The sequence below is a fragment of the Schistocerca gregaria genome, chromosome 1, assembly GCF_023897955.1.
Source record: "Schistocerca gregaria isolate iqSchGreg1 chromosome 1, iqSchGreg1.2, whole genome shotgun sequence".
NCBI lineage: Eukaryota > Metazoa > Arthropoda > Insecta > Orthoptera > Acrididae > Schistocerca > Schistocerca gregaria.
The window spans coordinates 649,788,627-649,932,805 of record NC_064920.1 but is presented as its reverse complement, the minus strand read 5'-3'; the positions used below and the strand labels follow the sequence as shown (position 1 = coordinate 649,932,805).

The 144,179-nt window shown below is 42.6% G+C and overlaps 1 protein-coding gene across 1 annotated transcript; it reads left to right on the top strand.

The window, feature by feature from the left end:
• Nucleotides 1-62,667: 62,667 nt before the first annotated feature.
• LOC126300076 (platelet glycoprotein Ib alpha chain-like) lies at nt 62,668-131,017 on the top strand. The gene is made up of 6 exons (XM_049991677.1): nt 62,668-62,727; nt 80,132-80,431; nt 85,193-85,336; nt 105,254-105,340; nt 109,062-109,305; nt 129,282-131,017. Exons 2-6 carry the CDS (start codon nt 80,192-80,194, stop codon nt 130,415-130,417), a joined length of 1,851 nt encoding a protein of 616 aa, XP_049847634.1. The 5' UTR covers nt 62,668-62,727; nt 80,132-80,191; the 3' UTR covers nt 130,418-131,017.
• Nucleotides 131,018-144,179: the final 13,162 nt, after the last annotated feature.

Sequence of the window (144,179 nt, the reverse complement as noted above, 5' to 3'; positions counted from 1 at the left end):
AAGTCCTACTCCACCCGCCGTATTCCCTAGACATTGCTCCCTCTGACTATCACCTGTTTAGATCAAAGGCGCATGGCCTGGCTGAACAACACTTCCAATCTCATGAAGAAGTCACAAATTGGATCGATTCGTGGATCGCTTCAAAAGATGAACAATTTTTTCGACTCGGGATTCGTACAGTGCCCGAAAGATGGGAGGAACTAGTGGCCAGTGATGGAAAATACTTTGAATGATACCTGTGTAACCAATTTGTTTCATTAAAGCCTCAAATGTTGGGGAAAACACGGCGAAAGCAAACTTGTACACCTTGTACGAAATCTCGTTCGACATTTGCAGAGGAGTAAAACAATCTATAATAAATGCATATGGAGAAGGGTGTGCACTGTTTACTCCTTTATTTTGTCAACTTTTCTGGAAGGTAGGAATTGTTCGTGGCTGCAAGAGTTGCTATGAATCTGAAGCACATGAACGACGTCGAATAAATAAAGTGCTACCGTTCTCCACAGACCGTACGTGTTCCCGGAAACACCTAATAGCGACAGTGGTCCAAAGCACACGTGGAGCAGGCCGTGAGAACGGGACAGTCTACTTGCGGAGGCTTCGCTGTCAGTAACGGAGGCCGTAAATTCACTTGTCTTTATTAGAAGGGAAGGGAAGGCCGGGGGAGCGGATGGTTAAGTGAAAAGCGATGGCTGGGGAGGCGCGTGATGGACGCGTCGCGGTCAGGGGTGGCCGCGGGCGGCCATCAGTCGACGTCGCGGCCGCCGGGCCGACGCTGGCCGCTCGTCACAGCGATAAGCTCGCCTGACGTACAGCCATCTGGTCGCCGGGACGCGGCCGCCGCAAGCCACAACACTGCCTACCGGAGGAGTAATCCCAGTGCCCGCCTTCCAGTGCTCCACCGTTGTGGAACACACGTACTACACTACCTGGCTAAAAGTATGTTATACATAGCAGCTGAACTGACCACAAGCTGCCACGTAACGCACCACCCTCCCCCCGCCCCACCCCTCATTATGGAAGGAGATGGGCAGTATTGTATTGTCAGTAGATGGTTGAAATGGCTCTAACAGGGGAACCTCCCCATCGCACCCCTCTCAGATTTAGTTACAAGTTAGCACAGTGGATAGTCCTGAAAAACTGAACACAGATCAATCGAGAAAACAGGATGAAGTTGTGTGGAAATATGAAAAAATAAGCAAAATATACAAACTGAGTAGTCCATGCGGAATATAAACAACATCAAGGATAATCTGAGCTCAGGAGCGCCGTGGTCCCGTGGTTACCGTGAGCAGTTCCGGAACGAGAGGTACTAGGTTGAAGTCTTCCCTCGAGTGAAAATTTTTCTATCTTTATTTTCGCAAAGTTATGATCTGTCCGTTCGTTCATTGACCTCTCTGTTCACTGTAATACGTTTAGTGTCTGTGTTTTGCGGCCACACCGCAAAACGGTGCGATTAGTAGACGAAAGGACGTGCCTCTCCAATGGGAACCGAAAACGTTTGACCGCAAGGTCATAGTCAATCGATTCCTCCACAGGAAAACACGTCTGATATATTCTATACGGCACTGGAGACGGCATGTGCGTCACATGGCAGGCATATGTTGTCGACGCACCTAACTTGTACGATTGGCGAATGGGTAAAAAGATTCTTCTACTTTGTTCGATTTAGGTTTCCTTGTGGATGTGATAATTACTCTCAAAAAAGTGATCGCATCGGACGGACGGACGGACAGACAATAATTGTCTGAAAATAAAAAAGTAAACTTTTCACACGAGCGAAGACTTGAACCAAGGACCTGTCGTTCCGTGGCTGTTCACGCTAAGCACGGGACCACGGCGCCCCTGAGCTCACATTATCCTTGATGTTGCCTATCTTGCGCTTGGACTAGTCAGTTTGTATATTTTGCTTATTTTTTCCATAGTCCCACCCAACTTCTTCCTGTTTTCTAGATTCATCTGTGTCCAGTTTTTCAAGGCATATCCACTGTTCCAACTTACAAATAACTCTGAGGGGGGTGCGATGGGGAGGTTCCCTTGTAAGCACTATCGGACATAACATATGGTAGCGCCCGGTAGCTGAGTGTTCAGCCTGACAGAATGTCAATACTAAGGGTCCAGGTTCGAATCCCAGCTGGGTCAGAGATTTTCTTCGCTCAGGGACTGGCTGTTGTGTTGTCCTAATCGTCATCATTTCATCCCCATCGACGCGCAAGTCGCCGAAGTGCCGTCAAATCGAAAGACCTGCACCAGGCGAACGGTCTACCCGACGGGAGGCCCTAGTCACACGACATTTATTTATCAGTCCCCTAGACTTAGAAATACTTAAACATAACTAACCTAAGGACATCACACACATCCATGCCCGAAGCAGGATTCGGAGCTGTGACCGTAGCAGCAGCGCGGTTCCGGACTGAAGCGCCTAGAACAGCTCGGTCACAGTGGCCGGCTATTGTCAGTACAAACGCAGGTACTTCCAACATTGGATGTCACCTCACTAACCAATCCATTTTAGTCCTTTTTAAGCTGTCCAAGTCGGCTGTTGTGACTGTGAAGTGAAAATGCAGAGATAAAACTAAGACCAGGCAGAGCTCATTTGTTGACGGACAGAGACCGTCAAGCATGGCAGAGATTGGTTCTAAAAAGTCGCATGAAATCAGTGGAAGGATAAATCGTGATTTCCAAAGTGCTACCAGCAGTCCAGCTAGCACGACGACTGTATGTGGGAGGTAAAAAGAATGCCGCACAATGGTCTAGTAACGACTCACAAACTACATATGTCAGTAGCCAGTGCTAAACGGCGCTTGAGATGCTATTTTTATTTATTTAATCGTATGACTAGGGTCCCCCTTCGGGCAGGCCGTTCGCCGGGTGCCGGTCTTTTAAGTTGACGCCACTTCGGCGACCTGCAGCAGATGAGGATGATAGGACAGGACAACGCCAAGTCCCTGGGTGGAGAAACTTTCCCGACCCAGCCGGGAATCGAACCCGGGCCCAGAGGATTGACAATCCGTCACGCTGACCATCCAGCTAACGGGAGCGGATATTGAGATGCTGTGATGAGCCATGTCACTGGGCAGTAAACGTCTGCAAAGGAGTGATTTGGAGTGATGGATCATGTTACACCCTGTGACCATCCAATGGAAGGGTTTGGGTTTCACAGTGCCTGAAGAAGATTACCTGTTCCAACAGTGAAATTTCAAGGATTTGATGTTTCGTTATGGTGGTTTTCTTGGTGACTAGAGTGTGGTACCCTTATTAAGCTTCAAAAAAGGCTTAATGCGGTAGGATATGATCACATTTCATAGAGCTGCATACCGCGTACAGTAGAGGAAGAGTCCAGAGACTCCGTAAGCCACCGTACGATGCATGGCGGGGGGCACCTTGTACGAGTACTAGTCATTTCTTTCCAGTTCCAATTGCATACAGAGCTACGAAGATCCACTGTCTATAACCCTCTATATAAGCTCAAATTTGTCTTGTCTTTGTGATCCTTACGCGAAATGCGCATTGGCGGCAGAAAAATCGCTATCTAGAGAGCTTCCAAGGGCGGCTCCCTAAAGTTTCTCAACATTGCATTGCGGGAAGAACGTCGTCTTCCCTCCACGTATTCCGTCTGGCGGGCCGCGGTGACCGAACGTTTCTGGGTGCTTCAGTACGGAACGACTCGACCGCTCCGGTCTCAGGTTCGAATCCTGCCTCGTGCATAGATGTGTGTGATGTCCTTAGGTTAGTTAGGTTGAGGTAGTTTTAAGTTCTTGGGAACTAATGACCTCCGATGTTAAGTGCCATAGTGCTCAGAGCCATTTGAACCATTTTTTTGATTCCATCTCAGTTCACGAAGCATCCTCGCAATATTTGCTAGCTGATCGTGTTAGCAGCGCACCTATGAACTGCTTCTATTTCTTCCTTTAAACCGATCTGTTGTAGGTCCCAAACATTCAAGCAGTACTCAAGAATGGGTCAGTTTGGTGTTCTATATGCCGTCTCCTTTATAGATGAGTTACAATTTCTCGAAATCCTCCCAACAAAAGGGAGTCGAGGATCCGGCTTCCCTACTACCAACTTCACACGATCGTTCCAGTTCATATGGCTCTGCAACGTGTCGACTAGGTGTCTAATCAGTGTGACCGTGTTAAGCAGCACACTACTCATGGTGTATTCGAATGTTGTAAGTTAGTTCCTCCTCCTCATCCGTACTTTTCTACATTTAGAGCAAGCTGCCATTCGTCACACTAACAAGAATTTCTGTATCCAGAATCAGATTTTCACTCTGCATCGAAGTCTGCACTGATATGAAACTACCTGGCAGATTAAAACTGTGTGCCGAACCGAGACTCGAACTGAGCTGAGCTACCCAAGCGCGACTCAGCCCCCGTCCTCACAGCTTTACTTCTTCCAGTACCTTTGTCTCCTACCTTCAAAACTTCACAGAAGCTCTCCTGATAGGTCAGGTTAGGTTAGATTAGATTAGGTTGGGCGTCAGTCGTACTTGGGTAGCTCAGATGGCAGAGCACTTGCCCGCGAAAAGCAAAGGTCCCGCGTTCGAGTCTCGGTCCGCCACACAGTTTTAATCTGCCAGGAAGTTTCTTAGAAATTCTGTGTCATCCTCTATCCTTCCACATTCTTTGCTTGTATCAGCAGACAATGTACCCTGTTACAAAGCTCTATTTGTGAGACAATAATGGTTCTGAAATAAATTGGCGTTCGCAGATCCTCGATCTCAACCAAGTTTAACAGCTTTGGGATGAGTTAGAACGTCGACGTCTCTTTAGACCTCAGCGTCCGACATCTCCGATTTCTCTGGTTCTGACTCTTGAGGACGGATGGACTGCCATTCCTCCACAGACAGTCGAACACCTCATTGAAAGAGTCCCCAACAGAATTCAAGTCGTCGTAAAGGCATAGGTTGGACATACCTCATACTGATGTCCACTAGCGGGTATCAGGACGCTTTCGACCAGATAGTCCATATTAACCGAAAATTATGCCTCGGCGGCTAAACCGATAAAAAGAGCGATGTGATATAAAAGTACTGCCAAACTAGGTCCCCAGTCCAATTAAAGCATTGTCGTCTTAACATCCGAGAATTAGAATACGGAAATGTAAGCTAACTTTTTGGTATTGTTACTGTTGCTCGTGGAAAAAGTGAGATCTAGACCAACTCATAATGAGAACTTAGGTCATGTTACCAGGTACAGTTGCAGTTCAGTTCTAAGCAGCGCGCGTTTTTCCCTCGCAGTGCAACCGCTGGATATTATCACTGGAAAAACGTTGGTAGGCAACCGCCGCAGTTCGCTGTTAACGTCAGCACTTTATTGATGTTAAGAAACCAACGGCAGCGCCGACGAAATAGGCGACGGAAAATCTCGAAGTTTAGTAAGTTATTGGTGTGCTCATTTGAGAAGGAGGGAGAGATCTACATCTACATACATGCACAGAAATCCACTGTGATATACGTGGCAGAGGGTACGGAACGTGGTACCAGATGTTTGGATTTCTTCCTGTTAAACTTCCCACTCAGGGCGGGAGGGATGATTATTTCAGCATCTCCATGAGTTCTTTAGTTATTTAGTCTAGTCTTTACGGTCTCTGTGCAAATGATACATGGGGTATCTCTAGATTTTGTGCTTCATGGTGGTTCTTGCGCTAGTGGAATGAAGCTTTTGCGGGGTAATTGCTGTCTTTCTTACAGGTTCTGGCAATTCAAGTTTTCAGCATTTCCATGACGCTTTCCCATGGCTCAAACCTGTGACAGTCGCACTGCCTTTTTTTATTCGATACCGTTTTCTTATATGAGAGTGTGGATAGGCGTGTTGTGAGTTTTTAAATATTTCAGCGATGACAAACGTTTATAATGTGCCTAGTTTTATCCACTTGACATCTTGTGCATGAGATTCAGAGTGAAATAAACATGTTTTACTGCAAAATATAGTTTAACCTTAAGATGATAGCTAAGACTGTTGCAGTCGGTTGTCTTGAATAAAAAATATGTTGTGCTTTCTTGGCTTTTGGATTGTTTTTACCTTCTTTATTCCCTATTCCTACCCAGGCACAGCTGAGCAATATTTTAAAATGCTGTACACAGGAAACCAAGCAACACTGATGTAATAATAATTGCATGTCACGTCGTCTTAAAAGGTATAAAAGTCTTTGATACGCAGAATCTTTAAGTTTGCCTTTAGATGTTGAGAGATCTTGAAGTAACTGTGCAGATACGTCGTGAAAATGGATTCAGGAATAGCGAGACTATTAGGATCTACAAGAAAATGAAACAAAGAAAGAGTACTCGACTGGGAAAGCGTGAGAACAGGTGAAGATATGCGACGTTAACATTTAGTGGTGCACATTCCGAACGTATTGCCTTTTGCTTCAAGAAAGCTAATGTTAGTAAAGACCAGCGCCAGCTTGGGAAATAGGTAACGCGGCAGTGTGGAAAAAAATGCAACAAATCCTGTGACTCGTGGTCGTATAAAATAAACTGTAAAACGACTGTAAAAAAGTTTGTATGGAACAAACCGGTAGGAATATCATGACAATATTTACAGAGGAGTTCTACAAAGGGAGCGCTAGCCTTCGATGACCCACCCAAAAACGCAAGTACGAAAGTGTTACACAGAGCACCAGGACATGCTTTAAGCATACTGGAGGACATGAAAAAAGTTTTCTTGTAAAAACAGAGATACACAAACAATTTTGAACGAACAGAGTTAATTTATCACTGACTGGTTTCTTTAAATTTTTCTAGTTTTACTTCCGTGAACTGTACTGACTGTGGCGTCTGCTGCTGCTGCTGCTGCTGTTAACGGGACCTCACCTAGCGTGTGCTGGGCCGGCGTTGCCCCCGCTGCCTGAGAAGCAACCGAACTGCCTCTGCGAGCAAGTTACTGGTTCCTCCGCAAGACGGAGCCGCCTCCCAAAATATATTAATTTGATGTAATTTTTTTTTGTAGTCCACGTCACGAATTTACACAATTTTCTGGCCATTTCGCAGAGTAAACCTATGCGAAATACTGTCGCTGAAGGTATTGTTTTCACCGATCCAATATCTTCTATACCAATGATCTCAATCAGTTTACCCATTCATTTTAAGCGACTTCAGTTCCTAATCAAGGCTTCCTTTGTAATAACAATAAACTAAGGAGGGGGAGGGGGGTAATGGAAATTCTCATCCAAAACGTTTTGTAACCTGCACCACGCAAGTAACAAGCAGCCCTTAGTGGCTCGCCATCACAGTTTTCTTTATCTTAAATATCTTTGTGACTAATGCCCTTTTGGCATATTTATTATTTTATAAATGGCATATAAGTACTGTCAGTCTTTTACGATGATTCCGTACTCATACCCTATCATACCTTTTTATTTATTATTCTATGGCCATGTTAGAGAATATAGACCCTTACTTGTTTTAAATTCTGAAGAAGACACTCCTAGCAGTGTTGGAACCAGGTTAATTTGTTAAAAATAGTGACCAAGGGCTGTTTTTCCTTCAATTGTAACTATTCACGGTCTCTGAACGAGCAGCCATGAAAAAAAAACAAACAACAACAACCTCCTTGTATAATTTCCTATCTAATGGTCGAACCTAAAGTTTCCTTAAGTCAGCCCAGAAATTGCAGGGACCTAAAGTAACAGGGTAGGAGTGGTGATTGATTAAACTGGTTTCTCTGGTCTAAATGATCCTGGCGATCATTGCCAAACATAAGTGTAGGTGCAGAATAATGGAGCACGGGTTAATTAATCGGAAGCTCACGGGGAGGGTGCCTCGGGCACAAATTGCACCACATGGGTGAAGACTGCCGATCTGCACTGAGGTGACTAAAGTCATGGAATACCTCTTAATATCACGTTGGACCAAATTTTTTCGGCGTAATGCGGCAACTCGATGTGGCATGGACTCTACAAGTCGTTCAAGTCGTTCGAAGTCTTCCACAGAAATGCTGAGCTGTCCATAATTACGAAAGTGTTCCAGTGCAGGATTTTGTGCGCAAACTGACCTCTGGACTTTGTCCCATGCTGAGCGATTTGGGTGGCCAAATCATTCACTCGAATTCTCCAGAATGTTCTTCAGACTAATGGCGAACAACTGTGGACGTGTGACATAGCGCACTGTTACCCATAAAAATCGTGTCATTGTTTGGGAACTCGAAGTCCATTAATGGCTGCAAATTGTCTCAAAGTAGGTCAGAGGATCCAGTCCATTCAATACAAACACAGACCTCACCATTTATGGAGCCACCACCACCTTGCACAGTGACTCGTTGACAACCGGAATCAAACACACTCGATCCCTAACATCAGATCTTACCAGCTGAAATCGGGACTTGTCTGACCGGGGTACAGTTTTCCAATCATCTACGGTCCAACCGGTATGGTCACGAGTCCAGAAGAAGAGCTGCAGTCGATGTTGTTCTGTTAGCAAAGGCACTAGCTTCCGTAGTTTGTCGTACTTCCTACATTGACTTATGCGGTTACTTCACGCAGTGATGTCTGTTAGCCCTTACATCTCTATGCAAACACCGTTGTCCTCGGTTGTAAAGTGAAGTCCATCGGTCATTGTGTTATCAGTTTGTGACAGATAATGCCTGAACGTTATTCTCGGCCCTCTCTTGACACTGTGGATCTCGAAATATTGAATTCCCTAACGATTTCACAAATAGAATGCGTCCAGCTTCAACTACCATTCCGCGTTCCAAGTCTATTAATTCATGGAGTACGACGATAATGACGTCGGACACCTCTTCACATGAATCGGCTGAGTAGAAATGACAGGCGCGCCAATGCTCTGCCTTTTTACACCCTGTGTACGTGATGCTGCCGTCATCTATGTACGTGGATAACTCTGTGTCTTGACTTTTCTCACTTCAGTCTGCTTGGCATATTTTGGAAGGGAGAGGAGACATTACAATGTGAATTTCCTTCCTTGCGGAGGATCAGTGAGACACGCGTCTCCTGAGTACTTCCTGCGGCAGACTTTAGTGAGATAACCTGTCAGCCAGTCGCGGCACGTAGCGGCTGACGTCGGTAACGGTGGCGTTGTGGATCCGCTCGTTTGCCCGTAAGGAATTTGGCGACGTAATGAGCTCGTTCTTATTCCGCGCGGACGTCGGCCACGTCTTGAGGGAGGCGCCACCATCGCGCCTGAGCCTCGGTAATGGCGGCGCAATTAGAGGCGAGCGACCACCTCCGTGAGTGCAGCTGGCGGGTTCAGGGGCGGGCTCTGTATCCACTGCAGCGCTGGTACTGGTGGGCAAAGGGCAAACTGAAAGTATCCGACGGTAGGATTACACGCATGTTGACAGAGGCCAGTATTCCATGGAAAAGAAGCTCACCGCCTGCACAAATAATACAATACACTCCAAGAAAAAAAAATTGGTCCAAATGGGACGGATGAAGATAGACGTGATATACACGTACAAACAAATAAATGTGTGCAGTTTCAGAGAAATTGGATGATTCATTCACAGGAAAAAACTGGATGATTCATTCACAGGAAAAAGCTTTATGAATTGAGAAATTAAAGTGGTGGTTCATCTCTGATCCTCATGCAAGCTGTTATTCGGCTTCGAAGTAATTGACAGAGTTTTTGGATGTTCTCCTGTGAGATATCGTGGAAATTATGTCCAACTGGTGCTATAGATCGCCAAAATTCCGAGCTCGTTGGAGGCACTTCCCAAACGTTCGCAATTGGGGAGAGATCTGGTCTCCTTGCTAGCCATGGTACGGTGTGACAAACATGAAGACAAACAGTATAAACTCTCGCCGTGTGCGAAAGGTCATTATGTTCCTGAAGTGTAAGCCCAGGATGGCTTTCCACGAAGGGCAACAAAACCTGGCAGAGAACTTCGTTGACGTATCGTTGTGCTGTAAGAGTGCCGCAGATGACTACAAAAGTGATCCAGGTACGATAAAGATGGCGCCACAGTGCATCACTCCTGGTTGTCGGGTCATATGACGGGCAACAGTCAGGTCGGTACCCCGTCACTGTCTGGGGCATCTACAGACACGTCTTCGGCTTGGAATTTCATTGACTGCAATGGTATTTCCTTCGTTGATGAGTGCCGCTTCGAACTGTACTGATGACCAGTGCAAACATCTCTGGAGGCACCCCGGACAGCAGTGGGATACCATCGTGACTGTCGTCCGCCATACTCCCAACAACCAGGAGTGATCGTCTGAGGGCCGTTTCTTTTCATAGCAGGGCCCCTTGTTGTCATCCAAGACACCCTTACAGCACAGCCGTACGTCAACGATATTCTACGCCCCGTTTTGTTGCCCTTCATGTGAGTCCATCCTGGACTTGCATTTCAGCAACATAATGCCGACCCGCATCCAGCGAGAGTTTCACCGCTTTGTCTTCGAGCTTGCCAAAACGAGCTTTGGAATGCAATGACCTTGGATCTCTACCCAAATGAGAAAATTTGAAGCATTATTGGACAGGGCCCACCAAATAGCTCGGGATTCTGACTGTCTAATGTGCCAATTGGATAAATTTGGCACGATACCCGCTTTGAGGATATTCAGCAACTCTGTCAATTAACGCCAAACCTAATAACTGCTTACATAATGTCTGATTCCTTTGTGGTGCTAGTCACTATTATAAATACATTCTTAAATATCAGGCCATTATCAGGATGTATTGTGTGGCATCTCTGCTTCTGTTATGGATTTTGGGCCTCAGACAGTAAGGTATTTATAAAATTCTGTGACAGCGGAGCTACACTTACGTGTTCCTACTTGTAAAACTATTGTCATACACATTTATGGTACGAAACATTGTCTGATTAAAGGACTTACGACACATTAGTGAAACACCTAGGCATTCACTACTGTCTTCCTCTTATTGGAATGTGCTGTCAAAGAGATATACCACTTCAATACTTGTGACAAAGCTTGTAACCTGGCGCTGGCTGTGTCAGAATCATAAAGGCTCTACAAGGATATTCCACAGTTAGTTCATTAAGTTTCTGCAGTCCGACTGGGCGTTTTTTTCTGAACACCTTACTACAGTCAGAATGGTGGGGAATAATAACATTGCTTAAAGTATCTTCCACCGCCAGGCTGGGTAATTGCTAGAAAGAGAGGAACACGTACTTCATATAAATGTCGAATGTTACAGCGAAGCGATAGCACCCTACAGCAGAGAGCCTCAGTAATATTTAACTATAGATCGTAGAAATTACACTATGTAACATCTTAAGCTGCTGTGCAGTTTCTCCGTTATTGTGCGACCTGTTAAACGTAGTTTGGAATCTGTCACGTCAGGTGCGAAATGTTATCGTAAAGTAGTACAGAGTGAGTCACAAGTTATTAAAATGTCGAGAAAGTACAAAATTCACCAATCAGTTCCAGCAAAAAATTTTCAGATATCCTTTACGCCTGATATTTTCCTATAGCGATGACGTGTGTACAACAGGCTTTTTATGGATACAGGTATGACAGCAAAGAAAAAGCTGAACAGCAGCTTAAGGTGCTACGTAACGCCATTTCTACAACTGAGGATGATTTTCACAAAATGCAACAACTACAATCTTTGAAAAAATGAGCTACTTGTGTAGTCGTGTGCTTCTAAATGAGATTTAATCCATTGCCTTACACGAATTTTATGAAAAGTTACTACTTGCTTGTTTAATCACCCACAACAAAAAACTCGATGTCTACAAAAACAAGTTTTGCCAAACCTATCTACTACTTGTAGTTAACATTTATTTAGAGTGATCGAAAAAGTAGTTCACTACTGTACTTTCTAATCAGAGTTTACAGTTACACGGGTATTTGATACCAGTGAAAGGAAATTGTGAAAACTTGAAACAATAAAAACAATAAACTTACGATCACAATACCGTGAGATTCTGAGCAACCATAGTACCTGTACGGTTCTCGGCAAGGTCTGGCATGCCTACGATATCAAGCTCTCTACAAACAGTTAATTGATAGAGAAGCAATCATTTAGCATGTCTGAAGTCAATGTTCTTATTTATTAAAAAAATACAAAAAAATACTAGGTAGTGCTCTCTGGAAAGTCGAAACAACATAATTTTCCTCTTCAATTATTATTGAAACGAAAAGAAAACAACACAGATAGTTTCAAGGACATTGATCAATCAGCTGTAATAAAATCTAGAAATCATGTGAGTGGCAAACAAAAAGCTGACGATGTAAAGAAGCTGAAGAGAATTTTTGATACAGCGCGAGAAGATGACCCAGGAGATCTATGAGAGGGCCCTAGAATCTTGCTAAAAACGTATCAATTAAAATAATGAAGTATAGCACCTCAATGAACCAGTTTATTATATTATTATTTGTTCAGTGTGTTGAAATAAACTAGAAAAATACTGCAAAAACATAATTAATCGTTAGATGGTCAGTGCAGGAAAAAATTCTTGATTTTTAAATATCGAAATGATTTTTCCAACTTTTTAATTATGTTGCTAGAGTTTGTTTGTGATATACTGCATAATTTTGTAAGACATCAGCCATGTGTACTGTTCAATTAATTCAGTGAAATGAGTTCCTTGCAATTTTTTTTGTAGATGTTGACTTTTTTGAAAACGCTCCTGAAATTATAAAACCTTTCGTACACAACCAATAAAAAAATTCTGAAATATTTAATTACATTATGGAATCTAGTAACAGTAGCTCTTATTGTGAGTCCATTCCAGCGTGCCACTTCTAACAGTACTGCGTTCCGCCTTGTAGAGGCGATGTAAGTGTTGGGCGTATAAAGAAAAAGTAAGGATTATATGTTACTAAGATTTGGGACATGCCCGCCAGCGAGCTTTTCACAGTTTCTGTCTCGTAAATAACAAGCCTTCTCTATATCGGAAGCCTTAAGGAGCCCAAACCGTGACTTCGACAATATATTATTTGTAATGAGATGCTTAAGAGGATTCTTGAACACAATCGTTCGAAATATTTTTGAAAAAGCTGGTACAACTGAAATTGGTTGATACTTTGACGATGTCTCTTTATCCCACTTCTCGTAAAGAGGCTTAACTTAAGAGTATTTTAGACAGTCTGTAAATGTTCTGTTGAGAAGAGGCTGATTACTCAAATAACTCAACTCACAAGATCCATCTTAGATTACTTCGTCGATATGTTGTCGTAGCTAATAGAATACTTTGATTTTTAAGGATTTTGTGATGGATGATATTCCTCGGGGAGGTGTGAATGTCATTTCCACACTGAAGTAATTTGTAAAGACTGTTTGCTTAAACCCGATAACCCCAAACTGTAACAGAAAAAAGTACTTGTTTAAGAGGTTTTCAACACTACATGTACTTGTTATCAATGTTTCACTTATTTTCATAGCTACCTGTTCCTCTTCCCTTTTTGACACCCTATATCCCACATAGTTTTTATTTTTTTGTCACGTGTAATTATCTTTATAATAAACCTGCTTGGATTTCAGAATTACTTGCTACAATATTTTGCAATATTATTTGTAATGCATTACAGTGGTAACATCAGAGCTGTTCCTAGACAATAGACATAGTCTTCTTTTTGTCTCACAGGATATCTTTGTTCCTTGTGTAATCCATGTTTTATTTCCACACTTCTGTCTGATTTGAGTTGCCATTAGGGGAAAACAATTTTCCAAAGAGGATGTAACTTTTTTTAATGAATGCCTCGCACTTTCCATTTTATTCAAAATTATTCTAAGCATCCATCCAATTCATGTCTTTGCTAAATCTCCCAAAATTCTCCATTTTTTACTGATTTATTATGCTTCTGCACTAAAATTTGATAGATTTTTGTCCTGACAAGTTTCAACATTTAACATAAGATGCTGTATATCATGATCAGACAGCCCATTTACTATTGGTTTCGTTGTATGACTTTTTTCCCTAGATTCGTCTACAAAGATATTATCAATAGCAGTCTCAGAGCACTTACGTAGCCTAGCTGAAAAGTTCACAGAACGAATTAAACTGAATGACAGCATTAATAATTGCAATAATTGTTCACTGACGGAGTTTTTCAATAAATCCAAGATAATATCACCAGAAACCATTATCTCCTAGTTTTCTTTTCTTTTACTGGGAGATGGGACAACAAAGCTTCCAGATTTTTTATGAAGAGGTTAAAGTTCCCTGATGGTGCTCTGTATGTACTTACTATTAGAAGTACTTATTATGAAATATTACTTCTGTTGCACAAGCTTCTAAGTGTTACTGCGAGCAAAATTTGTTAGAATCAATACTCTTGAAATTGAAACAGTTTCAGACAAGTGTGGCAACTCCTTATCACGACGCACAGACTACATTAATCCACGTCTCAACTCCTATCGCTACGAACAGGAACTATATGTTGTGCAACTGTTCTGAATTATGTAAGCCTATATCGGGTCGAAAAATATTTATTTATTGGAAAAGTGTCATGACGATCATTCCGTTGGCAAAAGATTGCGGTATAGTGCACCAACCAGATCTCCGGGAGGGAACTGCCAATGAGAAGGCGACCATGAGGAAAAGACTGAACATCTAACGACAGGATAACGCCCTACGACTCGGGGCGTGGAATGGCAGACGCTTGAACTTGCTAGGGAAGACAGAAAATCTGAAAAGGAAAATGCAGAGGCTGGATCTACACTACTAGCCATTAAAATTGCTACATCACGAAGATGACATGCTGCAGACGCGAAATTTAACCAACAGAAAGAAGATGCTGTTATATGCAAATGCTTTGCTTGTCAGAGCATTCACACAAGGTTGGCTCCGGTGGCGACACCTACAACGTGCTAACATGAGGAAAGTTTCCAACCGATTTCTCATACACAAACAGCAATTGACCGGCGTTGCCTTGTTAAACGCCGTTGTGATGCCTCGTGTAAGGAGGAGAAATGCGTACCATCATGTTTCCGACTTTGACAGAGGTCGGACTGTAGCCTATCGCGATTGACGTTTATCGTATTGCGACATTGCTGTTCGCGTTAGTCGAGATCCAATGACTGTTAGCAGAATATGGAATCGGTGGGTTCAGGAGGGTAATACGGAACGCCGTACTGGATCCCAACGGCGTCGTATCACTAGCAGTCGAGATGACAGGCATCTTATCCGCATGGCTGTAACGGATCGTGCAGCCACGTCTCGATCCCTGAGTCAACAGATGGGGACGTTTGCTAGACAACAACCATCTGCACGAACAGTTCGACGACGTTTGTAGCAGCATGGACTATCAGCTCGGAGACCATGGTTGCTGCTATCCTTGACGCTGCATCACAGACAGGAGCCCCTGCGATGGTGTAGTCAGCGACGAACCTGGGTGCACGAATGGCAAAACGTCATTATTTCGGACGAATCCAGGTTCTTTTTACAGTATCGTGATGGTCGCATCCGTGTTTGGCGACATCGCGGTGAACGCACATTGGAAACGTGTATTCGTCATCGACATACTGGCGTATAACCCGGGGTGATGGTATGGGATGCCATTGGGTACACGTCTCGGTCACCTCTTGTTTGCATTGACGGCACTTTCAACAGTGGACGTTACATTCCAACTGTGTTACGACCCTTCATTCGATCCCTGCGAAACCCTACATTTCAGCAGGATAATGCATGACCGCATGTAGCAGGTCCAGTACGGGCCTTTCTGGATACAGAAAATGTTCGACTGCTGCCCTGGTCAGCACATTCTCCAGATCTCTCACCAACTGAAAACGTCTGGTCAATGGTGGCCGAGCAACTGGCTAGTCACAACACGCCAGTCACTACTCTTGATGAACTGTGGTATCGTGTTGAAGCTGCATGGGCAGCTGTACCTGTACACGCCATCCAAGCTCTGTTTGACTCAGTGCCCAGGCGTATCAAGGCCGTTATTACTGGGTACTGATTTCTCAGATCTATGCAGCCAAATTGCGTATAATATATTTGTCCAAAGAATATCCTTTATCATCTGCATTTCTTTTTGGTGTAGCAATTTTAATGGCCAGTAGTGTATAGCAGGGATCGGTGAAGTGAAATGGAAAGAAGGCAATGATTTCTGGTCAGATAAGTATAAGTTAATATCAACATCAGCAGAATACGGTATAACGGGAGTACGATTCGTTATGAACAGGAAGGTAGGGCAGAGAGTGAGTTACTGTTAATAGTTCAGTAATAGGGTTGTTCTTATCAGAATTAACAGCAAGCAAGCACCGACAACGATATTGCCGGTGCGCATACCGACGTCACAAGGCGAAAACGAAGAGATAGAGAAAGTATATGAGGATATTGAAAGGGCGATACAGTACCTAAACGGAGATGAAAATCTAATAGATTGGAAATTTGTAGTAAGATCTTATAGAACCAAACTGCTGAGGTCATCCGTCCCTAAGGTTACACATTACTTAATCTACCTTAAACAAACACGCTGAGGACAACACACACATCCATGCCGAGGGAGAACTCGGACCTCCGACGGAGGGAGCCACGCGAACCGTGACAAACCTCGAGGCTACCCCATGAGGCCAAAGATAATAGTCGGGGGGGGGGGGGGGGGGGGACTGGAATGCAGCTTTAGGGGAAGGAGTATAAGAAATGGTTACAGGGTAATACGGGCTTGGGACAGAGAAAGAGAGAAGAGAATGACTAATTGCGTTCTGTAATAAATTTCAGCTAGTAATAGCGCATACTCTGTTCAAGAATCACAAGAGGATGAGGTACACTTGAAAAAGGCCGGGTGATACGGGAAAATTTCAGTTATGTTACATAATGGTCAGACAGAGAATCCGAAATAAGATACTGGATTGTAAGGCATACCAAAAAGCATGTACAGATTCAAGTCCCAATGTAGTAGTGATAAAGAGTAGGCTGAAATTTAAGAGGTCATACGCAAAGAAGTGCGATACAGAAGGAATAGCTCTGTAGCAGTAGAGTTGAAGAGGAATGGGCATCTCTAGAAGGGTAACCACTGATGTTGGAAACAAAAACATAGGTACAAAGAAAATAGCTTCCCCTTCGAAGAGGCCATGAGTAACAGAAGAAATGCTTCAGTTGATTGATAAAAGAAGGAAGTAGAAAAATATTCAGGAAAATTCAAGAATACAGAAATATAAGACACTGAGGAATCAAATATAGGAAGTCCTGGGAAGCTAAGACGAAATGGCTGCATGAAGAATGTGAATATATCGAAAAAGAAATGATTGTTGGAAGCTCTGACTCAGAATACAGGAAAGTAAAAGTAACCATCGTCGAAATGAAAAGTAAAGTTGGTAACATTTAGAGTGCAACGATAATTCCACTGTTAAATGAAGAGGAGAGAGCGGATAGGTGGAAAGAGTACATTAAAGGCCTCTACGAGGGGAAGATTTGTCTGATGTGATAGAAGAAGAAACAGGAGTCGATTTAGAACATATAGGGGATCTGGTATTAGAATCCAACTTTAAAAGAGCTTTGGAGGAGTTAAGATCAAGTAAGGCAGAAGGAATATGTAATATGCCACAAGAGTTTCTAAAATCGTTGGGAGAAGTGGCAACAAAACGACTATTCACGTTGGTGTGTAGAATGTATAAACATGATTTTCGGAAAATTATCATCCACACAATTCCGAAGACTGTAAGAGTTGAAAAGTGCTAGAATTATCGCACAACCTGATTAACAGCTCATGCATCCAAGTTTCTGACAAAAATAATACACAGAAGAATGGAAAAGAACATTGAGGATGTGTCAGATGACGATCCGTTTGGCTTTACGGAAGGTCTTAACCAGAGAGGCAATTCTGATGCTGCGGTTGTAAAATGGTGCAAGATGTTCGAAATAGTGAGAAAAATAGAGGTAAACTATTGGGAGAGACGTGTAGTATCCAATATGTACAAGAGCCAAGAGGGAATTAGAAGATTGAAAGAGAAAGAATGAAGTGCACGGATTAAAATGGGTGTAAGACAGGGATGTGGTCTTTCGCCCCTACTGTTCAATCTTTACATCGAATAAGCAATGACGGAAATAAAAGTAATGTTCAGTAGTGGGATTATATTTCAAGTTGACAGGATATCAATGATGCGATTCGCTGATGACATTGCTATCCTGAGTGAAAATGAAGAAGAATTAGATGACTAGCTAAATGGAATGAACAATCTAATGAGTACAGAATACGGATTTAGAGAATATGGATTTGGAGTAAGTCAGGCAGCAGCGGCCGGCCGAAACACACGTAGTTCCTAACCAGGAACGAATTTTATAATACCAGCTGTGTGCTTCAATAGTTTAGTTTCTTGAGTCTCTGCGTGTTAATTTAATATCTAATAGCCACAGTTTCCTTTTGCTACCGCAGCTCGATATAATACACCCCTTAGTGGCCAGCCTTTTATGGTTTTTATTTTAATATTTTGTAACTAAAGCGTTATCGCTTCATATTTATTTTATACGTGACATGCCAGTTTTAAATGTGTTGTTTATGATGAAAGCACTCTTAGAACTGGCCAAAACGTAGGTCAAAAAGACTTTATTTTCGCGACCGAGGGCTTTAATTGCTTTAATTTTTCATCTTTTAAGACTTGCGGAAATGACTTTCATGGTTCTAGAGAGAGGTGTAGAGGGGAAAAACTGTAGAATATGACAGAGATTGAAATACATTCAGCAAATAATTGAGGACGTAGGTTGCGACTGCTACTCCGAGAAGAAGAGGTTGGCACAGGAGAGGAATTCGTGGCGGGCCGCATCAAACCACTCAAAAGACTGATGTCTTAAAAAAAAAAAGAAATAGAGCAGTAGTGTAGTATGCCTGCAAGCGCCTAGGACTCTGGAAATGATTTTCTCTATGCAGATAAAATTTTATTCTGCTGAACAAATGATGGGTGGGTGGCATTGAGGCTGTTGTCGGTCTGGGTGATGTTAGAGGGACCCTTCCCCGTATTATTCTTGCATGTGTCAGTGTTGCACCCACCACGATTAGTCAACAGAAGGTAGTGGAGGACTGATCAGTCAACAGAAGGTAGTGGAGAGCTGAAAAAGCAAAAGCACCTTTTGCTGCTTCGGATCACATTAAAATTTAGTCGAATGGTTTTAAAGATATTTAGTATTTCCACCCTCTACATCAGAGCAAAAATTGCAGTCACACTGCACTCTCAAAGAGGTCCGATCACATTAAATAGAGATGCTGAGCCACGTTGTCCTTAGAGACGTGTTAAATCCTCCGATGGTATCGCAGTTTTGACGTCAACCATGGAAGCGTCAGAAGGGGTGAAAAATGTGGGTAATACAGGGTGTGTTGACCTAGCATGGTGTAACACATACTAGGTGGCATTCGAATTATGGTGATGTGACATTAGTAACTCAACTTACACCTCACGTGAACTTCGGAACTCCGGTCTTTATCTCGCATATGTCGACATCTTGTTTAAAGCACCGCCGAGCTCAAAGGCGATGTCGCAGGGCGCCACGATTTTGCATAGGGGAAGCTTGTGGCTACCTTTGAGCAAAATTTCAAATTGGTAAAGCAAGACAATCACATGGGTTCGAAAAAGTGATACTCTAATTGTGTTGCGCAGTGTATTTAATGCATTATTCTTTCCAGTTTCACAGCAACATAATCATTCAATTTGCATAGTCATAAAAATACTTGTGAGCATGTGACCGCACTGTCAATGTGCAAAACTTCCGAGCTTCGGCTACTGTTGCAAATGGCCACACTCAGCGTGGTTTAGCAAAAACATCCTGAGGAAGGCCATTTGCAATAGACGGAAGTTATACAAATTGACAATGCCGTCACATACCAAGAAGAATTTCATACACTGCGACAATGGCCGCAGAAGCCTTCACTTACATATTCGAATGTAGACTAATTATAATGCGGAAGCCTTTGACAACCATCACTGTGGTTTTTTTTAACGCTTCTACTTTCTTGTAAAGATATACTATATCAAAATCTTCTTGAAATTGAATGAAACAGGCATAGACGTCACACTTCATGTCTCTACCCACTTGGAAAGAAGATTCAGTGCAGAACAGTAATTTTTACACATTTCTCTTCGCTGGGCACCCACAACTGTTATTCATTGTCAGTGGTAAAACCCGCTACAGTTGTAAAACTTAGCAATAATGTTATGTAGGAACTCTTCCATTTGGTCCGTGTTTGCATAAAGAAAACAGTAACATCACAACTTTAGTCAGCCTTGATGCAAAACACCTTGTAAATCGCTTATTTCCTTACTATCCCATGCTAGTTTCGGCGACATACGAAATTCACCTTCGAGTATTTGTTTACTAACAGCCGCTCACATGGTTGCAGATGACATGATGTTCGCTAAGTAAAAAGACGGCAACAGGAAGAAAAAAAGAGCACGGTAACTATGTCACGAACGGCGCCAATAATTGCTTAAAACATGCTGTAGCATACTATATGTAAGGTAGTGTGAAAATGTAAATATAAAACTACATTTCAAAAGACGATTTGTAGAAATGTAATAATGTTTTACTGTGTTTGTACAACCATAGCACTTCCTGCATGTTTTAGATTAAAAAACCCCACTGATGATGGTGATATTTGTCGCCGAAACTAGTTTGGGGTAATAAAGAAATAAACGATGAACAAGGTGTTTTGCATCAAGGCGGTCTCAAGTTGTGATATTACTGTAAAACTTAGCTATTTCTTGAAAGCAAAGCCGTACTCGGTTTCAGGACATATGTTCCATCTTCAGGTCCATATTAAAATGTCAGTGCACAAATCATGCATAACTAAGGTTAAAATACGCTAAAAATATTAACGTATTTCAACCTTAGTTATCCACGCTTTGTGGATTGACATTTTAATATGCCCCTGAAGATTGGGCAAATGTCCTGAAACCAGGTTGTACTTTCCTTTTAAGTAATTTCTGCAGCGCCGCTTAGATGCTAATTTCTTGCGAAAGATCTCTCGTGTGGTGAGTGGTAGCATAACAGCTCTTTGTCAGGGGGCAGAACTAACGGTAACGCACCATCGGGGTAGCCCTGCCTGTGTCGGCGGCGTCGATAAGCCGAAATCAGGCGTAGGCAGCTGTGGGCTGCTAGGAGCAGCACGTAGGGGCACTTGTGGGGACGAAGACGGATGGAGCGGGCAGACGCGAGTGGGGGTCGACACGGGCAGTGGCGAGGCTCGGGGCCCAGGGCGGCGGCCGTATTCTGTTGCTCGTTAGCCGCGCCCTTGTAATTCATCCCCCTAGACAATCCTGGGGGGCTCACCAAACAAAGGCGGCCAGGGAGGCCCCAGGGAGGCAACGCACCGTCGGCATCCTCCCTTGAAATATTATATTCGTTCCCGGTCGACGGCGTGGAAATGGTGGCCCGCGGGCCTTCCGAAAAACTACCAAAGAGGAGCTGCTCGCGCCCCACCCACCCTCCAGGGATATAAATCGCGGCTATTGGGGGAGGGCCGCCCAGGGCGGCGGCTCGTTTAATTTAATGCGTGCCGGGCGGCTCGGCAACTTTGGCTGCCTCGCCTCGCCACGCCCCCTAAATCTCTGGTCGCTAATACTGGACGGCGGGAGCCCATCCGGGCACGTTAGCACCGCGCGGAACCCGCGTGTGCGCTCCGTGCGAGGAAAATGATTGCTCGCGGGGGAATATTCGTTCCGACTCGCAGTGGCCGGGCGGCAAGAAGAATGCGTGGCAGCCGATCCCGCGCGGCCGTACCTTACGCCATTTTTCGCGCGAGGTCTCTCACTCGGCTCGCAACAGGATGGGCAGTCGCGATGTGGACCACCGCCTTCGAAAAAGGCGAGTAACAGAACTAATACTGCGTCGCGCCGCGGAACGGAAATTGAGTTTATATGGGGAGTATCGCCGAAAATAGTAGCTGAGATTCAGCCCGAGAGTCACGCGTGTTGCTCGTAAATCAGGAGAAGAGGGTTCAGCGGAGTGAGCCCCCAGCTCAGTTGAAACGCAGGGAAGGCGGACGAGCTGTTTTAATGCATAAACCGAACTAAGTCTGTCTGTGACAGTTGTGTGGCAATTACAGATTGGCATCCAGGACACAGAGTGAAAGGTCTATCAACCCCCCCCCCCCCTCCCCACCTACTAATACTGTAAGACTTTTTTTTTCCTTTGAGTCATCAGTTTTCTGACTGGTTTTATAAGGCTCGCCATCTGTGTCAATTTTTTGATCTCAGAGCTCAGAGTAGCACTTACAACCTACGTCCTCAATTATTTGCTGGATATGTCTAGCTCTACAGTTTTTACCCTTTACTACTCCATCCAGCACCATGGGAGTTATTTCCCGATGTCTTAATATATTTCCTACAATCTTATACTGTCTTCTTGTCGGTGTTTTCCATATAAATGGAAATGTCATATGACAAGGGCCTCCAGTAGGGTAGACCGTTCGCCTGGTAGAAGTCTTTCTAGTTGACGTCACTTCGCTCACTTGTTTGTCGATTGGGATGAAATAATGATAAGGACATCACATCACTCAGTCCCCGAGCGGAGAAAATCTCCGACCCAGCCGGGAATCGTATCCGGGCTGTTAGGTAAGACAGTCCGTCGCGCTGACCACTGAGCTATCAGGGGCGGACAGTGTTTTCCATAGACTCCTGTTCTCGCCGATTCTGCAGAGAAACTACTCATTCCCTACTTTATCAGTCCACTTAGTTTTCGATAGTCTTCCGTTTCGGTTGTACCAAAGTCCGTGATTCACTTGCTCACATAACAGTTTTTCAAACGTATATTTCTCCTTCAAAATAAGATTGATGTATTAGACTTGTCTTGGACAGGAATTCCCTTTTTGCCACTGCTTTTTATGTCCTCCTTGCGCCATCTGTCATCGATTATTTTACTGCCTAGGTAGCAGAATCCCTTAACTCCATCTACTTCGTGATCATCGATTACCATGTTAGGTTTCTCGCTGTTCTCATTTTTGCTACTTCTCACTATTTTCGTCTTTCTTCGATTTGCTCTAAGTCCATATTCTGTACTCATTAGATGGTTCATTCTCTTCAACATATCCTCAATTCTTCTTCACATTCACTGAGGATAGCGATGTCATTAGCGAATTTTATCACTTACATCTCTTCACCTTGAATTCAATCCCACTCTTGAATCTTTCTTTTACTTCAGTCATTGGTCCTTCTATGTATAGACTCAACACTAGGTACGAAAAAGTACATACCTGTCTTAGACCCTTTATAAACCGAACACTTTGTCCTTTGTCTTCTACTCTTATTGTTACCTCTTTGTTGTTGAACATATTATATGTTACCGGTCTTTTCCTATAGATTATCACTATTTTTCTCAGGTTTTCGAACATCTTGTTCCATCTGACCTCGCTGAACGCTTTTTGCAGTTTGACAAATCTATGATTGGGTCTTAAATTATTCTTCAGTCTTGCTTCCACTATCAACACAACATCGGAACTGCCACTCTGCTGGCTTTGCCTTTCCTAAAAGCAAACTGATCGTTATCTAACACGTATTCAAATTTCTTTTCCATTCTTCTTTACATTATTCTTCTCAGCAACTTGGATACATGAGCTGTTAAGCTGAGTGCACGGACGTTTTCGCGCTTGTCAACCATTGCTGTCTTGGGGATAGCGTGGATGATTTTTTTCCGATATAGAAATGAATGTAAGCTATAAATGTATCGACTGTAGCATCTTGAGGCTATTAGAACGTGTAATTCATTAAACAAAATGAAATCATAAAGGTAGGGAATCCACTACAGGTTTCCGACTGCCAGTCTTTTGGATCACCTTGGTGTGAGCTCCACAAGGCAGGAAAAGAATGGAGAACCAGAAGCAGTTGCAGCCGAGCCTTGAAAGTATACCTATCATGGCGTGCTATGTCTGGCGATGTGAGCCTTCAGCAATAACATTTCGATGTGAACATGCTTAATATTTGGTATGGCTGGGGTTTATGGTTCCTGAAGTCGTCTCCAATTTATTTCGTGTCAGAAAGCAAGAATATGCAGCTGGTTTTATGTGATGGAATATGGAGCCGATGATACAGTAATTTAAAAAGGCTACTGGAAGTGCGTGACAGTTATAAATTAATTCCATGACCGGAGACGTGAAGAGCCTATCCCAATTTTCATACAGAAAGTAATAACTTTAACACCGATATGACTGCAATGAGCAAGATAAGATATTTTCGTATTAGATCTTTAGCAGTGTATCGGAATGTTACAGTCAACCCCAGGGTTTACCAAAGTTCTAATATAGCTTTGTTAAAAGTATTTGTTAGAATCATTACCCAAAAGTCACATACCGACGCAAAGCTCCATGGCGTTTTGTTAAATGTAAATTGTATGTCATAGTTAATTAATTTTGGTGTTAAGACAGTCTTGCGGTGTCATGTAAAGTAAATCTCAAGAATAATTCTTTACTTTCAATTTGAAGAGGCAAGAAGTGTGTTCGCTTTGATATGTCATTGTAAAGTTCAATTTAATGAGATTTCTTCTTGCTTTATCAGAATATTAACTTACATAATTATTAAAAGTAAAGAAGTCAGCCATCAAGGCATGTAAGAATATCTCAGTCGGCATGCATTTTGTTTTCAAATAAAATTGTTGTCACAAAAGTCATTAAAGTAAATCGGCTTCTTGTACATTTGAGGAAATATAAACTGAGATAAAGTACCGAAATTGCTCCTTCAGTACTGGCGGCCAAAACAATCTTCGTAGATATAATTTTCTTTCACTGGATCTGTCGTATGGCCTATTGTTACGTAGCTGCAAGCTGTTTGCTACAGGGGTGTGGATAAATCCAAATCCAAGTCGGCCATACAAATTGTTGTGTGTATAACAAACTGCAAGGGCGTACAAATCCTGAAACTCGAACTCCGTTGTCCTCACCGCACTTTGGAGAGAAGTTTAAAGCACACATAGGTGACTTGCTAATAATAGTATATTTTTAGGTAACGCGTGTCAAAATTTGTTTGAAAGACTGTTGTTAATGTTAGTAAAAACAGCGTAATGTTGCGCAGTTTTAATGAAAATGCGCTAGTGAGAGCATTAAAAGCTGTATTTTTCTGAGAAGCGACATGTAGACAGCACTGGAGGGACGAAGGTTCTTCTTTTTGCAAGGCACTCCCGGTAGGTAAGTGTCGTAAACGCGATCGCTAAACGGACTCACTTTCCGTAGCAAGGCCAATGCTACAGACTGATACAGACAGTATTCTGCTCATTATGACTTCCATTTTAAGCAAAATTAGCGCGTCATACAGCTGAATATTGTCACGGTGGCCGTTAAAAAAGCATTCCTTTCCATGCTATGTAACGTTGATAACAGTTTGATTACATGCGATTCGGATATTTCAATTACAAGGACGAATCAGTCTTACGTGGAATGGGCGGGTTCGGTTACAACCTCCAGTCAATGTTGTTTACATGTCCTCAGGGGTATTCTGGCATCTCATGTTGGAAGTTGTTCAATGATGCATCTGTTACACACATTACAAGCTCCAACATTTGTATTTATTCTGCCTGTTTCTGGGTTTGTACTGAACAGTATTCTCAGACAACCAATGTAGTGGAATGAGTATATTACTCCCTCGCAGCCTTGTGGCTCTCATATTAAGTAGATGAGGAACATTTTGGCCCTTCAAAGTTTGGTTTCTACTGCTACCTTCTCCACCAATAAAACTTTATGCAGGGATTATACAGTCTCTTTCCAAAAATTGCGCCCGTTCCCTTCCTCATCCCATTATAACTTGTTTGTTCTGTCCTCAGCGTATATTCAGTTTAAGTGGTGGTGAACATCACGTGAACATACAGATTCTGCGAGATGATTACCACAACTGAGTAGTCACCAAATCATTCTCTAGGATTCTGCATGTTCTTGTCTTCCCGTTTGGAAAAAGAATTCGAGAACGACAAACACCAACTGAAATTTTTACAATTGTAAAGAAAGAAAAACATCAAAATTGGGAAAGTCATATTTCAAGAACCTAGCAAGCTCCTGATAAATACTTATTTATTTGCGACAGGTTTCAACCGCACCAACTGTAGGTATCATAAATTTGTTTACAATAGCCCATCTAGCACCGTTACTACTGTGGGGCATAAAATAAAAACTACCCTGCATCTCTGCTTGAACAGAAATCAAATTAGAGAGTCAACAGTAAAATGTACTGATACAGTCTTGGTATATTGTCGTAATCAAATTCCACAATTTGTGTTCAAGCACTATGGATTATTGTTATAATATACAATGGCATTGTGTCTTTGTTCCAATCCATCAGCCCTATCAATATTGTTTGTTGCATATCAGAAACAGTGACAAAACGGACGAAGATATTCTTTGAGTATTTTATGGGATAAGTACGAATAGATAAACCAAACAGATATTCGGATATCTCTGTAAAAATAAATTAACGGCAGTCTGGAAGCATGGATAAGAAAAGGTTTTTCTTCAGAGAACTCAGTAGGTATAGTACTGAACAATCAGCAACATAAATGAGTTTATTAACAAATATGTTTATGTAGATTATAAGTAAAAAAACCGAGAAAATTTTCGTTCTGAAAACGGAAAAAACAGGAACACCCAGTATAGAAGTTAGAAAACGACAACGTAAATGAGAGATGTGAGAATATTGGAAGAATGGAATCCAAGAAGGAGAGGCGCAAAAGTAAATATGAAATTCGATTGTAGTTGCACAATACGAAACGGGTCATAGAGGACTATAGTGCTTCTTCTATTTACGCTTGACATCCAACTACTTTTCGAGATTTGTTATGCTCTTGTCAAATGACAGCAGGGAAGGGATGAACATTAGTATATTTAAGTTACATAGCCGTTTCTCTTGAGGAATATGGTGAAACCAATTCTGGCAAGGCGAGTTTTAGTCCAAAATACAGAAAGTCCATATTCTGAAAATATTTTCCAAAATAGTTATCTGAAACTATAATTTGGAATATAATATACGCTGCATTTCGCGAAAACATAAAAACTACATTAACGGTAATTATATGTGGAATACTTTATAATTTAGTTTACTTAAAAGCAATTAATTTAAATACATCACAGCGATGTACAATGTGATTAAACAAATTAAAGTCACAGTACTTGTCGCCGGCCAGTGTGGCCGAGCGGTTCTAGGCGCTTCAGTCTGGAACAGCGCGACCGTTAAGGTTGCAGGTTCGAGTCCTGCCTCAGGCATGGATGTGTGTGATGACCCTAGGTTAGTTAGGTTTAAGTAGTTCTAAGTTCTACGGGACTGATGACCTCAGATGTTAAGTCCCATAGTGCTCAGAGCCATTTGAACCATTTGAACAGTACGTGTTCAGAGGTAACATTGAACACAACTAATATATACAGTACAGCACCTATACCTTGCATTACGTATTATGAAACGGAAGTCTGCATCCCACTGGAAATCTGGGCTGTCTGGCAAAAACGTGAAGCACCTACATATGGAGAGGAAACGAAATGAAACATCGCAGGTTGATGGTATATGTGATGATATTCCGTTGAGTACAATTCAAATTTACAAAGAACTTGGTATTGTGTGTTCATTTATTCGTGTGACACTGCACTCCTTCTGACCTGGATGCATGCTCTGGTTCTGTTGGGAAGTATGTCATAAACCCGTTGGATCCTCTCCTGGGGCAAGCTGGACCACAACTCTCGTACTTGTCTTTGACAGCATGGGTACCGGCACTAGAACGGATTTGATGTCTGACATGGTCACACACATGTTATACCGGGGGCAGATCTGGGGCTCTTGCTGGCCACGGGTGTACTTCAAAAACACCGCCATACTAGCCAATGATGGTCATCTGTGGCAGTCCAGAACCATGATTCATCGGTAAACACAATTTGACACCTCTTGTCACCAGTACAAGCTTCACGGTGATGGCACGTCTCCAAACGCATCCTACACACGGAATGGTAATTTTTTTTACTTCTAACCACATCGTTAATAATGCTGTATGACACACAGTTTCTCAGGGAGTTCATTATTTGTTCTGGGATGGCACGTGCAGGGCTTTCGATGTGCTTGGTTCACAATACGCTGATCCTCGCCATTGGTGGTCAGACGTAGTCGATCGGAACACTGATGACGTGAGTTCTTGCCCTCATGTTCACGTGTAGTCCAGAATAGGTCCAGGGTCACATCCAAATGCACCACTAGTCTGGATATTGCACGATTCGACCAGCTAGTCAAGTGGAGACCCACATCTAGGATTCTTTCGTACTTGGATAACGCTGTCTCACACCAGTACACGGCATCTCTGTGTCATTCACTGAGATCACTCTACATCTGAATCCCATTATGTAATCAACCATGTGTGATGCCTTCGCTATAAAGAAACAACACTAACCCTTTCTGGAGACCAATATACCTGCCACAGTGAATTAGCACTGTTATCAGTTTGTGCCCGTTTACGAAGTTACTTGAGATCCGATCATACCTCACATTTTTTGCCAGGCAGAGTATATTTGCTGCTGTCGCCTGGATAATATGGCCCACCACAGCACGACTACCTGATGATGTGATGACATTATTTTCTCCCCGATATTTATTGGTAATGGCTCAAAGATGAAACTTATTTTTGGTTGAGACTCTTTTGTGCACTGTTCTTTTATCACTTGCTGTCGCATTTCTTTTGGCGTAATCTATTACTCCTAGCAATCTGCAGTAATTTCAGTACCCTTCATTACGTTTTGCAGCGTAATGTTTGGTCTATTATCTGCATTTTCTACATCTGCGTCTACTTCCATACTTTGTAATCCACTGTGAAATGCATTGCAAAGCGTATGTCCCATTGCACCAGTCCTTGGGGCTTTTACCCTCTCCGTTCACTATGGAGCGCGAGAAGAATGATTGGTTAAAGTCATCTGTGTGTGCTATAATTCGCCTGATCTTGTTCTCACGAACGCTGTAGGAGCGATATGTAGGTGCTTGTAGTATGTTCTAGAATCATCACTGAATGCTGGTTTCTGAAACTTTGTAAATAGGCTTTTTGTGATAGTGTGCGTCTATCTCCAAGGGTTTGCCAGTTCAGGTCTTTCATCACCTTCAGGAAACTCTCCCAAGGAGCGAACGAACATGTGACTATTTGCGCTACCCTTCTCTGTATACCTTCAATATCATTTGTCAGTTCTATTTGGTATAGATCCCACATTGTTGAGCAATATTCTAGGATGAGTTGCATGAGTGATTTGTATGCAATCTCTTTTGAAAACTGGTAGTCTGTTCCTAGTATTCTACCAGTAAACTGAAGCCTGCCGTTTGATTTACCCGTAACTGACCCTATATGATCGTTCCATTTTATGTCCCTGCCATACAGGTATATGTGTGAGTTTACCGATTGTAAGTGTAACTCACTGCTATTGTATTCACTAGATACTACGTTTTTCTCGTTTTTCGAAGTGCGTAGTTGTACATTCATGAAAATTTACAAAATTTGTTAGTCCTTACATCACTTTGAAATCTTATCTAGATCTGATTGAATATCTGCAGAGTTTTCTTTTTCAAACTGTGCTTCCCTAATGACAACTGCGTCATCTGCGAAATGTCTAAGGTTAGTACCAATACTGTTCACAAGATCATTAATATATAACACGAATAGAAAGGGGCCCAACGCACTCTCCTGGGATACGTTCCAAGTTACTCTGCGTCTGTAGATGACTCTCCCTTACTACATTCCCCCTACCAATAATTCCACAATCCAGTCACAAATTTCGCTTGACAACTCATACGCTCGTACTTTAAACAAGAAGTGTAGGTATGGCATCAAGTCGAATGCTTTTCAGAAATCAAGAAGTCCTGCATCTAACTATTTGCCTTGAGTCAAATCTTTAGTATGTCATCTGAGAAAAGTGTGAGCTGGGTTTCACATGATGGATATTTTCGGAATCCGTGGTGGTTGGCATGGAGGAACTATACGGTAGTTTTATGGATCACTTCTGCGACCCTCCAGAAGCAGGGCACTGGCAGCTCAGCGCAATTTTGATGTCACACTGATATGCAAATTAATGAAATTGATCGATTAACTATCCCCCAAACACGCACATCCCCCAACCCCAGGTTGATGCAAAGCGTTTTTCGTTAGTCTGCTTGTGGGCCCACCCACCTCCCCTCAAAACACCCCCTCCTACTAACATTTCCTATTGATTTCGAATTTTGGTGGGAATTTCTTTGTCCCAGGCCTGTACTGATGTCCCAGCGCACATCCCACCTGGGAATTAGCTGGGAGTTAAAAATGGCGGTGCCGTTTCTGGAATTTAAACCACGGTCCTCCTGGATAGAAAGACCAAGTGCACCCCCCTAATTCAGTTATATCATCAGAGGCGCTTGGAATTGGTGGGGAATTAAAATGGCAGTGCCCCTTCTGGGGCTTGAACCCTGGTGCTTCTGGACAGAAACCTCAAGTGCACCGTGCAACACATGGTAACTGCTCAGATTCAGGAGAGGAGGGTTAGGTTAGTGTACTTTATTTCTTTTGGTTGGGAAACTGGCGTAAGAATTGGTCCTAATCACATAATTATTCATAAAGACCGGGTTAATTACATAACTATATGCATAGCGCTACACAAGGGGTGCCTAAAATTGCAATACAGCTCTAAAATTGACGATGCCATACAACTGGTGTTATACTGCTGAGAAAAAATTTCACAATACCACTCGAAAATAGTAACACAGACACTAAAACTCTACCATTCACTTACAAGCTGGCAGGAATAAGGCTGGGCTGTAAGGAACTATCATTCTTCTTAGTGGAAAATATGTTCAACTGATGAAATGCTGATGTTGGACAGAGAGAAGGTTAAAAAAGTGCATTACCTGTAAGCATACAGTATCTATCGTTGTTTGACGTCGGAGTTCGCTACGGATGCCTGCTCGAAAACCATCCTGTAGTCCAGGTAATCGAAGCCAGCACACGCTATCACAACTGATGGAAAAAATGTTCACTGCTCTAATTACACTTTGAAATTGTCATGAAGAAACCAGCACTCGTAATTAATGGCTCATGATGCAACACATGTACTGGGGAAAATCGTTGTCCCAAAAGAGTGTATAGGGGGTGGTAGTTCAATGTGTGTTCTCCTCAATGGGTGCTAATGAACTAACCAACTTGGAGGGAGTCTTCCCCTCTTGCACCTCTCATCCCTTTCTCTATCCCTCTCCTAACAATAGGCAGTTATAGAGACCTGCTCTATCTTGCCGCTGGTGGTTTACAAAAACTTGCTTCTGGTATTGATATACTGTCATTCAACCTATTTAACGTACTTCTCAGGAGGCTGGACCCATGTGGAACAACAACAAAATACTGGAGAATTCTCCAGCTGACTTTTTCAAAAGTTGGCTGCTTTTAAACCAGGAAGACTCCCACCTAAAATGACAGCAGACCCCAGAGAAACCTCACACTGTAATGTCTTCAGTGCAATGTGTCCCTGCGATCACATGGCTGGGCAGTTAGTGCTACTGACGACGACAAATGCTGCACATACAACAGTGTGCAGTGCTGGCATCCCTCAGAACAAAAATGTGATAAATGAGGTCTGAACTCACCACTGGTTGTTTGTCTAAAAGGACAGTCATGACCTCCCATGGAACTCAGCTGCCACACCATTCTGAGCACTACTCTATAGCAATTTTATTTAACATCAACGTGTCTAATTCAATGAAGTATCTATTAAAAAAGAAAAACAAAATTGTGTTGATAATAAATGTTCTCTTTCCACAAAAATAGGAGCAGTCCATTTTCTTTTAGTTTCATGAGCAAAATCGGTACAGTTTTTAATTTCAGTTGCAGGATAAGATTAGCATCTCATTATTTTGCGACATCCAAAAATGTGCGCCGCCGCCAATTACAGATGATCAGCCCAGCTTAGTCCACCCTGAGTAAAATCGGGAAAAAAATTCTACTGTTTTGATGTGAAAGTTACCGATCACTGCAGAGTGGCTGGCAGGGGTGGCCGAGCGGCTCTAGGCGCTACAGTCTGGAACTGCTGCAGGTTCGAATCCTGCCTCGGGCATGGATGTGTATGATGTCCTTAGGTTAGTTAGGTTTAAGTAGTTCTAAGTTCTAGGGGACGTACTGATGACCTCCGAAGTTAAGTCCCATAGTGCTCAAAGCCATTTGAATCATTTGAAGTGCAGAGTGTCCTCATTATTTCCGAACCGTCATCAAAGCAAAGGAAAAGCGAGAATATAAACTACAAAGAAATATGACGTATGTTAAGAAATTTCTTTCATCTTGATTGACAAATTACAGGACCTGAGAGCGTCTCTCACGTTCAAATCTGCTACTGTAAATAAACTGTCAAGCATGTGAGTATTACATACATTTCAGACATGTGAAATGACATTAGAGAATACAATCTTTCACGCCATTGGCTCACATGTCGCACAACATACAACCACTTAATGTTTTACAACAAGAAGCTATAATTCAAGAGGACACAGCTGTTTTGTATAATACGCCATGTTCCGTTATACTAATGCTATGCTATGTTATACTGACATTTAAGAATCAAAAAGCACAACATTTCTAGGTTCCACAACGAGCTGTAATTTAAGTGCTGTCTATATTATAAATAGAGGTTATTATGTATCAAATAAGACAGGACTTGCCGTAACGACTATTGTTTTAAACACGCTATCATGATGACAGTCATAGAAACAATCATGATTTCACGAAAAAACATACAGCCGGTTCCTAATAGCTAATAGCTTTCTCCGTCTTGAGTGACCGGATACCAACCAAACCAGATCAATTCCATTAATTCCGTCTTTCTTTTTCTCTAATTATGTATATTCTCAGTCGATTTAATTAATTTTGAACGTTTTTTTCGCTGTTTTACATATTTTGTCGTATTTCCATTTAACTCTCTCCCTCCCCTTGTAAACTATGTGAGTTTTCGTAACACATACTTCAACAAAGGCGAAATAAGTATTACACAGAGGTGCCATATTAAAGCAGGTAAAATATGTGCATCCTGATCCGTAACTGTGTTCCCACACACGCTGTCGAATGTATAAATTTCCGAATTACGGCTGGTTCTCACAAACAATGTTATTCCTTATATTTTAAAGAGAGACACCGTTGCGTTTACCAGACCTAAGTCATTCCTTAGAGTGATATGCAAAAGAGTGAAGCGATGTCACATATATCACCTTTAATAGTGTTAGGCGGTGTATTCGAGATGGGTGGTGTTTAGGATGAAATTACTAAACTATCCAACCCATGACCAAAACTGCCTAACATGAGACCAGGACTTCTTGGTACAAGAGGAATGCTACCAGAGCTGTGGTGATGCTACTGTAAACAGCAATAAGACTGCTACATCCCCCCACGGCCGGGTTCCCGGGCTCGATTCCCGGCGGGGTCAGGGATTTTCTCTGCCTCGTGATGACTATGTGTTGTGTGATGTCCTTAGGTTAGTATGGTTTAAGTAATTCTAAGTTCTAGGGGACTGATGACCACAGATGTTAAGTCCCATAGTGCTCAGAGCCATTTGAACCATTTGTTACATCCCCTTTGTCTAATAATCACTGTGCTTACTCCGTCGCAAGAAGTTGCTGCTTCTTTCTGTGCACTTTCGCTGCAGTCTTGTAGATGTGGTACCTTAACGTATCAGTTATTGAAAACATTTAAGTCAGTTTTTCTTCGCTCTATTTCCTAGTGAGACATGGCCACATCCGTCAAAACCAATACTACTATTACATATGATCTGCTCGATTGACATGGGCAGTGTGATTGACGGTACGGTATGTACGTTTCTGACATAAAAAGAAGTATAATAGCGATTAATTCCCTGAGAGACAGACAAACAATCACCAGACTTCGTTCTAGTTTGTTTATAAGCAGCTCGAGGGGTCAATAAACACTGACAATGCCTTCCTAGCACACCAGAATAGTGTAGAAGGTAGTAGTTTTATCATTTTAAGGTTTATCATCGTAGTGTGTGGAGTAGGAAGCTTGCAGAGTGGCTGTGTGTCTAATGTTGGATAAAACGTATCTTGCATTAGAGTATTAAGAGCGTTGCATTCCGCACGATTACTACTTAGGAAACCATATGGCTTTAACATTATGGCACTTTAAACGCAGAACAGTGTAATCGTCGGACTGTGCGTTTATGCTCTATGATCATATCTCTCATGCTGGTACTTTCCTGGTATTGACACAGGACAGTAGAATAATTCTTCAGAATTGATTTACGTGAAATGTATCAAACACCATCCGTCTGGAACCCAGACGTTTCTTCTTAATCGTCTGTTTTACCACTGCAACACCCTCATGTCTACTATACACCTATAAGAGATGCTACCCTCCTCTACACGCAAGCATCTTGGGAGATCTTGTGCTTTTGGATGTGTGCCGTTGGTAAGATTTGTGTTGTAGGGAGGCCTGGTCAAGGACAATGTGAGAAGGATGTGACAGTCTTCGACTTTAACATACGAATGCGACAATACTCTGTGGCCCCCACCCAAGCATTGAAAGATGGCCAGTCTTATTCGTAAATTCTGCATTATTATCGATGCGCTGGAAATATGTAGATAACCTCTTTGTATCGGCATAGGACGCAGTCTGGTATACTTTGGTGTATGTGGTCAAATGGATGTATTGCACAGTCATAGGTTCCGTCCCCTCCACAGCCACAGTGGTCCACAACCCCACGACGACTACTGCAGTCCACTTCACCCCTCCGCCACCCCACACCGAACGACTCTTACAGAGTTATTGTGCGGTTCGGCCCTCGCTGGACCCGCCCCCCCCCCCCCCCCCTATACGGAACGTCTCAACCCAGACGAGTGTAACACCTATGTTTGCGTGGTAGAGTAATGGTGGTGTACGCGTACGTGGGGAACTTGTTTGCGCAGCAATCGCCGACATAGTTAGCTGGGTCGGAATAATGGGAACCAGCCCGCATTCGCGGAGGCAGGTAGAAAACCGCCTAAAAACCATCCACAGACTGGCTGGCTCACCGGACCTCGACACAAGTCTGCCAGGCGGATTCTTGCCGGGGACCAGTCGCTCCTTCCCAATCCGGATAGTATTTGGCACTTGCAAAGTAGAGGAGGAGGTGATTTAGCAATGAAGCAGAAATTGGGAAGCATTCTACCGAATCATTGACTGGTATTGAAATTATGGAACCACTGATAGAATTGCTAAAATTGATCTCGCCATCAACTGCGGTGTATATTACCGTACATAGCACTATTTCAACGGTGTCTTTGCCATCTCGTCCATCCACTGGGTACGTTGTTGATTACCACATAATGATTGGCTGATAATACTTGGATGAAATGGAGGGAATTTTCGTGGAACACTGGATATCTGCTACTTACCACTGTGAGCATGGGACTAAATGTAGAGATCATCATATTCAGACTTTTGTTTGGAAGTGTTCTCAATGCTGCAGAATCGTCCTATTTCCATACGCTGCGATTCCTTCCACATGTTTTTATTTTTGTTTTTTATTTTCTATTTTTTCATCAGTAAGGTAATATCACCTCTTTTTTTTGTACTACCTCGTGCATGTTGTGAACAGCACCTTCCGGGTATTGTCAACACCGGTAATGATGTACTTGATTGCATAATGAGGAAACAATGCACTTCGAAACTGACACCCGCCTCCGTGTCGCTGGGAAAGATGTACTGTACAGTTCGTCGCATTCGGATAACTGTTGGAAACGCTCTACAATATCGCAGACTCTTCCAGTTTCCACATGTTGCGACGACCTCCACATTTTTGTCAATCAGAAACATAGCCTCTGTATTTTATATGTACCAACCTGTGGGAGCTTCATAATTAAAAACTAAGCGATGTTAAGCGTTCTATGAGAACCAAACGATCGAAACGTGTTAATGCCGGTTTAGGAGCATCTGACACAGACCTCGAATTCATAGTGTACACTGATTGGATGTGTTACAACTGAATAAAAGCTATTAAACTGCTTATGAAGGGACATTACAGGAACCCTCTTCTGTGATTGATAGTTTGTTGCATTTCGTCTTCCTCCAGTACAGACGACAAAACCTTGTGCAGATCAGTGCAAACGACCGTGCACACTGCCCTTCAGCTTCATGTAGCGATACATACATGTTTCATAAGCTAGATGACAACATGCAGACTGTAAATGCTTTTCGACACATCGGAAGAGAGAGAGAGACGTGGTGAAATATTACCGGAGGTATTATTACAGGGAGTGCTATATCTGATTGGATGCAGATAGTTCTCTCAAAACTACAGATATTTTGCTCATAAAACTATTAGGAATCGGCTGTTTGTATTCTCGCGAAATCATAAATGTTTTCGTTATTAGCAGCACAATTGCGTGTTTTAAAAACGGGCGTTACCACAAGACCTGTGTCATTTCATGCTTAATAATCTGTAAATATAATATAGACAATATTTGAGTTATAGCTCGTTGTGGGACCTAGAAATGATAATAAATTTTTTCGAACATGTGAGTAGATGGCATGAAATAAGCTGTGATGATCAAATTGCTTACAAAAGTACAACCCGAGAATATGCTGCCGTATGATAGAATCTTTACAGACATGCCGGTAGAAGTGAGTTATGCATCAAAAATATCATATATAAGCATGATGACGGTAATTGGTTTCGACGCAATGAAAGAGAGACAGAGAGAGACACGTGGTATAACTTGTAGCAGATTCTGTTACAAGACCGATTCTCACGATTTGCTTCATAAACTTCAGTGTAATGTAGCATCGCATTGGTAAAACGAGACGTGCCACAGAACACAAATCAGCTATGTTCTCTTGATTTATAGCTTGTTGTTGTTGAACATAAAATGTTCGTGTTTCTTCCTACATGTGAGCCAATGTTCTGAAGAATTGTATTCTCTGTTGTTATTTCACTTGTCTGACACGTTTGTAATACACACCTGCATGACATATCATTTACAGACACTAAATGGAATGTGAGAGACGCTCTTAGGTAGTGTAATTCGTCCATCTAGCTGAAAGAAATTGTTTAATTTAGATTTTTTTTGTAGTTTATATTCTCGCTTTTTCTCTACATCTACATCTACATGACTACTCTGCAATTCACATTTAAGTGCTTGGCAGAGGGTTCATCGAACCACAATCATACTATCTCTCTACTATTCCACTTCCGAACAGCTGTTGATGGTTTCTAAATAATGAGGACACTCTGCAGTGATCAATAACTTTCTCACGATTTTACGCCGGGTAGACATGTCTCTGCTGATCACATGTAATCGGCGGCGGTGCACTTTGTTGGATGTTGAAAAATAATGAGTTTCGGACTGGATCCTGCTACTGAAAGTAAAAACTATACCGATTTTGGTCATAAAACGAAAAGAAAATCAACTGTTCCTATTTTCATGGAGAGATGACATTTATGATCAACATGGTTGTGTTTTCCTTTTTTAATAGATGCCTCATAGTAGGACACTTATTGATGTTAAATCGAAATGTAACAGTGCATAGGAGGTCGCTGCTGTCCATTTAGACAGACAATCCACGATGAGTACAGACCTCATTTATCACAGTTTTGCTCTGAGGGATGCCGGTGTTGCGCTCTGTTGTATGTGTAGCTTTTATCAGGGTTGATACGGCTGACTGCCAAGCCACATGTTTGTGGGGATGCATTGTAATCAACACACTGCAGTGTGAGGCTACACTGGGGACTGTGGTCACTATATGTGGAAGGCTTCCTGTTTGACAAGTAGCTAACTTTTGAAAGAGCCATCTGGAGCATTCTCCGGAATTACGTTATTGTTCCAGAGGCCTGTAGTCTTTCTGAGAAATACGTTTAACAGATTGCATGACAGTATATCAATGCTTCCAGAACGAAATCTTTGTAAACCGCCATTGCCAAGATAGAACAGCCTCTACCTGTAGCTACATTACGGAGAGGGAGGGAGGGGCAGAGGGATGAAGGGTGGAAGGGGGATAAGACTACCTCTGATTTGGTTAGTTCGTGAGTGCCCATCAAAGAGAACACAGGTTCAACTACTGTCCCGTCTGCAATCTTTTGGGACGACGATTTTCCACAGTACATGTTTTACATTATGTCCCATTCATTGTGAGTGCTGCTTTTTCACGACTAATTTCGAAGTTTAATTAGAACAGTGATGCATTTTTTCCAGCAGTTGAGGTAGCGTGTGTTGGTTTTGATTACCTGGGCTGCAGGGTGATTCTCAATCATGTGTGTGTTAACGTCAGCCAACGATAGATACTCTTCACCTCTGTATGTTCACAGTTAATAAGTTTATTGAACTCCTCTTTGTGCAAAACTAGCATCTCGTCTGTTGAACATATTTTCTACCAAAAAGAATAAAGATAGTATCTTACACACTGGTCTTATTCCCGCCAGCTTGTAGGTGAAGGGTAGAGTTTGACTGTGTCTGTCACTGCTTTCACGTGGTATTGTGTTTTTTTTTCCCAGCAGGATAATGCCAGTTGTATGCTGTCGTCAATTTTTGAGCTGTATTGCTATTTTAGGCATTTCTTGTGTAGTGCTATGCACATAGTTGTATAATTAGGACCGAGCTGTACGTCAGTTTTCCAACCAAAATAAATAAAGCACACTAACCTACCATTCCTCTCTTGCATCTGTGCAGTTTCCATATGTTGTGGGGTGCACACTAGCTTTCTATCGAGAGAGACCAAAGTTTGAGTCCCCTAAAGGGTACCACCATTCTTAATTTCAAGCTAATTCTAAGGTGGGAGCGAGGTGGGACGTCATCACAGCTCTGGGACAAACAAATTCCCACCAAAATTCGAATTTCCCATCACAATTCGAAATTTCCGCCAGTAGCATAGGTGGGGGATTGTGAGGAGTGGGGATGGGGTATGGTGCGGGGACTCTCATGCAGGCTGACGAAAAATGCATGACGTCATCTGTGGATGTGAGGCGTGGTTGGGAGTGATTAATTGATCAATGTAATTGATCTGCATAACACTTTGATATCAAAATTGCGCCGATACTGCCAGTACCCCATTACTACCTTCTTGTAGTGAGGCATAACCTGTGCTTTCTTGCAACTACTAGGAATTGTGACAGAAAGATTTTGAAAGCAAACTTGTTCATGTCCCTCATCTCTAACGATGTTAATTTCTTTTCGAAGTGACTCATTATTTGTAACCTCTGTTGTGAAATTTTCCACAAGCTATTTTTTGTTTGAGATGTGATACCGACTGTGGAATCTGAACATCCATCTTATACTTGGTCTTGAGATCTGTTTGACCTTACTTATCTGCAACTCTCTTTTGACCTAGTTTTCTGTTCTTATTTTCCGTCTAGTTCATCATGATTCAGCACGAGGGCCCGTTTTATTGTGTAATTCGACTAAGGAATTCAAACCTTTCTCGTATCATTTCGGGTATAAGCACCAGCTTGCACTGTGTCTTACAAAATTAACGGTTTTTTCTTATTGCTAACACCAATATAGGTTATTGTATTGTACTATCTAACAATTTAATACACTTTTAAGCTATCATATGATGGAATTTAACACGATTCGTCATGGGGATTTCAGCAAGGGATTTCAATTTTGTTGCGTTTTTGTTTCCATATGTTACTCATTATAGGCTAGGAGTGTAGAATGAGGATGGAAAGTAGCGTTTCACTTATCGAATTATTAAATAAGTGTAGTTCCCATTAGAGAGGTTTTATTGTATAAGGGAACCCAGACGAGGGCGTTACATTAGTTCTGATCACAACATATTCTTCAAAATGACGCCCAACAGTTGCATTGAAACCGTTTAGGGGGCATGAATAATTTCGTATTTCCCGGCGGAGAATGGAAAGGAAATGCATTGAAACCATTGTAGACGAAATTTGTTAGTGAGTATGCCGATGTGCCATAAAGATGGTGCATCTTCCAATTCGCTGGAGAAGCAACAGCTGTTTTTAAAATGTACTTTTGTCTCGCAATTTCTTATCACTAAAAAGCAGTTAAGCCACTCAGCTGACGTAGATGAAAACTGCTAATTTAGAACCACTCAGACTGACAAAGTTGATATTGTTGTTTCAGTATTGTTAATGACCAGAAACCTATTTATCAGTGCAGAGGACTTTGTAGACAGGGCAGCTGCAGCCTGGATATATCGTTTTGAAGATAAGACCGCTTCAAATGTACGTATTTTATTTATATGCACGACCGCTTCCGCAGCATTTTAGCTGCGTCATCAGGGGTAATAACGAAGTCGTGTTCTGATCGATCAGAACATGACTCGATTATTTCACCTGATGATGGAACTAAAATGCTGCGTAAGAGGTCGTGGTGATAAATAAACTTCTAGCCATTAAGGTTTTAAGAGCTCTTTGTGACACTTGGTGTAGGAGAAAGAAGAACCTTGAGTGCCTTGGAAGATACATCAGACGAAAAACGGATGTCATTCGTCTTGTGTGATAACTGAGATCGCTGGACTCCTCATGTAGAAATGTATCAAGTTTCTCCCCCCCCCCCCCCCCCCCCCCATCCTTGTCCTGGCAATTGGTAATTTCTGTTCCATCGAGCGGAAGCGGCTTTCAATTAAGACTGCCAACCTCTTTCTGAGAGTCAAATCAGAGAAAAATTTCAGATTAACGTGACAAAATTCGTTATTTACTAGATGAGGCTTGGCATGTACTCTGGGTGTCGGATGTGAGTATAACGCCTTCCTCTTCCTTTATCTTCTTGTTTTTTGTTTTTTTTTTCATTTCTGGCGCCGAGCGAAACAGGAGCTGGACGGCATACGTGAGCCGCCTAGCGGGCTGCTGTGATTAGGGGAAGCCCCGCTCACCGCAGGCCTGCCAACATGACTGGCCAGCAGACCACGGGGCGGGCCTTTGTGGCCGCCGGTCGATCTCCGGAGTGCCGCCGGTCGCCGCCTTCCTTTCTGCCGCCTAATGAACACGCGTGCGAGCGCGCGCGCCCTTGTGTGTGTGTGTGTGTGTGTGTGTGTGTGTGTGTGTGCCTGTGTGTGCATGGCTTTTAGTTTTTTCTGTTTCAGTGGAATGAAAGCAGCCGCCCGACCGCCGGACGCTCCATTAGTACCAACTCGCTGCCGAGGGTCGGGGGGGGGGGGGGGGGGATGGGGAGGGGTGCGGGCTTGACTGAAATACACTCAACCGTTTTGTCCTCTCATCGCCACCTTACTGCATGGCACGGCACCTCAACAGGCAGACGTCAGGGTTGGGCCTGCCGTTTTCCTGTAGGGCACCTCAGCCGATGTTGATCAGTGAAATTTCGAAAAGGTATTGTGACGACTTCCAGTACTGTCGCTCCTCATTGTCTGAGCAAATGCACATGATACCTTGTCCAAGTCGAACAGACAGAAACAATTTACATCTATATCCGCAAGATATCTTTTGGTGTGCCATGGAGGGTGCCTCATGTAAGAGTCACTTCACTTCTTTGCTGCTGCATCCGCGAGTGGTGCGCGGGGACGATTTTTGATAAGCCTCCACGTGAGCTCGAATCTTTCTAACTTTACTTTGTCTCTTCGCGGGGCATACACAGTTGAAATGACTATACTGATTGACTATTTTGGGTACGTACTCTCTGAGAATGTTGACAGAGAACCATTCTGCACTAGTAGCGCCCACCTCTACTTGAAGCTTTCGCACTCTCAAACTGAACCTCTGAAGACGAAATGAGCTGCGCTTCTTTTGATCTCCAACTGTTCTACGCGTCCGTGGCAATAATTACAAACTGGCGAACAGTTTTCAGTTATCGGTCGAGCTAAGATTTCGAAAACTATCTCTTGCGTCGGTAGGTTACACATCATGACGTTTCTTCCAGTGAATTTGTTTGGCATCTCCGTTCCCTACGACTAATTTTAAGTTGTCGCTCCACCGTAAGTCAATCGTACTGCAGTATTCATTTCAATTTTGTTTAAATTTATGGAGTTTTTGATGGCAAATTATTTTCTTACTAACCAACTACACTCCTGAAAATGGAAAAAAGAACACATTGACACCGGTGTGTCAGACCCACCATACTTGCTCCGGACACTGGGAGAGGGCTGTACAAGCAATGATCACACGCGCGGCACAGCAGACACACCAGTAACCGCGGTGTTGGCCGTCGAATGGCGCTAGCTGCGCAGCATTTGTGCACCGCCGCCGTCAGTGTCAGCCAGTTTGCCGTGGCATACGGAACTCCATCGCAGTCTTTAACACTGGTAGCATGCCGTGACAGCGTGGACGTGAACCGTATGTGCAGCTGACGGATTCTGAGCGAGGGCGTATAGTGGGCATGCGGGAGGCCGGGTGGACGTACCGCTGAATTGCTCAACAAGTGGGGCGTGAGGTCTCCACAGTACATCGATGTTGTCGCCAGTGGTCGGCGGAAGGTGCACGTGCCCGTCGACCTGGGACCGGACCGCAGCGACGCACGGATGCGCGCCAAGACCGTAGGATCCTACGCAGTGACGTAGGGGACCGCACCGCCACTTCCCAGCAAATTAGGGACACTGTTGCTCCTGGGGTATCGGCGAGGACCATTCGCAACCGTCTCCATGAAGCTGGGCTACGGTCCCGCACACCGTTAGGCCGTCTTCCGCTCACGCCCCAACATTGTGCAGCCCGCCTCCAGTGGTGTCGCGACAGGCGTGAATGGAGGGACGAATGGAGACGTGTCGTCTTCAGCGATGAGAGTCGCTTCTGCCTTGGTGCCAATGATGGTCGTATGCGTGTTTGGCGCCGTGCAGGTGAGCGCCACAATCAGGACTGCATACGACCGAGGCACACGGGCCAATACCCGGCATCATGGTGTGGGGAGCGATCTGCTACACTGGCCGTACACCTCTGGTGATCGTCGAGGGGACACTGAATAGTGCACGGTACATCCAAACCGTCATCGAACCCATCGTTCTACCATTCCTAGACCGGCAAGGGAACTTGCTGTTCCAACAGGACAATGCACGTCCGCATGTATCCCGTGCCACCCAACGTGCTCTAGAAGGTGAAAGTCAACTACCCTGGCCAGCAAGATCTCCGGATCTATCCCCCATTGAGCATGTTTGGGACTGGATGAAGCGTCGTCTCACGCGGTCTGCACGTCCTGCACGAACGCTGGTCCAACTGAGGCGCCAGGTGGAAATGGCATGGCAAGCCGTTCCACAGGACTACATCCAGCATCTCTACGATCGTCTCCATGGGAGAATAGCAGCCTGCATTGCTGCGAAAGGTGGATATACACTGTACTATTGCCGACATTGTGCATGCTCTGTTGCCTGTGTCTATGTGCCTGTGGTTCTGTCAGTGTGATCATGTGATGTATCTGACCCCAGGAATGTGTCAATAAAGTTTCCCCTTCCTGGGACAATGAATCCACGGTGTTCTTATTTCAATTTCCAGGAGTGTACTATAGATCTGTATACAATTTCCTACGATGTCTTGTAAGACGTTGCATCCCTGGTGCGATTCCATGTCACGGCGCTTATTTTTATTCTGACGTCTTTCTTCTTCGTGGGTATCACTTATAGTGCTCCTACAGTTGCTCTTATTGTAGGTAGAAACGACTGGATTGTCGACTTGGGTCTTGACCTTTGAATGTATTTATAGGCATGGAAAACACAACGCAAAGTCATTACAAATAAAAGTTTCTTTTAGGTTTCAAGATAATAACCTATGGTTGCATTCTGTTGCTGCGACAGAGGTATTGCAATTATCCTCGCCTGCCAGTAGAATTAAATAATAGCGACCTGGACCGAGCGAGGTGGCGCAGTGGCACTGGACGATGGTTCAATCCCTCGTCCGGCCATCCTGACTTAGGTTTTCCGTGATTTCCCTAAATCGCTCCAGGCAAATGCTGGGATGGTGCCTTTGAAAGGGCACGGCCGACTTCCTTCCCTAACCCGATGAGACCGATGACCTTGATGTTTGGTCTCTTCCCCAAAACAAACCCATACCGACCTGTTGAACCATATCAATTGAAGATGCGACAATATCGCTAACCGTCTGTCACTCACTAAGATTGAAAGAAAAATATATATTTTTTAGAATATTACCTTCAGTTAATATGATAATGATATATTATATACTACGGCGACAAAAGTCATGGGACAATATGCACATATGTGTACACAAGATTTAAAAGGGCAGTGCATTGGCGGACCTGTCATTGGTACTCTGGTGATTCATGTGAAAAGGTTTCGGATGTGATTAAAGCCGCACGACAGGAATTAACAGACTTCGAACGCAGAATGGTAGTTGGAGCTATATCAATGGGAAATTACATTTCGGAATTCAATATTCCGATATCCACAGTGTCAAGAGTGAGCCGAGAATATCAAATTTCAGTTATTTCTTCTCACTATGGAGAATGCATTAGACGATGGCCTTCAGTAAACGACGGAGAGGAGTGGCGTTTGCATAGAGCTGACAGTACTTGCAGACAAGCAACCACTGCGTGAAGTAGCCGCAGAAACCAATATGCGACGTACGTACCCGTTAGGAGACTGCGGAAAATTTTTCCGATAATTGGCTACGGCAGCAGAAGACTGACGCGAGTGGTCTTTAATAACAGCACCACATTACCTGCAGCGCCTCTCGCGACCATATCGGTTGAACTGCAAACGACTGGAAAACCGTGCCCTGTTCAGATGAGTCCCGATTTCAGTTCGTAACAGCTGCAGCTATAGAGCGTGGTGCAGACCCCGCGAAGCTACGGGCTCAAGCTGTCAACGAGACAAGTTTGTGGTGGCTCCGTAATGGTGTGGGCCCTGTTTATAGGGAATGGGTCCTCTGACCCACCTGAATCGACAACTGGCAGGAAATGGTTATGTTCGACTACTTCGAGACCATTTGCAGCCATTTATGGACTTTGAATTCCCAAACATCGATGAAAGGTTCGAATGTGGCACAGACTCGACGAAGCCATGGACCCAAATTGTCAACAAGGTTCTGTGCAACCTGGAGGCTCCAAAATGGTGTGGGCTGTATTTAAGTGAAATAGACTGAGACTTCTGATCAAAATTAAAATATCATTGACTGGAAATGGTTATGTTCGGTTACGTGGAGACCATTTTCAGCCATTCATGGACTTCATATTCAAAAACATCGATGGAATTTTTATGGACCACAGCTGTTCGTGATTAGTTTGAAGATCATTCTGGAGAATTCGAGTGAATGGTTTGGCCGCCCAGATCGCTCAGTATGGAACCTACCTGGGAGGTCACTTTGTGATCAAAGATCTTGCATCGGAACACTTTCACTGTTATGGACAGCTGTAGAGACAGCAGGCTCAATATGTCTGCAGGGGACTCAACGGCTCGTGGAGTCCATGCCATGTCGAGTTGCTCCACTACACAGGGAAAAAGGAGGTCCAACATGATATTAGGAGGTATGCCATGGCTTCTGTCACTTCAGAGTAGATCGGCTGTCTTCACCGACGTGGTGCAATTTATGTCCGAGACACCCTACCTGTGAGTCTCCGATTAATTAGTCCTAGTTCTATTTCTCTGCACCGGCCTTTATAAATATGTTTTGACAATGGTCGCCAGGTTCATTTTGACCAGAGAAACCAGTTTAATTAATCACCACTCCTACTCTATGCAATTTCGAGTGACTTAAGGACTCTTTAGATTCGACCATTCGATAGTAAATTATAGACGCCGTTTGTTTTAACTTGAGAGAACTAAATATCATGAAAACAACAGATTGTACTAAAAAGATGTTGTAGGAAATGATGTCTTCAGCTAAGTTGAAAAGCATTGGCAGCCATTTACGGACTTAATTTCTTGGATGGGCCTTGTTACTGCACCACTATGGTTCGCAGTTGGTTTGGGGAACATTCTGGACAGTTCGAGCCAGTGATTCTACCATCCAAATGGGCTGACATGAATTTCATCGAAAACATTGATAAGACATAGTGGAGAGCTCAGTTTGTTTAGAAAATTCTACACCGCCAACATTTTTGCAGCTATGGACGGCTATAGAGACGGCGTAGCTCTATATTTCTGCAGGGTACTCTAATGACTTGTTGAGTCCAAGACACTTCGAGCTGCTGCACTGCGCCGGGGCGTAGGAGGTTCAACATCAAATTCTGAGGTATCCCATGACTCTTGTCACCTCAGCGTATGCTTAACCAATTACAATAACATAATACTCACACGCCCAGATATTTAATTAATGGATTGCTTCCAGTGACTAATTGGCAACTGTGTGTTTGCAGATCTTAGTTTTATACAGGAATATTCCTAAATACCTTCCGGAGTTTCAGGCAATGGCTACGTGAAAACTAATGCACATACACAAAAATAACACATGTGAGCCATGGTGCGCCTTCCTGGCACACCAGCTCTTTGGCACGACTATCGATTACCCAAGTGTAAAACGATCATGCCCCTGTTGTGATCTGGCGGCGTGTATTTGCGGTCGGGCTCGCTACGAGGCACCAGGACGTGCTTGAAGGAACGAAGGAGCAAAACAGGCGGGCTCGGCAAGCACCGGCGCGGCTGGTCTACCTTGCTGGCTGGTCGGGAGTTTGTGGTGTACCTGCCTGATATCAACTCCGGGCGCTGCTCGTCGCAGTGCTTTGGTGCGTTTTCTCGGGCAGAACTAGTCCTCGAGGCCGTCTCGAACGACGCTCTCCATCGAAGGTGTAAGTGATTTTGGTGCCTTCGTTTCGTGGAAATTCAGTCGTTTCTATTGAAAGCTCCTATTTTTTAAAAACGTATATTGTTTATTGATCTCTTAACTTTTATTAATTGATATTTGCTTGGTGTTTGCCGCGTTTTCTGCGATCTGTTTGTGTTCCAGTTTTCTGCAAGTTGGGGTGTGAAGGAGCGGCGCCACGTTCCGCTTCGGTGCACAGAAGCTATGACGTGTCGTCTAATGGGAAAGGCTCCCAGTTGGGCCCTGGCGTTTATGTGTTGTTTTGGACGGCTGGTCTGCTGCTTCCGGAATTTTAAGTTAAGTCACCTTTTTCCCAGGGCAGGCTGGCGTCACTGACAATTTGATAAAAATTTAACATCTCCCATGTATATTTAAAAAGAAAAGAAAAAAAATATTTTTTTAAAATTTGCTTGCCAATGAATTATATTAAGCGTAACGTATTGTGCTGTTTTAGTTATCTCCCAAAAAAATATTTTACCTGGTCCACCTATTGAAATTGTTCATTAAGTAATTCAAATTTGCTGCTTGCTTGAGAAGGAAGCTATTTTTCATTTTGCATATAGTTTTTCAGTCGGCCACGTGTTAATTGTGTGTTAGCTGTTTTATAAATGGGGTTATTGAATAAATTGTTAATTTATTGAACTGCTAGTTGTTGTGTTTCAGGAGTGACATTATAGAGGCCTAACCTTCCATGCTAATCCCGACTTCCTAAGTCATAACATGTGAGCGGGTAGTTCATCTCAGCAAGTTCCGGTTCGTAATAAGAGCCGCGTTGCAGTTTCATTAGGGGCCAGGCATGTCTGAACATCCAGCCAAGTGATCCGTACCGAACTGTCGCAACGAATTAGTTCGCACCTCCAGATACGCAGTCCAATGAAGTGGTTTTCAAAGCTGGCGGCATTACATCTTCTCGCAGAAGTGACTTCAACGGTTTGTCTAAACTTATTGAGGATTGCCATGCCACACACGTGCCCATGCCGAGCAGCTGCGATGTGAGTTACGGGGCTGTAGTTTTGAAGCAGTGGTGTTTACATACCCTGGATGTTTATGTTAACGATCCTGTATATGTGCAATGCACTACATTTGTTTCTGTCGAGGGTCAGTTGTCATCTACCCCTACATCTCAAGTCATACTACGCAAGCCACCTAACAGTGTGTGGCGGAGAGTACTTCTGGTATCACTAACTGATTATCTCTTCCCTATTCCACCCGCTAATGGCGCGTGGTTCGAATTTCTCGAATTTCGCGAGTTGTACGTTGGAGAAAGAAATATATTGTCAGACTCTTCCCGGAAGCTGACCTACCGAAATTTCAATAGTAAATTTCAATAGTAAACCTCTCATTTGTGCACAACGCCTGTCTTCTAACGAACGCCACTGGAGTTCGTTGAACGTCTCTGTGACGCTCTCGCGCCGATTTAACGATCCCTTGACGAAACGCGCCGCCCTTTGTTGGACCTTCACTATCTCTTCTATCAGTCCTACCTGGTGAGGTCCCCAGAGAGATGAACAACGCTCAAGAACCAGTCGAACCAGCGCCTTCCATGTCACTTACTTCGTGGATGAGCTACATTTCTTTAAGTTAGTCTGGCATCTGCTATTTGCTCCCTGTTGTCGTTTCACTTAAGGTCACTCTGTTTAATTTTTCCTATATATTTTACGGTAGATACTGTTTCTAACAATTTACCATTAATTGTGTAGTTGTGCAGAAGTGCATTTCTTTCCCCATGTATGTGTGAAATGTTATATTTATTTACGTTCAGGGTCAACTGTCAGCGCCTGCACTATCGTGAGTCCTCTGCAGATCATTCGGCAAATCGTCCCTACTTTATTACAGTGGCCGAGCGGTTCTAGGGGCTACAGTCTGGAACCGCGCGACCACTGCGATCGCAGGTTCGAATCCTACCTCGGGCATAGATGTGTGTGATGTCCTTAGGTTAGTTAGGTTTCAGTAGTTCTAGGGGACTGATGACCTCAGGAGTTAAGTCCCATAGTGCTCAGAGCCATTTTTATTACAGACAACGACATCATCTGTAAACAGTCTTGAAGAGCTTCCGACGCTTTCTACTTGATCATTTACATAGACTGTAAACAGTAACGGTCCTATCACACTTACTTAGGGTGCTCCGGAAATACGATTGGCTTCTTTTCCGTTAAAAGGGAAGTGCTGAGCGTTGAGTTATATCTGCAAGAAAGTCTTGAATACATATCCGACACTTGATAAGCTTGTATTTTTTTCAATAAAAATATACACCCACACCCACCCACACACACACAAATTTATTCTTTTTGAGGTGCAGCCACTTGGACTTAGTGAATTTCACCATAAAACAGAATCCATTTTAAATGTAGCCTGTACGGGACTGCAACTACTTACGCTTGCAATTGAAGGCCCTTGTTCTTATGCTGTAGGTCATTAAGCAAATACGTGAAGGATTATAGGTATTTCAAACGAGCTCAAAAGCTGTTCGCTACACTTGAGTAGTGAAGTCCGTAGCAGTGACAGTCTTATAGCTATATATAGTACTCGCCCCATATGTAGGTGTAAGACAGAGTGAGGTAGAGTGGTGGTTAGCATACTGGGCATGCATTTCACTAGATCTCTTAAACCGAATGCCGCCATGAATCTTCAGATAAGGCGACGGCCTATATTGTTCTCCATTCTTGAAACAATCCGTTCTTGTACTCCGTCTCTAATGACCTCGTTTTCCACGGGGTGTTAAACCTTAATCTTCCTTCCGTGTAGATGCAAGGCCTGGGACAGAAGCTAGCGCGAGCGTGACACGTGCAACTCCTTTCGTTCACCCTGAAATTTATTTTCTTCCTATCGTAGAGTGGGAGGTTATGGATTGTCACGTTCATACGTTTCTCTGCTTTTTAATTTAGTTCATTCAGTTGTGGGCCTAAAATTTGCTAGTAGTGGCTGCTATGTGGGACATCTCAAATAACGTTTTCCATTTCGATCGTCCATAATGAGGAGCAGCAGAGCGCACTGCCTCTGGAAACAAGGTGGCCTATCCTTCCCAGAGGATGTTTTGGCGAAGAAATTAAGTAATATTTCTTTTCATCTCATGTCCCCTGTCTCACTTCTCATGCGAGCTTCGGTAAAATGCCCTGTGACCCTGAATTCACCATTCTGGCCCTTTTATTTTCTTGGTATGTCCTGCCATATTAGGTAATAGAAACTGGTCACTAAATAAACGCCTGAATGTCTCCACTTTCCCACTAAATAGTACCCTTCACCAAATTAAAATTGTAACATATCTCACACATCTGGGGAGACACCATCAGAACGAAACCACATTCAGTGCTGGGTGGAAAGGTTTGAGAGCTTCAGTGAAGTCAAGGGATATTGCAACGGAAGCGTACCAACCAGCATATTCATCCCACAGCGCCGGCCGCAGTGGCCGACCGGTTCTAGGCGCTTCAATCTGGAACCGCGCTGACGCTACGGTCGCAGGTTCGAATCCTGCCTCGGGCATGGGTGTGTGTGATGCCCTTAGGTTAGTTAAAGTAGTTCTAACTCTAGGGGACTGATGACCTCAGATGTTAAGTCCCAGAGGGCTCTAGTGGCATACTGAAGTCAGCTTCCCAGGAGGAGTACACCATTACGAGATAACCAGGTGCGTCAGAAGACCCAAGGTTGGCACCGAGAGTACTGCATTTGCGCGGCGAATCCGAGTGAGTAGCGCTTGTCTGCATCACTCGCTACGCGTGAACATACGGAACCACGCAGCTGACAGCTCACTCACGCGGTATCACGCTGCACCCACCCAACGAGTGACGGGCTACAGCGACGTGGCCTAGGTAGGTAAGGAAACATAGACTCTACCTGTAGAGCTTCGACAGAAAGTAGCGGCACTAATGGGTCCGACAGGCGTTGAAATGTAGTTAGGACTAGAATTACTTTTTAGCTGTCGATCTTCCATGTTTTCTATGGAGAATATGAGCGCTGTGCACTTGAACTTCACCAAGTGTTACAACAGTATAAGGAAAATGAAGATCAACGAATAATGAAATGTTACTGAAGGTCATTGTTTCAGTTGTGGAACTGTATACCACCGCGAAGTAGTAGCTGATGAATTAATGCCTGTTTACATATACTAAAATCACAATGACGTTTAGACATGTTTTGAACGGAATAAATTAAAGAAATTCACTTTGAGAGTACGACAACAGAGCATAAATGTCAACTTTGATTGCAGTTAACAAAGAAACTTCAGTCCGAGCAAATGAATTAGTAGGACTCATTACATTTGTTAATACGAACAAAAAGAGAAAGGAAGCGTATAAAGTGTAGTGATAAAAAGAGATGGGTATTATTCGAATAAATTTCTGCCTGAATAATTACTCCAATAAGTAGATCATTCAAACAAATTTATTCGCCAGTAAGTTATCTGTCTGTTAAATAACGGATAACATCTAATGACACTGTATTTTCCTTGTTTACGTCTCGTGCAGAGTACTTGTTCCCTTGGCTGAGGGCAGTTTCTGCTATATGAATAATTTGTCCAGAAATGTGCCTTTGTGATTCAGTGGATTAGGTTCGTAACTACAAACCTTAGGCTTAGGCTTCGATCCCAGGGTGCCCCTACGATTTTCTCTGTCTTATAACTTCTTTCACCTGTAACAATGACAATAACGCCAAGTCAAGTTGCTTTATATTTTGAAGGAAATTTAAATAGTCTTGCAACTGGCTGTTCCCCTTCCAGAGGTGGGAGGAAGCCAATGACACACCAATATGCGTAATAAAGCACTGCAGTGCTGAAACCAACTTTCAAGTTGAGCACTGCTTTACTTGATTTAGAGAATAACAAATGAAACATAAAAATACTTATAGGCGGACGAACTCAGCAGTTTGGGCGATAACGCACCTGCCAATACACCTCCCTCTGGCACTGCTAACATGGCCCAAGAAGTCTACATGTGCAGCTAACGATGGCAATCTTCAAACACTTTCTTAGATCTAATACTATCAGATACGCGTGTCTTCTTAATATAATCACTCAACAATTAGTGGTTGTAGGGATACAAATTGAGTGAACTAATATCACTAGACTTTAATCCAAACATTTATGGGATGCTGTTGGACGTCCAGAGTCAACCAAAGTTTTTTAGGGCTAATTCTGGAGGAGCTTGCCGTTGGAAACTAGGATAGTTTTCTGGCGCGACGTACGTCTATGCAGTTACGCAGAGCTTTGAGATTAAAAAATGTGGGAAGGGGCATGGGGTTCAAAAAGTGCTTAATACTTCAGCATAGTAGCAACTTTTGTATCGTGAAGTGTGGAAGGAAGACTGGAAGACGTTTTTCACCTTTCTATACCAACTGAAGTTATTGCAGCAAAGTCTTACCCACGATTTAAAAACAGTAATTCAACACTATTGCCGTCCATGACCAAGGACGGCATACAACTAACTGCAGACATACAATTTCCAAAGAAATGTCAAAGCATTCGGTTCACAAGTTTAGAATTACATTATGAGGTAAAGAAGACGATTTTATTTGGAATGTGATTTGAGAAGTGAAGTTAGTGGAATGACAGCGAATTATTTGCCAAAAACTACAGCAAACTCGATGATTTCTCAGTTTTTGCTGAAGAAGATTATGAGATGGAAGGCATACATTGAAGTCATGATTAATGAGGAATTCAGGAGTGCATTGCATGTGTATAACTTATTTCCTTTAGTATCACAACGGTAAACCTCTGTAAATGAAATAAAGTTTATGATGAGGGATTTCAAAAGAAGAGTTGCCCTGAAAACTAATTTTAAAGAAACGAAGAGTACATTCATTTAATACAAGACAAAAAAATTGGAGCTATAAATGCAGTTGGATTTCAGATTTATCTATTATTCGTTCAAATGGTTCAAATGGCTCTGAGCACTATGGGACTCAACTGCTGTGGTCATCAGTCCCCTAGAACTTAGAACTACTTAAAACTAACTAACCTAAGGACATCACACACATCCATGCCCGAGGCAGGATTCGAACCTGCGACCGTAGCAGTCGCACGGTTCCGGACTGCGCGCCTAGAACCGCGAGACCACCGCGGCCGGTTCTATTATTCGTAACATTTATTAATCACAGATGAAGAATATGTGTTTTTATTCGTGTATGTGAATAACATTTCGAATAATATTTGCTATTCACGAATAACAAAAAGTAATTTATATTTGTATTCGTTATTCGACATTCACATAAATTTCGCGAATAATCGCACAGTGCAGTGACGATGTTGGCACCTTGGTCAGTCGTAAAACACCTGTCTTTAAAAGCAGAGACGTAGATACCGAGATACATAAAAAAAAATTCTTATGTTATCGTCCGGTTTTGGTTTATCTGGAAACTGGGTTGTGAACATAACACAAGACCTGAGTCTCTAACCAACAAAATAGGAGACAATACACGTCAGATAATGATTTCTTCTTGTGCTGCATGTTCACATGTCTCTGTTTGCTGAGTATTCACCTTCTGTTATATGAACAATTATCTCAGGCATAATTATGTGTCTTGGGCTTTTGGTAATATCTACAATGGGCAGCGACACGGTTGTGGGATGAGATTTGAGGATACTTAAGTCGCTCTGGTGTCTACTAACGTCTGTACAAGATCCAAAAGCCCTTCATCTCCTGTTGTTCCAGAAGATCTTATATTTCATGCACACATTGCCACGCGCTTATCGACCATTATCTCCTGAGCATGTTTAGGAAGGCGTTTATCGTCCACACGAGTCCCTTCTTCATGAGACATCCGTGGATGGCGGGAAATGTGCAAAGTGTCACATGGCCATTTAGCATGAGCGCAGATTTCACTGCCCAGCGAAAAGGAAACAAAATTAACGTTTTTTCCATCGCCATCCACTATAGTCTCACATACCATCCAACCGAACTTTTAAGATTTGTTTCAGGTTGTGTGGTTCCATACTCACCACAGATTAGTTTTTCTTTTACTTCGCTTTCCCTTGACAATCTCTTTTTCCACTAGAAACGACACATAGTTTCTCCGCTCAGTTTCTGTGCTAACAAAAAAAAAAAAAATATATAGCAGTCGCGCCATTCCTGGCACTGCTCTACTCACCGCTTCTAGATCGTACCTCACAACAGCGGTCAGTACTACGAGCCATCCGTAGGCACACCACAGTGAGGTGCAGTGCGACAGCGGCCCGCGGGACGCACCTCCACGCGCCACTCTGCTGAGACCGTAGCACACCGGAAACTTACAGCCACACTGCACGACCCATGCGGTGACTTCATGGCTTCGCTTCGTCCGAGACTGTTGTAGTCGAGTGCGGCCGAAGTGCGCCGGATGCTCCTCTGTCCGCTACTCTGCTGAGCCAAATGATTCCTTTCTCGGGCATTTATTTAGTTCTTTACATGGTACATCTGACTCCCACTTGGAATGTCTTAACATTGTTTGTGCTGATAGAAAAATTTAACTATTATCAGTCAAAGAGGCTTTATAAAAAAAAATATACAGGGTGTAAATTTTAAGTTGACAGACAAGAATAACTCGAAAAATAAGGCTTACACGAAAAAATGTGTAAAATCCAAAGTTGTTATTTTGGAGGGGGACATCTGCTGGTGCTAGAATTAGCCCTCCATCTCCGCCCCATGGGGGTGGGGTGAGAGGAAACTTTAAAATTTCAAATGGGAACCCCCATTTTTTTATTTCAGAATAAGATTCTACGTACCAAACTACATACATTTTGTCTTAAAGATTTGTTTTCCTTCTTGGTAGTTGGCGCTGTAATTCAAGAAAATCCATGTTCCCATTTTTGCGTGAAAATGGTTACGAATAAATAAAAAATGGCGTTTTCTACGTTTTCCCACCAGAAACTAAATGACACAGACTAAGCAAGCACCTAATCTGTGAGACTTCTCGACAAACAAGACAGATTACTCCGAATCTAATAAGAATTAGATTCGTGACTCAGTTAGTTTTTTAGTTAATGAGTTCACTGGTTAGTACGAAGGATGTTTGGTTAATTAGTTAGCTAGTCAGATGATTTGTTTGATAATTGCAAGTTGTGTGGCCTCATGACCATGAAACAAACAAAACTTATCCGAATCTTCGGAAAAAATTAATATTTGGGTCAACGTTTGTAAAACTTTAATTCCTCTCTCTCAAACCCCATTCTATGGAGAGAGAGGGAGAGTTTTAGTTTAAGCGAATCAAAATTTACGAAATAAATAAGTATTTTTTATTTATCCGTAACCATTATCCACGCAAAAACGTGAACATGGATCTTCTTGAATTACAGCGCCAACTACCAATAATCAAGAGAAAATGAACGTGTTTTTTTTATGTAGAATCTGATTCTGCAATAAAAAAAAATGGGGGTTCCCATTTGAAATTTTAAAGTTGCCTCCCCCCATACCCCCACGGGGCTGGGTCGGCGGGCTAATTTTAGCGCCAGCAGATGTCCCCCTCGAAAATAATCCTCTTTGGATTCTACACATTTTTTCATGTGAAGCTTATTTTTCGAGTTATTCTGGTTTGTCAACTTAAAATTTACACTCTTTATATTAAATGGTTTAAAAAATACAGATTCTATTCCTGACAGAATCACGTAACATTACGTTAATCAGCGTGAATGTCTTGCTTGGAAATTTATTCGTTGCGAAGCTATGAACAGCAACACGTCTTTTTCAAAAAGCATCCTATATACCTATTTGGTTATCCCCAACTCATCTCTCTCTCTCTCTCTTTCTAAAAGTCGTCAGACGCAATATCTCTCGTGTTTTCGTAGATATTTTCAATGACGTTTTTATATTGTGTAGCTTAATTCATTCCACACAAATACTGCTCGTCACGTCTTTCAAACGACGTCCAGTGCTAACGAAAAGCGTTGATTTGTTTCCCGTTAGAAACAAAATTATTTTTAAAAGCGGAATTTTAAGTGACCATTCTGTAAAGTGGTCAAAAATTATACTAGCGAAATACTCGATTTATCGGTATACATTGACAGTGAGCGTAAAACACGAAAAATATCCGTTACTCCAACAACAGCCCTTAGCAAATTTGCTTCGTTTCGTGTGCCGCCCTACTCCGCTCTGTCTGCCGGAGTCGTGCAGCAGCGCGACGCGGTCGCTGCTGTTAGATAGATTATTCTACGTATTTTACTGCTGCTGGAAGATCGATTATTCTGCGTATTTTACTGCCCATATTAATACACACCGCTAAACCCAATATTGTAGCAGACTAATCTGGGTCCAATGTAAACAACAGGTACATAAAATTCCTCTTTAAATGTAATACTGTTTGTAACGGGAAACCAACCGACGTTCTCCGTTGACAGTGCGCATCGCATAAAACATATTATGAGCAGTATGGGCCGATTCCATTGGAAACGAAATTGCAAATATCCACTGAAACACAGAAGAAAATTCGTCTGATGTTTCTTAGGAGAGACATCATGTCTCTTAACCTAGTGGATCGATTTCAATCAAACTTGGTACACATATGACTTTGTATTTGGAAAGAAACACTGCGGGAGTAAGTATCTCCTACCTCTTAAGCAGGTAGGGATGAAAAAGGAGCGTAACTCAGTGCTCGCAAATACACACATGATATTCATCGAGTATTTGAGAATGAGACCACTTAGCGACTTGCAACAACTTTACACATAATTCCTAATCTTTTCGAAATTTTTTCTCGCTGTCACTTTCCAGCAAAATGATGAAAGGAAAAACGTTTATTTCTTAATACTCTTCCGTTTTTCATGCAGTAAAAATACCGTTTAAGGCAAAACGTTTTAATTCATTAATTCCTTTCCAATCACTCTATCCGCAACACATTTTGCATACACTATCCACATACTACACTAAATGTCCCTGCCAAATTATATCACCGCGTAACACATAGTTCAGTAGATATGATGTCGTGAACAGTGAGATACGTGAAAATTAGGTTTTCTTAAAACGGATCTGAAATTGCATCTCTGTACTTATCCAATGTATGACAATAAGAACACTTACTTTAAACATAATTTCAAACTTTTTCTACACTTTTTCATAATACGACTTTTCACCCGTTCCCCAGGGTGTGGGCAGTATATGGCCTGTCCGCAGCTCGTGGTCGTGCGGTAGCGTTATCTCTTCCCACGTCCGGGTAGGACGATTCGATTCGCGGCGGGGTCAGGGATTTTCTCTGCCTTGTGATGACTGGGTGTTGTGTGCTGTCCTTAGGTTAGTTAGGTTTAAGTAGTTCTAAGTTCTAGGGGATTGATGACCATAGGTGTTAAGTCCCATAGTGCTCAGAGCCCTTTGAACCATTTTTTGAATATATGACCATTAACTTAGAACGTGGCTCGCTAACATCAGAAGGTGATAGCCATACATCGTCGCTTTCTAGCCCAATAACACAACATAGTAATATTTATACCAAAGCCTTATACACTCCTGGAAATGGAAAAAAGAACACATTGACACCGGTGTGTCAGACCCACCATACTTGCTCCGGACACTGCGAGAGGGCTGTACAAGCGATGATCATACGCACGGCACAGCGGACACACCAGGAACCGCGGTGTAGGCCGTCGAATGGCGCTAGCTGCGCAGCATTTGTGCACCGCCGCCGTCAGTGTCAGCCAGTTTGCCGTGGCACACGGAGCTCCATCGCAGTCTTTAACACTGGTAGCATGCCGCGACAGCGTGGACGTGAACCGTATGTGCAGTTGACGGACTTTGAGCGAGGGCGTATAGTGGGCATGCGGGAGGCCGGGTGGACGTACCGCCGAATTGCTCAACACGTGGGGCGTGAGGTCTCCACAGTACATCGATGTTATCGCCAGTGGTCGGCGGAAGGTGCACGTGCCCGTCGACCTGGGACCGGACCGCAGCGACGCACGGATGCACGCCAAGACCGTAGGATCCTACGCAGTGCCGTAGGGGACCGCACCGCCACTTCCCAGCAAATTAGGGACACTGTTGCTCTTGGGGTATCGGCGAGGACCATTCGCAACCGTCTCCATGAAGCTGGGCTACGGTCCCGCACACCGTTAGGCCGTCTTCCGCTCACGCCCCAACATCGTGCAGCCCGCCTCCAGTGGTGTCGCGACAGGCGTGAATGGAGGGACGAATGGAGACGTGTCGTCTTCAGCGATGAGAGTCGCTTCTGCCTTGGTGCCAATGATGGTCGTATGCGTGTTTGGCGCCGTGCAGGTGGGCGCCACAATCAGGACTGCATACGACCGAGGCACACAGGGCCAACACCCGGCATCATGGTGTGGGGAGCGATCTCCTACACTGGCCGTACACCTCTGGTGATCGTCGAGGGGACACTGAATAGTGCACGGTACATCCAAACCGTTATCGAACCCATCGTTCTACCATTCCTAGACCGGCAAGGGAACTTGCTGTTCCAACAGGACCATGCACGTCCGCATGTATCCCGTACCACCTACAGTGCTCTAGAAGATGTAAGTCAACTACCCTGGCCAGCAAGATCTCCGGATCTGTCCCCCATTGAGCATGTTTGGGACTGGATGAAACGTCGTCTCACGCGGTCTGCACGTCCTGCACGAACGCTGGTCCAACTGAGGCGCCAGGTGGAAATGGCATGGCAAGCCGTTCCACAGGACTACATCCAGCATCTCTTCGATCGTATCCATGGGAGAATAGCAGCCTGCATTGCTGCGAAAGGTGGATATACACTGTACTAGTGCCGACAATGTGCTTGCTCTGTTGCCTGTGTCTATGTGCCTGTGGTTCTGTCAGTGTGATCATGTGATGTATCTGACCCCAGGAATGTGTCAATAAAGTTTCCCCTTCCTGGGACAATGAATTCACGGTGTTCTTATTTCAATTTCCAGGAGTGTATTTGCAGTGAGAAAACAGATATACTGGGGTTGGTTTCCTTGGTCGAAATCCCGAAGGATAATAACGTTGCTCGAAACAGATTGAATTTAAGTTTCATACAAATTGTTTTTAATTATTTTCAGAGAAGCTCAACGTACGCGAATAGTGGCCACAAAGAAGTAACTCACTAAATAAAAATAGTTCAAATGGCTCTAAGCACTATGGTACTTAACTTGTGAGATCATCAGTCCTCTATAACTTACAACTACTTAAACTTAACTAACCTAAGGACTTGACTCACATCGATGCCCGAGGCAGGATTCGAACCTGCGACCGTAGCGGTCTCGCGGCCCTAGAATGAAGCGCCTAGAACTGCTCGGCCACAATGGCCGACTCGGTACCCTAGTCAAAACTAACTTGATCTATTGTATAAACAACAATTACAGTTGAATACACGCCGAAAGTTGTTGGAATGTTAAGGAAAGAAACTCATGTTGTTAACATCACTTGCGTCTCAATGGAGGAGTTCATAGTTATAGCACTATTTACGTGAACAAACTAAATTGTTTACTACATTTTTATAGTTGTTTAGTTAGAAAAATAATCTATTCATTATACTGAAGGCATTATCCTCTGCCATCTGGTGTATTGTGACTTTCATGATGGATTCAGTTGTTGCAACTCGCTAAAAACAATAATGGTAATAATGACAGTAGTTTTGTAACTATTAGAGCTTCAGACATGTATTTATATTCAATGAGCTTCTCCCACTGCCGTGGTTCCAAAACCATCACTGGTTTTTCTCTAGCACGCTTTTAACAAATTCTAAAGTATTTTTCTTAAAATAACATTAGCGACGACAATTCAAGTCACGGGTTCCTCCACATGAGCTCGCCCCGCGACCACGTCGGCGGAACACACCCGTCTTCCTGCCTGGAGAAACCTCGATGACGACTGGGCCTCGTGGCTTGCTGGCCGCCTGTACTTCCGCTCAGCTCGTCTCTCGCTACCTTCTGACAGCTGGCTGCCCCAACAGACAACATAACGGCCCACAGCCAGCCTGCCAGATTCAGTTCGACCTACGGCAGTCAAGCCACTTCCTTGAAACGTCACGATAATGTGAATTAGCTAAGGCAATAGCTCATATGTGATCAGAAGTTCACATCTGTTTTGTCCAGGGTATTCTTGTCTTTAAAGAATCGGGGATTTGCTATTTACTTACTATATAGAAAGACGCACTGACGGGTTAAGATTCAAATGGTTCAAATGGCTCTAAGGACTATGGGACTTAACATCTGAGGTCACCAGTCTCCTAGAATTAGAACTACTTAAACCTGACTAACCTAAGGACATCACACACATCGATGCCCGAGGCAGGATACGAACTTGCGACCGCAGCAGCAGAGCGGTTCCGGACTGAAGCGCATAAAATCTCTCGTCCACAGCGGCCGTCTGGGTTAAGAATCACAGACGTCCAATATAGGTAGCAATAAACAGAGGGTGACATTGAAGTTTAATTCAGGAACATCTGCAGAACCGTCTACCAGATTTGTTAGGTACATGACTCACCATTTGTACAAAAATGGTGTTGAAGTATGAAGTGCAATTTGCCTCTTCTTAGCTGTGTTCAGTGCGGTAATCAGGTCGCGGGACTGAACACTGCAGCGAGCCGATAATTTTGTCAACGTCTTGCGGGACCTAAGATCAAACCACCCAGCTGAATACCAGAGATATTTTTGACATACCCTCTAGAGTCATACGGTTTCAAATAGAAGACACTCAGACATATACATGTATGCAGCATATGCCACATATGCATATGTTCTGCATCTTTTACTAATCCCCTGCATCGATCTAAATCAAACACTGTCCGCATACTACTGTCTGAAAAGAAATTTTGTGAGGATGACATAAACAAATATATAGACAACGTCTGGTTTATCAGCTAGTGGACCGAGCGGTACTAGGCGCTACAGTCCGGAACCGCGCGACCGCTACGGTCGCAGGTTCGATTCCTACCTCGAGCATGGATGTGTGTGATGTCCTTATGTTAGTTAGGTTTAAGTAGTTCTAAATTCTAGGGGACTGATGACCTGAGAAGTTAAGTCCCAAAGTGCCCAGACCCATTTGAACCATTTGAACCACATTAGTTCAGCGCTGATCGGTTATGCATCGCGTTTATTTTCTATGCAGTTTTAGTTGACGTTAGCACTGATGCACAGCAGATGGAACAGATTCAATGATTAAGAGTAGGACACGTGTGTGGGCCACCGAATACAGCGGAAGGGCGACACTACGACAGGTTGCCGGGCTATTCCTGCAGGATCGGCAAACTGATAACAGCACTTTTGCAACTGTACATAGACGGCTACGAGAAATCGGACCCTTAAATATTAGAATCGCTGCATGTTACAGTAATTTTCATTATTTTATCAAGCTATTGTCATAGAAACAAAGGTAACTGGGGTAGCAAACGGAATAAATCGTAATTACATGATTACTCAGCAACAAGCCGCTGGAGACCGTGGGTAGCTATTGCTACAGCACGAAGATGACGTGCTACAGACGCGAAATTTAACCGACAGGAAGAAGATGCTTTGATATGCAAATGATTAGCTTTTCAGAGCATTCACACAAGGTCGGCGCCGGTGGCAACACCTACAACGTGCTGATACGAGGAAAGTTTCCAACCGATTTCTCATACACAAACAGCAGTTGACCGGCGTTGCCTGGTGAAACGTTGTTGTGATGCCTCGTGTAAGGAGCAGAAATGCGTACCATCACGTTTCTGACTTTGATAAAGGTCGGATTGTAGCCTATCGCGATTGCGGTTTATCGTATCGTGACGTTGCTGAGTTCGTTGGTCGAGATCCAATGACTGCAGAATATGCAATCGGTGGGTTCAGGAGGGTAATACGGAACGCCGTACTGGATCCCAACGGCATCGTATCACTAGCAGTCGAGATGACAGGCATCTTATCTGCATGGCTGTAACGGGTCGTGCAGCCACGTCTCGATCTCGGAGTCAATAGATGGGAACGTTTGCAAGACAACAATCATGTGCACGAACAGTTCGACGACGTTTGCAGCGGCATGGACTATTAGCTCGGACACCATGGCTGCAGTTACCCTTGACGCTGCATCACAGACAGAAGCTCCTGCGATGGTGTACTCAACGACAAACCTGGGTGCAAGAATGACCAAACGTCATATTTTGGGGTGAGTCCAGGTTCTGTTTACAGCATAATGATGGTCGCATCCGTGTTTGGCGACATCGCGGTGAAAGCACATAGGAAGCGTGTCATCGCCATACTGGTGTATCAGCCGGCGTGATGGTATGGGCTGCCATTGGTTACACGTCTCGGTTACCTCTTGTTCGCATTGACGGCACTTTGAACAGTGGACGTTACATTTCAGATGTGTTACGACCCGTAGCTCAACCCCTCATTCGATCCCTGCGAAATCCTACATTTCAGCAGGCTAATGCACGACCGCATATTGCAGGTCCTTTACGGGCTTTTCTGGATACAGAAAATATTCGACTGCTGCCCTGGCCAGCACATTCTCCAGATCTCTCACCAACTGAAAATGTCTGGTCAATGGTGGCCGAGCAACTGGCTCGTCACAATAAGCCAGTCACTACTCTTGATGAACTGTGATATCGTGTTGAAGGTGTATGGGCAGCTGTACCTGTACACGCCATCCAAGCTCTGTTTGACTCAATTCCCAGGCATATCAAGGCTGTTATTAAGGCCAGAGGTGGCTGTTCTGGGTACTGATTTCTCAGGATCTGTGCACCCAAATTGCGTGAAAAATGGTTCAAATGGCTCTGAGCACTATGGGACTTAACAGCTATGGTCATCAGTCCCCTAGAACGTGGAACTACGTAAACCTAACTAACCTAAGGTCATCACACAACACCCAGCCATCACTTAGCAGAGAAAAATCCCTGACCCCGCATCGAATTGAACCCGGGAACCCGGGCGTGGGAAGCGAGAACGCTACCGCATGACAACGAGATGCGAGCAGTTGCGTGAAAATGTAATCACATTTCAGTTCTAGAATAATACATTTGTCCAATGAACACCCGTTTATCATCTGAATTTCTTCTTGGTGTAGCAATTTTAATGGGCAGTAGTGTAGAAGGCGTCAGCGAACAGTTTCTGTAAGATGGGAGGTGGATTTATAGTATACTACACTGTGTGTGTCAGGAATGTGTTGCTCAGTTGCAGTATGGAGTGCTCTGAGCAGCTTAAGGCAGCTTTAATCACCCGGGCTACTGGCCCACTTGCACAGCGCGGTACGCGGAACGTGGTGCCTCGGATAAGCAGAAGGAGGTCGCGTCTTCCCCAGCCGACGAGATACTGGCGGGCGGAATTCGCAGCCAGACCACAACGCATCCGCGTAGCCGTAATCGAAGACCGACAGTCCCTCACAGGCGGTCGCTCCGGCAGCAGCGAGCACTCAACAGCCCGGAATCCGCTCTGAGGTAAGGCGGCAGCCGCGCGCTTGCTCTGCTCTGGAGTGCCGCACATACACTGCGTCCCAAGAGAACACGGGGCGAGCTAAAGCATTTCTCGCGAGGGGCATACTGCCCTCTCAACTGCCCACGCGCCTGTGGAACGTTAATCATTTCATGCCATCCTTCATACGAAAATAGAGCCCTCTTGTGTCGTCATGACAAGCAGTCATCCGATATATCAGCTGCAGCGTCGATAAACACATTTGCGATGTTCCTTGAAGGTTTCTAAGGATCTGACACAACCAGTCGGCGTCTTCTTTTTACTTCCGAATCACGATTTAGTTGTTAACAAGCTCACGTTTACGCAACCCAATGAAAAGCTTTGTGAGTGTGGTGACAGTCACTACGGTCACTTGGAAAGCTGTAAACAGTATGGAAGTGGTTTCTGGCTGTCACGTTGTAATGGTTCTTTCTTTATGTGGCCATTACGGCACTCCAACCCCAGTTCTCGATGCCAGTAATATCGAACTATTGTTATGCGAAGTAACAGACATATTCTTGTGACAATATTCACATTTGGTTTTATTAATGTATAGGTTCTCTGATGTATCGACATATTACAGAGATATGGTTCTTGTGTGTATTCATTTCTGTGAGACTGTCATAATCTTTGACTTACTTGTAACCGTTTTGGTGTGAATGCGCACAGAGCAGTCATTGTTTCACTTTGCAGAAGTTGAGTTGTTATTTCGCTTTGTAAAAGAACAGTCAAGTCTTGTGTTTGGTTAAAGTGGAGATTAATTATATGAAGATTGATACAAAACCGTTTTCTTGATGATGTGACAGTTAAGAAGAAGAATATGTGAACTTACAAGAAGTTCAATAAAAATGAGGATCGCGAACACCAAGTCAAAAATTATTTCTACCATACCATTGCTCTGATGTGGGATTGTGGGATTATTAATAATTTCCTAAAAAACGAATTTGTTAGGTCTTCAAATATTGCTAAAATACAGACCTGGACCTTCTAGCAGTCAAAGTGGAATCACCCTAGAATCAACAAGATGAGCCATAACAACTTCGACGAAATCTACGTCTGAATCCATTCAAGATAAGTACCAAAATTATTGACTTTTTTACGGTGACTTCATTATTTCCATTCTGACGATACCATCCACAGTCAATAACTTTGTTGTTGCCCGATAAAGCGAACATATGCTGCGTGAGCAACATTATTAATCTGATTTCTAACCTACTTTGCAAGTGGTGGTATTGTTAGAATGTGACCCTGCAGTAGTGATGTACAGGGTGGCAATTATTGAACTACACACACCAAAAAAAGTTTTACGTCACCCCAGTTCCCAGAACTCCTGAAGAATGACGTTGTCTTTGGATATTGTATCACAGACACAATGCCTCTGACTGTTCAGAGATGTCACCAACCCGCCCAAAGATGTAAACAAGCATGGATGAGCAGCGCCTATTAGGCGGAAGAGATCCGACAGCCGATCAGTTCGAGTCATTCCACCAGGAAGGAGGTACACGGCTCGTGTTGTCTGTAGTTTAACCGTGCCTAGATGGTCAATACCGCGGTTCGATCGTGTCCGCATTGTTACTTTTGTACCAGGAAGGGCCCTCAACAAGGGAAGTGTCCAGGCGACTCGGAGTGAACCAAAACGATGTTGTTCTGACATGGAGGAGATACAGAGAGACAGGAACCGTCGATGACATGCCACGCTCATGCCAGAAGAAGTGGCCGAGCGGTTGTAGGCGCTTCAGTCTGGAACCGTGCGTCCTCTACGGTCGCAGGTTCGAATCTTGCCTCGGGCATGGATGTGTGTGTGTCCTTAGGTTAGTTAGGTTTAAGTAGTTGTAAGATATGGGGGACTGATGACCTCAGATGTTAAGTCCCGTAGTGCTCAGAGCCATTTGAAGCAATTGAACCACGCTTATGCCGCCCAAGGGCTACTATTGCAGTGGATGACCGCTACCTATGGGTTATGGCGCGGAGGAACACTCACAGCAACGCAACAATGTTGAATAAGTCTTTTCGTGCAGTCACAGGACGCCCTGTAACGAATCAGACTGTGCGCAATAGGCTGCATGATGCGCAACTTCACTCTCGATGCCTATGGCGAGGTCGATCTTTGCTACCACGACACCATGCAACGCTGTACAGATGGACCCAATAACATGCCGAATGGACCGCTCAGGACTGGCATCACGTTCTCTTCACCGATGAGTGACGCATATGCCTTCAACCAGACAATCGTCGAGGAAGTGTTTGCAGGCAACCAGGTCAGTCTGAACGCCTTAGACACACTGTCCAGCGAGTGCAACAAGGTGCATGTGCCCTGCTCATTTTGGGTGGCATTATGTGAGGCCGACGTACGCCGCTGGTGGTCAAAGAAGACCCCGTAACTGCTCTACGATAAGTGAATGCCTTCCTCCGACCGATACTGCAACCACATCGGCAGCATATTGCCGAGGCATTCGTTTTCATGGACGACAATTCGCGCCCCCAATGTGCACATCTTGTGAATGACATCCTTCAGAATAACGAAAAGGGCTGTTTATGGACGACGTGATCCACCAACCACTCTGATTGGTCTACGCCGAATCGCCATTTAGGAGTGTCACAATATGGACCAACAGTGCCTTGATGAACTTGTGGACTGTAAGCCACGACGAATACAGGCATACATCAATGTAAGAGGACGTGCTGCTGTGTATTAGAGGTACCTGTGTGTACAGCAATCTGGACCACCACCTCTGAAGGTCTCGCTGTATGGTGGTACAACAAGTAATGTGTGGTTTTCATGACCGATAAAAAGGGCGGATATGATGTTTACGTTGAACTCAATTCAAATTATCTGTACATGTTCCAGAACACTCAGAATCGAGGTGATGCAAAACTTTTTTTTGATCGGTGTAAGTTGTAGGGTCAGTATTGCTTCACGTGTGCCAACATCTCTAAGGAATCCAAACTGATCCTCCCTGATGTCGGTTTCTACCAATTTTTCCATTCGTCTTTCAAGAATTCGTGTCAGTATTTTGCAGTAGTAACTTGTTAAACTGATATTAAGTAATTTTCACATCCGTAAACACCTGCTTTCATTGGCATTAGAATTGTTATATTGAAGTCTGAGGGTATTTCGCCTGTCTCATACATCTTTCTCACCAGCTGATAGAGTTTCGTCAGGGCTGGCTCTCCCAAGGCTATCAGTAGTTCTAATGGAGTGTTGTCTACTCTAGGGGTCTTTTTTCAAGTGAAAGACCTCTTAGTGCTTTGTCAGATTCTTCACTCGTTATCATATCTCCAACTTCATCTTCCTCTACCTCCTCTTCTATTTCCATAATATCACTCTCAAGTACATCACCCTAGTATAGATCCTCAATATATTTCTTCCACCTCTCTGCTTTCCCTCTTTGCTTAGAACTGATTTTCCGTCTGAGCTTTAGATAATCATGTAAGTGGTTCTCTTTTATCCAAAAATCTCTTTAATTTTCCTGTCTATCTTACCCCTAGAGATACATGCCTCTGCATCCTTACATTTGTCCTCTAGCCTTCCTTGCTTAGCCTATTTGCACTTCCTGTCGACCTGATTTTCGAGTCGTTTGTATTTCTTTTTGCCTACTTTATTTATTGTATTTTTATATTTTTTTCCTTTCATCAATTAAGTTCAATATCTCTTCTGTAACCCAAGGATTTCTACTAGCCCTCGACTTTTTACCTACTTGATCCTCGGTTGCCTTTACTATTTCGTCCCTCAAAGCTACCCATTTTTCTTTCACTGTATTTCTTTCTGCCGTTCTTGTCAATCGTTTCCTAATGCTCTCTCTGAAACTCTCCACAACCTCAGGTTCTTTCAGTTTATTCAGTTCCGATCTCTTTAAATTCCCACCTTTTCGCATTTTATTCAGTTTTAATCTATAGTTCATAACCAATAGATTGTGGTCCGAGTCCACATCTGCCCTTGGAAATGTCTTACAAATTAAAAACCTAGCTTCTAAAGCTCTGTCTTACCATTATATAATCTATCTTAAACCTTCCAGTGTCTCCAGGTCTCTTCCACGTATACAACGAAGATCTGTTCTAGTCAAATGTCGCACTACAATTATTTGGCTTGTTTCTTGTGCAACGAGGTCTAAGTGCACTTGATCATTAGGCTTGCTTACTGCCAGCAATGAAGTACTATATAGCGATAACGACGCTTCAATAACGTTCCACCTAACGTTTATCGTATCTCCTGCCTCAAGGCTTCGCACTGTTGCCACACAATAGGGTACGTGGGAGTTGAGCAGATTTCGAGTAGAACTACCTCCATATTCGATTGGCAGCCCTTGATAGTTCCAGGTTTTCTGAAATAACATCTCTGTATCATGTTAACACATCAGTAAGCTCGGCTCTTTGCATTAGTTTGACGCAATGGGATTGCATTACCTTTTCTACAAATGCGATTCATGCTAGTTTCTACATTCTTGTCACTTGTGCATGATTTCAAACCATGGAAATAGTGGTACTGTACGTCATGAATATTACAGAAATTTCTTCTGTATAATCCTCACCCTGTAACTATGGCAGCATATTGCATAGTTTTTCACTGTTTTGGTTTTTAACATATGCACAATGAGTTCTTTGCCATTAACTGTGAAAATCCGCTTTCCATGAGAGAGGTGAATTACACTGTTCTCCTCACTCAGAGGTTAATTACAGTGTTCCCCTCACGCAAAAACGCCAACCATATTATGTAAGATGCAGACAGGAATGTGCACTTAATTTCTCTGTTTCCTAAATTTAACTTCACCCATGTCTGCCATTTAACATTACAGGATTCGAGCCAACAGCTTCTAAAATCCTGTAGTTCTGTATCAGCAAGGTGGGCATCTGCTTTGTCTATCTGATTTTGTTACAAAAGTGAATATCCATAACAATGGTCATGGCATCTGTGTCCACCAGAACAGTAGTAGCAATTCCTTCCACTATCACACTGACAGCTGCTAGCACTCTCTCTTCCATATGATCTTTACATGCCTCTATGTCACTGCATAACTCATCTCTAGTATCTGATCCATCATTGTATTGCAAGATTCTTACATTGCTATCGTATCTATTGTTTTCACCCCCTCCTACAACATGCATCAGGGTGCCGGATATGGTTGCGTCTTGTTTATTGGCTATTACGGGCTGGTAGAGCGTGGCTATCCATCACTTCCACTATTCGGAAAGCTTGGTTGTGGGGTCATGATCAGTTTCGGTTGCCATGTTGTGTCCATTTCGCGTTATTCTCAGGATTTGGCGTACGCCTGTCTCTTGTGTTTAAGTTGTTCACATGGGGTGGACCTCTGTTATTTACCCGGTTTTGACCCCATGCGATACCTGGGTTTCTATTATCACGCTGACAGTTACTATACCTGGGGTTACATCTGTGGTCGTCCTTCTTTCTCTTGTTATACGGGTATATAACGCATCACCAGTAGTGAAGTAACTTTTCGTTCCCGTCGGAATAAAATTTGGAAGCGGATGCAGTGCATTTAGGAATGGTGTGCCTTGGGAAAGTATGTTACAAGTGCGATGGCACGATGCAGTTATCAGAGAAACTTACATCACATACATACATCATTACGTAGTTTTGCTTCACCAATGAAGTGCCATCTCAGAATTTATCAGACCATGGTGACTATTGGACTATTGCACATCTTAGTTTTTTGAAAGCTTTTATGACCTTGGGGATATTGCGTTAATTTCCACATAATCAATGTGGTTAGAAGCATAAATTCGGACTCCAAGAAAAGAACTTTGGATGTAAATAATATGTAGACAACATGAAATAACAAAGAAACTGACATAGAAATTAGGGGTCTCCAAATGAATTGCAGACACTATTTTGTCAAAATATGAATTTTTATTAGCTAAAGATTACAAAACACAAGCTCTTCTCTCTACGACAAGAAGAGTAGAAGTAAGTCATTCCAGAGGAAATTCTGGATAATGATACGGTAGAATGATATTTTCACTCTACAGCGGAGTGTGCGCTGATATGAAACTTCCTGGTAGAATAAAACTGTGTGCCGGACCGAGACTCGAAGTAGGGACCTTTGCCTTTCGCGAGCAAGTGCTCTACTGACTGAGCTACCCAAGTTCTACACGCCACATAACACTCTACGCTGGGGCGGGGTGGAGGAAGGCAGATAGCCATCTAATAATCCGCCCACGATAACGTTACTAGAGGCAGAGCAAAAATTCGATTACGATAGTGAACACCAACAATTCTCTTAATCTATTTACGAAATACACGGAGAACACGTCCACTGCGGTCACCATTTAACAACCTCGTTCGGAAATTACTGTACTGTCTTGTGGTCGTCAGGAAAGAACTAACAATCCAGTGTGTTCAGACTGGATTACAATTAAAACGCCTTCTTGGCATGCACAATTTTACAAATGCAAGAACGATAAGGACCACTACAAATCTTGTGATGACAGAAGCCAGGTAAGAGTACAAGACAACGGAAAGAAAATAATAACCAAAATACTGCTCTACAGAGTTACAAAGATGCAACTTTCTACTGAAAGATTCGGTGAGTGTCTACTACGAAAGAGCCCGCGTAGGTATTGGTCGGAGCTGTCGCAGCTGGCGCGCTTATAACGCCCATTCGGCGGAGTGCTGAACGCAGTTGCATTAGTTTCAATTGGTGGATCTCAGTCACATGACTTTTCACGAAGTAGTGCCGTGTTTATACGGAAAGTCTGTTGATGTTTATATCAACTGGCGACGTTTTAATCTGAGCTCTTGAGAGATCTTCAGCTCAGCTTGCTTGTCTGTTGTGCGCCGTGCGGTTCTAGGCTCTACAATGTGGCACCGCGCGACCGCTACGGTCGCAGGTTCGAATCCTGCTTCCGGCATGGATGTATGTGACGTCCTTAGGTAATTTAGGTTTAAGTAGTTCTCAGCAGTTAAGTCCCATAGTGCTCAGAGCCATTTTTGATAAAGGGGCCTCTATGGCAATTATTCCTGTCTTTATTTCTTCAGAGCGTAGGAATAATGAACAATATTTTTTTTTTAATTTATGTAATATAGATTTATTTAATGCGGAGGCCTATTTGCCGATAACATTGGCTAGAAAGCAGTTATCGGGAGCTAGAACGGAATTTGTTTCACACTTTCGGATTTTTATCTCATTATAAAATTTGCAGTATTCTGAATAGAATGATATATATAACTTATAAACTCACATGCGAATATTTTATTTTATGTTTTTTAATATACTCTACACCGGTTGAAAATGTGAAAGTCGTTACGTGCATTACTTCAAGATCTAATAAAATAGGTAACCTTTATTTAGAAGGCTGTGGATTGCTGTGTTATAAAGGTTAAATTACGTCTTTCTATTGGTCATGTCCAGAAGAGGATAGGCACCAAGCCGAGGAAGTTGAAACAAAGCTTGAGAGACAAGAAACTTTCTGATGGTGAAACCATAAGAGGCAGGCCGACAGACAAAATGATCGATGAACTATAGCAGTATTATGGGATGAATTTTATCAAATTTCCTTCAGTATCCATGTGGGTGACCTCAAATTTTTCCTTATTCAGAGAAAATAGCCACTTTTTGCACCATACCGATATAGTGTATCAATCATTTCGTAATTGGTTTTTATTCTGGATATCTAGAAACAGAACATCAGACTGATATCTCCTGTCGATAATGGTAATTGCTTTGTGTCAATAAAGAGAGAAACTAAAAGCAAATTTGATAAAATTCATCCCATAATACTGCTGTAGTTCATAAAGAACGATATTTTCTGAATCCGTGCTATGTGTCATTAGACCGTTACCTTCGAGGTAATTCACAGTATTCGAATACATTATGTGTTCCAAAATCCTACTGAAAATCCTCTTCAGCGATATGGATCTGTCATTTATCGGATTACTCGTATTTCCTTTCTTGGGTATTGGTGTGGCTCATGCAACTTTCAGCTGTCTCGTACGGATCTTTCGTGGAACGAGCCGTTATGGATGACTACTGAGCTCTCTGCATCAGATTACATCCTTATGTATGTTTTCCCGTTACTGCTGGAGAATCAGCGTCTTTTTCACTTGATGAACCAGTGCCTGTTTCGAGAGAAACAAATGCAATGTTTCCTAAACACGTCTGTGCTACCTGTTACCTCAAAACATTAATGCATGTCGTTCTATGGACAGAAATCGTGAGTATGGTTTTAAAATCTGATGGTCGGGCAGAGAATCGTTAACGATTTAAATCATTAGACTGTTCCTGAGGCGCTACATAGAATATCAGTTAAAGCCATTTACCGTCTCTGATGTTCTGTAATCTTCCTTTTCTAAAGCAGTTGTGTAGAAAGTTACACGATGTATTTCTCCGAGAAGACGCCTTTCTTGTAGTTCCTGTGCATGAGACATCAGATGGTTTCTTCTTGGTTTCTCCCTTGTCGCACAGATGTTTCCGACTAGAGAGGAAGCGTTACCACATCCTTCAAACCACAAGGGCAGGAAGGATGAACTTCTTTCTTGGAAACAGTTTCTTTGGTGTTCTCGGATGGCACCGAAGCAGTTTAATAGCTATGCAACAAATTCCTACGTACACCGTTGTACGATTTTTAATGTGTCACACGTTATAGTCAATTATCTTCGTACGTTTCTACTCTTTCAATGTGCGTCTTCTGTAACAGATCTGGAGACCCTCACTACAACAATTCAGTTGCCATATTTTTTTTGTGTATCAAACCTAAATGTCCGACGTGTGTATAAGAAACGTTGTACCACTTGCAACCGTGTAATACAGCGTAATAACAATGGTCGTAAAAATGCGTTAGCCGGCATGGACAGGAGACGAGGACTGCGCTTTTCGATAACATGCGCCACGAAAATTAATCTAGTAAATGAAATTCAACATGAAAGAAGTTCTAGATCACTACTTCAAACAATCATTACTCCAGACGTGCTTATGAGAAATCTCTTTAACTTGAGGTTCCGCTTTGGCAATTATTTGAATTTTGTTCATTACAATTGAACATAAAATGGGCGTATACGCTATGGTGACAAAAATGATGGGATACCTCCTAATATCCTGTTGGACCTCCTTTTGACAGGCGTAGTGTAGCAACTCGACGTGCCATGGACGCAACAAGCGTTTAGTGGTCCCTGCAGAAATATTTACATGGCGGACTGTCATCCGTAAAAATTCCATCGTTGTTTGGGAATATGAAACCCATGAATGACAGCAAATGGCCTCGGAGCAGCCAAACATAACCATTTCCAGTCAATGATCGTTTCATTTTGACCAGAGGAGTCAGTCCGTTCCATGTAAACACAGTCCACATAATTATGGAGCCACCACCAGGTAGTACGGTGCTTTATTGACAACTTGGATCCATGGCTCGGTGGAGTCTGCGCCAAACCCGAACCATACCACAGCTCTTACCAGCTGAAATCGGGACTCATCTGACCAGGGCACGATTTTCCGGTCGCCTAGTGTCCAATCGATATGGGCACGACTCCAGGAGGTGTGCTGCAGGCGATGTCGTGCTGTTAGGAAAGGCACTCGTGTCGATCTTCTGCTGCTATAGATTAACGCCGAATTTCGCCACACTGTCCTAAGCTATACGTTCGTCTCACATTGATTTCTCCGGTTATTTCACGCAGTGTTGCTTGTCTGTCAGCACTGAAAACTCTATGTAAACGCCGCTGCTCTCTGTCGCTTAATGAAGGCCGTCGCCAATGCATTGTCCATGTTGAGAGGTAATGCCTGAAATCTGGTATATTCTCGGCACATTCTTGACACTGTGGATCTCGGAGTATTGAATTCGCCAACGATTTCCGAACTGGAATGTGCTATGCATCTTGCTCCATCTACCATTCCGCGTTCTAAGTCTGTTAATTCCAGGCGCGCGGACATAATCACGCCGGAAAACTTTTTACATGAATCACCTGAGTAAAAATGACAGCTCCACCAATCCATTGACCTTTCATACCTTCTGTACAGCACACTATTGCAATGTGCGTATCGCTGTCCCACGATTTTTGTCGTCTTAGCGTATATGTTACGTTTACTAGTGATTTTTTTCATTGCCATGTGGTCGAAATGGGACAATAGTGACGATTAAAGCTATTTATTCCACTATTGCTGAAGCTACATTCTCACGTGTGTCAGAGATGCAGGTTGTTGTCTTATAATTGCACTCCGAAGCAAAGTAAAGGTTCCACAAGAGCTAGTCTTTAGAGGATTTATAACGACAGAATCAAGATTAAAAATTCAAAAGCCTAAGATCTCAAAAAGCCTCATTTTCCTGTCATGATGAGGAACCGTAGAATACACGGACTGAACTTGGATTGATTAAATCCAGAAACAGTAATCCAAAGGAACCATTATGGATTTCGAAGGATATCTCAAGGTTAATGAGGTGTAATTAGAGAAATTATTTTGAACTATGTTTTTTCCGTACCGATCTCCTGATCAAATGGCCTTTGTAACTTGGACTGCAATTTATATAAAAGTCTTAACAACGTATCACAGCATCATCTCAAGTACATCTAGGAAAGAAAAAAAATGTAAATAAAAAAAGAGCGATATTAAAGTAACTTTGCATGTATGAAAAGTGATTGTTTTTGACAGTTTCTATTTCTGTAATCAACTTCTATATTAACCTATAAAACAGTACTGCGCCAATAACCATACCTTATAGCTGTAACAAGAATTAGACCGATATGGTGCACTATTTACGACAAAAGGCTCGTGTCTGGTAACGTAGATTTTGATTTCCATGGTATCTTTCAGGTCTGAATCATTTCATGTCAATGGCGGGATGGTAGTTTTGAATGCTGTCACGGATGATTTCTTTCTCCATCCCGGCCCATTCGCAGATAATGTTGCGTTTGTAATAGTCTGAATGTCGACGAAATCATATCTGTATCTTTACATCTTTTTCTATTACAAGAAGTTGGGTGGAATTTCTTTCATTCCGCGTTTTTAGAAAGCAAAGGTCGTCGCTGAATGTTTTTGATGAGTACTGTGACTGTCGTAGATTAGCACTCGAACCGGGGGCTTTATGCCAATGTTAAAATAATTGCAGTTATTTTATATAGCTGCAACTGATCATGTTTTATTTCAGTCATAAAACTGTCAGAAGATCACAGAGTTAACCTTTCACTTTTTATAGTAAAAGTAACATCTGGCATCACAGCAAAAACCGTTATAATTTAATGGGTGCAATTAGTTTCCGCTTATTTAAGCGCTTCAAGACGATAATTAGCTTTTGAAATAACGTGGAATTTGGATTATGCGAAATCAAACAGTAGCAACAAGTTTTTTTCAAAAATGATTGTGTAACGTATATAACTTTACTATAATGCTTTAAATATTTATTTTTATAGAAAATGAATTAAGCTCGTAACGCATACCTTAAATAAGAAATTTTTACTTGCAATTTTTCTGTCACGTGAGAAGCGTTTTCTCCTCGGAAAATCTAAAGTAATAGAGAAATTTGGAGTCACGACTTCGTTTGAATTGAATTTTATAGTCATGTACCCGTCACTTATTCTTCCCAGTTCCTACATTAGTAAATTATCCATTTCGGTATGTCTCCGTACCTCTTCAAATGAACTTCCCTTCCTTTTGGTATGTTCTCTAGTCTCAATTCACATGATTTTTACACTTCAGTTCACATCGCTTCTATGCATTTTGATATTTTCCAACAATATCACTTTCCTAAAATTATGAACCAATCCTTTTCTTTAATTAATTGGATATCAAAGTTATAAAGCTGCGGATTTAAATTGTCATGGAAAGCTTTTAGCGCCTACTACCATTCACACAGATAATCCTTCTCGGTTTGAGGTTATACAGTAAATTAGTTAACAGGTAACAACTTTCTTTCGCTTCATCTCCAGTACACTTCTCTGCCTTTATTCTAACAGTTAGCTGTGATCTTTGATACGGTTGTACAGGAAAACCGAACGCTACACTGTGCACCTACTTTCTTTTAATGTAATTGCGATGATACTGTTTTTAGCCAAAACACGTTTATAAAATAAAAAGCTATCAAGACGGAAAAATTATATTAACTTACATGTGAGAATTTCGTTAATATGACCTTTTTTATCTTGAAGTCGAACTCTGTGCTCAAATAGATTATCAGTTACAAGGACGTTTTCCTTCTTATCGTTTAATTATAATCACAACAGCCTTACAGGCGGAGACATTCCGTATACATTTTACCTACCATTTTAGTCGCTAATATGTTTTCAGTTACTTTATAGTCGACTTTCCGCACAAATTAAACAGTAATAGTATTCAATTACTTCATCTCTCTCTGCCTTTTAATGTCTACTTCTTATACGTGAATTCGCCTTTCCTTTCATACAGGCATTTGATACTTACAACTTCTATGACTGATTATTTTGACACTCCTCTTCCCTACAGCGTTCCAAAACAAGCAAGATTTCCTTTTACCTGAAATTTTCCTCTGAGTAATAACTTTAGAAATGAGAAATTCTTGTGAAATAAGGAACCATTGGCTACAGCGGTTCTAGTAAACGTTTAATATCCCTTCGACTCTTCTGTTATTACCACAGTATAACTTTCTATTCGTGAAACGACTCTCTTTAATCTGATAATTTCAACAGTACATTATTTGTCATACAGATTTTGATTACAATCTCGCCTCTTACAATTCCTTTGGACCCCCATGTCGTTCTGAGTCTCATATAGCTCTGCTTCAGAACTGCAGCAGAGCAACTTTCTCTTGGACCTTACTGAACAGTTTTCACCTCTCTTAGAACCTTTCGCAATAATGTTACTCCAACTATGCCACATTTTGCTGAGTTGACACCGGTTTTGATGATAACGCCCTTCCAATAAAAGCTGTATTTAGACTTAGTAGGTGATGTCTTTTTCTGTTTTTATTTCATATTTTAAACTTAAAGAGACATGTTTTCCAGTAATGTGCATATTTCCTCATGTTGCTTATAAATTATTTATTCAGTTTTGTCTTTGGCATGAGAAAATCCTACACTCTAAGTAGCCTATACCGATGATCACCACTTACGTTTACTGAAAAGTAGACGCTCATTTTGTCACCTCTTTAACTGATAATAAATTTTTGTGATACGTCATTTGAATTCATTAAAAATTCTCTTCAAACTTTATTTGCTGGATACAGTTAGCAGTTAAGAATCCAAGAACAGCTTTTTCGTCTGTGAATTATGGTTGCTCTCTTCGTTATAGCTAATAGTGCAAATACAGCTTAAAATGATCATGCCCATCTTCAATTGCATTTTCATATTGCATTTCACAATTAAGTAGATAATCTAGTAGTCTTCTTCGCGGGAAACTGATTTGAACCTGTGCGTCGCTAGCGAAGCGTTTAAAGCAATCCGGTCACCTCTCATCTTAATATTCTTTTTGTCTCATTTCACATTCGCGATATACTGACTTTCTGTCCCTCAGTAATTGATAGGTGGTTGTCATCTAGTCGACAAAAGCAAAATGATTTCGTGTTTTCTATGTTATTTCACTTATAAGTAGCTGATCTAACTTCACGTACACCTCCTTCTTCTCTCCTTTTATAATCGATAATTTACTACAAGATTTAGCTTCGTAAAATTTGATCCTCTAAATCGCAAACATTTCTGCGCGGTTTTCTTTATGGTGTACTGCAGATGCAGACTAACGCTTAGCCTCATTCTGTGTTGGGCAACCAGTGTCCTACATCCTGCCTAATAAGGTCAGTAGAATAAACACACAACGAAATTTTTCTGTGCATAGATTTAGCCTTTATTACTATCGAAATGATATGAGTGGCTTGCTGTTGGTAACTGCTAAGCGCTTCTTGCTCAGGCGCACTTTAAGAGCCTAAAAATGTAGCTTGGGCAGGTAAGATGATTGCTTTACAGCCAATGTGTGTGACGTGATGTCGCAAACAAGCGTGAGGCATTGTGTCTCGTGCCATTTGTTGTGACAGCGATCGCCCCATCCGCAAAACACGTCGCTGTTACAGGAAATCGCAAAAAACTACCGAAGAGACGCAATCAAGTATCCGGTATTTTCACCACTTCCGATTCGGCTGCCGCAAGAAACATTTGCTGCGTCATACCTTATCGTCATTTATGTCGGAAAGGTAGTGGGTAGCTTGTAAGGAAATTCAAGAAAAGGAATGAAAACCCAAGTCGAATACGTATTATGTAGGCCAAATGTAACACTTTTAGACGGAAACCAGAAATTCTTAAAATAATAATTACCTAATCCTCATTTACACAAAAAATCCTCAACTCTTTATTGGGTAAACTTTAATTTCTCTCGTCAGTTTTTGTCCTCTTCCATTTCCTTAAACCCCATTAGGTCACTTAAATTTTAGCATCCTTCCCTAACATCACGTCTCAAACATTTCGATTCTGTTCTGTTTCGTACAGCCGATGATTCGTTTGTGTACAGTTCTGTGTTCCTGGCGCACATTCTCAGACATTTCGCCACGTTAAGGCGTATATTTGGTACCAGTAAACTTGAGGATTTGCGCAGAGAGTTTTGTTACTACTAGCTGATGTTAAGTAGCATTTATCCTCTCTGATTTCTATTGCACATATTCGCCCGTTCCTCTGCCCTCCGTTTCTTTCCCAGGCGTAGCATTCGAATCCGATGTATTTATTTCACTTTCACCTCATTCACATACTGTATTAGACGTTCCATTCTTCAATAAATGAAGGTTTTATCTCGTTATTCGTAATGAATCCTACCGATGTAATAGCCTTATCAGATGCAGCTGACATTTCCCTATACGCATCTGAACAGATATCTTAATCTTTGTTCGATTTCACTTCATTTATCCTACTACATATAGCAGTAGCCTTTGAACTTCTGTTTTCAGGTTTTCTATAGTCCACTACAGTTAGACTTACGACTCCGAATCAGGAAATTTTACCCAAGCATTAGTTTTTCAATCTTTTTCCCTTGGTCACTTGCGCTGGATAAAGGCTAAACAAATAAGGACGAACAAATATGATAGCGACGCATAATAGGTGAAAGCAGCATATCAACATGCTATATATTGTAACTGAGAATCAGCAGTAGCACGCAAAAGAAATCAGTATAAACAACTGAGAATAGTTGCGACTGAGGGAAGTATTTCAACAGAAGTTGCACATTAGTACATGAAAATCTGGTGACCGAGGACACTGTAAGGGACAGTTCTAAGAGAATTACTATAAACAGTAAGAGAGTCATGTTTTCATAAAACTAGTGACAGTACCGATGAGTATAGAAAAAGAGTTCACGGTAATCCATGCAGATTAGATAATACGATACCATCAGTGAATAAAATTTCAAAATGTCAGTAGTAAAATCTACAAAAAAATCTACAGGAAATAATAAATTTACAAGCATGAAAATTGTAAGTATAGAAGTCTGAGTGAAAAAAGGTGGAGCCAAAAAAATACATCTGAAGCCTGCAAAGTTAAACTGAGCCTCTAGAAAGCGAGACAGCATGGTCCCACAATCGAAAACTGTCAGCTATGTCGAGAACTGTGTGCAGATATTCATTCACGCGGGCTATGCGGGCTTGACTGCAAAGTTTAGAGTAGTTTTACTTTGTTACGAAGTCTCATTGCGTGGAAGGTTGTGGTGTAATTTAGGAAATTATTAGCTAAAGTTATAGTTTATGAAGCTTGTATGTGATGCTGATGGTAACAGCTCGATTATTAACACTATAATCGAACTATACTAAGGTGGCAAAAGTCATAGGAAAGCCGTATGCACATACAGATGGCGTGGCGTACACAAGGTGCAAAAGGGCAACGTATCGGTGCAAGTGTCATTTGTGAGTGACACATGTGAAAAGTTTTCAGACCGCAAGACGGGCATTTGGATACGGAATGGTAGTTGCAGCAAGGCGCATGGGACATAACACTTCGGAAATCGTTAGGGAATTCAATATTCGGAGAGCCGCAATGTTAAAAGTGTTGAAACAATACCATATTTCAGGCATTAGCTCTCACCACGGGTAACTCAGTGGCCACGACCTTCATTTAACGGTCGAGAGCAGCGGCGTTTGCATAGAGTTATCAGTGCTAACGGACAAGCAACAATGCATGAAATAGCCGAGGGAATGAATGTGTGACGTACGACTAACGTATCCTGTAGGACAGTGCGGCGAAATTTGGCGTTAACGGGCTATGGCAGGAGATGACCGACGCGAGTGCCTTTGATATCAGCACATCACCTGCAGCGGCTGTTCTGGGCTCGTGACGATATTGGTTGGACCCTAAACGACTGGAGGTCCTTGACCTGTTCAGATGGGTCCCGATTTCAGTTTGTAGTGTAATGTAGTGTAGTGTGGTGTAGTATTAGCGTTCGAGTTTGGCGCAGACCACAAGTTGGTGGTGGGTCCACAATAGTAAAGGCTGTGTTTACATCGAATGGACTGGGTCCTCTGGTCCGACTAAACTGATCACTGACTGCAAACAGTTATAATCGGCTACTTGGAAAGTGTTTGCAGCAGCTATAGACTTTATTTTTAAGGATGACAGTGCGCCATGTCACGTGGCCAGAATTGTCCCCCGATTGGCCTGAAGAACATTGTGGACAGTTCGAACGATTACTTGGGAACCAGGATCGCTTAACATGAATCGCATAGAACATTTAACGGGACGTAATCGAGATAGTTTGTGCACAAAATTCCGCACCGGCAGTACTTTCACAATTATTGACGGCGACAGGGGTAGCGTGACTCACTATTTCTGCAGCGCACTTCCGATGACTCATTCTGTCCATGCCATGTGGAGCTGCTATATTACCACAGGGAAAGGATGGTCCGTCACTGTATGACGGGGTATCCCGTGACTTTTCTCACATCACTGTATGTCCAGCATCATAATTTGTATTGTATTGTATTGTATGTTAACCGGGGAACTAGAAACGACGGAAAGGCCCCGTCTCGCCCCAGCCACAGTGGTCCACAAATCCACGACGACTATGGCAGTCCACGTCACCCCACCATCGTCCCACACCGAACCCAGGGTTATTGTGCGGTTCGGCCCCCGGTGGACCCTCCAGGGAACGTCTCACACCACACGAGTATAACCCCTGTGTTTGCGTGGTAGAGTAATGGTGGTGTGCGCGTACGTGGAGAACTTGTTTGCGCAGCAATCGGCTACAAAGTGTAACTGAGGCGTAATAAGGGGAACCAGCAAGCATTCGCCGAGGCAGATGGAAAACCACCTTAAAACCATCCACAGACTAGCCGGTTCACCGGACCTCGACAGAAATCCGCCGGACGGATTCGCGCTGGGGACCACGAGCTCCTTCCCGCCCGGAAAGCCGTGCGTTAGACCACACGGCCAATCGGGCGGACTCTGCATGATAATTTACTGCACGTCGCTTGTCCCGAAGTTCGAAAATATATATGTTTTTCAACTTTCAGACAACGCTTCACCCACTTTGCACCGCCTGGGGAGCCAGTAGATGCCCCCGTGAAGCCGGCATGCGGCTGTTGGTGGTACTGCGGCTGTTGGCAGCAGTGTGCGCGTCGCGGCTGGAGCTGCCACTGCAGCAGCCGGCGCCGGAGGACCCGTGCCACAGCGGCGCCGCGGCCGCCGTCCTGGCCGCCAACCAGCTGCGCGCCGCCCCGCGCTGCTGCCCCTCCTTCCGAGGACTGTTCGTCCACAGGAACCTCATTACGGACATTCCTGAGGACTGGCTTCTGCCCTGTCCGCACCTCGAGGTAACTGCTTTGTTGGTTTACTACTGTCTACTCACTGTGTTTTAGTTCGCCGACTTCCATTTTTGTCACCCATTCCACCACACGTATCCGGACACCCATCCGATCCTGCACATGAATGTTGCTTATTGACTTACAAGAAAAATTTTGCTAGAGATTTGTTTTTTCTTATTTTTTTACTAGGACACACAATTTATTTTATAGCACATGTTTACTGTTCTTCAGCATGTATACCTGTTTCTTAGTGACGACAGTCCAATAGCTTTTAAACTTTAGTATTTCAACACAGACACCATTTACAGCTACATCTAAGTCTACATCTACATGATTACTCTGCGGTTCACAATTAAGTACCAGTCAGAGTGTTCATCACACTACCTTTAAGCTGAAACTTCCTGGCAGATTAAAACTGTGTGCCCGACCGAGACTCGAACTCGGGACCTTTGCCTTTCGCGAGCAAGTGCTCTACCATCTGAGCTACCGAAGCACGACTCACGCCCGGCCCTCACAGCTTTACTTCTGCCAGTATCTCGTCTCCTACCTTCCAAACTTTACAGAAGCTCTTCTGCGAACCTTGCAGAACTAGCGCTCCTGAAAGAAAGGATATTGCGGAGACATGGCTTAACCACAGCCTGGTGGATGTTTCCAGAATGAGATTTTCACTCTGCAGCGGAGTGTGCACTGATATGAAACTTCCTGGCAGATTAAAACTGTGTGCTCGACCGAGACTCGAACTCGGGACCTTTGCCTTTTGCGGGCAAGTGCTCTACCATCTGAGCTACCGAAGCACGACTCACGGTACTCCTGGAAACATTCCTTACCATAGAAACAAATAAAATTTCTTTCAATAATTTTGCATCACTTATTATTTTATTTGGCTGGTTTGTGCTTACACAGATCGGAAGGTGTGGAGACTGTGTCTCAGAAGCTGTCAAGTGGAGATTGTTTTTAAGTAGATGTACTTTGCGTTTATTTTTGGTGGGTTCGGATGTTACGGTATTGAGTATAATTACAGTAGCATTGTGGTCACAAATCCTTGTATCGATCATGGTGCTCCATATTTCTTCAGGATTATTTCGGTCTAATGGCTCAAGTATGGTGTCACAGGAGAAGGGAAACGAAGAACATGGACAGGTTCTTTCATGAATGGAATTAGTCGAACCCTGGTGCCCACCCTGGAAAACTTAGATAGAACTGCTGGTTATAACATGGTGTTGTGCTACTACGCGCGAAGTGTGTGCTATGGACTTTAAAAGTAGCGTTTTATAGTGCTCAGAAATTTACGAATGATAGCGGACTGTTTGGCTATGTCTTCAACAGCGTTCCCCTTGATTCTCGAGTGACACCTTGTTACTGATAATCATATGTGTCAGATGTTGCATTCGTTTTAGTGATTGCAAGCTGCCATTCCTCCAAAAGGCACACAGTAACGAGTAATTTAAATTAATCCCGTCTTCGATATCTGTAAATTGTTGTCCCTAGCCACTAGTATCACTTTGTGTTTCAAGTCGTTCCTTCATTCTGAGCAGTAATCGTCATGTTTTACGGCCACAATACGTTTTGACTACATACCTGTCCCACCTGTGGGGTCGCTCTGGAGAAAATCTGGCTCACGTATCTTGTGTCTGTTCTGACTGGCGTTTCTCAAGCAGAAAAAATTCTCGCTGCAGCTGGGTCGTCCTGCGCTGCCGGAAATGAATGGTGCCGCATAGCTAATAGAATATGCGCTGATATACACCAACAAGCTCTATTATAATGAGGGAGTAGAGAACTTGTGTACAGATTTGCAGAACGTAATGGCCTCTGTTATATAATGATGAGGGACATTAATGCAAAAATAAAAAAAAATTAAATATTAATACTAAGGAAGAAGGAAAATTAGAATTTAATGTTCCGTCGACGACGATGTCCTCTAACATTGAGCAGAAAGTGGTGTTGCGTAAGGCTAGTTAAGGAAATTCTGAGTGTTTCTTTAGAAGGAACCACCCCGGCATTCGTCATGAGTAATTTAGGAAAAACCTAAATCTGAATGCATAAACATTTCCAAAATACGAGTCTACTCTGACACTGAGCAGAAAGTGGTGTTGCGTAAGGCTAGGTAAGAAAATTTTGAGTGGTAGTTTGAAAGGGACCATCCCGACATTCGTCGTGAGCGATTTAGGAAAAATATAAATCTGAATGGGTAAACATTTGCAATATCTTACTACCTCGGCATCTAGCTTGGTAAAAATAAAATAAGTGTAACAAACATTAGATTACATTGGGTGTGACAGCAGAAATGACAAAGGTCATACACTAATGTTCTTCCAGGAAAATATTAAAACAGAAATGACAAAGGTCATACACTAATGTTCTTCCAGGAAAATATTAAAATATATTTGCAAGGATCAAATCGAACAGAAAATGAGGTTCTTGTATTTTATCAAATAATAAATGGTACACTGAGAAGACTACTTGCTTGTTTCTGACACCTGAACAGTCGTTTCAACCTAGCTAGTAGTAGTGTATCTGTAACGTAGTTGTTATTGTTGTGCTCTTCAGTCCAAAGGCTGGTTTGACCGGCCCGAGTGCTAGTCTCTTCTGAGCTAATCTCCATCATCTTTGATTAACTGCTGCAACCTACAGACATTTGAACGTGCCCACAGTACACATTCCATGCTGTCGTTCTACAGATTCAGTCCGATGCACTTTGGTCCACCATCTAACTGCCGATTCCACGGTGCCTGAGGTTCCAAAGTCTGCCCAATTCGATTCGGCATCTCTTCATTAATTATCGAATCCACCGATCTAACCATGAGTACTCTTCAGTAGCGCCAAATTTCAAATGTTTGTCCTCTCTTCTTATCTGAAGTGCCTATCGTCCATTTTTCACTTCTATTTAAATCTACAAGCTATACAAATAACTTCTGGAAACCTTATTAACATTTTAATTTATATTAGTTATTAATAAATTTCTATTACTCATAAAAGCTTTTATTGCTATCGCTAATCTGCGTTTTATATACTCTCTACTTCGACAATTATTAGTGGTTTTGCTGCCCGACTAGCAAAACTCATCTAATGCATTTACTATCTCAAATCCTAATCTAATCTCCTCAGTATATCCGGATTCAATTGGAACACCTTCCATTGCTATTATTTTCATTTCGTTTATGGTTCAAATGGCTCTGAGCACTATGGGACTTAACTTCTGAGGTCATCAGTCCCCTAGAACATAAAACTACTTAAACCGAATTAACCTAAGGACATCACAAGCACCCATGCCCGAGGCAGGATTCGAATCTACGACCGTAGCGATCGCGCTGTTCCAGACTGTAGATCCTAGTACCGCTCGGCTACCCCGGTCGGCTTTTCGTTTATTTTCATCTTATAAGCTCTTTTCAAGACACTATTCATTACATTGAACTGGTCGTCCAAATTTTACCCGTCTGTGATAAAATAACAGTTTTATTGAACTTTAATCGCATGTCCTAATTTCTCCTTGGTTTCCTGAACTGTTTGTCGATTCTACGCATAAATAGAGCTGAGGATGGGTACAACCTTTATTCCTTCTCAACTACTGCTTCTCTCTCATGTTATATGTTTCTTATAACTGCAGTCTGGTTTCTTTACATTCTGTAGATAACCTTTCACTCGCTCTATTTTTCGCCACTACCTTTAGACATTCAAAGAGTGACTTCCTGTCACATTTTCAAATTTTTCCATAAATCAATAAACGACGAAATGTACGTTGTCCTTTATTAAAGATATCTGGATGGTACGAAAAGTTGCAGTGGTCTCTAAATAACGAAAAGTATGAGGTCATCCACATGACTGCTAAATGGAACTCGTTAAACTTCGGTTACACGATAAACCAATCTAATCTCAAAGCCGTAAATTCAACTAAATATCTAGGTATTACAATTACAAACAACTTCAATTGGGAGGAAAACATAGAAAATGTTGTGGGGAAGCTAACCAAAGACAGGACACTTAGAAAATGTAACAGACCTACTAAGGAGACTGCCCACATTACGCTTGTCCGTCCTCTTTTAGAATACTGCTGCACAGTGTGGGATCCCTACCAGATAGGACTGACGGAGTACATCGAAAAAGTTCAAAGAAATTCAGCGAAATTCTCGAAATATGGGAGAGTGTGTCACAGAAATGATACAGGATTTGGGATGGACATCATTAAAAGAAAGGCGTTTGTCGTTGCGAAGGAATCTTCTCACGAAATTCCAGTGACCAATTTTCTCCTGCGATTGCGAAAATATTTTGTTGACGCCGACCTACATACGGAGGAACGATCACCAAGATAAAATAAGGGAAATCAGAGCTCGTACGGACAGATATAGGTGTTCATTCTTTCCGCACGCTATACGAGATTGGAATAATGGAGAACTGTGGAGGTGGTTCGATGAGCCCTCTACCAGGGTATTCATGTAGATGTAGATGTACATGCAAGGTCTTTCAGAGCTATGTCAAATTCTTGCGCGTTTTGTTATATCTCCTATCATCTTCCAGTTCCTTTTATGTGTACATAATGTTTATATTTGTCTCTCACGTGAAGGCCACATACTCCTCTCTCATTCCAGTCCTCCCTTCTTTACTTAGTACTGCCTTTCCACAGATCTCTTAATTTGTGAGGTATATGAATATCTTTTTGTGTCAGCGTCATTGCCATATCAGGGAAACTAATGACCGGAACTGTAGGTTCAGCAATAAACTCCGTTCAGGAGGAATGAGGCCCTTAGTGTGATGTTGGTGTGCTAATGCCCGCAGGAGCTGAGCGTGTCCAGCAACGCACTGCAGCGGCTGCCCGACCGCCTGCTCTCGGCCGCCTCCAGCCTGCGCCGCCTGCAGGCCTCCCGCAATCGCCTGGACAGCCTGCCGCCCCTGCTGCTACGCAACGCCACCTCGCTGCGGGTACGTACAGCGGCGTCCGTGATGTCCCAAAACATTAAGCTCTACGTAACCCGCTTCCAAATCCACCAAGTGGTCAGCGTACCTGACACGTCAACCGTGCCACGTCTCATTCGTAAACTCGAAAAAGGGTACTGCGCTTCATGTAATACTGGTTCTTACAGTCAAGTTATATGCAAAACAGGCTAACATCAGCATCCACCAAAATACATCAATTACCTTTTCTTTTCAGTTGCATCTACTATCTTCAGGCAGTCCTGTACAATATTCTCCATGTCTGCATAACTACCGCTGTCTCCATCTATTTGAAGCTGGTTATTACAATGAAGAGCGTAAGAAACTAGTACAGCTGCTCAGTATCGTTTAGGACCTCCGCGAGCACGCAGAAGTGCGGCAACACGACGTGGCATGGACTCGGCTAATGTCTGTAGTGGTGCTGGAGGTAATTTCCCCACGAATCCTGCAGAGCTGTCCATAAATCCATAAGAATACGGGGAGGGGGTGATGGTGGGGGGGGGGGGGGGGAGATGTCTTCTGAACAGCGCGTTGCAAGGCATACCAGATCCGCTCAATAATGTTCATGTCTGGGGAGTTTGGTGACCTGCGGAAGTGCTTAAACTCAGAAGAGTGTTCCTGCACCAACTCTGTAGCAATTGTGAACTTGGGGGATGTCGCATTGTCATGCTGGAATTGCCCAAGTCCGTCCTAATGCACAACAGACATGAATTGATGTAGGTAATCACACAGGATGCTTACGTACGTGTCACCTGTCTATGTCGTATCATTGCAGAGCCTCCACCAGCTTGAACAGTCCACTGCTGACATGTAGGGTCCATGGATCCATGAGGTTGTCTCCAATACCGTACACGTCCATCCGCTCGATACAATTTGAAACGAGACTCGTCTCACCAGTCATCAACAGTCCAGTTCGGTGGAGGCGAGGAGTAAAGCTTTGTGTCGTGCAGTCATCAAGGGTACAAGAGAGGGGAGAACCCGTATCTAAGATGTTTCGCTGAATGGCTCACACGCTGACACTTGTTGATGGTCCAGCATTTAAATCTGCAGCAATTTGCTGAAGCGTTGCAATTCTTTCACGTTGAACGATTCTCTTCAGTCATCGTTGGTCCCGTTCTTGCAGGGTCCTTTTCTGGCCGCAGCGATGTCGGAGACTTGATATTTTACCGGATTCCTGACATTCACGGCACACTCGTGAAATGGTCATACGGGAAAATCCCCACTTCATTGCTATCTGGGAGACGCTGTGTCCCATTCTTCGTGCACCGACTATAATACCACGTTTAAATTCACTTAAATCTTGATAACCTGCCATTGCAGCAGCAGTAACCGATCTAGCAACTTGTCGTCTTATGTAGGGATAGCGGACAACCGCGCCGTATTCTGACTGTTTACATGTCTCTGTATTTGAATAAGCGTACCTACACCAGTTTCTTTGGCGCTTCAGTGTATACTGAAACCCAGGTCTTCTCCACAAATTCTTCCTCCAGCCATCATTCCTCACATACTTCGGTACCAAGCTGACGATTGCTTGATGCCGCAGGATGTGACCAGTCCTAAAAATTGATTTCTTCTTTCAGTCGAATTGTGTCATAGATTTCATCTTTCCCCAATTCTATTCAGTAACTCCTCAATAGTTACTAGATTTATCTAGTTAATTTTCAACACTTTTGTGTAGCACAACATTTATAACGCAACTGTTATCTCCTCAAACTCTTACGGGGATACGCGAGATGCCGCAAGTAATGAGGCCAATGAGTAGTGGCACTGCCTCAGTAGAATGTGGTACAAGTTGAGAATTTGGGTCTGACGAGAGGCGTGCTAGGGTAGCCCGTGCGGTGACCACAGTGTCCGGGTTGGGTACTAGTCAGCGCATCTGCCTACTAAACAGCTCGGATGCATCGTATTTTTGCGGAAAGATCATTAATCCGAGAAAGGATACCTTACACAAGACGATAAATGTATTCTGTTGACCGTAAGTTACTGAAACTGTATTTATTCCTTGCTATTAAGGTACAGATAAATCTGTGGAATAAAATAGATAACCTTACGTTTACATTTATGGAATCTATGACGGAAACAACTACTAGTAAACACAAGAAAAAATTCGCAAAGTTACAAACTAATGTATCAGCCACAAGCAATTCGGCGATGTCTGATACTGTTGTTAACAAGTCGGAGAGAGTGTTATCTCAAGGCGAGTTTTCTGCCGTTGGAAAAGCAGGAAACTATGCTGTAACATCTAACAGAGTACTAGTTGAAAATATTAATGCGTTTATAGAAGCAGGTATACGAGATCTCCCCTAGGAAACTGCAAATGCAGTACGAATCGAAACCACCAGGGTCTTACGCCACAGTAAACCTCTGGAAAGTAATTTAACAAAAGTCAAGAGGAAGGCTCACAGAGATTTAAACGCAGATGAAAAGATAGTGGTTCTTCCTGCTGATGACTTGAATGCTACTGTTGTTATTAATACAGAGGATTATCGAAGAAAAATTTTGAACCTTTGAACCGCAGGAAAGTCCAAAAAAGTTATGAAGGACCCTGCAGCCGGCGTACTGAGGAAAAGAAATAATGTGAGTAAGTCATTCACTTCTATTGAAAAAGAAGATAAAGGAGCTTTGTCGAAGAGTGAAGCTGTGTCCTAGACTGTATGGTGTACCCAAAATTCATGAAATAGATTTTCCTTTGAGACCTATAGTTAGTGTAATCAATTCAGCGACGTACGAAATAGCGAGACATCTAGCAACTCGTTTACAAGCTTATATTGGGAAAACTGACTCATATATAAAAGACTCGCGTCATTTTATTGAAAAACTTCAAGGACTAATTCTGGTTCCTGAATATATTCTTGTGAGTTTTGGCATACTGTCCTTATTCACTATGATTAAAGTTAAAGAAGTTATGATTTTCATTATCGAAATTTTTCCAAGAGACATGACTGCTCCTTTTAGACATTGCCTTACTTCGAGTCAGTTCCAGTGGGACGATCAATTTTATGAGTAATTTGACGGTGTAGCAATGGGTAACCCATTAGGTTCTGCGATCGCTAATTTCTGTATGGAGAAATTCGAACAATCTGCTTTGGACAAAACCAATAAGCAACCATCTCGCTGGTATCGGTTTGTGGATGGCACATTTGTAATTTGGTCCCATGGTAGAAAGTCTTTGAACGAATTCTTCGATCATCTAAATAAAATTAATCCAAAAATCCAGTTCACCATGGAAATGGAAACTGATAATAGAATGTCTTTCTTGCATGTGTTAGTGATGAGACGGTCCGATGGAAGTTTGGAACATAGTATTTAGAAAGTAACAAATACCGACAGATATTTGCATAAAAACTGCAATCACCATCCACAACCAAAGAGGGGTGTCATTAAGAGTCTTGTCGATAGAGCCAAGCGGATATGCACATCGGAAATAATGTACCACAACGACGGAAAAATGCAGTTTCTCCCCTTTTATTAAAAAAGTAATGGATCAGATCGGTAAGATTCTACCTAAACATGACATCAGATCAGTCTTTAGACCAACAAAGAAAGTAAGTGAAGTACTCATAGCTATGATGGATAAACGTCCTCCTCTATTGGCATGAGGTGTACGTGTGGTAAAGTTTATACTGGAAATACCAAGAGGAGCGTAAATACACGGCTAAAAGAGCACAAAAGTCTTTGTCGACCAGGAAAAGTAAAGAAATCAGCTGTAGCAGAGCATGCTCTTCAGTCAGGAAACCACGAAGTGAAGTTTCCTGAAACAGAAATTTTGTCTACAAAGTCAAATTATTATCCACGACTATGGAGGGCAGACATTGAAATTTAAAAGCGTCAGTATAATTTTAATAGAAAAGAGGAGGCAATGAAACTCAGCGACATATGGACAGTAGCTCTGCAGAGTCGCTAGACAATTTTATCTTTGACGATGCAGTCGATAGTTAAGTTTTATCTCTGCTCATAACGTACTGCTTCGACCTCGCCCCCTTTGCCACAGTATATTTGTCACTCTCGGAAGTCCGACCAGTCAGTCGGCAAGACTCAGCGGTGGGACACCTCTGAAGATGTCCAGCGCAGTCCTGCACGAAACGTCAGTAACAGAAGAGTTTCTTAGACCACGACCTCACGCCCCGAAACGTTTTCCAGCAGCTATGTCATCCGGTTGTGAAAATATTTATTCTATATACCATCAGTACCTATAAATCTCAAATTTATCTAGGAGATTCACACATCAAATGCCGTAGGCAGATTGCAGAAAGTACCAACTGGCACTATTTTATTATTGAATGCTCGTAAAATTTGGTGTCTGAACATATAAATAGCAGCCACAATAGAGAAGCTCTTCTGAAACCCAAACTGTGATTTGCTGAGGATCGTATTCTTGCCAAGTTGAGATACTATTCCAGAATATATTATCTTCTCAAAAATTTTGCAAAATGATGTTAGCAGTGAAACAGGTTGGTAGTTATTGACATCTAACGGCAGATTTCAGTATCTCAGACAAAATTGGCGTGAGTTAGTGACGGATTACGTATTTGAGATACCACTAGGCGTTTATTTGACAACAAATCTTTAATATTCTACTGGAAAAGCCAACAAAAACCATATGAGCTTTTATTTTTGAGATAACGTATATTTTTTTGAATTTCAGAAGATGTTGGTGAAACACTTACTTCATTACATTTTATGATGGTTGCTTTTTCCACCTACTGTTGTGATTTTTCTCTAAAATGTTTATTGTCATTCTTTCTACTTTATTTAAGAAGTGATTATCGAACGTATTTGCTACCTGTGACAGATTATTTATAGCTCTTCCATTCCGTTCAGTGGAGATGTTATCTTGTTTTGTGGGTGATTGTCTTGTCTCTCGTTCCACTACATGTCATATAGACTTATGTACATGGATTGAATTACTGATTTCTGACTTAAATTACAGGTTACTAGATATTTTAAATAATTTTTCTCTGTAATTTTGTGTGGTTTTTGTAGTGTGCTACTACTGACGGATCCCTACTTCCTTTTGCCAATAGATACATTTCCCTTTTCCTTTCACAAGATCATTAAATCCCTCTACTGATCCACGTATTTTTACATGTTTGTTTGATGTCCTTTCTGATTAATTTACACAGCATTTTCAGATAATGTTGTGAATTTATCATGTATTAAATCTTATGTTGGCATTCGGTTCATTATCAGTTTCATCTGAGTTCATCTCTTGTAAACTATACTTACAAAAAATTTGTCCTGGAATCATTTATTACTCTAACCGATTTCCACTGAGGAGTATCGATACTGTAAAGCACTATGTTACTTATCGTAACTAACTGTGCACCATGATAAGAGAGAGCATTTGTTACTGGGTAAACAGTTACATTTTTGCTTCGAGTTTCACAGAGGAAAACATTATCAATTTTGGTTCTTCTGTCGTCATACATTTAATTACTGAGATAAATTATAGTATCCAAATAAGGTTTCTAGATCATTATTCCTATCAGAATCCTTTAAGAAATTTACATGGAAGTCACCAGTGATTGTTAACTGCTTGCTGCTATCTGACAGATGGCATAGTAAGGAATCTGGATTCCTCATAAAGAGTTCAATATTTCTCAGTGCTTGTCTATATACAGTTAGAATCAAAAGTGAACTGATCAGTACAAAATCTACTTGTCTCTATGGTTTTGAAACTGTGGTCTGTCTTGAAATATGTAAAAGTCCTCCTGTTCCCATATTAGTCGCGCATGCAACTTGTCTAACGGCATGTTTGTGATGCTCAGATAGGCACAGAATGTCTATCTTTTCGGAGCTCCCTAACTTTTCCTAACAGGCAATAAGCTTTTCTACCTTATTAGCCAGCTCTCTAGTATTTTGACGAAATAAGTTAACCTTACTTCTCTGTGCATACTTAAGCATTTTGTGGGGCCCTTCTGTTACTTTCATATCTCTCAAAAGATGTGCCTAAATGCTGATTCTAACTTGAAAAAATTGCCTCTGTGACACCGGTAACCACAGGGGTGTAGCTATGTGTGCTGATATAAACAAAGTTTCACCAAAGATGCAAATTTAATGACGCAAGTCAGTATTGTAACTACCATGTATAAATATGACAAAAACGTAGATCATATTTAGAGTCTAACATTTTAGATTTTATAACTTAAGTAAAATTTACAATATAACCATAGATGAACAATGGAATATGGATATGGGGATATGGGACCAAGCAAGCACCCTCATAGAAAACATCCGATGCACACCGTGCTTCCAAGACTACTGCAACAATTAAACCGACAGGGCAAATGGTACTGCAGTACCTCGACAGGGGTCTTCCCTGTGTGACTGCGGAACTTTCAATCAGCACATGATTAGCTGCGTGGGAAATAAATGTCTCACGGAATAACGAATACGAAATAATACGGCAATAGCAGATGCACTCCTAACATTCATTGGAAATACTGGAATTAACTCCTACTGAACTCGGACCTCGCGTCGTTTTGAATTAATGGGTACTACCGTGCTGTGTGGTTACTCCTTCTTTCCTGCAAGTGTACTTATCTCGTATGAAACTCATTTCATCAGTTACAAAATATACAATACTAACAATAGACACAGTTTTTAAGAGCCATTATCACAAATTTTACAGTTAATCTCTGAGCGCAAACAGTGAATGACTCTTAACTGCATGCTTTCGCTTATTTGTAACTGCATTCACTGTGCTTCTGGAAGACAAAATTCCCATTTGATCTCGTGCACGTGAGTATTATGCAACAACCTCATTACTACTACAATGAAATTGCGTGACAACTATGGTCCAGGTATTCATTCTAAGGCTATAAGCAGAAGATAAAGCGGTAGAGAAGGTAAAGAAAGCTTAATATGTAAAGTGAGAAGATAAGCAGTTAATCATGGGGGTGGGAATGCGGTTATAGGAGAAAGAATAGAAGGGAGAAGGATTAGAAGACAAGCATTACGCAGGATATGTGCTTCATAGTAGAAATGAGTTCTTCAATAAATTCAGTTTGTAATAGCAGATTCACTGTTCAAAAGTCACAAGGCGAGAATGTATATTTGGAAATTGCCCTGAGACACTGGAAAATTGCAGAAGCATTACATCATCGTCAGACAGAGATCGGTTATTGGATTACAAGGCGTAAGCAGGAGAAAGTATAGACTCAGATCACAATCTAGTAGCGGTAAAGAGTAGACTGAAGATTAAGCAATGTGGGAAGAAGGTGGATATTGAAGTGCAGAGGAATGATGAGGTGCGTTTGAAATTCCTTGAGGCTTTATATTTTGCAATAAGGAAAACCACGTAGGTAGTTCAGCAGATCAGAAGCACACATCTCTAAACAGAATAATCGTAGATGTTCTGTAGACAAATGTAGGTACAAGGAAGGTAACTGTGAAGAATCCTTGGCTGAAAGAAGGAATACTTCAACTGATTGACGAAACAGGTTCAAAATTCTTCGCGTAAAGACAAGAATACACCAATCTAACTGACTTAGGAATGCAGTAAGTTGGACGTGTAGGGAAACCAAGGGGAAATGGATGCAGAAAATGTGTGAATATATCGAAAAAGAAATGGTCGTTGGAAGAACTGATTCAGCAGATAGGGAAATCGAAACAACCTTCCGTTAAATTAAAAGCAAGGTCGGCAACATAAAGAGTGCAACGGGAATACGTATGTTAAACGCAGGAGAGGGAGCTGATAGGTGGAAAGAATACCATGAGGGCGTCTTCGAGGGAGTGGAAATATCTAATTACTTGATGGGCAAACAAATGGAACTCGATATGGAACATCGTACGGCATCAGTCTTAGAGTTTAACAAATATTTGGAAGACGCCATGAAATCAGGGAGAAGAGGTAGTAGTCTACTGACTGGTTTGATGCTGCCCGCCACGAATTCCTTTCCTGTGCTAACCTCTTCATCTCAGAGTAGCACTTGCAACCTACGTCCTCAATTATTTGCTTGACGTATTCCAATCTCTGTCTTCCTCTACAGTTCTTGCCCTCTACAGCTCCCTCTAGTACCATGGAAGTCATTCCCTCATGTCTTAGCAGATGTCCTATCATCCTGTCCTTTCTCTTTATCAGTGTTTTCCACATATTCCTTTCCTCTCCGATTCTGCGTAGAACCTCATCATTCCTTACCTTATCAGTCCACCTAATTTTCAACATTCGTCTATAGCACCGCATCTCAAATGCTTCGATTCTCGTCTGTTCCGGTTTTCCCACAGTCCATGTTTCACTACCATACAATGCTGTACTCCAGACGTACATCCTCAGAAATTTCTTCCTCAAATTAAGGCCGGTATTTGATATTAGTAGACTTCTCTTGGCCAGAAATGCCTTTTTTGCCATAGCGAGTCTGCTTTTGATGTCCTCCTTGCTCCGTCCGTCATTGGTTATTTTACTGCCTAGGTAGCAGAATTCCTTAACTTCATTGACTTCGTGACCATCAATCCTGATGTTAAGTTTCTCGCTGTTCTCGTTTTTACTACTTCTCATTACCTTCGTCTTTCTCCGATTTACTCTCAAACCATACTGTGTACTCATCAGACTGTTCATTCGGTTCAGCAGATCATTTAACTCTTCTTCACTGTCACTCAGGATAGCAATGTCATCAGCGAATCGTATCATTGGTATCCTTTCACCTTGTATTTTAATTCCACTCCTGAACCTTTCTTTTATTTCCATCATTGCTTCCTCGATGTAAAGATTTAAGAGTAAGGGCGAAAGGGTACAGCCTTGTCTTACACCCTTCATAATACGAGCACTTCGTTCTTGGTCGTCCACTCTTATTATTCCCTCTTGGTTGTTGTACATATTGTATATGACCCGTCTCTCCCTATAGCTTATCCCTACTTTTTTCAGAATCTCGAACAGCTTGCACCATTTTATATTGTCGAACGCTTTTTCCAGGTCGACAAATCCTATGAACGTGTCTTGAATTTTCTTTAGCCTTGCTTCCATTATTAGGCGTAACGTCAGAATTGCCTCTCTCGTGCCTTTACTTTTCCTAAAGCCAAATTGATCGTCACCTAGCGCATTCTCAATTTTCTTTTCCACTCTTCTGTATATTATTCTTGTAAGCAGCTTCGATGCATGAGCTGTTAAGCTGATTCTGCGATAATTCCCGCACTTGTCAGCTCTTGCCGTCTTCGGAATTGTGTGGATGATGCTTTTCCGAAAGTCAGATGGTATGTCGCCAGACTCATATATTCTACACACCAACGTGAATAGTCGTTTTGTTGCCACTTGCCCTAATGATTTTAGAAATTCTGATGGAATGTTATCCATCTATTCTGCCTTATTTGAATGTAAGTCCTCCAAAGCTCTTTTAAAATCCGATTCTAATACTGGATCAACTATCTCTTCTAAATCGACTCCTGTTTCTTCTTCGATCGCATCAAATCTTCACCCTCATAGAGGCTTTCAATGTATTCTTTCCACCTATCTGCTCTTTCCTCTGCATTTAACAGTGGAATTCCCGTTGCACTCTTAATGTTACCACCGTTGCTTTTAATGTCACCAAAGGTTGTTTTGACTTTCCTGTATGCTGAGTCTGTCCTTCCGACAATTATATCTTTTTGATGTCTTCACATTTTTCCTGCAGCCATTTCGTCTTAGCTTCCCTGCACTTCCTATTTATTTCATTCCTCAGCGACTTGTATTTCTGTATTCCTGATTTTCCTGGAACATGTTTGTACTTCCTCCTTTCATCAATCAACTGAAGTATTTCTTCTGTTACCCATGGTTTCTTCGCAGCTACCTTCTTTGTACCTATGTTTTCCTTGCCAACTTCTGTGATGGCCCTTTTTAGATATGTCCATTCCTCTTCAACTGTGCTGCCTACTGCGCTATTCCTTATTGCTGTATCTATAGCGTCAGAGAACTTCAAACGTATCTCGTCATTCCTTAGAACTTCCGTATCCCACTTCTTAGCATATTGATTCTTCTGACTAATGTCTTGAACTTCAGCCTACTCTTCATCACAACTATATTGTGATCTGAGTATATATCTGCTCCTGGGTACGCCTTACAATCCAGTATCTGATTTCGGAATCTCTGTCTGATCATGATGTAATCTAATTGAAATCTTCCCGTATCTCCCGGCCTTTTCCAAGTATACCTCCTCCTCTTGTGATTCTTGAACAGGGTATCCGCTATTACTAACTGAAACTTGTTACAGAACTCAATTAGTCTTTCTCCTCTTTCATTCTTTGTCCCAAGCCCATATTCTCCTGTAACCTTTTCTTCTACTCCTTCCCCTACAACTGCACTCCAGTCGCCGATGACTATTAAATTTCCGTCCGCCTTTACATACTGCATTACCCTTTCAATATCCTCATACACTTTCTCTATCTGTTCATCTTCAGTTTGCGACGTCGGCATGTGTACCTGAACTATCGTTGTCGGTGTTGGTCTGCTGTCGATTCTGATTTGAACAACCCGGTCATTGAACTGTTCACAGTAACACACCCTCTGCCCTACCTTCCTATTCATAACGAATCCTACACCTGCTATACCATTTTCTGCTGCTGTTGATATTACCCGATACTCATCTGACCAGAAATCCTTATCTTCCTTTCACTTCATTTAACTGACCCCTACTATATCTAGATTGAGCCTTTGCATTTCCCTTTTCAGATTTTCTAGTTTCCCTACCACGTTCAAGCTTCTGACATTCCACGCCCCGACTCGTAGAACATTATCCTTTCGTTGATTATACAATCTTTTTCTCATGTTGACCTCCCCCTCGGCAGTCCCCTCCCGGAGATCCGAATGGGGGACTATTCCGGAATCTTTTGCCAATGGAGAGATCATCTTGACACTTCTTCAACTACAGGCCACATGTCCTGTGGATACACGTTACGTGTCTTTAATGCAGTGGTTTCCATTGCCTTCTGCATCCTCATGTCGTTGATAATTGCTGATTCTTCCGCCTTTAGGGACAATTTCCCACCCCTAGGACAAGAGAGTGCCCTGAACCTCTATCTGCTCCTCCGCCCTCTTTGACAAGGCCGTTGGCAGAATGAGGCTGACTTCTTATGCCGGAAGTCTTCGGCCGCCAATGCCCACTATTTATCAAAATTTAGACAGTGGCGGGGATCGAACCCGGGACCGAAGACGTTTTGATTTTGAATCAAAGACGCTACCCATAGACCCCTTCTTTTCTTTCACATCATTGTCGAAAGGAAAGTTGCTCCGCTGCTCTGCGAGAGAAGGAAAATGTTGAGAGGTAAATGGGAAAGAAAAAAAATGCCTTCTGCATTTGTGAGCATCTGAATACTATCTTAAAATTCCGGCAAGAACTAAAGTCCTAGGAAGCAAATAGGATTCATACATACAGGCAACTAGCAACCTCTACTATCCAAATATTGTATTTGAAGCATTTAACCGTTAATTATGATTTTCAACATATTTCCAAATATCCTCCTGTGGTCACAATGTTGGCTTATTTTAAAGTGTTCAATTGCTATGTAAGAATAATAGCCTAGGAAAGCAGCATGCCTATTCTGCATAATAAACGATGCTGTGTGGCCCATGATCCACGTTGTAGCGTTGTTTTTTGCTCGTGGATACCTCAGTTTTTGTGGCTGAGTGATCTCTAAAAGGTCTACACCACTGGGCGTCGTACGGTCTATCACTGACAATCGTTGACGAAGAAATGTTGTAATTTCTTCTGGATTTCCGCAAGTGAACCTATGAAGGAGCGTATCGACTCTTCTGCATGCGTCACAGTTGGGCGTTGGATGAAGGCCTATTTTATGTAGCTTTTCATTCGTTGCTACTTTATCGTTGACTGTGAGATATCAGTCGGCTATGACGCGTGATGGTAACATGTCGTTGTGCAAATTCCGCCATATTATACTCCAATGTGTATGTGGATATTTTTCTTCGAGACGATTCCTGTGGTTTGTTGTCATGAGAAGGTCATAATGCTTCCTGCTCGTCAGGCTTCCGGTATCGACGATGTTGTGTCGAATGTAGCTCATTTCCATGTAGTACAGTCGGACATGTCGGTAAGAAAGTGGAATGCCGGCGATATTAACGGGTGGGTCCAAGCTATGAGGCTTCCACCGCTGAATGAGGTTTCTGATGAGACTGGTCCTCCGGGTACGAAACTCCTTCCTGATGCGATTTAGGAGCAGGGTGACACATTTTTTGTGTACTTTAATGAGGTTAAGGCCACCTTTGGACGAAGGTAAGGTTAAGGTATCGAACTGAACTTTGAAAATATGCCCCCTAAAAATAAACCAACATAACGCTTGTTGTATACTCTTGGCTAGGTGGTCGGAGTTTGGAAGAATTTGCGCCAAATAATTCATCTTGCTCGTAATGGCGATCTCGATGGTCTTAACTTTCTGTAGTATGTTCAAGTCACGGTCGGAGTGAAGCATCAAAGCAGTACGTAATTTATTAAGCATGTGTGACCAGTTCTTCGTCAGGAATTTGTCTGGTTTCGCTTCAAAAGTAACACCGAGGGTTGTGTGAGAATCCTTTACCTTGCACCAAGTAACATGGGATATGTCTCCGATACCGCCACCGATTTGCAAAACTGTGGTTTTAGTTCTATTGAGTATTGCTCCTGAAAGAAACGTGAATGTTTGTATAAGAGTTGCTGCTGACAGAAGTTGTCGCGATGATGACACAGTTACGCATATATCATCAGCATACGCAATGTATGGGATAGTGACAGACTCGACGCTAAGCCCGATCCCGCTATGCACTAAGTTGTTCAGGAGCGGCTCTACTGCAATGGCGTACAAAATCATTGACAGAGGACATCCTTGGCGGATGGATTGCTCGATGGAAACTTCTTTTGTAAAATGGCCATTAATGAGAATCCGTGAAGAGGCGTTTGTAGTAAGTTTGCGAATTAATTCTATGAGATGAGGTCCAAATCCTAGTTTCTTCATGCTTTGAAAGAGGAAATCATGACGTACACGGTCATAAGCCTTCTCAAAATCTAGAAAGATCAGAGTGCCCTGTCCTTTAGTTTCAGCATATGAACAGATGATGTCCCTCAAATCGCAGGCCGCTGAGATTGCACTTGGACCTTGCACTGCACTGTACTGGTAACTTCCTAAAACCTTGTACATAACTGTTTGCATCCTTAGCTTAATCGATCTGGTGATGATTTTGAAGTCGGCATTCAGGAGTGTGATGGGTCGCATGTTTTCGACCTTCCTGCTGTTCCCTTTTTTCGGTAAGGGGAGGATGATACCTTCCGTAAATGCCTTGGATATGACTTCCAGGTGCCAGAGTTCATTCGCTATCTCGAGGAGTGTCGGACCGAGGACGTTCCAGTATCGCTGGTAAAACTCAGCGCTGAGACCATCAGGTCCTGGTGATTTCCCTTTCTTTGCACTGTGGACCGCCAGTCGGATTTCGTCCTCTGTGAAAACAGATTCCAGCTTTGCATTATCCTGTTGTGACAAGCGACAGCTCAAGGTCCTAAGAAAATCCTCGCACGAGTGTTCATCAACGAGTTGCTTCTTGTGAAGTTGACTATAATAGTCGTAGACGTGCGAAATGATGTCACGTTGCTTCGTGATGGCGTTCTCAGCGTCATCAACGACCGCTTTAATCAACATGGCTTTACACCGTTTCGTCGTTCTCAGGATGTGGTACAGAGAGGCCCGTTCTTCGGCGGCAAAGTCCTTGGGGTGGGCTCGCACGATGATGCCATGCATTCGTTGGCGTTTTATCGCCGTGATTTTCGCTTTATATCGTTTGATCTTTACGTCAATGTCTCGAGAAGGATTGTTAGTGCGACTGTACAGTTCTCTCAAACAGTGATAATAAAATTCAATAGTCTGTTCCTGCCAAAAGCTTTTTTGTCGGGCGTAGCTCATGAGGGTCAGGCGTAATTTAGGCTCAGCACACTGAATCCACCACTGTAGAATGCTAGCGTAACGACGTCGGTGCCGCTGGAGCTGTTGCCACGTTAAGTTGACCTCCTCTTCAAGTTGGGCATCCTGCAGAAGGCTGACATTCAATTTCCAGTAACCCTTCCCGCGGTAAATTGGCTGGCGTTGTAGGTTGAGGTAACACTGATATGCACAATGGTCGGAGATGTTGACAGGAGCTATGTCACAGTTCACAATGTATCGCTGGAGGATCCTATCCAGCCGACTGGCAGAATGACTGGTTACGAATGTGTACGCTACCCGTTCACCGTGCAGTTGTTCCCATGTATCGTGAAGACGCATGCCATGAATTAAATGTTCAAGTTCGATACATATGTTCGTGTTAGGAGTTTGGCCTCTGTCGGTGAGCACACAATTGAAGTCACCACCAAGGATGAGATGTTCACGATAAGCGCTTAGATGAATGGGAACCTCGGTTTTATAAAATTTTGAACGATCTCTCTTATGAGTGCTACCTGAGGGGGCGTACACGTTAACAATCTGCACACCATTCACTCGAAGAGAAATGCCACGACCACTGTACAGCCGCTGCATATCCGTAACCGGGTACTTCTAAGGCTGTGACTACCTCCTGTAGGAGGGCAATGTCAACGCTGGTACCATACAAGAAATCAGTTAGCGAACGGAGTTTCACCGCACTTTGAATTCTATTGACGTTAAGTGTGGTAATGTTGTAGGTTTGGCTGTCACCCATGATGGTTCAGAGGACAATGAGCTCTGAGTTTCGCATCGTCCTTCTCTCCGGCTTTGAACCAAACTCGTTGGTAACGTTTCGAGTAACCAATAACGGGTCAGGGAGGGGAAGGTCGCAGCGCGATGGTCATGCGTGAGAGCAGCTACTGCTGCATCTCCTCGTTCTGCTGCCACCACGGCTCATTGGTGTCGGGGTGCTGCGCGGTGCGCGCGCCGCCCTGCCCGCCACCGCCGGTTGAGTCTGTCAACGTGGTCGCATCCGCCTGGCTGTGACTGACGTCAGCGAGTTCCTGCGAGGGCGCTGCTGCAGCTGCTCGCTGCTCTGCTCGCTCTTGACCTTAGCCGTTACGGTGCTCTGATCCCTTTCAGCGCTCAGTAGTGCCTTCAGGTGTTTGGTTTGTTCACGAATGCGTTCTTCCCTCGCGGTGTCCTCGCAGCGCACGGAGCAAGAAGATTGAGGTTCAGTCTCGCTGCCACTTTCTGACATGTGTACGGGTCCTAAATCATTCGACTTTTCCTCTTTGCTACTATTCCCTTTGCTTCTCCTTCGGCGGCCTTTCTTCGTGTCTGCTACAGTCTCTACCGATAGGGGTGGTTCAGGCAAACTGATCTGCAAGCGCTCCTGTATCTCACACGGCTTAGTTTCAGAGATGGCTGGCGCATCGTTGGTATCCAGCGGTAACTGCCCCGGTGAGGATGACGGTGCCGAATCGACGTCCGTCCTACCGCGAATGTCTTTGGCACTGCATTCCACCTGAACTGGCATCTCCGCCTCACTGACATGTTCCGGCTGCCGGGGTGGTGGTACAGTTCCCGCGACCACCTCACTCAATAGTGGAACAAGCTTTTCACTACCGTCTGCAGGACGTTCCCGTGGAAGTTGAAATGGACGTCGACGTGTACAGTTCATCCGCAGATGTTCAGTTGAATGGCAGATCGAACAGGTACGGGGTTGACCAATGTAAGTTACCTATGCACGACAGCCGCCAATGGCAACATACGAAGGTATATGCTTTTTCAAGTCTACACGTACACTTCGCACCCCGCTGTTAACTTGGTAGCGATAGGCACTCGACCATTTTTCATTTGTAATTGACAAAACAGCGCCGTACAGTGACAGAGAACGTGCAATCAGATAATTAGGGCACTCAGGTGGCACATTAAATATCCTGACGGTTCTTACTCCGTATCCCGAAGGCACGATTTGGACATTACTAATACTGCCATCATTATGACGGAATGGTCTCACACCAACGAATTTCTCATAAGTGTCACTCGAAATAAATTTGATAAATAACGAGTACTGCACAAAGTCCAACTGGAACGTGTCGACTATATCTTCAGGCAATTTCAAATCCTCAAAGATCCAGTCATGAATTTCAAACGCCGTCGGTCGCAAGGCAGCGCGATCGAAAACACACTGAACCCTGTTCGTTCTGTTAATTGTCGACATCTTATTTACAACAGTTATACAGAAACAAACGTTAACAGCGCTCGCACACGCTGCTCAGCTCTCCACCTCAGCACCGCGCGATGAGCACTGGCCGAGTGCCGGAACACGACTGCGCCCACGGGTAATTCACTAGTAGTTAGAATTTCTATATTTACTGCGGGAAGTGGTAACCGAACTACTACTGGACTTGGTGTGTATAGTCTATGTGACTGGAGACATATCACCAGACTTTAGGAAAAAATACCTCCACACAATCTCGAATATAGCAATGGGAGTGAGTTAGAGAATTGTCTTACAATCAGTGCAATAGCTCATCCATACAGATTGTTGACACAAATAGATGTCAGAAGAATGAAAAAAGATGCTCAGGATTTGTCATATGTAGATCGGTTTGGCTTTAGGAAATGTAATGATGTCAGAGAAACATTTCTGGCATTGTGTTTGCTAATGAAATCAATTCTTAAGGAGAGTAAAGACATGTTCGTAGGAATTGTCGACGTAGAAATAGCGTTTGAGAGAGTAAAATGGTGTTCTGGGAAAAATATGACTGATCTAAAGAGGAAGAAGGGTAATATACAATATGTACAAGACTGAAGAGGGAAAAATAATAATGGACAACCAAGAAAGAAATACTAAGGATAAAAGAAAATGTGGAGTAGGAATGCTGCTTTCACTCATGTTGTTCAATGTACAAATGTAGAAGTAATGATGGAAATAGAGCAGAGGTTCAAGGCTGAACCATTAACGATTCACTGATGACAATGCTATCTTCAGCGAATGTTAGGACGAATTAAAGAAGCTGTTGAATGCAATGATGGGTGAAATAAGCACAATCGATGGATTCAGACTAAGCTGAAGCAAGCCGAGTTTAAAAAGGAGGAATGGAAGTGATGTTAGCTATAAACTCTACATCAAAAGTGGTGACCACTGTAACGGATCCGCGGTCCCTTATTTAAAGATAAGCATATTTTACTCTCACAGGTCGAGTCCAAGGATCGATAGTCAATCAACGTGTGTGGACAGCGAGCGATGCAGCTGAGGCAGTGTTGTAATGGCGTAGCGGTTTGACCAGCAGGAAACCGTAAAAATACATACCGAATTGTAATGAAGTGATTTACCTGAAAGTGATAACAAATATGGTGTGCCGATGTTACGTGTTCGTGTTGTGACATCCCCTTTCCCCTTTTTGTTGTCGCTGTTGATGTTGATCCGCCACTGCTGCAGCTCGGTCGGTGGAATGGAGACGCGACGCGCTGTGATGGTTGCCCCCCGTCGGATAACGTGGAACAGCAGCTAAAAATTTCTTAAGAAAATTGTTCCTCTCGTAATGTATGAAAGTCTGTTTGTGAGTCCGCACAGTCTTCTCAGCGATGCGAACTGCTGGTTTTAATTGTCTGTTATGGTTTTATGATGATTTGCTATGCCCGGTTAGTTAGTTATTGCAGTATTGAGTGAATCAATCATCACCGGCGTCGTTTCACATCACTGAAGCGAGGAAATATTCATTTTCGGTTCAGTATCAGTAGTTGATGTTACGTTGCTAGACTGAATTGTTCACTACGACACGACGCAAATCCAGAGATAATCTATAATGGTATCTTGCTTTCGTGCGTCGTGATATTATTACGGCAAAACACTGCTTTTAGTGCTCAATGTTCGTCAAGTCACTCTTACAATTAAAATTTTCAAAGTTAATTTTGAACACCAACTATCACACAGTTCAATTGATGATGAAGCCAACACGTGAGATTTCCGTTACTGACGAACAATTTTATTGTTCCTTCTTAGCAATTAGTTTATAATCATCACACCACACTCACACCAATGGATCAGATCAATTACGATTATTTTGAATTCAGTGATCGTGAAAATTACGATATCTTTTACAACTGGCGTATTTGTATTATCTTCGTATGGTCGTATTAATGTTTCCTACTCCAGGCCAATCAGGTATTGCAGTCTTCGATGCGATGTCCATTCTTCGTTGCAGCCGTTCATACTGATGAAGGTCGAGTCCAACAATAATATCTCCAATAATTAAAGTTCATTAACTCGTCGTACACTATCAGAATATCACTTCAGTTCAAGTTCTCAAGCCAGAATAACTGAAAACAAAGTCCGCGCATCTCTATCACACAATATTACTTTTTGTTTCTTTTTTATTAAGTAGAAACAATCTCGTAGCGTTCCGTTTGTAGTACTATAACAAATGGTGCTCTTTCTCGACCTGATAGCAAGAAAGTTGGCAAGCGACTAACTATTCCATGATCGAGCATTGTAGAGCATTGAATTTCCTTTTCGCCGTGTTTACAACTCTCTTTCACAATAAATATTATCTCTGACCGACATATTACTTTCGACTTAACTTTCGTCGTACTGATTTGCAGTTATTACTAACATGTTTGATAGACAATTAAAAATAACCTTACTTTCTTTCCATCTATATATCATGCCATACTCAGTAATTACTGAAACTGGTGTTCTTCAAAACTTTAAGGCCTTATGTTATTGTCAAAGTTGTCGTACCTGTCTGGATAACACTGTTCCCTACTTTAAATAATCATGACATTCTTATTTGGGTTTTCGGGTTTCTTGGGGTGTTACAGTGTCAACCGTGCCGGCCAATGGATTGCAGTGACGATAACGTGTGAATATTGTTACAACAATATGTGACAGTATTTTCAATATATTAGACAAGTATCGAGCATAGCTTTGAAGAGAAATATATGGCAATGGCAATGATTGTCTCCGTTTGTTTTTAATGAAAATATATAGCTTTATTTAGTACAAACTTTCGCGACCTTGATTAATACAAAACTCCTGTTCTTTGCATATAGTGTTATTGAGCAGCCAAAATCTGACTGAAACAACTCACCTAGCGGTCAAAACCGATTAGTGCTTACCCATTTGGTCGCGGTCATGTGAAGTAAAGGTTAGGCTGCGATATTATTAGGCTGCTAACTGTATCATAAATAAAATTAGAGATGTTTCACCACGAAACAGACGAGGTTAAAGAGTTCTGCTACCGCGGAAGCAGAGTAATACGTAATGGATGAAGCAGAAGGAAGGAAAGAAGGAAGATTAGAGTTTAACGCAATCTTCACTAGAAACGGAGCGCAGGCTCGGGTTACGATAGAATGGGGAAGGAAAGCGATTGTGCTCTTTTCAAAGGAAGCATATTTGAATTTGCCTAGAGTTGTTTAAGGAACTCTCGGAAAACCTAAATCTGAATTGCCCGATGAAGATTTGAACTGTCGTCCTTTCCAATGGATGCCCAGTGTGGTAACCACTGCGCCACCTCGGTTGGTAGGGAAGAAGCAAGGAGAACGTTAAAAGCGGACTGACCCAGATAAAGGGAGCATTCCTGGCCAAGACAGGTGTACTAATATCAAACATAGGCCTTAGCTTGAGGTACAAACTTCGGAGAATGCACGTTTGGAAAAAAGCATTGTATGGCACTGAATTGTAGACTTTGGGGAAAACGGAAAAGAAGAGAACCGAATCGATTGTGATGTGGTGCTATGGAAGAAAGTCGAAAATCAGATGGGATAATAATACATTGAATGCTGAGGTTCTCCGCAGAATCGGTGACGAAAGGGAACACGTGGCAAATATTGACAAGTAGACGACACAGCGTGATAAAACGTGTGTCAAGACATAAGGGAATAAATTTCATAGCCCTATACTGTAGAGGATAGAAACTACCGGGGAAGGCAGGGATTGGAATACATCAAACATACTAGTGTATGGGAAGAACGTAGGGTGACTTTGCTATTTGCGATAAACAGAGGAAAGAAAACATATATCCTTATATTTTGTGTCGTGTTTGCAAGGAACTGGACCTGAGTCACAACCGGCTGAAGGAGCTACCACCTACATTTTTGGAGACGACCACTCAGCTAGAGGAACTCTACCTGCAGGTAAGCATGCTGCAGATATCAGTACCTGTCCAAAGTGTAACGTATGAGTGCCTGGCCAATGTGTAAAGCATTATACAGGTTGGTATGCAAGTGTGGAGCGATCATTATAAATCAAAAGAAGATCGATAATCAGAAGTATGAAATCGAGTAGTATGATACAGGAGAGAGGTAAGCCTTTTGAGGCTACGGAACGAGCCTGAGGGCCATTTCGCGTTCTGCTATCTTGGAGGCAACTCTTACTTTTGAAGTGAAAAGAGGGTTGTGTGACATTTCTTACAGAGAAAACAAAGGTACCCTCTATGTGAACATAGCTTTATTTTTTCTTAACCTACGTCGCATTTTGTGAGTGAGTAACCGAAAGACGGTTCATAGCCTACAAATAGCATTTAACAAAGGCGCACATTTCTGGATAACGAAAATAGTGACCTAATGAAAAGATCCGGTAGAAGTTAACTGGCACCCTTTTTTAATTTATTTTCAGTGGTTCTTTGTCTGTAGAGAGGGGTGGGAGTTGCTTAAAGTCGAGCAGAATCTCGGGATTTATCTTAAGGACGACGAGCGACAGATACACGATAAAATTTCCTCGGGATTCCAACAGTGTCAAGGGCTCTAATGTCCACGAGCTTCCGACAGGGTACTCATCTGTTGCGTTGCAAACCTTAAAAACATTGCCCCACCACGAAAAGTATAACGTTTCTCATTGGATAGACAGAAATTTTGTAGGCGGAGCTTAAGGTTAACATTGAAACCCTGATTGGTCAGATGAAAACACAGCCAGACAGTTTTTTTTTAAACCAACTTCGGTAAATTGTAGTAAGAAGAAGTTAGGAGAGAGTTAGTTCCGAGACGGTGAGGTGAGCGGAGCTGAGCTGCCCGCCGCTGCCCTGACACTGCCTAAACACCTACAAGGTAATGAACGCACGCGATACCGCATTTTTGAGCGCAAAGGCTTCACTCAGAACTGCAGAAGTCTCATCTGTTACACCCCCTTTTTGCGTAATACTAGTGTCGATCGTCGATTAAACCTCATGGTATTCACATTTACCACTTGAAGTAAAGATCTGAAACGCGATGATTTTTCTGTTATATAATTATTGAGAAGCCACATCAGCCACTGTAATTTAGGACAAGTTAGATAAGTAATTAAAGATAATTGAGGGTCACTGTAGACCATTTTGATAGTTTGCTCTTTTGTGAAACTTAATTTAAACCTAGATTATAGATGTGATATGGCATAGGTCATCCTTCGATCCATGGTAGAACTTGGAAACCCATTCAGGGAATATTCGTTCACATTTATCTTGAACGAAGTTGGTTTTTACCTGTATTAAAACATTTCCTTTTATCAATAGTACAATTTATAAACGATATTTTGTGAGTAGAATAAAATTTCCAGTGGTAAACGTAACTGCTTTTTCGACGTTATTTTACCAGCTAACTAAAAATAGTAAAGCCTTGAACCCCTTCCACTAAATTTAATTAGTATTAAGATTCTTTTACAGGGAGTGCAGTGGAGCTGACGCTAAGATCATTAAGTATTTGGTTATATCATCGCTAGTCTCACTGAACTCTTCTGAATTCTACATGTCATGTGTGGTCTGGCGTCTCCTTACCGGCAACAGGTGCCAGGTTCAAACTAGTTAATTCCCTAAAAAACACGCTCAGAGCGTCGTTGCGCGAAAGTGGTAGGGAGACACGATATAGAATATACAGACACCACCATGAATGTTTAGAAATATAGAACAAGTATGGGATCCACATTAGGGTTAGAATTTAAAAAAGCAATTGCAGACTTTTGATCGAATAAGGTAGTAGGGATACAAAACATCCAATCAGAATTTCAAAAATCATTGGAGCAGCTGGCAATGCGACGATTGTTCACGTTGGTATGCAGAATCTACGAGTCTGGCTATACACGATCTGACTTTCGGAAAAACATAATGCACACCATCAGGAAGAGTGGAAGAGGTGACACGTGCAAGAATTATCACAGAGTCAGCTTCAGCTCGTGCATCAAAGTTGAGGACAAGAATAATGTACAGAAGAATGGAAAAGAACATTTAGGATATGTTAGATGACTACTATTTTGCGTTTAGAAAAGGGAAAGGCACCAGAGATGCAATTTCGACGTTGCGGCCGATAATGGAAGCAAGACAAAAGATAAATCAAGACACGTTCATAGGATTTGTCCACCCGGAAAAAGCTTTCCACAATGTCAGATGTTCGACATTGTGAGAAAAAGCTATAGGGGAAGGCGGGTAATACACAGTATGTACAAGAGCCAAGAGGGAGTAATAGAGTGGAAGAGCGAGAAAGAAGTATTCGGATTGAAAATGGTGTAAGATGGGGATGTAGTTTTTCACCCCTAGTGTACAATACATACATGGAAGAAGCAATAATGAAAATAAAAGAAACTTTCAGGAGTGGAAGTAAATGACAAGGTGAAAGGATTTCATTGATAAAGTCGCAGATGACATTGCTATCCTCAGTGTAGATGAAGAAGAATTACAGGATCTGCTGATGGAGTGGACAATCTGAGTACGGAGTATATATTGAGAGTAAATCGAAAAAAGACGAAACTAATAATAAGTAATAGAAATGATAACAGCGAGAAGTTTAAAATCAGAATTGGAGACCACAACGCAGACGAAATTAAGGAATTCGGCTACCTAGGGACCAAAATAACCCAGGATGGGTGCAGCGAGGAGGTCATAAAAAGCAGACTTGCACTGGAAAAAAGGGGGTACCTGGCCGAGACAGGTCTACTAGTATCAAACATGAGAATGTACGTTTGGAGCAGAACTTTGCATGGTAGTGAATGAGGGACAGTTGGAAAACAGGAACAGAAGAGAAGCTAGGCATATACCATGTGTTGCTACAGAGTAATGTCGAAAAATGGGTGAAGTGATAAGGTAGGAATTGAGGAGATTCTCCGCAGAATCGGTGAGGAAAGGGATGAATGGAAAACACTTAAACGAAGAAGGGACGGGATGGTACGTCATATATTAGGTCATCACGGAATAAGTTTCATGGTACTACAGGGAGCAGTAGAGAATAAAGGTTCCGGAGGAAGAAAAAAATGCTTCAAATGGCTCTGAGCACTATGGGACTCAACTTCTGAGGTCATCAGTCCCTAGAACTTAGAACTACTTAAACCTAACTGACCTAAGGACATCACACACATCCATGCCCGAGGCAGGATTCGAACCTGCGACCGTTGCGGTCGCGTGGTTCCAGACTGCAGCGCCTAGAACCGCTCTGCCGACCCGGGCGGCCCGGAGGAAGAGATGGGGATTGGAGTACACCCAGAAAATAATGAAGATGTAGGTTGCAAGCGCTATTCTGAGATGAAAAGGTTGGGTGGCACAGGAGAAGAAGATTCGTGGCTGGCTGCATCAACCAGTCAGGAGACTGATGATTCGAAAAAGGAAAAGTTCCATTCCACTTCGTAGCTTCTCAATACTCAAGGAGGATGGTGAGCAGGACAGTGCTGAAGATGATCAGAGGGGCAGACCCGCAATGTTAACATGGGGTGCAGTTAAGTAAACTGCCGTCTAAGAACTTCTAACTTAGATTCTGTATAACGACCGTGTTAGCTTAATAGGGGTATTTCAAATCAGTTTCAAATTCCGTGTGGTTCGTGTGGGAAGGAATTTTATCACAGTCTCACATAAAATAGGTGCCTCTGCAGGCATGTAATACAATGTTGTTGTTCTTGTAGGGAAACTCGCTCGTAAGTATTCCGGAGCAGCTGCTGGCGAAGTGTAGCGGGCTGCGGCAGCTGTGGCTGTCGGGGAACCGCCTGGCGCGGCTTCCAGCGGGTCTGCTGGCCGCGGCGCCCCGCCTGCGCGCCCTGCGCCTGGACCACAACGAAGTGGCTGGCGTGGACGCCACCGCCTTCCAGGGCAACCAGCAGCTGCGCGTCGTCGACCTCTCCAGCAATCGTCTCACGTCGCTACCGTCAGGTTCGAAACAGGGGAGCTTTCGACAATTGAAATCACATATTCATAGTGGAGCAACTAAGACTGGCCACCCCAAATACTGTGATGAATTGAGAATCCTTTGATCTCTTGCATACAATGACATGTAGATTACTAATTATATTGCCACCAATTCGTTACCAAAAATTAAGTGATATCAATAATTAAGTGAAATCTAAAAGCAATAGTTTATGAGACTAGTGGATTAACAGACGAATGGAACACATTTTTAGATGAATAATTCTGCAGAAATGTTGGAACACGTGAGGCAATACTGACCTTACGACTTGTCTTAGAAGCTAGATTAAGAAAAGGCAAAGCTACGTTTCTAGCATTTGTAGACGTAGAGAAAACTGTTGACAATATTGACTGGAATACTCTCATTCATATTCTGAAGGTGGCAGGAGTAAAATGCAGGCAGCGAAAGGCTATTTACAATTTGTACAGAAACCAGATGGCAGTTATAAGAGTCGAGGGGCATGAAAGGGAAGCAGTGGTTGGGAAGGGAGTGAGACAGGGTTGCAGGCTCTCCGCGATGTAACTCAATGTGTATATTGAGCAAGCAGTGAAAAAAAAATGAAAAAATTCGGAGTAGGTATTAAAATCCATGGAGAAGAAATAAAAAGTCTGAGGTTCGCCGATGACATTGTAATTCTGTCAGAGACAGCAAAGGACTTGGAAGAGCACTTGAATGGAATGGATAGTGTCTTGAAAGGAGGATATAAGATGAACACCATAAAGCAAAACGAGGATAATGGAATGTAGTCGAATTAAGTCGGGTGATGCTGCGGGAATTAGATTAGGAAATGAGACGCTTAAAGTAATAAAGGAGTTTTGCTATTTGGGGAGGAAAATAACTGTTGATGGTTGAAGTAGGAGGATATAAAATGTCGACTGTCAATGGTGAGCAAAGCGTTTCTGAAGAAGAGAAATTTGTTAACATGAAGTACAGATTTAAGTGTCAGGAAATCATTTCTGAAAGTTTTTATATGGAGAGTAGCCATGTATGGAAGTGAAACATAGACAATAAATAGTTTGGACAAGAAGAGAATAGAAGCTTTCGAAATGTGGTGCTACAGAAGAATGCTCAATATTAGATGGGTAGATCACATAACTAATGAGGAGGTATTGAATAGAATTGGGGAGAAGCGGAGTTTGTGGCACATCTTGACTAGAAGAAGGAACCGGTTGGTAGGACATGTTCTGAGGCATCAGGAGATCACAAATTTAGCATTGGAGGGCAGCGTGGAGGGTAAAAATCGTAGAGGGAGACCAAGAGATGAATACACCAAGCAGATTCAGAAGGATGTAGGTCGCAGTAAGTACTGGGAGATGAAGAAGCTTGCACAAGATAGAGTAGCATGGAGAGCTTCATCAAACCAGTCTCAGGACTGAAGACCACAACAACAACAACATGACTGAAATGACTGTATTGATTTTAGTACTTTCTACACACAAAACGTTATCAGTCTCAGGGCCGAGAATGGCGTGGACGTGACCACGCCTCCCAGTGCGTGACGGAAATTTTCTACTTTGTGTGGGGTGGTGTGTGACTCGGTAATTGTCGTCTTTCTCACGTTTTCACTATCAAGGCTGTTCCCAGAGTTTTGTTCCGATGTTTTTCTCTTTTCCTTCATTGGTGTGAAAGCAGCCACGAAACGCTTCTTTATGAGGGTTATGTCCTCTGCATGAGGCCTGCACAGTCTCATGTTTGTGATTAGTCTGAGAATCTGCCGGCGTTCCTGTTTTATATACAACTTTCTTATTGTTCACCAAACATTTTTTAAGCAGGCTAACTTCTTCCGCAGTTCTTCAGTTTCACACGTCTCCCTGTGAGAATTTTTAGTGCTTTATGTCTGCGCTCTATCCTACCCTCTGCCGCGGCATCTCAGTTATCTGTACGACTCTCATCATCCATAAAGCTCTTTGCAGTGTGTCCTTTCTTAAGAGGGGCTAGGGCATCCGCCAGGCTACCCCGTGCGGTTTTGCAGAATACGTCTCTGGCGCTCTCTCTACCGAGTCCGGCTTCTTCCCCGTTGCTGGGCCGCTGGCGCTGTTTCGGCGAAAAAGGCCACCACCGAAAGTACCACAATATATAGATGCGCTGTTTCCACTAAGTTATTGCGGGCAATAGGCCGTATTTCATGGCGTTCACAGGTAATTTTTATTGTTTATAGTCGCCGAATCACGACAACAACCTTTCTCTTTTTTGTAATGGAACTATATATATTTTTCTGTGCCTTTTGGAGAAAGCTTCCAAAAGAACTTCCACTACGGAACATGAATGGGACTTGATCAAATAGTGTCGAGATAACAGCGCCGAATACCACTGTTCCGCCGTCAGTAGAAGAGTTTCCACAAACGCACGCCCTGTTGTACCAAATGTAAGTAAACACGTAACCCAGGTACGGTTCGTGAGTTTATTGTCGCGTCTGTCGTACAAAGAGCTCAAAATTCTGGAGAAACAATACTGCATGCTAAATTTCATCTGGGGTCAGCGGTAGCATGAACCCCTGTTATAAGGCGTATGAAGCAGAGTGTGTTATTCACTGCGAAGGAGGGCAAAAGATGTGTCACTGTGGTAAGTTGCTTTGTAGCCACATGCAGCACTGCCTATACCGTGTACTTCGCACGATATAATCTTCTTTAATGGCATTCAAAAACTCTAGCAAAGACGAGTGCAGTCACATATCGGTTGGTAATATTGACGTTTAAACTTCTCGCAAAAGTATTCTAGAAACGCACTAAATATTATGGGCAAGACAACCGGAATGGACTAGTGTGATGAAGACATCGCTGAGTGGGACCTCCTGCCTGGCTTTGCCGTTATGTCAAGCTTCCACAGGAGGTGTTCTCTTGAGGGGAGGTTTACTATCTTTGACCAGAAAAAAAGCATGTTCTCTGAGAATTTTTTTTCTCGGAATGTGTTGTAGATACCAATGTCAAATTTTCTCAAAAGATTTATTGATGTTTTCTCTACAAACTGGAAGTCGAAGAGCAAAGGCGGAAGAGCAGTCGGAACGAAACAAAATTTCGATGTACACCTCCACACGCGGTATGTCACTGGTCAGCCGGCTCGTCTGAAATCAATACTGAGTTGAGGTTAGCGAAGTATATCAGATTCTTTAGGAGTTGTACCTCGCTTAAGTTATTTGCACCATAGGAAACAAATGGCGGCCATTTCAAAAGAAATAGGGATTTTTTCATCGATTGTTCGTCAGCCAAGAAAAAATATTTATAGTTGATGGATCGGAATAAAAGTGGTACAGCTCCTAGACAATTTAGTTAGCTTCGTCGGAAACAAAGAATCATGCTAATCGGTTCAGTAGATTTGAAGTTACCATACCGCGCGATGAAGAAACGTCATTTCGAGAAAAACGCGTTCGAAGTTTTTACTACATATAAATGCAATATTATATAACGTACGTTCAATCTGCTATTCCGGGTCCGTAATCTAGTCCTTCCTCTTGCTCACAGAGGGCGTTATGCTCGATCTAGGCCATCCTGCGCTGCTCCAGAGCCGCTCGTACGGCCGGTGACAAGCGGTTTTCGGCCGCTTGAATCCGGTGATCGTCCGAATGCTTGGCGAACTGCGTCGAATAGAGTCCCAGGGTGACGTCCATCGTTGTGATGGTCTTCAGAATTGCTGAATACTCTTCGATGAAACTGATCACTGCCAGGAATGTCGCAATCTCCACAGTCTTCGCACCAGAATGCAAATGCTTGGGGGCTAACTTACAAGCACACGCGTTCAAACATTCATTTGAATTAAGCAAAAAACTGGTGGGTGAAAAAAGCCGATTTAAGGCAGGTGCATTTTTTGTTCAACCACGAATAACAATCATTTCCGGTCCGTATTCGGAAAAACCGTTTCAGTGGTGGATTCTAAACATTTTTATGGATCCAAAAATGCAAATTTAAAAAATCGGTTTTTTGAATCAAAAGATAGGAAACCACCCCTTAAACTTAAACATGTACACACATCTGAAATATTTTCCGAAGTGCCTTCTCGTTGCCTGGAAGTCACCATTATAGTTAATATGTACATCCAGCTACAAAAAAAGGGTAGCCTACCCTATGTTTATGTGACCTTGTACCTATATTGTATAAAGCAGGGTCGAGAGGATATACGTTTTGTCTTAGTAACGTAGCCCTCTTTCCTTGCTGCATATAACGGCGAGGTCTCGCAAGAGATCCGCATTGGGCTATTTTAACACCGAAACAGCAGATTCTGGCCGCTGTGCTTCCCAATTTTAGCACATTTTAGGATGATTTTGCAAAAAGCTTAACTCACAGAATTAACAAGGATTATATCACTGTTCTCGTATTTGCAGGAGTTTTCGAGTAGCATTAAAATATTTAGTTTCTATATCACGCTTACAAAAGTTAAAATGAGTTAAATTGCAACAAAATGATGTATCTCTATAAGTCCTACCAGTTGCCGTTTACAATTCTGTTTCACAGAATGCATTGGTAGTCACGGGTTCGTTTCGTTAGCCAATAAATAGATAATACATAGAATGTGTATATTTTGTGCAGACGTACACTTCTTTAAATGGAAAACTGCCTATTGACCTTAAGAAACTAACAGTACGGTAAATTAGAATGTCAGTGGTCTTGTTCCAGGAGTCTAGTGCGAGTCATTTACGAGATATCGTTTTGTCAAAAGTTTCCACACCAACACTCGTTACCGCCATATAACCTGCTTAGTTGCTAGGTATGGTGTTGCTATATTTTCTTTACTGTGTTTCTGTGTTCCTTCAGTGGATTGTGACTTGCTAGTCAGTCAGTGTGTGGCAGTCTAGGCAGACGGTCGTGAGTGGACCGTTGGATTTACCAATGCAGAAAAACCGACATGCTCATGGTGTAGGAAGAATGTAGGAAGAATGAAGATCGTTCTTGTACTGCTTGTGCGGCAAGGTATCCCAATAGACGTCAACCATTTCGTCAATTATGTACCATACTTAAAAAAAAAATGGTTCAAATGGCTCTCAGCACTATGGGACTTAACATCTATGGTCATCAGTCCCCTAGAACTTAGAACTACTTAAACCTAATTAACCTAAGGACATCACACACATCCATGCCCGAGGCAGGATTCGAACCTGCGACCGCAGCAGTCGCCCGGTTCTGGACTGAGCGCCCAGAACCGCGAGACCACCGCGGCCGGCCCAAGCTTGTCAATCAATTACACGAAAGTGATAGTGTAGCACCTAGACAGCAAACGGAAAAGAATGACGACATAAGGTGGGAAAATTAATATTCTTGCTGCTGTTGCAGTTGATCCGCACTTTAACCCCCGCTCTATCGGACGAGGAAGTGGCACCAGTCAGGCAAGTGTCCTACGCATTCTCGGTCGACACAGGTTCAACCTCTATCACATCTTTATTCATGGGAAAAATTATGAGACACTTATTAAATTCTGTACATGGGCTTTAGGAGAGATGTCTCATGTATCTTGTTTAGTGATGAACCCACGTTTTTTTCAATTATGGCCAGGTAAACCGCCGAAACGTGCACTATTGGTCTGTTGACAATCTCCGTTGGATTCGTCAGGTGAAATGTCTGCGTCCATCGGGTGTAAACATGTGATGTGGGACAGTGGACCATCAGTTGAAAGGCCCTGTTTGATAGACGGAAAACTGAACGCGCACAAGTATCGCGGCCTCCTAACAGGTCACCTTCCACGGATGCTAGACGTTCGTCTGCGGCTAGAAGGAGTCTGTGGTAAGGAAATGATCGCTGTCCAGACCATAGCGCATGAAGGACTACCGCATGACTTCACGAATTGTTTGCAAATCACTGAATAGAACTGGACGCAGAGGACCCGTACCTTAGCCAGCCCTCTCTGCATTTCATACCTGTAGAGTTTTTTCTGTGGGGATATGTGAAAGACGCCGTCTGCTACGACATGCCAACTACAGCCAAAGAAATGCAAGGATGTTTTATTCAAGAGCAAGAACTTCACAAACTGAGCAAGTAAGTAATACGTTGGTTCACGTCTGGCCCCTATGAAAGCAATTTTTCGACTTGGCATTGATTAAATATTGTTATTGGAGTGATTACGTAGGCTTTCTCGGCGTAATAAGTCTTGAAAATCTCTTCCGGTTTGCTGCCGGATCCTAAAATCAACTTGACTCGATATTTCGGCTATCCAACTGTCCGCCATCTTCAGGAAATGCTGCTTCTGCTGATGAGTCCTGCTGAGAACTGAGTCAAGTGGATTTTAGGATCCGGCAGCAAACCCGAAGAGACTTTCATTGTTATTGGATATTTTCCTGGGGGATATCGAGACAAATTCTGTCCAGTTGGTGAGTTAGATAGTCAAAATCCCGAGATGATTGGAGAGCTTTCTCCTTATACCCCAATTGTTCTCAACTGGGGAGAGGTCCGGCGAACTTGACGGATAAGGTAGACTTTGGCCTCTTCGCTTGTCATCGGGACACACTTCGAAGCGGGATTCATCACTGAACACAATTCTACTCCAGTCAAGTAGATTTCAGGCTGAAGACGGATCTGGAGACACTCCTGACAGTGGTGGGATACCGACCTGGCCGTTGCCCGCCATACGGCCCGACAACCAGATTGATGGTCTTGGGTGGGGGGCATTCCTTTTCATAAATAACAGGGAAATGGATCCCTGCTTTTGGTTTTCATTCGCGGTACCCTTATATCACAATGGTACGGCAACGATATTCTACGCCCAGTTTTGTTGCCCTTCATGGCAAGCCATTTTAGGCTTACATTTCAGCAAGACAATGCCCGTACACACACGGGGCGAGAGCTCGTACAACTTGTCTACGTGCTTGCAAAAACCCTGTCTTTGACAGCAAAGTTGCCAGATCTCTCCCCAAATTGAGAACATTTGGAGCATTTATAAGTAGGACCCTCCAACCAGCTCGGGATCTAATGCGCCAATTACACAAAATTTGGCATTGTATACCGCAGGATGACACCCAACAGGTCTATTAGTCATTGCCAAGACGTATGATTGCTTGTCTAAGAGGCAGACGAAGACTAACGCATTATTGATTAGATCAGTTTTAGAAGCACTTTATTTTGAATAAATCATCCAATTTTTTGGAACTCTGTTCATTTGCTTCTCTGCACGTGGACCGTGTTCCGTCCCGTTCGTGCAAATTCCTTCGTGGTGCGTACTTTTGTCTGTCTCACAGTGGTGTGAGAAGCTTAACAACGGAAGTAACTTTCACATTAAGTGCCACTATTAGTTAACAAAGGGTGTTGAAACTCTCATCATACGTTGAAAGAATTGCTACAGTATACACTGAAGTGCCAAAAAAAAAAAAAAAAAAAAAAAAAAAAAAAAAAAAAAAAAAAAAACTGGTATAGGCACACGTATTCAAATAGAGAGTATGTAAATTTGTAGTAAGTTCTTATGGGACCAAGCTGCCGAGGTCTTCGGTCCCTAAGCTTACACACTACTTCATCTAACTTAAACTAACTTACGCTAAGGACGAGACACACACCCATGCCCGAGGGAGGACTCGAACCTCCGACGGGGGATGCCGCGCGGACCGTGACAAGACGCCTGAAACCGCTCGGCTACCCTGCGCGGCACAGAGGGGGTAAACAGGCAGAATAGGGCGCTGCGGTCGCAACGCATATATAAGCAACTCAGTGTCTGGTGCAGTTCTTAGATCGGTTACTGTTGCTATAATGGCAGGTGATCGGGATTTAGTGAGTGTGAACGTGGTGTTACAGTCGGCGCATGCGCGACGGGACACAACTTCTCCGAGATAGCGATGAAGTAGGGATTTTCCCGTACGACCATTTCACGAGTGTACTGTAAATGTCAGGAATCTGGTAAAACGTCAAATCTCGGACATCGCTGTGGCCGGAAAAAGATCCTGCAAGAACGGGACCAACGACGACTGAGGAGAGTCGTTCAACGTGACGGAACTACAACCCTTCCGCAAATTGGTGCAGGTTTCAGTGCTTGGCCATCGAAAAATTTCAGCATGACAACCCTTAAACGAAACATCATCGGTATGGGCTTTCGGAGCCGAAGACCGACTCGTGTACTCTAGACTACTGCACGGCAGAAAGCATTACGCCTCGCCTGGGCCCGTCAACACCACACTGTTGATGACAGGAAAAATGTTGCTTGGACGGACGAGTCTCGTTTCAAATTGCCTCGAGCGGATGGACGTGTACAGGTATGGAGACAACCTCTTGAATCTATGGATCCTACACGTCACTAGGGGGTTGTTTAACTAGGTGGAGACTCTGTAATGGTGTGGGGCGTGTACAATTGGAGTGATACGGGACTATCATACGTCTAGATGCGACTTTGATAGGTGTCACGTACATTAACGTCCTGTCGGATCACCTGAATCCAGTCATATCCGTTGTGCATTCCGACGGACTTGGGCAATTCCAGCAGGACAATGCGACACCCCACACGTCCATAATTGCAACATAGTGGCTCCAGGAACACTTTTCTGAATTTAAACACTTCCTCTTGTCAGCATATGTTCCAGAGATGAACATTATTGAGCACATCTGGGGTGCCATGCCACGTGCTGTTCAGAACAGATTTCCACCCCCCTCCAGAATTCATGGTGTCAGTTCCTTCCAGCACTACTTCAGACATCAGTCATGTCCATGCCATGTAGTGTACCCGCACTTCTGCGTGATCGCGTGGGCTGTACATTATATTAGGCAGGTGTGCTTTTCAGTGTACAATAGAAATTTACTTAAAGAAATTCCCAATGAGATGAACGGGAATTACACTTTCATTGAAAGAAAAAATTACACTCAATTCACTACGCATAATGATATTTCCTGGACATTACAAAAGGCGAAATATAGTTTTTAATACTGTGTTTGATCAATACGGACGGCAGTGCGTGCCTTGCAACATGCTACCATGCTGATCAAAAGCTTGCTAACGAGTTCTCGCGGTAGTGCGTTTCATTCCTCCACCAGCGCGGTTGACAACCACTGCATGGACGTTGGTGCATGAGGCCGTGCTGCAACACGTCTTCCCAACGCGTCCAACACGTTCTCGATAGGATTTAAGCAGCGGGGAGGCAAAATCCTCTCATTCCAAGATCTCCTCCAACAGCGTTGTTCGATTCACCCTCGCATTGTCATGCATAAAAATGAAGTCAGTTACAAATTTCCTGGAAAGACTCACATAGGGAAAGAGTGTAGTGCCACAATAACATTGACAGTTGAGTGTACCGTGTTCAAAGATGTGGACGTCAGTCCACCCATACGAAAATATGCTTCCCCACAGCATGACATTTAGACCGTCAAAATAATCATGTTGGACAATGTTCCTTGGTGCGTTAAGGTGTTTCCGTCTCTCGCCATATGAGGGTACGTTCAGAATCACAACTCACACTAAATCTGCTCTCATGCAAGAAGAGTATGTGATCCTACTCCTTGATGGTCCAGTCACTATGCTGTGGCGACCATCGCCAGTGGCGGCGCAGATTTGTGAGTGTCGACACTTCAAGTAGTAAAGGAGTTTTGCTATTTAGGAAGTAAAATAACTGATGATGGTCGAAGTAGAGATGATATAAAATGTAGACTGGCAATGGCAAGGAAAGAGTTTCTGAAGAAGAGAAATTTGTTAACATCGAATATAGATTTATGTATCAGGAAGTCGTTTCTGAAAGTATTTGTTTGGAGTGTAGCCATGTATGGAAGTGAAACATGGACAATAACTAGTTTGGACAAGAAGAGAATAGAAGCTTTCGAAATGTGGTGCTACAGAAGAATACTGAAGATAAGGTGGATAGATCACGTAACTAATGAGGAGGTATTGAATAGGATTGGGGAGAAGAGAAGTTTGTGGCACAACTTGACTAGAAGAAGGGATCGGTTGGTAGGACATGTTTTGAGGCATCAAGGGATCACAAATTTAGCGTTGGAGGGCAGCGTGGAGGGTAAAAATCGTAGAGGGAGACCGAGAGATGAATACACTAAGCAGATTCAGAAGGATGTAGGTTGCAGTAGGTACTGGGAGATGAAGAAGCTTGCACAGGATAGAGTAGCATGGAGAGCTGCATCAAACCAGTCTCAGGACTGAAGACAACAACAACAACACAATACAACCTACTGGTCTTCGGGCAAAGCGAACACACCCATGCAGTTGCCGTGCCACTGTAGAGCGTGGGATTACGTGACTTGCAGTCCTGTTAATATGATTGCAATGGCACCCACTGTTTGTGGAACAAGCCAGAAGGAACCAAATCAAAGTAGCGGTCATCTGGTGCTGTAACTGTGGTCGGCACCTCCCCTCCATAGGGCAGCAATGTCTGTGGTTCTAAGTGCTCCCCATGCTCGTGGAACAACGCTTCTTCTTCCAGTTTCTCGACGAATATTTCCCGCTTGTAGTCATCCAAATGTTGTCTCTGGGCCACGTTACAACGGAGAACACCACCACTGCACAGTGACAGATTCACGTCATTGCCTTTAACTACATTGTGTTGCTTTACCAGCCCTACATATTAAGTTACGAGAAAATGTGAGGCTTTAGAGGGCTAAAATGGATTAATAAAATTGTCTACTGAGAGGTGGTAGTACTAATAAAAACAAAAATGCAAGCTTATTATTAATGGATCCGCAAATGTGTACTTTCTGAAAATTCAGTTCTTCAGCAGACAAGAGGTTCGAACGCATTTAGTTGCAGAAATGAGCACAGTCATTTCTTTGGTGCTGCGAGAAAAGTGCAAATATTTGTTTTAACATCTTTCGGTACTTCAGTGGGTTAGGTATTCATTAGTCTATTCTACAGTCACGTGTGTGCCTCTAGTTGTACTGTACTGTAGATCCAGTTGTGTAAGCTTGGGTTAGAGCACCGGTTCCCAATGCTTCTTTGATCGCAATTAGATATCAGGTGGTACGCCCACCCCCTGCCGTTTCTGCCCACCCCCCTCTCCCCCAGATTATCACCAATTTTATCACCTAATTAAACTGTAGAATGAAAGACTTTTTTACGAACACTTTTATTTTTAAAATGATGAAAGATGAGCGATAATTAGTTTGTGTGTCTGTGTGGTGCATAGCAAGTGCTATCCACAACTCCTTCTCAGATAAGAAAGCTAACTATCCGCAAGGTGGGTAGACACGTTACAAAACATACTTCTCCTGCATTACATCTCTCCATTGTGGGACTTGCTTTGACCTGCACCTGCAACCCCATTTAAAATCGACCAAGCTAAAAGGTGTCCTCTATATTTACTGTTCGTAAATCACTTCACTGCTGCACTCCATACTCATGAACTGGCAGAAATTCGAAGTCATCAGGCTCTTAATGGCTTGTGTCTTACCATAGTCACTAATAGTAGTAATAATAGTAATAATAATAATAATCCTGTGTAGAGCGCTGTAATAGCCTTTATGTAGTTACTGCTGTGTCGTGCTGTTAATTCATTTATCTGTTTTGAAGCGATTAGCGAAACAATTTCTGGAGTACTGCAGGTACTATCTACAACTAGAAGACATTTTCTTGAAATATTCAGCATTTGTTACCTATGTGCCTCACTTTTATCATCAGCATTGTACGGGACAAATTACAGCATACTTGTATGTATGTAGTGGATGGACTACGTGAGGAATCCGTAACCTCCATCGCATTAATGATACTAATTGAGAAAAAGTAATTATTGATAACGAAGATAATCAATAGTAGAGACTTACAATAGTGTGATAATAGTAACAAGTTTTTGAAAAAAAATTATTTCGTGACTGAAACAGAATCGAATCGTTTATTTTTTACTCCTCAGAAAATTTCATTTTACCCCTCAGGTTGTGAACCACTGGATCAGAATGTAATATGGCGCGGTAGTTCGTTTTGAAGGGGATCAACGTTTCAACAATAGATGCTGAGTCCGGAGCTCATGGTCTCACGGTCTCGTTCTCGCTTCCCGAGCACGGGGTCCCGGGCTCGATTCCCGGATGGGTTACGGATTTTCACTTGCCTGGAAATGACTGAGTATTTGTGCTGTCCTCATAATTTCATCATCATTCATGAAAGTGGCGAGTTTGGACTGTGCAAATGTTGGGAATTTGTATGGTCGCTGATAACCGCGCAGTTGACCGCCCCGCATACCACACATCATCAGCATCATCATCATCTTCAATAGATGCTGAGTTAGTGGAAGTGTGCGACCACAATCCGCTATCATATGACACAATGGTTACGTGACGCAAACACTTCCACTGTGGGCAGATATTATGACAGACCATCTCTACTTGGAGAACCGAGAACCGCAAGAGAAGTGGAGGCCCTGATGCTGAAATACTGGTGTATCACAATCGAAACGTTAATCAAAATACCGATAACGAGTCTTGGATCAATTTTAAGCATGTTAGATGACATTGTGAGTATCATAAAAGCAGCCTTCCGCTAGGTCTACGATTGCATACAGCCACTGAAAAAGGCGTCTGGAGCTTGGCAGGTTGCAGCTGGGGCAGGCCTACAAAACCGATATTTTTGCCGTCTAGGCAACACGGCTAAGTGTTGGATGTATCGCTGTGATCCAGAAACAAAGTAGTAAACAGGGGAAACTTTGGAATCACCAACCCCGATAAAAGTGCAGATCCAGTCTTCGTCGGGTATGGTGATGCTTAGTGGTTTTATGACTAACAGATTGTGCTGGTAAGGGGCAAACTGTCAAAGGGGCATATAACCGAAACGTTCTGTGGAAGTTACGGAAGGCTGTGAAGAGAAAGCATCGCGGAAGGAGGACAGGCCGTTGTTTTTCTCCACGAGAGCTCCCTACAGGACGCAGCACACATTCTACTGGTTTTGGCTATCAGAATCCCTGTACTGTCCTAACGTGACATGGTACATAGTGACGTCTTTCACTGTCCTCGGATGAAGACAACATTGCGTGGCAGGAACGTCTACAGTGAGGAAAAGGTGATTTCGCGATGAGAAGTTTCCTGAGCAGCCAAAATGCAAACCTCTACCAGAAAGACATCAAGCGATTCACCCATCTTATGGAAAATTTGTCACTTTGAACAGTAAATATGAGGAGAAGCACCAACTCCGTTATCAAATTTCATGGTCGCTGCTGGATTCCTACGATGCGATGATTAAAATTTTGTTACTGGCCCTCACACGCGACAGTTAGCAGTTGCTAACCTCTTTCTTATCTAGATTGTACCTCACGAACAATACTACCTTCAACGAGTCTAAGCCCTAGGACTACAATACCGCGATCTTATAGTTCGGTCAATGGCTACTGCAAACGAGTTGTGCCGATCCAGTGTTTACATGTAAATTTCATTTACTGATGAGGCGGGGTCAAAAGCGATGAAGTTGACTTTCGTAATCAGCGTTTCTGGCGTGAGGAAGTCCCCATGCAAGTGACGAGAAGTGCAAAACGATTTAGATAGGATATCTGTATGGTGCAAAAACTAGTAATTGACCCTGAATAAAGAAAAGTGTGAAGTTATTCACATGAGTACTGAAAGAAATCTGCTAAATTTCGATTACGTGGTAAGTCACACAAATCTCAAGGCTGTAAATTCAACTAAATACTTAGGGATTACAATTACAAATAACCTAAATTGGAACCATCACATAGATAATGTTATGGGTAGAGCAAACCAAAAACTGTGATTCATTGGCAGAGCACTTAAAAGGAGCAACAGGCCTACTAAAGAGACTGCTAACACCACGCTTGTCCGCCCTATTCTGGAAGTATTCTGTGCGGCGTGGGATCCGCATCAGATGGGACTGACGGACGACATCGAAAAAGTTCAAAGAAAGGCAGCACGTTTTGTCTTATGGCGAAAAATGTGGGAGAGTGTCACTGAAATGATACAGGATTTAGGCTGGACATCATTAAAAGAAAGTCGTTTTTCGTTGCGACTAAATCTTCTGAAGAAATTCGAATCACCAATTTTCTCCTCGGAATGCCAAAATATTTTGCTGATACCGACCTACATACGGAGCACCGATCACCACGATAAGAGAGCTCGTACGGAAAGATACAGGTGTTCGTTTTTTCCTCGCACTATGCGGAATTGGAATAATAGAGAATGGTGAAGGTGATTCGATGAAGCCTCTGCCAGGCACTTAATGTAATTTGCAGAGTATGGATGTAGATGTAGAAGCCTCATAACCCGATTTCCCAGAAACGTCTCTCAGGGGGAGAACGATTAAAACAAGCGAACACGTGTTTTGGCTTGTCCGTAACTATTCGTCCGTCTCTGAGAAAAACGTCGGTCAAAATTTTAGAGTTTTGTTCCAGACACTGTATCCGTCTTTTAACATGTGATGTCCTCAGAAGAAATGGTGAGGCAGTGGTTTGCGTCGCGGCTAACTAACTTTGCGCACCGTGTTTGAAACCCAATTATTACATTTATTTCGTTTTCCATGGCTATGTCTGCAGAAGTTTATTGAACTAACGTTTTCCAGTGCATATTGATACAAATCTGTCCTTGTTCGTTAACTAATTTCAAATCAGATGACTGACAGAAAAAAGAGAAAATAATTCGAAATTGTTTCCGGTGAAATTCCTATACTGTATTTTGATTCATAATCAATTGCAAGAACTCGTTTCGGAAAAATGATCCATTATGGATGACTTTCCAAGAAATTATTGCTATGCGCGAAATCTTCGCCAATACTAACGACATTTATGTTCCGAGTGAGATCAATAAGAGGAAGTGACACCGTGGCAAACCGCCTATGCGCGTTGTTCGTGGTGTTCAAAATATGTGCGTGTGGAATGTTTCTACAATCGGTAATCCAAGGGAATGCACCAAATCTTCCTGAAGAACAAACACAGGAATAAAATACAATCATGTTAAGAAAAAGACAGAACACCTTGAACGACTTTAGACAGGATATTCATATTGACAGGACATGTACACTGGCATGTTCTACAAAAATGATTAGTAATTCAGTCACCTCGGTTCAGCATGTGTCCAGTTACCTAGTAGCCACAAAGTCTGCCACGGGCTCTGATAACTTGTTCCATGCGTAATGGCATCGACGAATATAAGGGGCGAATGGCGTTTTATGGTCTGGTCCTATGGTATGGATCCGAACTTCATCTGTGGTGTTTGACTTTGGGTCATCGCACTGCACTCGTCGTTTCACCATAGCCCACATGTTTTCGATTGGCGACAATTCTGGAGACATGGAAGGCCAGGGCAAAGGGCTGAGATCCTATGATACCAGGACCGCACGTGTTCATGCAGCAACAAGTGGTCGTACGTTGTCTTACTGATAAATGGCGTCTAGGGCGTTGTGTAGAAAGAGTATGGCTACAGGTCGGATGATATCATTCACGTGTGTCACACTAGTCACAGTGGCCTGGACACGCACCAACTGTCAGTTGTGTCCAATAGCACCCCACTCCATAAGGCCTTGAGAGGCCGCTGTAAGTCTTGTGCGAATACAGTCACTATGAGCCCGCTCCCACTGTCCGCAGCGAATCCAAATGTGGCCATCATTTCCAGACAAATAGAACCTGGAATCGTTCGAAAACACTATCTGACACCATTCCTGTCCACACTGACGTCGTTCCATACACCACTGTCCTTAAGCATGTTTTTGCACATTCGTCAAAGATAGGAGGAGAAGTGGAGAACGTACACGTAAGCCGAGCCGTTATTAAACGGCGACGGACTGTCACCCCTGATAGGTGTACAATGTGTCAGACGGTTCCACTGTTGCGCCAGAGTTGAGGACGATGCAGATCGGTCCTGCAATGTCGCTCGGACAAGGTGTCGATCTTTTCAGGGGTGATCTGGGTAGTGTGACCTGATCATCTCGTCGTGTTCTACAGCCTTCCGTGAACTATTCTGCACATACTCGTTGCACTGCCGAAAGACTCCCACACGAGCAGCAATTTCCAGGATGGATGCATCACAGCCTCTCACGCCAATAATGCGCCCTCTTTTTAAACTCACTTATTTGACGGTACGGTTCGCGCATACGTGTGTGAGGCATCCTGCACGTCTGCTCAAGTCACTCTCATCCACTACCTTCGGTTGATAGCGACAACGAGAGCCTCAGGGTCATTTTACCTGTAGGTGCTGTGGCGTCGCAATATCGATGTTGACCTTGAACGAACTGACCGACATGATTCAAATGCGAATCATTTCTGCAGAATATTCTAACGTATATGTCCTGTGAGTATGAATATTCTGTCTCTAGTTGTTCACGATACTCTGTTTTTTTTGTTTTTTTTTCAGAACATGAGTGTATAAGAATTGATATGAGGCTTAATATCAGAATATGACAATTTAAAAAATTGTAACCCCTCAATATACCATACATACTTTTATAATATATGTGTTATAGTTATTGTGAAATCCAGTTGCAGTTTTACAATTAGTATAATACCCGTATGTTTCCTATTTTAATAAGAAACATTTGTGTAGTAACCTTGGGTAGAAAAAGGAAAACAATCCAAATGAAATATAATATGATTCTTTCTACAGTCCTTTTGAACAGGGCAGAGCCGTAATTGGACCTGCAAATCGGGGAGTACCAGGGAGGTTTTATGAAGGGTAGATCATGTTCGGAACAAATACTAAACCTCAAACACATTATGGCATACCAAAAGTCAAGGGCAAAGACTTACGTAATCTCCTTCATTGATTTAAAAAAAGCGTATGATCCGATTGATAGAGAATCTCTATTATCAGTCCTGGAAGAAATGGGTTTGGATAAGAAAACAACTAATATTATAAAAGCGACCCTTACAAATACATTTTCGAAAGTTAAATTTATGGGCGAATTATCGGAACCCTCTGAAATAAAAACGGGAGTGCGACAGGCGCTCTCACCGTTGCTGTTCAATTGTGCACTTGAGAAAGAAGCCAGAGAATGGGACACGTATATTAAGAGTGGTATAAGACTGGGTTGCAAAAACAAGGACCTTAAAGTAAATTGCATTGCTTTTTCAGATTATATGGTCCTATATGCTGAAACAATGGAAGCATCACAGGAGCAAATCCTTGAACTAAAGAAACAAGCATCTAAAATAGGTCTTCACATCTCCTTTGAAAAAAACTAAGATATTGACAAACATCAAGCACTCATGTAAATACCTCAAAGTTCAAGAACAGAAGATTGTTATAGTAAAAGAATTCAAATATCTCGGAGAATGGATTAGTTGGAATTCTGGGGAAAGCAAAGCAATGGATTACAGAAAAAATAAACTTGAGTTGGTCTTCCAACTAACAAAAAATACATACAAGAAAAAGTTCCCTTTCAAGGGGGGTCCAAAATTACACATTAAGAGACAGTGATTAAGCCAGAAGTACTGTATGCTGCAGAAACACTTACCATGAATCTCAAAGGACTAATGGAGAAACTTGAGCTAAAGGAAAGAAAAATGTTAAGAAAAATCATTGGGCCAAAATTTCAAGACAATAAGATTATACACATCAAAAATGAAACTCTCAACTAGAAAATTGAAAATCTTTGAGATTCTAAGCGAAAAAGGAGAATAAATTTGTATAGTTATATTCTCAGAATGAATTCCAACAGCTTAACTAAGCAAATCTTTGACTTCTTCCGTAACAGCAAAACGAAACACAACTGGTTTTACGAAACTGAGAGAGACCTAGTAGAATTAAGGATTTCAGAAAATTCACTTATTGATCGAACAGCCAAGTTAATTACTAAAGATGAAAACATAAGGTTCTAAGACAAATCTACACAAAAGTCCAAACCCTTCATCTCAGAAGAAGAGAGGAGAAGAAGATCAGAAAGAATGAAGAAATACTGGGCCCCAAGTAAAGAACAAAGCACAAAGAAATGATTGATCCAGCGTACCCCAAAGAGGGTGAAACGAAAGAAGAAATAAAATAAATTAATACAGTAATTTGATTTCGTGCACGGGGCGCAAAATTAAGAAGCAGCGACGTTAAACACTGTGCCACCATTTCGTCTGAGGATATCGCAGGGCAAAGGCCACATAAAGTATCTCCAAAATACGTGGGGAACTTTGACCTTTCTTTTTCCATTAACGGTTTAGTATCTATGGATAAGCCACGACACGTGTCCGCTTATTTTGTCCTCTCTTCTACTGAGCGAAGTTCCTGGGAAATCGGGTAATGGCACTTGCAGTGTTCTCTTCGTAAGTGTCGGCACTGGTGAGAGTGCCAGAGAAGGAAGGCGGCTGCTCAGAAACCACCTGGTAGGGTCTTAATTCCATCAGCCGCAACGTCTTTCCAGCGTAATGGGACTGATCTGCTCTGACCATTGCTGACTTCTACTAGCAGCAATAAGTGAATTATTGTTTACGCTACAAAAGTTTCGAAAATAGCCGAAGCAGCCGAGATAGACAAATTCATTTTGGAAGACACTGTACTGAAACACGAAGCCCCATGATCAACAGTTACTGATTGAGTGGAAGTTTTTCAGTCGAGACTGTTGACGGAGGTAAAGTGTTGCAACATCACACATCACTTGACGACTGCCTACCAACTGTTTGTAGCTCATTTCGATTTGTTCAATATTGTTCATTCTTTGCTATTCGTACATGTAACCGATATTTAGAACTCAAGAAACTCTCTAATCGATTGAAACAATTTGACGTTTCCACATGTAGATTAAGAAATCCGCTGCCCAGAAACAAGATCAAATAATCGTGTGTGTCCGCGGGGTTAGGTATATAGAAATCGAGATCTGGTCTGCAGAATACACACAGATGCAGTTGATGAACGGAACAGTTTCAGTCGCTAATAGGTGTGTTAACACAGTCTCAAAAGTTGAGCAGTCGACAAAATGGAGCAAAAATGAACATTGTTTCTTTAACAGTAAGTAATACAATGATCCCACTTATCAATAACTTTGTTCAAAGAAGTGAACACGCAAAGGAAGTGTTTATAAACGAAGTTTGTACCACGAAATTCCTCTAAAAATCCTATTTTCACGCTGATTATCAGACTATATAATGGTATGAATGTTTGAACGTTTGAAAGCGTATTTTTTTATTTTCCGCACAGTGTGTGTGTGGACATCCCATTCTCGTAAAGGATGTCTGATACCACTAGAGTGAGGATATCATCATATTTATCCCCAAGAGTGCACTACGGGCTCTCTGAATTCCGATGCCGTATGCATTTTTTTTTTCGTAAAACCTAATGTAATATTCTCTAATCGCTAATTTATATGGTGGTACACACAACCATTAATTTGATCTTATGTCTTTTAAAAGAAAATCCATCACACTATGTTTTTTCCGATCTTTGCTAACCATGAAGTACAACTGAAGCTCCCCGCATCTCGTGGTGGTGCGGTAGCGTTCTTGCTTTCCGTGCTCGGGTTCCCGGGTTCGATTCCCGGCCGGGTCAGGGATTTTTTCCGCCTCGTGATGGCTGTGTGTTATGTGTTGTCCTTAGGTTAGTTAGGTTTAAGTAGTTCTAACTTCTAGGGGACTGATGACCATAGATATTAAGTCTCATAGTGCTCAGAGCCATTTTTTTGAACCACAACTAAAACTGTTAAGCTTTCATAACCTTAGAATTTCCTTAGATTCTTCATAATGTTATATAAACCCCTAACATCACATTTATGCCAAGCGTCAGTGGTATACTTGTGCTGAGCACATTCGTCTTCATGTTTGAGGGTGATAGTCACTTCTTACTATCCTTCCACTTCGCGCCTCTTCTTCTATTACCATAACACTAAGTTACTCACCTTTAAGATTCCGTAGGCACATTCCGTCGGATGGGCTGTCGGTGCTGATGCTCTTTCCTTCTTCGAAACGTCAATAAATTTAAGAGTAAGCCGTGATGCTTCGGCGCGAAGACATTTTCAACGATGTATTTCTATGAAACGAGGCATACTAATTTGGAATGCGATATGACCACAGTTTCTTATGTAGAGGAACGAACACATCTGATACCTGTCGACCCGGCAGCCTGAAGCGTTCTTCTGTCGTGCTATTCTTATTTTTGTGATTTCTTATTTTCTACACTTACATACAACGATCGTCTTGTATTTCCAGGACTGTTCACCAATGCGACGTCTCTGCGCTACTTGCTTCTCAGAGACAACCGACTGCGAGTGGTTCCACCTTCCGGCAGTCTGCCGGAGCGGCGAATATCGCTCGATCTGCGGGAGAATCACCTGCAGACGGTCGAGGACTTCGGAGTGTTCGGCTCGTCGCGAGTGTGGCTGGACGGCAACAGGTGGCGCTGCGGCTGCTCGCTGGAGCCAGTGCTCAGGGAGGCCGCCTCTGTGCGCCAGCTGCGCTGGTTCCAGCAGCGACCGCTGTGCCACCAGGACCATGACGACCGTCGGCTCGTCATCGAAGAAGGCGTCTCCCAGTGTCACATCTCCATCATGTCCAGTGCCGGCAGCGCTACGACCTCCAGTGCTGTTCATAGTCCTTCTTCAACAACTTTCGATAAAATTGCTGGTGAGGCAATGCCCAAAAGTGTAACAACTGGTGCTGTAGGTGGGAGACCTGGTAATAACACCTCTCAAACGGCTACTTCATTAACCGGCGTCTCTGTGAGTGATGCCCCGTATGTTTCCAGTCCTGAAACTTCTACCCCAGAGATTGGAAGCGGTAAAACTAGTGCCTCTTACTCTTCTGATGTTGATACCACTACCTCCGAAGTTAGTAGCTCAGAAAATGGCGCCCCTGTGGCCTACACTTCTGAAACAGCTACCTCAACAATTGACAGTACTGAAAATGAAAGCCTTAGTACTTCTAATAGTGAAACTACAACCCCAGATATCAGCATATCCCAATTTGACACTCTTACGACTTCCGAAACTGATACGTTAGGGACCAGCAGCGGTGACACAGACACCATTCCAGAAAGTGGAGGTTCTGGAAGTCTCAGTCCTTTAGAATCTAGCACTAAGCCGGACACACTTCTAGACCCAGATTACGAAGTTAATCTTCGTGAACAAAACTCTGGGCGGATTACTTACAGCACAACAAATGATACTGACAACAGTGCAGCTGCTGACATAACCGTTTCCAGTCCTGTAGATACTATCTCTGATATTAATACCTCTCAAACTGGCAGCACAGAAAAAGACGTGACTGAAACTGCTAGCCTCAAAACAACCAGCACCACAGTTTCCGACTATGATAGTGTTATAGATTATGACGTCATGACGTATTAGCGAAATATGAGAAATGGATCACTTATATTACTACTGCAAGATAATGTTGTGGCCATCATTTTCCTTACTGAAGGACGCAACGATTTCTTCTTGTTGCTGGCATTTTGTTTATTCAAAGACATTCATGCAACACTTCAATCGCGCCACTGGAATGGCGGTTACCGGAGGTAAAGTTCACTTCCTCAAAACTTCTGTTTAGCACGGTCACTTGCGTTTTCTATAAGTCCACTCTGGAAATAGAACTTTTTATAAAGCTCTAATTTTTGATGCCCTTTGTGAACCCAATTGCGGTGAGACAGGCTTCGTTAAATGACACGTGAATTTATTTGAAATCAGAAATAACTGTTAGAAATGGTGTAGTAAATTGGAACGAAACTGTATCAGATCATTCGTAGCGGGGAAAATCACGAAAACGTTAGTGGCAAAATTAGTAAGTAATTGAGGACAGCGAAAGGAGATAACAGAATTAAAGGCTGTGATAATATATGAACTGCTATTTTAGGGTACTGCTGTGTACTACAGGACTGACTTATATTTTTAGAATGATTTACAATGTATAAATTATTTTGTCACTACAAATACAATACAAATTAAGCATCATGTGTGGTAACTATTTTAGGGTAGCGGACAAATCAATGTGCATCAAATAACGATAGTAATAAAATAATTAGATACAGGCTTTCTAAATGAAAGGTGACCTTTGCGGCGGTGGGTCCTCTATCTCTCTTCCCTGCTTCGCAGCAATGTAAGTATGTGCATGGTCCCCTAGCCATACGATCAAGAATAACTATTAGACACAGACAGTTATTTGCTCATATAATATTTTGGTAATTGACACAAATTCTGCCAATCATAAGTCACACTTTCAGATTCTACCGAATGTACAAATGTGGAATGTCAAGCAACACACTGAAGTTAACTAGCTACACACAACAAAAGAAATTATTCTATACACATAACTTCTCAAATGAACAGAATAACAGTACTTTCATGTAGTCAAGAATTTAAAAGCTCACTTCACAGTATTACAGAAATTTTCGTGCTTCGAAGGTGGTGAGAAACGGTAAAACGTCTTGCAATTGAATTTGACTAACATATTTCACTGAAATAAAATAAAATGTCTCTACCTAGGGTTGAGACTATTTTTACGATAGTGACAGTACAGAAACTATTGTAAAGTCGTCTGTTTATGATCACCTTCTGATACCGTGACATTTTGAACTCATAACGTTTTCAAATTCTGGCAATCGTGGAACTGCCTGCACGACTGTCAGCCAAATATAGACGAGTTATGGCTATATTGTCAACGGTCATTTTCCTGGTCGTGGACCACTCTGTTCGCCATAAGCCGCCTACAAGCACAAGTTTTCACTCTTTTACAGCTATAGCCGTCACCCATTATAGCAATAGGCAGCGAAAGCAGGTTTCATGGACAAGCAGCTTGTATATTCCGATCCGCAAAAAGTGCAAGGTCCGAGCGCCATTGTCCATCTTGGCTCTACCATAGATGCCATTTTCATAACAGCTGATGTATTTACTGTCTGCTACTTCCGACTGCTTAGGATTTCAGTGCGTTTCGACCTGCAATATTTCCCAGAATTCCCTTGCAGGAGCCGTGAGTAAACCTTTCCATAACAATAAAAATTTCGCCAATTATAGGCACATTACATATCGAAAGTAGTTAATACAGTGTAATATACAACGACGCTCAATTGACAACTTACTGTCCTAACAAGTAAACGTATTCAATCAAATAAAAAAAACTAGAAACAGTTTAAACTTCAAAAAGAAGAAGAAAAGTAAGGGAGAAAGTGAATTAGAGATATTATCTTTCTACTGCATCAAACGCACGTGGCTCTGGACGCAGTCATTTTATCAGGTATGCTTGACGCGGGTGACAGTTTGATGTAAGCGATTTCTTTGTGTAAATTGTTGGCGATAACGCGGCGGATTTGACGTTCGTGTGCGTTTCATACACTGTACACCAATTTAGGTATAATTGTAGATTTCATAGGCATTTTAAATTATTCTCTTTCTTTTGTTTCTCAGTTGAAGTTGTCATAGAACTTTATTGCTTGTACTGTCCAGGCTATCAGATGAGTCAGGAAGGTATATAAGTAACAACTGTATAAACCTATAACAAGTATAGTAACATACAGACACAATTTATTGGAGAGGGTATTTAGGATCTATCTTGGAAAACAATCTTGACTTGCTCGAACAGTCCACGGGTATACTGCCGGTTCATAGTGTCCAATGGGCACAATATTTCGGCGATCAGACATGTCGCCATCGTCAGGTGCACTGACAATCTTGACTTGGCTTCACTAAAACATGAGATATCAACCTTATTTGTCTTATACCGTCAGAATCCTTATGAAATATCACTCTTATCTGCCTTGTACCTTTGGCCGCATTATCTGTTATATATATACATATATATATGGTTCATGGTGTGGGTTCCTGTAGCCATGTCCTAGTTCATGAACCACGGGCAACGTATGAGTGGCCAAGTAAGTGGTCCCGACAGTCGGGATACCAGTTACTTTGAAATAAGGCTGGGCATCTCGGACATATTCTGAGTCGTGGTCACCTTTGTGCTCATACGGCAAAGACTACCAAATCCACCGGTTAGTCCCTCAACCGTTAGGGGTAAAACTCAATGGGACTCGGGGCAAGTAAGGCTAGCAACCTGCTTCCCTGGTACTTTAAAATATGATGCTGACAACAATCAGAGCAAAATGCCTCGGACCTTTGGAGATGGGGGGCTATTAATATCAGTGGGGGGCTACTCTGGGAAGAAGGTAGACCTGGCAGAGGCTGCAAGTAAGATGGGGCTGCATGTTTTAGATGTTAGTGACATTCGGGTAAGGGGTGAGAAAGAAGAGGAAGTGGGAGAATACAAGGTTTACCTGTCAGGAGTCAAAGTAGGAATAGGACAATGGGGTGTGGGGCTTTACATCAGGAAAGAAATGGAACCCAGCGTAGTTGCAATAAGGTATGTAAACGAACGACTGATGTGGATAGATTTGACAGTGTCTAGCAAGAAAATTAGGATTGTGTCAGTATATTCGCATTGTGAAGGGACAGATAAAGATAAGATAGATAGTTTTTATGATGCACTCATTGATGTAGTTGTTAGAGTAAAGGACAAGGACAGTGTTCTGATCATGGGTGATTTTAATGCCAGGACTGGAAATCGAACAGATGGGTATGAAAAGGTTATGGGTAAATTTGGAGAGGATATGGAGGCCAACAGGAACGGGAAACAACTCTTGGATTTCTGTGCCAGATGGGCTTAGTAATCACAAACTTCTTTTTTAAACATAAAAACATTCACCGGTATACTTGGGAAGGCAGGGGAACCAGATCTGTCATTGACTATATAATATCAGATCAGGAATTCAGGAAAGCTGTGAGGGACACACGTGTATTCAGGGGATTCTTTGATGACACTGATCATTACTTAATCTGCAGCGAAATTGGTATTGTGAGGCCGAAAGTGCAGGAGGTCAGGTCCATATGTAGAAGGATAAGAGTGGAGAAACTTCAATATAAGGAAATCAGGCACAAGTACATAACAATGATCTCAGAAAGGTACCAGTTGGTTGAATGTAGTTAATTACAGTAATTGGAAAAGGAATTGACAAGATACAGGGACACAATACTAGAAGTGGCTAAAGAATGCCTTGGAACAGAAGTGTGTAAAGGTAGGATGAAGCATACAGCCTGGTGAAATGACACATTCAAGGCAGCCTGTGAAAGGAAAAAGAAGGCATATCAAAAATAGCTACATACTAGAACTCAGGTAGACAGAAAAAGTTATGTTGAAGAAAGAAACAAAGCCAAACAGATAATTGCACCATCCAAGAAGAAATTTTGGGAAGACTTTGAAAACAGGTTGGAGCCTTTGGGTCAAGCTGCTGGAAAACCATTTTGGAGTGTAATTACCAGTCTTCGAAAGGGAGGTAAGAAGGAAATGACAAGTATTTTGGACAGGTCAGGAAAACTGCTTGTGAATCCTGTGCAATCCCTGGGCAGATGGAGGAAATATTTTGAAGAGTTGCTCAATGTAGGTGAAAATACGATCAGTAATGTTTCAGATTTCGATGTACAATTGGATAGGAATGAGGATGGAAATAGGATCACATTTGAGGAAGTGGTGAAAATGGTCAATAGATTGCAGTGCAATAAAGCAGCTGGGGTGGGTGAAATTAAGTCGGAACTCATCAAATACAGTGGAATGTCAGGTCTTAAATGGCTACACAGGATAACTGAAATGGCCTGGGAGTCGGGACAGGTTCCATCAGACTGGACAAAAACAGTAATCACATCAATCTTTAAACATGGAAACAGAAAAGTTTGTAACAACTACAGAGGTATCTCTTTAATCAGCGTTGTGGGTAAAATCATCTCAGGTATTGTTGAAAGGAAAGTGCGAGTATTAGTTGAGGACCAATTGGATAAAAATCAAAGTGGGTTTAGGCCTCTTAGAGGTTGTCAGAACCAGATCTTTAGATTAAGGCAAATAATGGAGAAGTGTTATGAATGGAACAGGGAATTGTATCTATGCTTTATAGATCTAGAAAAGGCATATGACCGGGTTCCTAGGAGGAAGTTATTGTCTGTTCTACGAGATTATGGAATAGGAGGCAAACTTTTGCAAGCAATTAAAGGTCTTTACATGGATAGTCAGGCAGGAGTTAGAGTTGACGGTAAATTGAGTTCATGGTTCAGAGTAGTTTCAGGGGTAAGACAAGGCTGCAACCTGTCCCCAGTGTTGTTCATATTATATATGGATCATATGTTGAAAACAATAGACTGGCTCGGCGAGGCTAAGATATGCGGATGACTTAGTTGTGATGGCAGATTCGATTGAAAGTTTGCAAAGTGATACTTTAGAGCTAGATCAGAAATGTAAGGACTATGGTATGAAGATTAGCATCTCCAAAACGAAAGTAATGTCAGTGGGAAAGAGATATAAAGGGATTGAGTGCCAAATAAGAGGAACAAAGTTAGAACAGGTGGACAGTTTCAAGTACTTAGGATGCATATTCTCACAGGATGGAAACATAGTGAAAGAACTGGAAGCGAGGTGTAGCAAAGCTAATGCAGTGAGTGCTCAGCTACGATCTACTCTCTTCTGCAAGAAGGAAGTCAGTACCAAGACTAAGTTATCTGTGCACCGTTCAATCTTTCGACCAACTTTGTTGTATGGGAGCGAAAGCTGGGTGGATTCAGGGTACCTTATCAATAATGTTGACGTTACGGATATGAAAGTAGCTAGGATGACTGCAGGTACAAGTAGATGGGAACAATGGCAGGAGGGTGTCAACAATCAGCAAATCAAAGAAAAACTGGGAATGAACTCTATAGATGTAGCAGTCAGGGCGAATAGGCTTAGATGGTGGGGTCATGTTACACGCATGGGAGAAGCAAGATTACCCAAGAGACTCATGGGTTCAGCAGTAGAGGGTAGGAGGAGTCGGGGCAGACCAAGGAGAAGGCTTAACATCAGAAGAGGCACCAATGTTCCAATGTTAGCACGGAATAGGGGATCATGGAGGAATTTTATAAGGGGGGGGGGGGGGGGACTATGCTCCAGACTGAACGCTGAAAGGCATAATCAGTGATATATATATATATATATATATATATATATATATATATATATATATATATATATATATATATATATATAAAACAGGGCCCTGGAGTCCCGACGACAATGGACGTCTGCCCATAGCTGCTAATTCTGCCCTGGTATCCAGATCGTCGTGCATACATGCTTTCCTGTTCATTAGGGTTTCTTTGTCGAGATCTGTGTGGAAACGTTGCTTATTTTCGTAGCATGGAAATATAATTGCTGTAAGTTGAGATCAGAATCACATTTTAAAAGCGGTCTTCTATTGCTAAAGTATACAGTTGTAATTATCTACTCGAAATCATAGAAATGCCAGTACGTCATCTCCGAAACAGAGCACATAAAGAACAGGAAAAATCTCTATCCATTCTACATTGAGTAAAAAAAAACATTATTTGAAACAGTTTATTTTTCTAAATCCTTACTGGCTGGGTCAAACAAAAATCTGCGACAGTTAGGTGAGTTTCCCTTCATCCAAACGGAAATTGTGTGTGGCTTACAATAAATTTCTAATGATGCTCTAAGATACTGACCCCGCGAATATGTTTTTTTTTTTTTTTTAGTTTGAATGACACTTCTTTCAAAATGCAGGGTGTGTCCAAAATTATTTTGTAAACTCTGGGCAAAACTAGGAAAAAGTTCATATAAAGATATGTATGAAAACCCTTAGTTTGCCAGTTATTAATAAAAGCTAACGTTCAACAGCTTTCAGGTACATCCCAACAACTTCATTCACCCACGCATCCCTGTGACTCAATGTATCCTGTAGGGCGTTGTGTTGCCAGGCACACGTATTTACATTACTGATTAGCCTATCTTCAATGTGTCCATTGCGTACAAGTACTTTAGGTAGTGAGTACGCCGTTCAGACATGGGAGAATATTCATTTCGTGAACAGGTAGATGTAATTTTTATGCACGGACGCGCGAGGCTGCAGATCGAAGTCAGCCGATTCATGCAATAGTACCCGTATCGCCACAGACTACTGTCGAGGGAAAGGCACGTCTTGCTGTACGTCTTACCAGGAAGAACACTTTTTATGGGTCGTCGAAGAAGAGCCTGTGGGTATCAGTGCAAGTTTCCCTAGCATGTGGTATGTACATCGACAAGTTGAGCTTGGAGAATACCTCACGAACAGCTGATGAATCGGTATCGTCTTCAAAGTTTCCAAGGCCTCACGCTTACCGGTCACCGTCACGGGAGGACTTTTGCACTGCCAATTCGTTGTTTGTCTCTCCAGTTTTGTTTACAGATAAGGCAACGTTTGGGAGAGATAGAATAACAAATTTCCATAAACAATACATATGGGTCGATTGTAATCATCGTGCTACAGTACAGAGTACACATAAGCACCTTTTAAAGATTAGTGTGCGGGCTGGAAATGTAGGTGACTTTCTGGTAGGGCCATACGTCCTCCCAGCGCGTCTTTTAGGTGCTGTCTGCAGGTACTTTACTCAAACCACCCTCCGAGATTTACTAGAAGATATGTCTGCAGCGACTTCACTCATACCACCCTCCGAGATTTACCAGAAGATATGTACCTGTAAAAACAAGAAGAAACATAGTTTATGCAGTGTCCAAGTGATGGAGGTCCAGAACATTTCAGTCTCAGTGTTGGAGATGCGCAGGCTGGTGTCTTATGACACAGGTATAGGTTTCAGCTAATAGACCTTGCTGCTAAGACGTAAATGGACGACTCGAACTATACATCATGAAACGGCGTGAGCTGCCATTAAAAGATTTCCTTAAGAAGCCCACGATTTCCGTCAAAGGCCTTTCCTCTTCACAACTTGTATTAACAGCAAGATTCACACTGGAATATAACGACGACAAAAGGCATGTTTACTCCCTACCTGATTTACTGTTGACTTAATGATATGTGCTCCTTTTTTTGACGTCATTATTTTCCGATGGAATTTTTTCTGTTAACTCAAGATGTCACAGAAAATGGTCTACAACCGATAAACAGCGGCATAAGTGTACCATTGATCGTAGCAACCAAGGACCGTGCGCGCGTACCATCTACTGCTTAAACTGTTTCCTGTTATCCCAGATAAGTGTCAACGATAACGCTATTTCGAATGTCAAAAGAAATATGGGATGTACATACAAATTTCGAATAGAATGACGACTTCTTTATAAGAAGGATTCAAAAACCTTACAGCGAAGGGACAGTTATTCGCACTAGTGGAAGGATACTACATATTTCAGGCCATAAGTGTATGCACAACTGAGTAAACAGTTCATGGAAACTAGCATAAAATATTTAGTGGAATGTAGGTTGCGACTCTTCATATTGGCGGACTTTCTTTTTACTGGATATATTCCAGTCTCTCCCATCATCTACAGTTTTTATCCTCTATAGCTCACTCTAGTACCATAGAGTTATTCCCTTATTTCTTTACGCGTACCCTGTCACGCTGTCTCCTTGTCAGTTTTTTCCATATCCTCTTTTATTTGCTGAATCTGAGAGGAACTTCCACATTACTTACCTTTTCCAACATTCTCGTATAGCAAAATATCTCAGAAGCTTCGATTCCCTTCTGTTTGCTTTTCCCAAAGTCCGTGTTTCACTCAAATACAATGATGTGTTCCAATCGTAAATTCTCAGAAATTTCTTCCCCAAATTAAGGCCTATGTTGGATTCTAGCGAACTTCTTTGGCCAGGAATGTCGTCTTTGCTGGTGACAGCTTGATTTTATGTCTTCCTTCTCATTTCTTCTACTTACCATTACTTCCGTTTTTTCATCGGGTTATTTGTACAGTTCCGTTAAGTGCGCGTAGGAACGAAAGAAGGGTGCACAAACAACTTTTATCAAATAAGATTGTTGTTTGATATCTCCCATGGGAGATATCATACTGCGGAGCACTGAAAGACCTAAATCGAAACAAGGCCCCGGGAGTAGACAAATTCCATTAGAACTACTGACTGCCCTAGGAGAGCCAGTCCTGACAAAACTATACCATCTGGTGAGCAAGATGTATGAGACAGGCGAAATACCCTCAGACTTCAAGAAGAATATAATAATTCCAATCCCAAAGAAAGCAGGCGTTGACAGATGTGAAAATTACCGAACTATCAGTTTAATAAGTCACGGCTGCAAAATACTAAAGCGTATTCTTTACAGACGAATGGTAAAACTGGTAGAAGACGACCTCGGGGAAGATGAGTTTGGATTCCGTAGAAATATGGGAACACGTGAGGCAATACTGACCTTACGACTTATTTTAGAAGCTAGATTAAGGAAAGGCAAACCTACGTTTCTAGCATTTGTAGACTTGGAGAAAGCTTTTGACAATGTTGACTGGAATAATCTCTTCCAAATTCTGAAGGTGGAAGGTGTAAAATAGAGGGAGCGAAAGGCTATTTACAACTTGTACAGAAACCAGATGGCAGTTATAAGAGTCGAGGGACGTGAAAGCGAAACAGTGGTTGGGAAGGAAGTGAGACAGGTTTGTAGCCTCTACCCGATGTTGTTCGATCTCTTTATTGAGCAATCAGTAAAAGAAACAAAAAAAAATACGGAGTAGGTATTAAAATCCATGGAGAAGAAATAAAGCGAGAATAACGGAATGTAGTCGAATTAAGTCGGGTGACGCTGAGGGAATTAGATTACGAAATGAGACACATAAAGTAGTAAAGGAGTTTTGCTATTAGGAGAGCAAAATAACTGATGATGGTCGAAGTAGAGAGGATATAAAATGTAGACTGGCAATGGCAAGTAAAGCGTTTCTGAAGAAGAGAAATTTGTTACCTTCAAGTATAGATTTAAGTGCCAGGAAGTCGTTTCTGAAAGTATTTGTATGGAGTGTAGCCATGTATGGAAGTGAAACATGGACGATAAATAGTTTGGAGAAGAACAGAATAGAAGTTTTCGAAATGTGTTGCTATAGAGGAATGATGAAAATTAGATGGGTAGATAAAATAACTAATGTGGAGGTACTGAATAGAATTGGGGAGAAGAGGAGTTTGTGGCACAACTTGACAAAAAGAAGGGATCTGTTGGTAGGACATGTTCTGAGGCATCAAGGGATCACCAATTTAGAATTGGAGGGCAGGGTGGAGGGTAAAAATCGTAGAGGGAGACCAAGAGCTGAATGCACAAAGCAGATTCAGAAGGACGTAGGCTGCAGTACGTACTGGGAGATGAAGAAGCTTGCAGAGGATAGAGTAGCATGGAGAGCTGCATCAAACCAGTCTCAGGACTGAAGACCACAACAACAAAATCTCCCATGTACTACGGTGTAAGTATTGAAAGCCAATTCCACACATATTTATATACTATGTGGAATGTGACGACAAGGAAATAAGCTTCTGACAGTTAACACTTCAACACAATGAAGACTGGATGCAACAAATGCCAGACTGTCATGAACTGCGCTACGTTATTGGGAATTCACACGATTAGCATTAAAGCAAAGCCACATAAAACAAGTGACAATAATGTAGTCTACATTCTGCATGTAAGAAAAGATTATCTTTAGGGTTTCTCACTCAGAAAGCGCATTTCTCTCTGGTTATTTGTATTATGCCTCGATTTAGCGGACAAATCTCCAGCCAGCTCGACTGTAGCACAACATAACTCAGGTATGAAAAATGTCCTGTTTACAGATGAGTCCTGGTTCTGCGTACAGATCCCCGCTGGATTTACCTGCGTGTCAGTGTCCGGGGAGATCAAATGTCAACAAAGTGTATTCTTCATTGTCACACGGATACAGCATTTGGTGTGATAGTATGTGGTAGCATTCCGAAAACAGTTTGTCATGGGTGTGTCTGTGTGTGTCTTTCTGAGGAGAACGAACTTTGCCAGTCGGGATTCATCAACGTTGCATGTAGCCAGCACTTCTACATCCACACAGATACTATGTAAGCCAACATAAGGTGCGTGGCGGAGGGTACCCCGGACAACTACCAGTCATTTTCTTTTCTGCTCCATTCGCAAATAGAGAGAGGGAGAAACGACTATCTATACGTTTCCATATGAACCATAATGTCTTGCAACTTATCTTCGTGGTTCCTTTGTACAATGTAAGCTATGGCAGTAGAATCTACATATTTTGTTGAGCCCAACCTACATAGGTAGGAATGATCATCAAAATAAAATAAGAGAAATCAGAGCTCGAACAGAAAGGTTTAGGTGTTCGTTTTTCCCGCTCGCTGTTCGGGAGTGGAATAGTAGAGAGATATTATGATTGTGGTTCGATGAACCCTCTGCCAAGCACTTAAATGTGAATTGCAGAGTAGTAATGTAGATGTAGATGTAGATCCATACTCCGCAAGCCACCTGACGGTGTGTGGTGGAGGGTACCTCTATCGGTTCTCTCTTCTATTTCAGTCTCGTACTATTAGTGGAAAGAAAGACTGTCGGTATGCTTCTGTGTGGGCTCTAATCTCTGATTTTATCCTCATGGTCTCTTCGCGAGATATACGTAGGATGGAGCGATATACTGTTCGACTCCTCGGTGAAGGTATATTCTCGAAACTTCAACAAAGCCCATACATCTACATCTACATCTACATCCGTACTCCGCAAGCCACCTGACGGTGTGTGGCGGAGGGTACCCTGAGTACCTCTATCGGTTCTCCCTTCTATTCCAGTCTCGTATTGTACGTGGAAAGAAGGATTGTCGGTATGCTTCTGTGTGGGCTCTAATCTCTCTGATTTTATCCTCATGGTCTCTTCGCGAGATATACGTAGGAGGGAGCAATATACTGCTTGACTCTTCGGTGAAGGTATGTTCTCGAAACATCAACAAAAGCCCATATCGAGCTTCTGAGCGTCTCTCCTGTAGAGTCTTGCACAGGTGTTTATCTATCATCTCCGTAACGCTCTCGCGATTACTAAATGATGTTCTAACGAAGCGCGCTGCTCTCCGTTGGATCTTCTCTAGCTCTTCTATCAACTCTATCTGGTACGGATCCCACACTGGTGAGCAGTATTCAAGCAGTGGGTGAACAAGTGTAATGTAACTTACTTCCTTTATTTTCGGATTCCATTTCCTTAGAATTCTTCCAATGAATCTCAGTCTGGCATCTGCTTTACCGACGATCAACTTTATATGATCATTCCATTTTAAATCACTCCTAATGCGTACTCCCAGATAATTTATGGAATTAACTGCTTCCAGTTGCTGACCTGCTATTTTGTAGCTAAATGATGAGGGACCTATCTTTCTATGTATTCGCAGCACATTACACTTCGCTACATTGAGATTCAATTGCCATTCCGTGCACCATGCGTCAATTCGCTGCAGATCCTCCTGCATTTCAGTACAATTTTCCATTGTTGCAACCTCTCGATACACCACAGCATCATCTGCAAAAAGCCTCAGTGAATTTCCGATGTCATCCACCAGGTCATTTATGTATATTGTGAATAGCAACGGTCCTATGACACTCCCCTGCGGCACACCTGAAATCACTCTTACTTCGGAAGACTTCCTCCATTGAGAATGACATGCTGCGTTCTGTTATCTAGGAACTCCTCAATCCAATCACACAATTGATCTGATAGTCCGTATGCTCTTACTTTGTTCATTAAACGACTGTGGGGAACTGTGTCAAACGCCTTGCGGAAGTCAAGAAACACGGCATCTACCTGTGAAACCGTGTCTAAGGCCCTCTGAGTCTCGTGGACGAATAGCGCGAGCTGGGTTTCAAACGATCGTCTTTTTCGAAACCGATGCTGATTCCTACAGAGTAGATTTCTAGTTTCCAGAAAAGACATTATACTCGAACATAATACGTGTTCCAAAATTCTACAACTGATCGACGTTAGAGATATAGGTCTATAGTTCTGCACATCTGTTCGACGTCCCTTCTTGAAAACGGGGATGACCTGTGCCCTTTTCCAATCCTTTGGAACTCTTCGCTCTTCTAGAGACCTACGGTACACAGCTGCAAGAAGGGGTGAAAGTTCCTTCGCGTACTCTGTGTAAAATCGAACTGGTATCCCATCAGGAGCAGCGGCCTTTCCTCTTTTGAGCGATTTTAATTGTTCCTCTATCCCTCTGTCGTCTACTTCGATATCTACCATTTTGTCAACTGTGCGACAATCTAGAGAAGGAAGCACAGTGCAGACTTTCTCTGTGAAACAGCTTTGGAAAAAGACATTTAGTATTTCGGCCTTTAGTCTGTCATCCTCTGTTTCAGTACCATTTTGGTCACAGAGTGTCTGGACATTTTGTTTTGATCCACCTACCGCTTTGACATAGGACCAAAATTTCTTAGGATTTTCTGCCAAGTCAGTACATAGAACTTTACTTTTGAATTCATTGAAAGCCTCTCGCATAGCCCTCCTCACACTAAATTTCGCTTCGCGTAATTTTTGTTTGTCTGCAAGGCTTTGGCTATGTTTATGTTTGCTGTGAAGTTCCCTTTGCTTCCGCAGCAGTTTTCTAACTCGGTTGTTGTACCACGGTGGCTCTTTCCCATCTCTAACGATCTTGCTTGGCACATACTCATTTAACGCATATTGTACCATGGTTTTGAACTTTGTCCACTGATCCTCAACACTATCTGCACTTGAGACAAAACTTTTGTGTTGAGCCGTCAGGTACTCTGTAATCTGCTTTTTGTCACTTTTGCTAAATAGAAAAATCTTCCTACCTTTTTTAATATTTCTATTTACGGCTGAAATCATCGATGCAGTAACCGCTTTATGATCGCTGATTCCCTGTTCTGCATTAACTGATTCAAATAGTTCGGGTCTGTTTGTAACCAGAAGGTCTAATATATTATCGCCACGAGTCGGTTTTCTGTTTAACTGCTCAAGGTAGTTTTCAGATAAAGCACTTAAAAATATTTCACTGGATTCTTTGTCCCTGCCACCCGTTATGAACGTTTGAGTCTGCCAGTCTATATCCGGCAAATTAAAATCTCCACCCAGAACTATAACATGGTGGGGAAATCTACTCGAAATATTTTCCAAATTATTCTTCAGGTGCTGAGCCACAACAGCTGCTGAGCCCGGGGGCCTATAGAGACATCCAATTACCATGTCGGAGCCTGCTTTAACCGTGACCTTCACCCAAATCATTTCACAATTCGAATCTCCGTCAATTTCCTTCGATACTATTGCACTTGTTATCGCTATAAACACGCCTCTCCCTTCACTG

Bases quoted from the DNA above. Each gene is read 5' to 3' on its own strand.
- LOC126300076 (XM_049991677.1), top strand. From the start codon at position 80,192: ATGCGGCTGTTGGTGGTACTGCGGCTGTTGGCAGCAGTGTGCGCGTCG. The intron at 80,432-85,192 runs GTAACTGCTTTG...TAATGCCCGCAG, and splicing joins TGCCCTGTCCGCACCTCGAG to GAGCTGAGCGTGTCCAGCAA. The intron at 109,306-129,281 runs GTTCGAAACAGG...TTGTATTTCCAG, and splicing joins TCTCACGTCGCTACCGTCAG to GACTGTTCACCAATGCGACG.